General features: G+C 40.8%; 3 protein-coding genes across 3 annotated transcripts; all 3 read right to left on the minus strand.

The window, feature by feature from the left end:
- Nucleotides 1-27731: 27731 nt before the first annotated feature.
- Nucleotides 27732-40796, minus strand: LOC308671098 (alcohol dehydrogenase 1-like). Its single transcript, XM_081333107.1, has 9 exons — nucleotides 40704-40796; nucleotides 37163-37264; nucleotides 36200-36341; nucleotides 33314-33401; nucleotides 32988-33210; nucleotides 31787-32047; nucleotides 31009-31144; nucleotides 30330-30468; nucleotides 27732-28738 (listed from the first exon to the last, which is right to left on the minus strand). Exons 1-9 carry the CDS (start codon nucleotides 40719-40721, stop codon nucleotides 28714-28716), a joined length of 1134 nt encoding a protein of 377 aa, XP_081189233.1. The 5' UTR covers nucleotides 40722-40796; the 3' UTR covers nucleotides 27732-28713.
- A 5988-nt stretch (nucleotides 40797-46784) lies between these two features.
- LOC308671099 (alcohol dehydrogenase 1-like) lies at nucleotides 46785-61259 on the minus strand. The gene is made up of 9 exons (XM_081333108.1): nucleotides 61030-61259; nucleotides 58765-58866; nucleotides 56862-57003; nucleotides 55281-55368; nucleotides 54963-55182; nucleotides 54571-54831; nucleotides 52419-52554; nucleotides 50342-50480; nucleotides 46785-47680 (listed from the first exon to the last, which is right to left on the minus strand). Exons 1-9 carry the CDS (start codon nucleotides 61045-61047, stop codon nucleotides 47656-47658), a joined length of 1131 nt encoding a protein of 376 aa, XP_081189234.1. The 5' UTR covers nucleotides 61048-61259; the 3' UTR covers nucleotides 46785-47655.
- A 6428-nt stretch (nucleotides 61260-67687) lies between these two features.
- LOC308671238 (alcohol dehydrogenase 1B-like) lies at nucleotides 67688-109381 on the minus strand. Its single transcript, XM_081333338.1, has 17 exons — nucleotides 109249-109381; nucleotides 107708-107809; nucleotides 106531-106669; nucleotides 104647-104734; nucleotides 99620-99839; nucleotides 96052-96315; nucleotides 94686-94821; nucleotides 93456-93594; nucleotides 81663-81684; nucleotides 80569-80670; nucleotides 76763-76901; nucleotides 73744-73831; nucleotides 73436-73655; nucleotides 72223-72486; nucleotides 70872-71007; nucleotides 68797-68935; nucleotides 67688-67814 (listed from the first exon to the last, which is right to left on the minus strand). Exons 1-17 carry the CDS (start codon nucleotides 109264-109266, stop codon nucleotides 67790-67792), a joined length of 2241 nt encoding a protein of 746 aa, XP_081189464.1. The 5' UTR covers nucleotides 109267-109381; the 3' UTR covers nucleotides 67688-67789.
- Nucleotides 109382-109731: the final 350 nt, after the last annotated feature.

The following is a 109731-nucleotide window of genomic DNA, read 5'->3' on the forward strand; positions in this document are numbered from 1 at the left end:
ACAAAGGAAGATAGCCACCTAAAACAATATCGCCAATTCCCAAACATCATTATTGGTACAAAAAGGAAACTGTGATTGATAGCACTGAGAAATCAACGAGCAATATTCCCACCCCAGTTCTACTTCAAGTCATCAACAAGCACTACCAAGGCTGTTTCCATGTTGAATCCCAGCCTGAAACCTGACTTAAGCCTGTCTAGATCAAAGTTTCTCAACCTTGGCTACTTTAAGATGGGTGGACTCCTAGAATTCCCTAGCCAGCTCTGTGGGCTGTGGAATTCTGGGAGTTGAAGTCCACCCATCTTAAATGTTCGAGGTTGAGAAATTAATTGGTCCCACCCCCCCACCCCCCCACCCACCCCCGGGGTTCAGGAAGTCTTACCAGCTTTTCAAAGATGGTGGAAAGATTGGATTTCACATATTGGTTTAAACGAAGTTCCCAAGACCTTGGTTACAGGTTTGCATTATCTGTGAAAGAGTCAAGTTGCATGAAGGGGAGGGGGGAATAAAGGCAAAGCAGTGCCTCTTAGGGTAGGGCTTTTCAACTTTTTCACCCATTGTACCACTTTTAGGATATGGCAACATCCCAGTACCACCAGTCGCCTAGCAAGGTGTCAAAAACTTGGATGACCAAAAAAAAAAAAAGGAAAAAAGTGATGAAGTACAGGTAGTCCTCGACTTACAACAGTTCGCTTACTAACTGTTCGAAGTTACAATGGCACTGAAAAAAGTGTCCCCCAAGCCACAGCCAAGCAAGACACCTGCCTGCCCGCCCGGCAGCGCTTTTCCTCCTGTCCAAGATTTTCATTGTTGTGAGCATTTCTGTTGAGGATTGTGAGTGGGGGTGGGGTGGGGGGTGTTGGGTTTTTATTTCCCCCCCTTCCGCTGTCTGGTTGCAGCAGGTTTTGGTCACTTCACATGACCCTGGGACACTGTGACCGTCATAAATATGAATCAGTTGCCAAGCATCTGAATGTAAATCACAAGATCCTGGAGATGCTGCAACATTCCAGCTGATTGGTGCTTCTTCTGGGCTCAGCAGAAGCACCGGGATCAGCGCCGAACTCCAGCTGGAGCCTGGCGCTTCCACTTAGCCCTGACAGCCCTGCAGCTCCAGCCATCTCTTGCTCAGGCTTGTGCGGTGCTACCACCGGTTCAGCTGATTCCCCTCCCCTGCTACCACTTTTCTAGGATGGTCGTGTACCACTTGCTAGGTGCTAATGTACCACAGGTGGTACCCGTACCACTGGTTGAAAAGCCCTGTCTTAGGGCATTTGCACATGGACCATTTTGCAGGTCTATTCCCATGAAGCATTTGCAGAAGGCAGGATGGGAAATGGAGTATAGGCAGTCCTCAGCTTAAAACTATTTGTTTAGCAATCATTCAATCACTTACAATGGCACTGAAAAAAGTGACTTATGACTGGTCCTTGCACTTACAACCGTCACAACATCTCCACGTGATCAAAATTAGGCCGCATGGCAACCAGCATGTAATAACAATGGTTGCAGCATCCCGAGGTCATATGATTTGAGACCTTTCAAGCTGGCTTCCAATAAACAAAGCTCGATTCGCTTAATGACCAAGTGATTGACTTAACAACTGCAGTGATTTGCTGAAGAACTTTGGCAAAAGGTTGTCAAATTGAGCATTACTTACTTAACAATTGGGAAATTCTGGTCCCAGTTGTGGTTGTAAGTCAAAAACTGCCTGTATCCATAAGCCTCGAAAACCAATTTTCAGATCACAACTTTGAGCAGCAGCCTATATGAAAAAGAACTGGCTGTGAAAGTCTGGCCCAAGACCAGGAATATTGCTGGGAAGAAACAATGGGAAAAACAGAAGAGGAAAGTGGAAAATGCTGATTTCTTCCTCTTCTCCCTGAAATTCCACGTATTATTTCAAAATAAACTATTCACCTGGAAGTATCCAATATCCTGTATCTACCCAAGCAAAAGGCTAGGGTGTTTTTTTTTTGCCTAAAGAGTTTAGTTTTTTTTAATGTAAGGATTTATTAGATTTACTGGAAATATGATCTTGGAAGCAAATGAAGGATTTGAGTGAGTGGGTGTCTGATTTGTCTTTGTATCAGAGGAATCATTTCAGTTCAGGGCACTTTTCTCCAAATCCCAGCAACTAGAATTCCATTTTGCCAACAATGCTGGAGAAATACTGTACCTCAATTAGCCTCCTCTGTCAGTTTGATCTTATTGAAAATGGCTTTTAGTTTCTAAATATGAATGACAGCACCAGAATGTCTGGATGGCACAAGGTTACAACATATCTTCATGATGACATATTTAAACCATACCTATCTCCTAAATTGTATATTAATTTCCCTTCTCTCCTTGACAAACCAGTCCTTCACATTATCATGCTTATTTGACAGCAGGCAGTATTATTATATTTATTTGTTGCTTTGCTTAAATATGCACAGTATCCCAAAGGTGCTATTTCAGGAGGCAACTGGACTTTCTTGTTTTTCTTTGAAGTCCTTTTGGCTTCTCATCCAAGAAGCTTCTTCAGCTCTAACTGGATGGTGGGGAATGAAAGGATTTATATTCCTTGCAGTTTCTTATTAGAAGTGAAATGTCTTCAAAGAAAAACAAGAAAGTCCAGCGGCCTCTTGAAAAAGCACCTTTGGGACAACCATGACCTGGATGACTGAGAATCTCCATAGACATATACAGGTGAAACTCGAAAAATTAGAATATCATATAAAAGTTCATTTATTTCAGTAATGCAACTTAAAAGGGGAAACTACCGTATATACTTGAGTATAAGCCGACTCGAGTATAAGCCGAGACCCCCAATTTCACCCCCCAAAACTGGAAAAAGTTATTGACTCGAGTATAAGCCGATCCGCCGTTCTGCAAGCCTGAATACACAGGAATACCCTGTGTGGCCGCGGCTCGTCGGCAGGTCTCCGTTCCTCCTGCCGACCTTTGGGGAGGTTTGGGCGCCTCCCCAAACCTCCCCAAACGTCGGCAGGTCTCCGTTCCTCCTGCCGACCTTTGGGGAGGTTTGGGCGCCTCCCCAAACCTCGGCAGGTCTCCGTTCCTCCTGCCGACCTTTGGGGAGGTTTGGGCGCCTCCCCAAACCTCCCCAAACCTCGGCAAGTCTCCGTTCCTCCTGCCGACCTTTGGGGAGGTTTGGGCGCCTCCCCAAACCTCGGCAGGTCTCCGTTCCTCCGCGCAGACCTGCCGACCTTTGGGGAGGTTTGGGCGCCTCCCCAAACGTCCCCAAACCTCGGCAGGTCTCCGTTCCTGTTTGGGGAGGTTTGGGCGCCTCCCCAAACCTCCCCAAACCTCGGCAGGTCTCCGTTCCTCCGCGCAGACCTGCCGACGTTTGGGGAGGTTTGGGCGCCTCCCCAAACCTCCCCAAACCTCGGCAGGTCTCCGTTCCTGTTTGGGGAGGTTTGGGCGCCTCCCCAAACCTCCCCAAACCTCGGCAGGTCTCCGTTCCTCCGCGCAGACCTGCCGACCTTTGGGGAGGTTTGGGCGCCTCCCCAAACGTCCCCAAACCTCGGCAGGTCTCCGTTCCTGTTTGGGGAGGTTTGGGCGCCTCCCCAAACCTCCCCAAACCTCGGCAGGTCTCCGTTCCTCCGCGCAGACCTGCCGACCTTTGGGGAGGTTTGGGCGCCTCCCCAAACGTCCCCAAACCTCGGCAGGTCTCCGTTCCTGTTTGGGGAGGTTTGGGCGCCTCCCCAAACCTCCCCAAACCTCGGCAGGTCTCCGTTCCTCCGCGCAGACCTGCCGACCTTTGGGGAGGTTTGGGCGCCTCCCCAAACGTCCCCAAACCTCGGCAGGTCTCCGTTCCTGTTTGGGGAGGTTTGGGCGCCTCCCCAAACCTCCCCAAACCTCGGCAGGTCTCCGTTCCTCCGCGCAGACCTGCCGACCTTTGGGGAGGTTTGGGCGCCTCCCCAAACGTCCCCAAACCTCGGCAGGTCTCCGTTCCTGTTTGGGGAGGTTTGGGCGCCTCCCCAAACCTCCCCAAACCTCGGCAGGTCTCCGTTCCTCCGCGCAGACCTGCCGACCTTTGGGGAGGTTTGGGCGCCTCCCCAAACGTCCCCAAACCTCGGCAGGTCTCCGTTCCTGTTTGGGGAGGTTTGGGCGCCTCCCCAAACCTCCCCAAACCTCGGCAGGTCTCCGTTCCTCCGCGCAGACCTGCCGACCTTTGGGGAGGTTTGGGCGCCTCCCCAAACGTCCCCAAACCTCGGCAGGTCTCCGTTCCTGTTTGGGGAGGTTTGGGCGCCTCCCCAAACCTCCCCAAACCTCGGCAGGTCTCCGTTCCTCCGCGCAGACCTGCCGACCTTTGGGGAGGTTTGGGCGCCTCCCCAAACCTCCCCAAACCTCGGCAGGTCTCCGTTCCTGTTTGGGGAGGTTTGGGCGCCTCCCCAAACCTCCCCAAACCTCGGCAGGTCTCCGTTCCTCCGCGCAGACCTGCCGACGTTTGGGGAGGTTTGGGGAGGCGCCCAAACCTCCCCAAAGGTCGGCAGGAAGAACGGAGACCTGCCGAGGTTTGGGGAGGTTTGGGGAGGCGCCCAAACCTCCCCAAAGGTCGGCAGGTCTGCGCGGAGGAACGGAGACCTGCCGAGGTTTGGGGACGTTTGGGGAGGCGCCCAAACCTCCCCAAACAGGAACGGAGACCTGCCGAGGTTTGGGGACGTTTGGGGAGGCGCCCAAACCTCCCCAAAGGTCGGCAGGTCTGCGCGGAGGAACGGAGACCTGCCGAGGTTTGGGGAGGTTTGGGGAGGCGCCCAAACCTCCCCAAACAGGAACGGAGACCTGCCGAGGTTTGGGGACGTTTGGGGAGGCGCCCAAACCTCCCCAAAGGTCGGCAGGTCTGCGCGGAGGAACGGAGACCTGCCGAGGTTTGGGGAGGTTTGGGGAGGCGCCCAAACCTCCCCAAACAGGAACGGAGACCTGCCGAGGTTTGGGGACGTTTGGGGAGGCGCCCAAACCTCCCCAAAGGTCGGCAGGTCTGCGCGGAGGAACGGAGACCTGCCGAGGTTTGGGGAGGCGCCCAAACCTCCCCAAACAGGAACGGAGACCTGCCGAGGTTTGGGGAGGCGCCCAAACCTCCCCAAAGGTCGGCAGGTCTGCGCGGAGGAACGGAGACCTGCCGAGGTTTGGGGAGGTTTGGGGAGGCGCCCAAACCTCCCCAAACAGGAACGGAGACCTGCCGAGGTTTGGGGACGTTTGGGGAGGCGCCCAAACCTCCCCAAAGGTCGGCAGGTCTGCGCGGAGGAACGGAGACCTGCCGAGGTTTGGGGAGGTTTGGGGAGGCGCCCAAACCTCCCCAAACAGGAACGGAGACCTGCCGAGGTTTGGGGAGGCGCCCAAACCTCCCCAAAGGTCGGCAGGAGGAACGGAGACCTGCCGAGGTTTGGGGAGGCGCCCAAACCTCCCCAAAGGTCGGCAGGAGGAACGGAGACCTGGGGAGGTTTGGGGAGGCGCCCAAACCTCCCCAAAGGTCGGCAGGAGGAACGGAGACCTGCCGAGGTTTGGGGAGGCGCCCAAACCTCCCCAAAGGTCGGCAGGAGGAACGGAGACCTGCCGAGGTTTGGGGAGGCGCCCAAACCTCCCCAAAGGTCGGCAGGAGGAACGGAGACCTGCCGAGGTTTGGGGAGGCGCCCAAACCTCCCCAAAGGTCGGCAGGAGGAACGGAGACCTGCCGAGGTTTGGGGAGGTTTGGGGAGGCGCCCAAACCTCCCCAAAGGTCGGCAGGAGGAACGGAGACCTGCCGACGTTTGGGGAGGTTTGGGGAGGCGCCCAAACCTCCCCAAACGTCGGCAGGTCTGCGCGGAGGAACGGAGACCTGCCGAGGTTTGGGGAGGCGCCCAAACCTCCCCAAACGTCGGCAAGTCTCCGTTCCTCCGCGCCCTGCCTGCCTGCTTCTTTCCGCTGCGGAAAGAAGCAGGCAGGCAAGGCGCGGAGTTTGGGGAGGTGCGCGCGCACCTCCCCAAACCTCCCCAAACTTCGGCAGGTCTCGGACGGCGGTGGCTTGGGAGAGGTGCGGGCGATCCCGGAAGCACCAAAGCCTCGGCCGCGCACAAGTCCTCGGTAAGTTTTTTTTGTTGACTGGAGTATAAGCCGAAGTGGAATTTTTCAGCCCAAAAAGTGGGCTGAAAAATTCGGCTTATACTCAAGTATATACGGTAATATATGAGATAGACTCATTACATGCAAAGCAAAATAGTTCAAGCTGTGATTTGTCATAATTGTGATGATTATGGCGTAAAGGTAAAGGTAAAGGTTCCCCCGCACATGCGTGCTAGTCGTTTCCAACTCTAGGGGCCGGTGCTCATCTCTGTTTCAAAGCCGAAGAGCCAGCGCTTGTCCGAGGACATCTCCGTGGTCATGTGGCCGGCATGACTAGACGCCAAAGGCGCACGGAACGCTGTTACCTTCCCACCGTAGTGGTCCCTATTTTTCTACTTGCATTTTTACGTGCTTTCGAACTGCTAGGTGGGCAGAAGCTGGGACGAGTAACAGGCGCTCACTCTGCTACGCAGCACTCGGGATTCGACCCGCCAAACTGCCGACCTTCCGATCGACAAATTCAGCGTCCTAACCCACTGAGCCACCGCGTCCATAGATTATGGCGTACAGCTCATGAAAACCCCAAATCCACAATCTCAGAAAATTAGAATATTGTGAAAAGGTGCAATATTCTAGGCTCAAAGTGTCCCACTCTAATCAGCTAATTAAGCCATAACACCTGCAAAGGGTTCCTGAGCCTTTAAATGGTCTCTCAGTCTGGTTCAGTAGGAATCACAATCATGGGGAAGACTGCTGACCTGACAGTTGTGCAGAAAACCATCATTGACACCCTCCATAAGGAGGGAAAGCTTCAAAAGGTAATTGCAAAAGAAGTTGGATGTTCCCAAAGTGCTGTATCAAAGCACATTAATAGAAAATTATGTGGAAGGGAAAAGTGTGGAAGAAAAAGGTGCACAAGCAGCAGGGATGACCACAGCCTGGAGAGGATTGTCAGGAAAAGGCCATTCAAAAGTGTTGGGGACTTTCACAAGGAGTGGACTGAGGCTGGAGTCAGTGCATCAAGAGCCACCACACACAGACGGATCCTGGACATGGGCTTCAGCTGCTCCTGAACAACAAACGTCAGAAGCGTCTTACCTGGGCTAAAGAAAAACAGACCTGGTCTGTTGCTCAGTGGTCCAAAATCCTCTTTTCTGATGGGAGCAACTTTTGCATCTCATTTGGAAACCAAGGACCCAGAGTCTGGAGGAAGAATGGAGAGGCACAAACTGCAAGATGCTTGAAGTCCAGTGTGAAGTTTCCACAGTCTGTGTTGATTTGGGGAGCCATGTCATCTGCTGGTGTTGGTCCACTGTGCTTCATTAAGTCCAGGGTCAACGCAGCCGTCTACCAGGAGATTTCGGAGCACTTCATGCTTCCTTCTGCAGACGAGCTTTATGGGGATGCTGACTTCATTTTCCAGCAGGACTTGGCACCTGCCCACACTGCCAAAAGCACCAAAGCCTGGTTCAATGACCGTGGGATTACTGTGCTTGATTGGCCAGCAAACTCACCTGACCTGAACCCCATAGAGAATCTATGGGGCATTGCCAAGAGAAAGATGAGAGACATGAGACCGAACAATGCAGAAGAGCTGAAGGCCGCTACTGAAGCATCCTGGTCTTCCATAACACCTCAGCAGTGCCACAGGCTGATAGCTTCCATGCCGTGCCGCATTGAGGCAGTAATTGGTGCAAAAGGGGCCCAAACCAAGTACTGAGTACATATGCATGTTTATACTTGTCAGAGGTCTGATATTGTTCTATGTACACTCCTTGTTTTATTGATTGCATGTAATATTCTAATTTTCTGAGATTGTGGATTTGGGGTTTTCATGAGCTGTACGCCATAATCATCACAATTATGACAAATCACAGCTTGAACTATTTTGCTTTGCATGTAATGAGTCTATCTCATATATTAGTTTCCCCTTTTAAGTTGCATTACTGAAATAAATGAACTTTTATACGATATTCTAATTTTCTGAGTTTCACCTGTATACAATATTCTGCACATCTTTTTTCTAATTATTACTACACTGTGGCCTTTGTTCTCATCACTAGCCCATGTACAAGAGAAGGATAAGTCACTATATCAAAGTTAAAGTGCTGCTTTCTTTTATTCTATCACAGACCAAAGGCAACTTCAAGGTACATAAAATTTGATAGGCTTTGCCAGCCTTAGCCAAGTGAAGCTGGAGGACTGCAGTGACTACAAACCATAGGTTCTGTAGGGAAGGGGTCACAGAGAGGAACCTGCCCCACTTTATATCGGGGGGGGGCCTGTGTGGAGACAGTTTCCTCCTTTAAATTCCTGGTAGTCTACCTCTGTGAAGATCTTACCTGGAAAGTCAATACAACCCAGGTGGCCAGAAAGGCCCAACAGAGACTCCACTTCCTCAGGGTCTTGCGGAAGAACAGGGTAGAACAACAGCTGATGACCTTCTTTTACCAGTCTACTATAGAGAGCGCCCTCTTGCACTGTATTGTGGTTTGGTATGCTGGCCTGACAGCCGTGGATAGGAAGATAATACAGAGGGTGGTGAGCACAGCACAAAACATCATGAGCTGTTCCCTGACACCACTGGATGACATCACCAGGGCTCGCTGCCTTGGAAGAGTGAGGAAAATTCTCAGGGATGACACACCCTGGTCGGTACCTCTTTACTCTCCTATCGGGTAGGAGATACAGGAGTATAGCCAGCTGTACCAACAGGCTGAAGAACAGCTCCTATCCATGGGCTGTCAGGCTTTTGAATGGGAAATAACTTTATGTATGATTGACTTGCGAGGCCAGTGTGTTGTGCAATTAGCTCACATGGTGTAACAAGATGGTGGGTTTGTTGTCACTGTGAATTGGGGTGGTGGGGGGCACGAAGGGGGGCTCAGCCAATCTCAATGTATACATGGTTGTACTATGGTTACTATTTTGACCCCCTATGGACAGAGTAATGGAGGCCAAGTGGAGACCACCACCTGTGGTAACACATTTTATACTGGCTTAGTTTGCTGCCAAATTAAGGATAGATTGAATTCAGAATAATTTGGTGATACAGAAATTTGGAATTAAGAAAGGAATTAAGATACAGAAAGTTGGAATTAAGATTGCCGGAAGAAACATCAACAACCTAAGATATGCAGATGATACCACTCTAATGGCAGAAAGTGAAGAGGAACTAAAGAGCCTCTTGTTGCGAGTGAAGAAGGAGAGTGCAAAACTTGGGTTGAAACTAAACATTAAGAAAACCAAGATCATGGCATCTGGCCCTCTCAATTCCTGGCAAATAGATGGGGAAGAAATGGAGGTAGTGACAGATTTTATTTTCCTGGGCTCCAAGATCACTGCAGATGGGGACTGTAGCCAAGAAATTAAAAGACGCTTGCTCCTGGGGAGGAAAGCCATGGAAAATCTAGACAGCACACTAAAAAGCAGAGACATCACCCTGTCAACAAAAATGCGTATAGTCAAGGCTCTGGTCTTCCCAGTTGCAATGTATGGCAGTGAAAGCTGGACCATAAGAAAGGCTGAGCGCCAAAGAATTGAGGCCTTTGAACTATGGTGCTGGAGAAGACTCCTGCGAGTCCTTGGACTGCAAGGCGATCAAACCGGTCAGGAGATCAACCCTGACTGCTCTTTAGAAGGCCAGATCCTGAAGCTAAAACTCAAATACTTTGGCCATCTAATAAGAAGGAAGGACTCACTGGAGAAGAGCCTAATGCTGGGAAAAATTGAGGGCAAGAGAAGAAGGGGACGACAGAGAATGAGGTGGCTGGATGGAGTCACTGAAGCAGTAGGCGTGAGCTTAAATGGACTCCAGAAGATGGTAGAGGACAGGAAGGCCTGGAGGAACGTTGTCCATAGGGTCGCGATGGGTCGGACACAACTTCGCAACTAACAACAACAGAAATTTCTGGGATGTAGGAACAAGTGAGCAGAGATTCAATTTCTTTCTAAAACTAAAAAAAGTGTAAATTTGAGCTGAGAAAAAACCCACTTAAGAAATAATTAAGCAGGCTCTTTTCCACATTGTTTTCTTGCCTTTATAAATCTTTTCCTAAGGTGTTTTGTATTAAAAAATGGTTAGATGTTGCTATTTAAATGTCATGAAAAATTAGTCATTATTTGTAACAGATAAAACTGCTGTCATTAGCTGGCAAATGAGTATTTTATTTATTGATTATTTATTGATTTATATGCTCCCCCAACTCACACATAAGTGACTCTGGGTGGCTTACAACATTAAAAATCACAACATTAAACCCACAGTCTCCTCTCCCCATGGCAGCAGCACACAATCAAATCAGCCACTTGATCGACTCTATCTCCATTTGTGGTCCCCAGTTCTGTGACAAAATCATGTCTTTATGACTGTTCGAAAAAACAACAGGGAGGGGACCAACCATATTTTGCAGGGAATGATGTTCCACACAGAAAGGGCCACCACCGAGAAGGCCCTTTTTCATGGTCTCACTAGATGTACATCCCTAATTGATAGGGCACATAACATACCTTGTCTTCCTGGTCTGTTGTGCAGTTGGATGTAATAGGGGAGAGGTGGTCCTTCAAATAGCTCGTTCCCAAGACATCCAGGTACTATTTCATTTTCAGTTTCAGGCACCTTTTTATGTACTTTACTATGGTTCATCTTTGCTTGATTAAGTTATAGAAAAGATAACAGGCAGTGCTGGGAAAAATCTACCAACTAAATACTTTGAATAAACTTATTTACCTCTGACAGTCATGAGGCCTTCTGAAAAGCAATTTTGTTTAGACCAGAATATATAATCTTTGGTGTCAATGCTAGTAAATTCTCTTCTCTCAAATTCTCTTCTTTTGTTGTCTAGTACATTTAGACAATAGAGCACATTTGCCACTGAGCCTGTAAGTATACACGTGCAAACTGTTTAATTTTTAATTTTAATTTTATTAAATTTATATACCGCCCTTTCCCGAAGGACTCAGGGGGGTTTACAGGGTATTTAAAATCAAACAGTACAAAATACAAAAGTTAAAAAACAATTAAAAAAGATTAAATTATCCCTTAAGTAAATTTGCACACCCATGCATGCAAGTGCCTAGATATTGATGCCTTCACACAAACCAGGCACTCATATCAACATTAAAAAAAAAACCACAGAAACATAGAACAATTAAATTCAGGACCATAACACCAAACTTTTAGAAACATTCTGTAGGAGAACACGTTCAACTCCTCATCAAGTAGAACTTCTAAAAACAAGGCTTTTTTTTATTGAAAAGTTTTTACATACATTTTCTCTTTAACAGTCCCCCCTCCCCCTCCCCTCTCCCTCCCTCCCTACCCCTCTCCCCCTCCCCCCCCCCCCCCCGACTTCCCAGAGCTAAGTACAAGGTATAAAAACAAAAAAAAAAAACAATCATAAACATCCATATGCTAACAACCATAAACTCTAAAATCTATCACCCTCTGGCTCATATAGGATGATACAAACACTATTAATATTAAATATATATAGAGAAAACAAGAGAAAAAAAAAGAAAAAGAAAAGGAAGACTTATTCAAATGCTACATGAAACTTTTTAGTCCTATATTTGTTCTGGATATACTCAATCCATTTTCTCCATTCCATAATATAACGTTCTTGCGAGTGATCTTTCAAATAAGCCGAAATCTTTGCCATCTCTGCCAGGTCAGAAACCTTTAAAGTCCATTCTTCTATAGTCGGCAGTTCCTCTTTCTTCCAATACTGACCTATTAAGAGTCTTGCTGCCGTAATTAGATTCAACATCAGCTTAGTGTCCACAACCGTAGCATCTGTAATTATTCCCAACAAGAAAAGTTGCGGACAAAACTTTATCCTTTGCTTGAAAATCTTCTGCATATTCCACCAAATTTTAATCCAGAAGGCCTTAACCTTCTTGCAAGTCCACCATACGTGAAAATATGTTGCATCTTCATCACCACACCTCCAGCATTTTGGCTGATAATTCGGATACATACTTGCAAGCTTTTTAGGATCTAGATGCCATCTATAAAACATTTTATAAAAGTTCTCTCTTAAATTTTGAGCTTGTGTAAATTTTACGTTCCTCACCCAAATCTTTTCCCATGTATCCATTGTAATAACTTCTTGGATGTTTTGGGCCCATTTTATCATACAGTCCTTAACAAGTTCTGTTTCTGAGTCAATTTCTATCAATGCAAGATATATCCGTTTAATATGTGCTGGTCCCTGATTTCTAATTTGCTTTATCAGATTTTCATCAGTCATTGTAAAGCCAATTTTCTGGTCTTCTTTCCACCTGGCCCGTAGCTGAATATATTGAAACCAAGTTTGAACAATCTCTTCATCTCGCAAGAGGCTATATGGTTTCAAACACCAGACATTTCTTTCCAAGCTTAAAATCTCTTTATACGTAGTCACATCATGTTTAAAACCAACATTTATATTTTCTATTGCGTGTTTTGGAATTGCCCACAATGGTATCTTACAGTCTAACTTATGTCTATACTTCTTCCAAACTCTCAGCAATGCCTGTCTTAAAATATGCACTCTAAACACATTATCTACCTTCTTATCATACAACAAATATGCATGCCAGCCAAACAGCAAATCATGGCCCTCAAGATTTAATAATCTCTCTTGTGTCAAATTAATCCAATCACTTATACCTGCTAACGCAGCAGCTTCATAATATAATTTAAGATTAGGCATTTTAAGACCACCTCTTTCACGAGTATCCTGCATAATCTTAAGTTTAACTCGTGGCCTTTTCCCTGCCCAGACAAATTTATTGATACCTCTCTGCCATTCCTCCAAATTAGAATCTTTCTTAAGAACCGGTATCATTTAAAATAAGAATAAAAATTTAGGCAGGACATTCATTTTCACTGCTGCGATTCGCCCCAACAAAGACAATTGCAGTTTTTCCCAACTCTCCATTTCTTTTTGGATTTTTCCCCATAATTTTTCATAGTTATTTTTATATAGTTTTGTATTAGAGGGCGACAAAAGCACCCCCAAATATTTGACCCTTTTAACAATCTCAAATCCAGTTAACCCTTCTAAAAGGGCCTTTTGCGATGCTGTCATATTTTTAGCCAGAATTTTAGTTTTTTGTACATTAACTTTAAATCCAGAAACCTTCCCATATTGCATTATTATCTCCATCAGGTCCACAACAGAGCTCTTCGGCTGGGTCACTGTAACAACCAGATCGTCTGCGAACGCTCTCAATCTATAATCCTGATCTCTAATTTGTATACCCTTAATTCTTTCCGAATTCCGTATTTTTACCAGTAATATCTCCAATGTTAACACAAATAACAAAGGCGATAACGGGCACCCTTGCCTTGTACCCTTCTCAATATTACATGCTTCTGACAAGCTATTATTAACTATTATTCGGGCTGTTTGTTTTTGATATAATGCCCTAATTGGTTGCAAAAATTTATCCCCAAAATTCATTTTATCTAAAACTTTCATCAAAAATTGCCAGTTCAATTGATCAAAAGCTTTTTCAGCATCTAAAAAAATTAGCGCCGCAGGGATCTGGTTGTTCCTTTCCAAAAATTCCAACACATCAACTATATGCCTCACGTTATTTTTCATTTGCCTGCCACTAATAAACCCAGTTTGATCCCCATGAATCACCTGTTGCAGAACCCTCATCAATCTATTAGCCAACACCTTAGCAAATATCTTATAATCTGTATTTAATAGTGATATCGGTCTGTAGTTTTTTACTTGAGTAACATCTTGGTCTTCCTTCGGAATCAAAGAAATAAAAGCAGTTCTCCAAGACGGAGGCACCTTTCCCCCTCTCTGGATTATCTGGAACAATTCCTTTAACGGTTTTATCATCTCCAATTGTAAATTTTTGTAGTAGGCCGCAGTCAGACCATCTGTACCTGGCGCTTTATCCACCTTCAACTCCTTAATTGCTGTAAGTATTTCTTCTTCTGTAATCAATTGATTAATCTCCTCTTTTTGTACTTGCGTAAGAACCGGAATGCTAGCATTCTCCAAATATACATCAATGTCTTTTTCGTTAATCTTCTCCTTAGCATATAATTTAGAATAAAAATCCACAAAGGCTTCCTTAATAAGATCCTGTTGAAACACTACCTTTCCCTTATATTCAATTTTGTCTATATTAGAAGCCCTCTGCTTTTTCCTTAGTCTATAAGCTAACCATCTACCTGGCTTATTAGCATTGCAAAAAGTGTTATGCCTGGCAAACCGCAAATTGGTAGCCACCTGGTCAGCCATTAGTTTATCAAATTGTCCTCTTAATAGCTTAATAACCTCCTTAGTCTTCACATCCAATGGATTCAGAATCAAGGCATTCTCTTTTTCCTTAATTTCATTCTCCAATTCTTTCCTTCTAGCTTCCAAAGTACGTCTGTGTTTATTATTCATATATATCAACACCCCTCTCATATAGGCCTTGCTAGCATCCCAAACCATGTCCATAGAAGTATCCTTATTCATATTAATTTCAAAAAAATCCTTCATTCGCTGTTTACACTCTTCCCCAACCTTGAGTTCAATAAAAACTTTTGGTCCATAGCCCTAATATGCGTTTCTTGCAAGCATATAACATCAATCTTAAATTGTTTTAAATATTGAAAAACTTTCTTTCTCTTCTGAGGCGAGTTTAGTCCATTAACGTTCCAGGTTAGAAATTTAGTCGCCATGCTTGTCATGCTTGTCATCCCGAAGCTGTTGGAGCACATCTTTAATAGCCCCTCTGTCACCTTTGGGCCGTGCTCCTCCCACTGCCTCGCTATAAGTGCGCTTTGAAATTTCCATAAACTTCTGCTGGTCTTGTTCTTTTATTTGTTTTGCTCTTTTTAAAGCAGCACGCGTCACCCTCAGCTCTCCAACATCAGCCAACGAAGTTATAGTTTGATCCCCTCCAGCACCATTCTCCTCTGTCTGTCCATCTTCTTCTCCAGATCCCTTTGCCGCTTCCAGAAGTGATAGTGGGGTTGCTTTTAAAACATTATTGTAGAAATCACGCGCCTGTGTCACAGTAACCAGACGGTATCTTTTGCCTTCATGCATCGCCACCAATCCAACTGGGATCTCCCATCTGAACCTTATATCACGTTGCTTAAGTTCCTGCACAAGAAATGCAAAGTCCTTTCTTCTCCTTAAAATCTTTGGAGGGATTTCCTTTAAAACCAAAACTTCTTGGTCAGCGACCACTACTTTAGTATCATAGGCGGCTTGAATAACTTCATCTCTAGTTTCTCTCTTTGCGAAATAAACCACCACATCTCTAGGTAGCTTTCTCTGTCTAGCAATCCATGAATTTACACGAAAAACTTTATCCATGCATCCCTTTATTTCAGATGCTGGCTGGCCCAATACAGCTTCCAGAGCTTCAGAAATCAGCTGCTTTAGGTCTTCTTTAATATTTTCTTTTAAGCCTCTGATTCTAACAGCATACTGCATCTGATGAAACTGAACAAGACTTAATTCTCTGTCCATTTTATCTCTTAACTCTTCATTCTCCAATACCTTTACTTCTAATATAGCATTTTTTTGAGTCAAATCTTCCACTTTTTCTTCCAAACCTTGCACACATTCAGCCACACTTTCCACTGTAGACAAAATGTCTACCCTCATCGCACTGAATTTCTCTTCCATCCTCTCTTCTATCCTCTCCTCCATTTTCTCCAATTTCTCCTCCACCTTTACCAATTTATCACCCAGTGTTTCTAAAATTACCTGGGCATGTTTTTCAAGAGCATCTTGTAAATCCTTCGATGTCAATGCAGCAGGAGGAAGCAAGGCTTGCAACGATGTCTGTTGCACCGGGGAAGTTCCAGCACTCCGAAGAGTTTTTGAGGGAGGTTTAGCCGCCATCTTTTTACTTTTGCTTGTTACGCACTTTCACTTTAAGTTTAAAAAGTCCATTAAGCTAGAGAGTAAAAATAAAAGTCCTCTTCACCTCTTCCTCCTGTACCGCTCTGCCTGCTCCTTTTATTCCAGGGTCTTTCCTTCTGGAAGGGGTGGTCGCAAACGCCTGGCTCTGCTCCAAGAATCCCGGAGCAGAGACGCTGAACAGCTGGGAGCAACCCAGGCTACGGGGGAGTTCAATCCTTCAGCCGCCCAAGCTTTAAGCTCAGGCGGCCCCGGAGAACTCAACTCCTACCTGGGGCCTCTCTCCCTCCTCTTCTCCCGAGGAGGGGGCTTCAAATTCACCCGAACAGCTGATCGGCGCTGTTTCGGGTGAAAACAACACAGCTGAGCAGCGGGCAGCCCGAAACGGCTGTCTCCGGCGCCGCGCCACCACCGGAAGTCAAAACAAGGCTTTTTTATCTGAGAAATTTTTCAGATAATCTATTTAGTTAGTAACAATCTCCCTCAAATAAGCATTTTCATGAGTGAGATAAGGATATGTTTTTAAGCAATCTATTCAGATTAACAAGATTTTAAAATAAAATATCACACTACTGTGAATCAAACCACTGTGGATCAAAAGACAATTATTGGTTTATTTTTGGTCAGATAATGTTCTGATGTTTGAGAAGTGTAGCTTTAGAGATGTTTGATTTATTTTTATTGGCTATCATTTTGAGCCTTTGTTGGTGGTTTACATATTTATTTAAACATTTTAAATGTCAAATGTTTAAATTTGCTGGATGGCAAACAAGAGTTAAAAACAAATCATTCTAACCCCTTTCAATCACTATGTCAGTCATGTGGAAGTTTATACCCATATTGGGATTGTAGACTCATACGTTTGGACTAAATCCAGTTTTCACCACTTGCCAAAATTATTTTTTGCTGGCTTATATTCCCAGTATTATTCTGGACACATCCCATAAACCAGTTGGCCGTAGTTTCTGCTCAGTGTGAACTGCCAGAACCATGTCAAACCATTCTTAATTGTTTTGTAAATACACAATTACCAGATGGTATCCAGATGTAAGTAAGATATAACTATTTGATATACTGTTTGCCCCCCCCACCCAAAAAAGCTATTATACACACATACACACACCCATATGCAGTACATGCAATGTTATTTTTCTGCATGAACTTTCTGCATTACACGTAGAAGGAATATGTGCCATGGTGGGTGTCCCTACAGTGCTGTGGGATAACCAAATGTCTTGAAAAGCTAAGCTGATTAATGCTGCATGCTCCAGAGAAAGGGGTAAGTGTTATAATTTTGCCATGCTTTCTGTGGAGTTATAGGACAGGATAGCTTCCTATTTGTGTGTATTTCCGCCCCCACTTCCAGAACTAAGATGCTCAGTGTCCTAGCTTCTTCCTTCTTGCCATTTTCTGCCAAATGTAGGGAAAGTTTTGCTGCTTTTGTTAGGAAAAATGAAGATTAGGGATATGAACTAGGACTGACTGATTCCTTTTCTTGGAATTGCTCTTCTATTGGCTGGCTAGAGGAACTGCGGGCCACTGGAGGGAGTGCTGGAGTACGCAGAAATTTATTTATTTATTTTATTAGATTTATATACCGCCCTTTCCCGAAGGACTCAGGGCGGTTTACAGGGTATTTAAAACAAGAAATACAAAAGTTAAGAACAATTAAAAAAATTACATCAATCCCTGAAAAAAAGTAAAAACCCCAATTAAAATTAAAATTAAAATTAAAATTCTCAGCCTGAAGGGGAATATTATGTACTGATATTGACCGTTAATGTGTTTTGGTTTAAATGTGTCTCCAACTGTTTTGGAGGGAAACTGAAGTTTATATTTGAGCGGGAAAACCAGCTTTAAATCTGATTGGTTGCCACCTAATGGCGGCATGCATTAATATCTGTCAGTCTGTTGGCTGAGTTCTGTTATTCTTGCAATAAAACATGCTGCGTTAGATCGGTCTGGTCAATGCCTTCAAGAACCCACTATGCAACAGGGAGGATAAATAATAATAATAATAATAATAATAATAATAATAATAATAATAATAATAATAATAATAATAATAATAATAATAATTTAATTTTATACTGCCCTTCTCCCAAAGGACTCAGGGCGGTGTACAGGGCAATACAATAAAATACAATATATAAAAATTAAAAGAAATATTAAATACAGTAGCCCAATTCAATAGATTAATACAAAACGTTAAAATACCCCTAAACCCATCAGACCAGGCCGGCTTGTTCAAATAAATATGTTTTTAGGTCATGTCGGAAGGAGCGAAGGTTGGGAGCCATCCGGAGCTCCACCAGTAAATGGTTCCAAAGGTCTGGCGCACCCACAGAGAACGCCCTCCCCCTGGGGGCCACCAGTCGACACTCTTTGACCGACGGCACCCTAAGGAGGCCCTCTCTGTGGGAGCACACTGGACGAAGGGAAGTTGATGCCGGCAGCACATGCTCCCGTAAGTAACCCGGACCCATGCCATTTAGGGCTTTATAGGTCATAACCAGCACCTTGAATCTTACCCGGAGGACAACCGGAAGCCAATGCAGCTCACGGAGTAGAGGTGTTACATGGGAGTATTGGGAAGCCCCCACCACCACTCGCGCGGCTGCATTCTGCACCAGCTGGAGCCTCCGAGTAGTCCTCAAGGGCAGCCCCATGTAGAGAGCATTGCAGTAGTCCAAACGGGAGGTCACGAGTGCATGAGTGACTGTGCGCAAGGCATCCCGGTCTAGATAGGGCCGCAACTGATGCACCAGGCGAACCTGAGCGAAGGCCCCCCTAGTCACAGCTCCTATATGATCATCCAAGGAGAGCTGTGAATCTAGCAGGACACCCAAGTTACGAGCCCTATCTGCGGGGGGTAATATCTCACCCCCCATAATTAACGAAGGAAGACGCCACAGTAAGATACCATGGTCGATGGTATCAAAAGCCGCTGAGAGGTCCAATAGGACTAGGACAGAGGAACAAGCCCTGTCCCGAGCCTGCCAGAGATCATTCACCAGCACGACCAATGTCGTCTCCGTGCTGTACCCAGGCCTGAAGCCCGATTGGTACGGGTCTAGATAATCAGCTTCCTCCAGGAACAGAGGGAGCTGCTGCGCCACCACACTCTCAACAACCTTCACAAGAAAGCGAAGGTTGGAGACTGGTCGAAAGTTGTTTAAAACAGCCGGGTCCAGGGCAGGCTTCTTGAGGAGGGGTCTCACCACCGCCTCCTTCAAGGCGGTGGGGAAACTACCCTCACTCAAAGACACAGATATAACCGCCTGGAACCAGCCTTGTGTCCCCTCCCGAGCCGTATAAACCAGCGAGGAGGGGCACGGATCCAATAAACAGGCGGTGGAGCTCAGCCTCCCCATAATCCTGTCCACCTGTTCCGGAGTCACAGGGCAAAGATCTCGGCGTATTTGAAAGACCATTCGCAACAACGATATATTGTGGAGTGGAAAAAATGGATTGATTACATGCAGAATAAATATGGGACTAAAAAGTTTCATTTAGCATTTGAATAAGTATTGATGTGATATTTATATTGCTTGTAGTTATTTTATAAGAGCTAAAGTGCGATAGACCTAATAGTTTATTGTTGTTAGCATATGGTAGTTTATGATTGTTTTATACTTTTATACCTTGTATTTAGCTCTGGGAAGTCGGGGAGGGGGGAAGGGGAGGGGGGGAGGGTTGGGTTGGGTTGGGAAGGGGGGATGGGGTGGGGGGTTGTTTTGTTAAAGATAAAATGTATTGAAAAACTTTTCAATAAAAAAAAAAACAGCCAGGAAGGGCACGGGTCCAATAAACATGTGGTGGAGCTCAACCTCCCCATAATCCTGTCGACTTCCTCCGGAGTCACAGGATCAAACTCCTCCCAGATGACATCGACAAGACCACCCGTGTCCTGATTGTCAGACTCTGCCCAGTCGGAGTCCAAACCGGTCCGAATCCGAGCGATTTTTTCCAACAGATGTTGACTAAACTCCTCGGCACGACCCTGCAAGGGTTCCTCCCTCACCTCCTGATTAAGGAGGGAGCGGGTCACCCTAAACAGGGCGGCCAGGCGATTATCTGCGGACGCGATAAGGGTGGCGAAGTGATTAGACCTTGCCGCTCTTATTGCTGTGAGATAAGACCTAATATAGGTTCTTAGTCGCAATCAGTCGGATTCAGATCGGCTGGATCTCCAACAGCTCTCTAGGCCCCGTCTCCGATGCTTCATCTCCCAGAGCTCCACGGAAAACCATGGAGCCCGCTGGGATCTGCACCGGGTCAGGGGCCGCAAGGGTACAACTTGGTCAAGTGCCTCCGTGGCTGCCCTTTCCCAGGCTTCCACTAAGGCATCTGCCGAGTTGTGAGCAAAGGGAGCAGGTGGGGACCCCAGCGCTGCCTGGAACCTCTCAGGGTCCATTAAGCGCCTGGGGTGGAACCATCTAGTTGGTTCCACACACCCACGGCGGGGAGTGGCAAAACAGAAGACCAGCTGCAGGAGATGATGATCAGTCCATGACAGGGGCGTAACAATTGGGCAGCTCCTACCAAGATCATCTAACCACCGTCCAGATAGAAAAACCAAGTCAAGGGTGTGGCCTCCCACATGAGTCGGTCCATGAATTACTTGTGTCAGGTCCATGGCCATCATGGAAGCCATGAACTCCCGAGCTAACTCAGATGATCCTCCCAGGGATGGTAGATTGAAGTCACCCAAAACTATAAGTTTGGGGAACTCAATCACCAACCCTGAGAGGATGTCGAGAAGCTCAGGCAGGGCTGCTGATGCGCGACTAGGTGAAAGGTACACCAGCAGCAAGCCCAACTGCGCCCTAGGACCACATCTCAGGAGGAGAGACTCACACCCGACTATCTGGAGAACGGTGGCCTCCCGCAGACACAAGGTCTCCCTCATAACTACCGCCACTCCCCCGCCCCTACCCTGAGCCCGAGGCCGGTGTAGCACCCGGAAACCTGGTGGGCAAAGATCAACCAGAGGGATACCACCCTCTGGGCCCAGCCAAGTCTCCATGATGCAAGCCAGGTCCGCATGCTCACCCTCAACCAGATCCCGGACGAGAGGAGCCTTATTAACAACGGACCTGGCGTTCAAGTACACCAGCCTGAGCTCAGGTGGCTGCATATCCTCGTTCCCGGGACCTCAGGGCGAAAGCAGAGGGTCGGAGCGCTTCACCGCTTGTAAATAGCGGAGATGCCCTCCCGGATGTCGATACGGCCCTCTGTTCGTACACCTGCTGCCATTCCCTAACGTCGTGGGAATAGGTAATCCCACGACCCGCTCCAGAGCTCCGGAGGCAACCGACCCCCGCTCCCCCCCTACACGATCAATCCCGGACCTGGCCTGAACAACGGTTGATGGACTACCCCCCATTTCCAAACAACCACGAAAGATTCCCACCCCCCTCCCTAACCCCAGAAAAAATTTGACTAAAAAACTAACCAAGGGCCTCTTATTAAATTTGTACCAGAGGCCCCTGCCCCTGTCCTTTCCTTCCAGAAAAAGGTTCTTGCTGATCTTGCAACATTAAAATTTGTAACGAGAATTTGTAGCACATATTCAGTGGTGTAATATTTAGATTCCATATGAATATTTTGTAAGCCAAGCAAGTGTTTGAAGCTGGTGAAATTATTAAAGTGATATGAGATTATTTCCATTATTATTAAGCTATTCTAAGGTTATTTGGTAAAAGATTGATTGAGCATCAGGTTGAGGTAGCTAGACCTTAATGCAACAAATAGTCTTATCTCTCCATTCATGCCTCTTTTGTTTTGCTCTGTCAACACTAATTTATTTTCATTAGAATCCAATCTAACCACTGAAGTCTATTACTCTGTTCTGTGCTGTGTACTATTGCTGATAAGCTGCTCATTCTCATCTTATTGCCTATTCAGATTTGTCCTTTTTCTTTTGTTGCATTACGGTTGGTTACGTTTTATTTGTGACCATGGAATCAGAACTATTATCAGGGATATAATGATTGTCTTGAACCAATTTTGCCAGTACAAAGGTAGGCAAATATTTGGGACATGGGAAAATGTTGAAAGGTTATTGTGGGTAGTTCACAAATTGGGTCACTTGTGAGGGAGGCTTTTAATTGCACACAAAGTATCTGCCACGTTGAGCCCAAGTACCGGTAGTCATAGAACAAGGAAATAGATGACATGGCCGTCCATCACTTCTTACCAGCCTGGTTTACCTTTGCACCTTTTTCTGAAGTGACTGAGCAGGTTTCCAAATAGAGAATAGGGTGCAGTATAGATTCTATGAGTAGTCTTCTATTGTGTATCTGTTGTTATTGTTTAATTAACAGAATATAGGACATATAAAATCAGGTGGGGACAGGAAGGCCAACAGAAGGCAACAGAAATGTGTAAGACCATCATTGTGTCTCCTGGCATCATGTTACCTATCCCTACTACAGGACATTATTACAGCACATGTCCATTAACTTCTTATGCCATATTTGTAGATTGCCTGCAAATGGAGGGTTGGTCAAAAGTAGCAAATGCTCACTTGTTTTGGAGACTGATGGTGGTTACTTTCATTTAGTTCTTTAGTTCTATGCCTGTCTTCTCTATATTTATTATCAACTGTAAAACACGGACCAGTAATTGTCTGTGTTTCCATGCTACTACACAGTTTCTCTGGGGTGAGTGAACATTTCATTTTAAATGGACCTCTAATCCATCAACAAGTTCCAGGAAACCAAAGGCAGGGTTAGTGGCAGAAATATGCTTTTGGGCATTTATGGACAATCTTAAATTGTTTCTTGATGATTTTCTCCAGGCATCTATTCCCTTAATGACAGTGTATAAATAATTTAATTAGCACTTTGAGGGAAGAATGTGTATTCATGGTAAACATGAATGGCAAATAGAATGATTATAAAAGCAGCACTGTCCTAGTAGCAAATACGTTACATATCTTGCTAACTGCTTTGTGTGTTGCCATGTATCAACCAGTGTTTGTGACAATCTCATAATAGATCTTTTCACTCTTTACAATCAAAATTTAGTTTTCAATTAAAGCCTTTTCTCTTCCTAGCACATGCAAAGTGGGATATTGTAGACCTGATAAACTAACAAATAAATTCTGATTAGCTGGCCATTATAATGGAGAAATTTATAGATAGTATGGACAGTCTGCAGGAAGAACTTTCAAAGAGGGGCAAAAAAAAAAAGAATTTTTGTCTGCATTTGGCAAATAGCTTTGAACCATGGCTCTACAAGAAAGTGGTTTATATATTCTGAATTGGATTTCAGTGACCAAATTCATACTGCACTAGGCCATAAAGCATCTTGTTTATTTTGAATTAGGATACTGTAGAAATCCAAGCATTGTGGTTTATAAATTGTGGTTTATGTGCCACTTTTGATTTTAAAAAAATGACTGAATGCAATGTATAAGCCAGCTGTTGAAAACTCAGCTTCAATTTGTCAGTGCTGAAATGGAACTTTCAGCAGGTCCTATAATACGGGATAGACTTGATTTCAATTGTATTTACGATGTAGTGTGTAGCTCATATATTCACAGATCAGTTGTTATGGAACCTTCTATTACTCATTGCATTCTTTTAAAATGTCACATCAATTGTTTAACTTTGTTTTGTTAATGGTTTCAAAGAAAAAGGCATATACATAGAATGAAGGCATATACATAGAATGAAGGCTACTGCTAAGCTTGTAAGCCGCCCTGAGTCTTCGGAGAAGGGCAGGATATAAATGGAATTAAAATAAAAATAAAATAAAAAAGGGCTTTAAAATGCAAAATCATACGTAACATATTTTTCCTCTTTGATGGAAACAACACTATATCAGGACATTCCACTAAATATTTAAACTCTAAATATTTAGAGTTCTTTGTTGGCTGAGCCAAATATTTTACATTAGAAAGTTTGTATAAAATTTCATAGCTCAGTTAACAAGAACCGCTGGTTGTCAAAAGACTGTTCTGCCATAAGAAGCAGCAAAATAAGCACTTGAGAGCCAAATTAAAATGCAGTGCATATGGTAGATTTTTGTATGAAATGCTTTAATGCAAATATCCATTTATGATAAAGTACTACCCCAACTACAGAATATACCTGTTTGCAATGCCTGGAATTAAAATCTAAAAGTTTCTTGACAATTGACCTGGACAAGTCCCTGCAGTTTTCTTGGCAAGGTTTATCAGAAGTAGTTTGCCATTACCTCCTTCCTAGGGCTTAGAAAAAGTGACTGGCCAAAGGTCAGTCTAGAACTCAGAGTCTCCTGGCTTCTAGTCTGAAGCCTTAACCACTATATCAAATGGAATCTCAATTATTGTATCATCATTGTCATTTTAGCCATTGTCTATCCATTGCAGGATGAAGGCCTGTTCCCCATGTTTCCAACCAATACGGCCCTAAGCTTTCTTTTGCCAATTGGGCCTGCAATTGGTAAAGTTGTCAATCCATCTTGTTTTATCTCTTTAATGGACGCCTTTTATCAAGTGGAATCAATTCTATGACTTCCTTGGTCTAACTTCCATCAGTTCTTCTTGCTATGTGACCAGCCCATTTCCATTTCAATTCTTTTATTCTTTTAATGGTATCGTATACTTTCGTTTGTTCTTTAATCCATGTGCAGGTCTTTCTATCTTGTCTTGTAATACTGAGCCTGTATCTTTCCATGCGCCACTCGTAGCTTTTGTATCGATTGTGAGGTTAGTGTCCATGTTTTACTAGCATATGTTAGAACAGGTAGCACACACTGATCGAAAACTTTTCTCTTCAGGCATGGGGGAGGTTCTTGAAAATTATGCTTAGATTGCTGAATGCCTGCCAAGTACATTTAATACACCATTCAATTTCCTTTATTATATCACCTTCCATTGAGAACCATTGGCCAAGGTATATGTAATGAATGGTCTACCATGTCTAGTTCTTCTCCAGATATATACCTACTATGGTAGTAAATGAATATCACTAAGAAGATGTCATTTGCTCATGTAAGATAAGAAGTGGCAGTTTAAAATCCCTATTGTGGAACACAAATTAAAATGCTTTATAATTAATGATCCAAATAGCATAAACTCTGCAGAATGGTGTTAAACAGACTTTTATTGGTCAGGCATCCTAGGCAGACTTACTTTTGCTGATAAGAACATCCAACCATGGCACATCTTTCCATCCTGACAGTGTAAAAGATTGAAGGTAAATTTACCCCATATTGTTTCGGAGTGAAGAAGCGTCCTTGCATGCTTTCATGAAGAGATGTGGAACAAAGACAAAGCCCAGAAGTTCTGCCATAAAACTTTAAACTCCACCCACTTAACTAGGTAAGCATGGTATTCACTAAATAGTTAGACTACAATTCCCATAAGGCATCTCTTGAGGAAATAACATTTAACCCTGTAAATGCTACATGTTCTTACATACAATGCTGCTAGGGTGCTGTAAGGTAAAGGTAAAGTTTCCCCCGCACATGCGTGCTAGTCGTTTCCAACTCTAGGGGCCAGTGCTTGTCTCCGTTTCAAAGCCGAAGAGCCAGCACTTGTCCGAGGACGTCTCCGTGGTCATGTGGCTGGCATGACTAGACGCCAAAGGCGCACGGAACACTGTTACCTTCCCACTGTAGTGGTCCCTATTTTTCTACTTGCATTTTTACGTGCTTTCGAACTGCTAGGTTGGCAGAAGCTGGGACAAGTAACAGGCGCTCACTCTGTTACACGGCACTCGGGATTCGACCTGCCAAATTGCCGACCTTCTGATCGACAAGCTCAGCGTCCTAACCCACTGAGCCACCGTGTCTCTAGGGTGCCGTATTAGCCCTGTAAAGGCTGAATACACTAACACAGTTCTTAATTCCTAAACTAGATATAAAATGGAACAGCTGAATATATACTGGTCCAGCACAATCCCCATGGTTTGTGTTTGTGTTATGCATCTCAATTTTATAGAGTTCTGAGTTCTAAGAAAAATGTGTGCGTGTGTGTGGAGATGAGTATGTTGGTTGGATATAATATGGCAGTTTAAACTCAGATCCTCCCTTAACTCTACTCAGGGTTATACAAGGTAAACTCATTTCATTTTATGCCTCCTGCAACTGATTGCATAACCTGAATTGCATAACCATTCCATGTGAAATGGGGGAAGCTTAAGCGCCCAAGACATTGAAAACACCAACTGTCTCATGTATGAGAGTTTTGTTTGTATCTATTGAAGGAGAATGAATTGTTTTCAGACAAAAGAACTGGGAGGGGAAAAAAAGAACTCCCCTGTATATCCAGATCCATATACGGTACTTCCGAAGAGTAAACAAACTCCAAATCTGGAACAGGATAAAATTCATTAGTCCTCTGTTTGTGGATTACTTATTGCCAAGCCCCACCAGTTGTGTCCTGCTGATTGAAAGTTGAAACCCAAAGCTGTGTTGAAATGAACATGTTGTGCTTTGCAATTAAGAATCTACCTCGGTTGCCTTAGATTGTTGAGAAAATTCTTTTCAGGTAATATCTCCTCTCGCCCCAGGATCATTTGTTAAAAAACAACAACACTCTGGTATCCTTTCATGATCTGGCGTACCTGCCAACACGGCAACAACTTGTTAAGGTGTGTGAATTAAGATCTTTCCTCCAGATGAGGGTGTGGCTATTAGCATTTTTTTTTAAAAAAAGTCAAATTACAGAATGTAAAGATTTAAAGGCCTTCTTGGATTCTCCCTGCAGGAGACGGTCGAAAAAGAGGAGGTGTGCGTGAAAAGAAACTGGGGGCCAAAGGGCTTTCTGCTTGCTATTCTTCAAAAATATATTTAAGAGGTTTTGTAGGAACAGAAAAGGGAGTGCTAGGTCTGGATGCAGGGAGAGAGAAAAGCAGCAAAAAGCCAAGTGGCAGGTGGAGAATTTTGGAGAGCTATGAAGGGAAGCCAAGTAAGTTGTTGGTGAGCAAAGGAGAAAAGGGAAGGGAAGCAGACAAAAGGAGAGGAAGGCAGAGCAGTTCCGAAGAAGAGGGAAGAAAGCAGATAGGACGGATAGAAAGGTGGTATACAACTATAGCTAATTTTAGCCACAGAAACCCAATTATTTGAAAAACCTTTCACGTTACTTTTAGGCCTCTCATTCTTGGCTCAAATCCTTGACCTAAAACTCCTAGAAGGCCACACAATACATAGCCTTTGTTATGTACATAGGTCAGGGGTAGGCAACCTCGGCTCTTTTATGACTCATAGACTTCAACTCCCAGAATTCCTGAGTCAGCATAGCTGACTCAGGAATTCTGGGAGTTGAAGTCCACGAGTCATAAAAGAGCCGAGGTTGCCTACCCCTGACATAGGGGATGTTACACAGATATAAGCCACTGACACCACCAGGTGGCAGGGTGCCCTGTCCAGATTGGCCCTCTATTTAACAGCCTTATCAAAGAATATGTACCATTCTGAATGGGGACAGCATGGAAACAGGGCTGTTCCCCCCTTCCTGTCATAAACAGATTGCTTAGAATGAACGTGCTAACTCCTCTTTTCATGTTGCAGATACATTAGCTAGAGAGTTTTGCATACTTGAGTACCAGCCTTATCAATTAGGGACAGAAGCGCAAGGGCTGTAATATTTTAGTAATGAACCGCCCTTTCAGGAGGGCCATCCACTATCAGGGGTGTGAATATTTTATTGCTTAATGCCTATCGCTTGCTAATGATCATGTGCCTTGGTTTTCCAAAAGTGTATGGAAACTATCCTACTTTGTGCAGTGGGGGCTATGGATTTGTGATTTAATCCAGAGACTAAAAAATATCCCCCAACTATGCTAGGCCACAAAAGAAATAAATAGCAAAATGTATAATTTATCAATGCCTTTATTATGACCAACCAAAGCGACACAGAAATGGGTGCCAAACATATTGTTTTTATTTTTTCATTCCTACGTTTAGTCAATTTATAAGTTGCCTAATCACAAAATAATTCAAGGTGGCATACAGAGTTGTTGTTTTTTTAAATCAAACCAACTTATCATCATAAAAGAGAAGAACCAAAGAGACGAACCAGTTATAAAAATGCAGCACCTTAAGGAAATTCCATAATAATCTGAACTTGAAATATCTGATTTGGGGACAAATTCAATCTGCATCATGGCCCATTTGAAAAAAAAAATCCTTTTTTTAAAGCTTTCCTGAACGACAACAGGATCAAGTCTATGCAAACGTTGAGGAAATGTGGTTCTGAAGGGCAGTGGTGGCAGTCATGTTGACCTAATATTGTCCTAAGCATGGGTTTGACAAAGAAAGTTCAGACATGTTTGAGATATGTCATAGAATCTGTACCAGGCAAGCTTGGTGGCACACTAGCTACAAACATAGCAAAAAGCAATCTCATTTGTTTAATAGTGGGTTAACCAACATGCAACAGATACAAGCCTACTATTCCAAAAGGATTATAATTGATTCCATTCATTATCGCAACATACCACAAGTACTGCTTCCATTTGTTTGACACAATAGGACACTTCAGTCTAAGCACTTTCAAGGTTCTACCTTTGCTTTTTCATTGAATTTGGTCAGATGGTAAACATGTCTTGCATGCAGGGCAAAGCTGGATGGGTCTTTGCAGTGGTGATGGGAGGATCAGCTGGCCTTTATAGCATATCAAAAGTATTTTTCCGCAACAACTTATAAATTAAATGGCTTTCCATATTTCTTTACCAATGCAATTGATTATAAATGTTTTCAGCATGGATTAGATGGCTGTACAGTATTAACTTAGATGCTATTAAAACTGCACAGGACTTGCAAAAGATCTGTAAGATAGCTTAAAATTGTAGTTTTAAAACAGCAAAACGCAGCGAATGCTGAAAGAAAAAAAGAAAGAGGAAGATTAACATATTTGCAAAGCCTCCCTAGCAACATCTAATGTACATTAAGATCATGTTGCAATAACTTTGTCTCCATTTCCATTAATTAATCAATCAATCACATTGATATAGTTGTCCACCTCACAAAAAACAAACTGGGCTTTAAGCAACAATAGAATAAATAAATAAATAAATAAATAAATAAATAAATAAATAAATAAATAAAGCTTTATTGTCAAAGTACAACATGTGTACATTGAGATTAGCTGAGCCTCCCCCTGTGCTCTCTCCCCCCAACACACAGTGACAACAAATAAAACAACAAATATTAAAACAACCCATATAAACATATAAAAATCCTCATTAAAAGATAAATATAAAAATGAATATTTATTAATCAAATTCATATAGCCAGCCAGCTTACCAAAAGTGACTCTGAGCAGCAAGCAGCAATCAAATATAACAACAAATTTAAACACAACAATTATAAAAATCCACATTAAAAGACAAATATTACAAAAATGAATATTTATTTAGTCAAATTTGCATGAAAACACAAAAAGCGACTCTAGGCAGTGTACAACATTATCAATTTGTACAATAACAAGAGCAATTTCCACTGATTCTTTTATTTATATAATTTGGCCAAAGCCAATTTTGACATTTCCAAAATACATGGAAACTCTTTGTTTTTTAATCAGTAAAATTCAAGTTATTTGGGCTGGAAAGTGACATTGATCTCTTGATCAAAGATATGTGGGTTCAAATTCCTACACAGTGCTGAAGTTCACAGGGTATTATGGGGTCCTTGGTGGTTTCTGAGCTTGGTTTTTTGCAGATGTTTCATTACTGAGCTAGATAACATAATCAGTGCTAGCACTGATTAGCACCAATGATGTTACCTAGTTTGGTAATAAAACGTCTGCAAGAAAACTTCCAAACTCAGAGAGCACCAAGGACCTCGGTGTTCAACCCTGTTCTATAAATATTCCCTTGCATCTGTATGCCAGGTTATCCTTGTGTCATCACTACTTCTCAGCTTCATGTACTTTAGAGATTAGTTATAATGATGATGTAAGGGGGGGCGGCTGTCAATCCTGTTAACATTGAATGTTCTTGCTTGACAAGAGATGAAGAAGCAGCTATTTCATGTGTTAAACTTGTGTATTGCTTTAAGAGATAGGGTTAAGGCTGGGAGGCTGGGAGGAGGAAGATTGTGCCTCAAGGCCATATGACATTAAAGAAGATAAGAACTTGGCTTGGGTTGTCTAACGGAAGGGAACTGATTCTTTAAATTAATTGGAGAATATGATTAATGACAAAATTAAAAAGGTGGAGAATTGTGTCTAATATATTGTGCAAGGGGGCAGAGATTTCAGATTCCAGCTTCCTTCGAGCAAGCATTTGCTGGTGTATTGGGCTAAAAATAAAGGACTTTAAAGGTAAATACTGCATCAGAGTCTTGAAAAGCCCATACGTCGGAAACTTGACAGATGAAACTGTATCAGCATGAAATCTTTAGAAGAAAGATCTGACAAAATAAGAGAAATAAAATGTGACAACCTGTATTGGGCTGACACAATCATACCTTTCCCCAGAAATTAAAAGCTCAAATCCTTCACTGATCTTCTCAAAAGGCAATACATGAGATATTAATGCATCTGTATTAAATTTATTTTTCTTGTAATCCAAAACAAGTTTAGGGAGCGCATCTTTTAATTTCCAACCTGGGTTTTAAAAGAAAACAAATAGGAATACTAAGTGAGCTATTCATTTAAAGTTTTTTCAGCATCACCAACTCTGCTGTATCTGTAATGAATTTGTCCTTCGAAATATTGAACTGATGCAATTGGAGAACATTAGGCTGGTGAAAGCTGAACTGTATGCATTTCTCAAATTATATCATAATACTACAATGATAAATGCTGTTATACTAGAAAAGGGGCTAGTGTTTGTTGTTCATTTTTCATTACAATGTCCTTTCTTAAGAAACCTGTAGTTAATAATAATTAAGATATTGAGAATCTTGACCAAAACAGCATTTCCTCACCAGAGCCCTTACTCTCTGCTTAAATTCAGCAATAGGAAATGGGAGACAATTCAGACTAAGCAGGTGGTAGATAGAATTCCTTAGAAGAGTCAAGACAACTATGTACAATTTTATACCAAGCTGGACCAATTTGAAACTACACATCTTATTTTGAAAAATGAATCACATGCACATACTGGTTAGAGGTATCTTATAACCCACATTAGCCAATGCACACCTCCAATCAAACAGCCTACTAGTTTCCTTCCTGTGAGTAGGAGAGCAGGGTCAAAAGAGAGCTGAGATCTTGCAGGAGGTGCCCCCACCAGCACACAAATCCCATGACCCAGGTGAGAAGATGCAAGGGCACTGACCTATTTAAGAGACAAAGAAAAATATGCAAAAAAATCAAAGCGAACAAAGAGACTGTTATCTAAGTTCTCCATGGATATCTTGAACATAATCCTGAAAATGTTGCTTATAAAAAAAAGAGCAGACAGCTACATCCAAGAGTGGAGATCAACCTTAGGACATCTGACTCAGCGTTCTGAAACAAGAATTAAAGATGGTCAGTAGTTTCATTCAGATAAAGGGGTTTGGTTATTTGGATGGGTGATCTCTCTTTCTTGCTGGAAGACGGTACCTATTTCTCCTCACTTCTTTCTTTTACCTAGTGTCAAAATATGGGCAGTATATAATTGCAACTGGAAGGACCAACCAATACGTCACTTTGCTCATTTGTCCTCTGAGTAACAGAAGAAGAAGAGGACAATGAGATTATTTATAATCATACTCCCAGATGTGACTCCCAGATGCTACTACAAAGATACCAAAGTGTGCATGTGTTGGACATATATTTAACATTCACATTTTTTCCCAGAAGATGGTAAAAGATTCCCCCCAAATATAAAATATGTGACTACAAGATACTAGAATATTTTCTGTTTGAATGTTAATCCTAATATCTGAAGGTGCTTTCTGCTACAAAATGGAAACTGCCAACACCAATCACATACTTCTGTGTCAATGCGTCCAATCACTTCAAATGTATAGTCCACACCAAGACCAGTCTTCTGCACAAGCACCTCGTGAATTGGCTTCTCAAAATCTTGGGGGCAGATGCACTCAGTGGCTCCTAATTCTTTGGCCTTCATAAATTTATCCTTGTTGATGTCAATCCCAATAATCCTGGATGCTCCAGCAGCTTTACAACCCATGATCACAGACAAACCAACACCTCCTAAGCCAAAGATGGCACAGGAAGAACCAGGCTCAACCTGAAAAAAATCACACAAAGAAGAATCTTGTGTTGGAAGACACCCAAACTAAACCAGGAATTGGATGGATGAAGATGGCATGAGAACTAGCAAAGCCTAGGACAAGAAGGCAAACATGTACATAAATCTCAGAGTCACCTCAAAAATTTAATAAATAAAACAAGGTTGGAATATAAATATAATTTATTGCATGATGTGTAATAAATTGACATGGATGTTTGACATTACTTCTCTGTGTCCAAACTAGCAGCAAGATATCCTTGCAATACTTGGGCATTTAGATCCATGATTGAGTTTCCATGTTACAATAAGCCATTGTTTGTAATTCTGTTGTACTAAGCCACAAACCATGATTTACAAATCTTAATAATTGGATTCACAAGATATAGGAAATCAAAATCAAACAAGCCAGAGACTGACATCAAGTTAACCTCTGGTTTACAAATTAAGAGCCTTGGTGGAGCAGTGGGCTAATGCCTCCTTAAGTAACACCAGCTGCCTGCAATTAGTGCAGGTTCGCATCCCACCAGGCTCAAGGTTGACTCAGCCTTCCATCCTTCCGAGGTAGGTAAAATGAGGACCCAGATTGTTGGGGGCAATAAGCTGACTTTGTAATAATGCCGCTTGGGGGGGGGGGCGAAAGCCCTAATAAGCAGGCATATACATAGAATGAAGGCTACTGCTAAGCTTGTAAGCCGCCCTGAGTCTTCGGAGAAGGGCGGGATATAAATGGACTAAAATAAAATAAAATAAAATAAAATAAAATTAGCACCATACTTACCATGTAAATCAACCACAGTAGATCAGGATTGCTCAAACCATGGTAGCTATATTTATACCACAGGCTATAGCAAAAGTCAAACAAATCAAGGTTTATTTCTAGAAGATATGGAACAAACTCTTCTTTCTTCCCATGCAGGAAGCATGAAGTTCTTCTTACCTTGGCACAATTGATGGCAGCCCCATAGCCAGTAGAAAAGCCACAGCCAAAGAGGCAAACTTTATCCAGAGGAGCGTCATCGTCAATCCTTACAATAGATGCCTCTGGCATCACCGTGTATTCAGAGAAGGTGCTTATCCACAGGAAGTGATGAATCTGTTTCCCCCGGCAGGTGAACCTGCTGGTTCCATCTGGCATCAGACTTTGAAAAGCTTTATAAATGCTGTTTGAGAAGATTCAAGTCAGTGTTTGTCATAAACCGGATTGGTCAGAAATTGTCACTGTAACTGCAAAACCCAAGTAAGTAATACATACAACAAACTTACTGGGATTTGAGACAGCAGTTAGCTTTTGGACTCAAGCAGCAGTCACACTGTCCACATTGTGGAACACAGAGAGGAATGACTTTGTCACCTTGCAGGGAATAAAAATCAGTCCTTTTTTAATGTATATTGTATTAATCTTTACAGTAACAATCTTAGTATTTAATAAGCAACGCGTTGTCTGAGTTTATGTGTTTAACATTAATGGTAATACAATTTCCATTCCTACCCTTTATTCCGTTTTTCTAACCATTTATAAAAAAAATTCCCATCTTTGCTTCCCCTTCATTTACAATGTGAGCCTATCCATTTCTGCACAGCCCAACATTTTCTTAATTATGTCTTCTTCAGATGGTCAATCCTAATGCGATTTGTTTTGTTAAAAATCCCATAGTATGTTAATAAAAGTTCAAGGATTCATAATATTAAGGTTCTGTACATAGAAATTAATTCGTAAGATGTATTTCAGACTTTAGGTCACCACCTCTTTGCTATTCTTCAAAACAACTTATTTTTTTTAGGCTTTTGCACAAGTCAGGAAAAAGATGCTGTTGTTTTAAGAAGTCAACTATTAACATATTTTTTAAGCAGCTGCAACTTTTCCCCCCAGACTTCTGAGAAGTATTGAAAAAATGGGATGGTTTCATTATTTATTTACAGTTTTTATAGCCTATTCCAGGGGTAGGCAACCTCGGCTCTTTTATGACTCGTGGACTTCAACTCCCAGAATTCCTGAGTCAGCATAGCTGGCTCAGGAATTCTGGGAGTTGAAGTCCACGAGTCTTAAAAGAGCCGAGGTTGCCTACCCCTGGCCTATTCTTTAGAAGAGTTTGGGTGAGATACAACAGATTAAATATATAAACAGTTCAGAACAAACTATTGGAAATCTGAAAAAGCTTGGTAATTTATGGCCATTTTGGCCCCTTTTTAAAATGCCACAAAGGCAGGGGGCATGGACATTCAGGAGTGGAGAATTTTATTGTGTATGAGCTGCAGCAGAAAAGGCCCCTGTGGTTCATGACTCTAACTTCAAAGGGATTTAGTGGACCTGCTTGGCAAGGCACTTCATGATGTACCCTGGTGCTACTCCATACAGTTCTCCATATAGATATGGCCAACTCTTTAACTTGGGCCTGGAAACCTACTGGTAAACAGTGCTGTGATTTTGCTAGCTTGTAAAGGTGATGTTGACTATGGATCAGCTACAGGTTCTAGTCAGGTCCAAAGACTGACCCCCCATAGAGTTTTATGATAATTCATCTGTTTAGGCACGAGCTGCCATTGATGAAGCATCCTTTAAGAATAGAGAGGTATCATGCTTGCCCTTGTGCAAGATTTGAATCTTATATAAATAATTTTTACCAAACAAACATGTTATTTTTTTTATTGAAAAGTTTTACAGTACATTTTATCTTTAACAATCCCCCCTCCCCCCACCCCTACCTACCCCTCCCTATCCCTCCCCCCCATTTCCCCCTCCCCCCCCCCGACTTCCCAGAGCTAAGCACAAGGTATAAAAACAAAGAACAATCATAAACATCCATATGCTAACAACAATAAACTATTAATTCTGTCGCCAGCAATATTAATATTACATATAAAAAGAAAAAGAAAAGAAAAAAGAAAGGAAAACTTATTCAAATGCTAAATGAAACTTTTTAGTCCCATATTTGTTCTGGATATAATCAATCCACTTTTTCCACTCCATAATATAACGTTCTTGCGAATGATCTTGTTTGTAAACAGTGAAATTTGCCTCCAAAGGTAGAGTATTTGGACTAAAACTAGTAAAATATTATCTTCCTTACACAGAGAAAATGGAAAATATTATTCAAAGTGGAAGAAGGTGGTGTTGCTGATGTCACTGTTTTCCATCATTCTGAAACCTGCTTGGTAGCCACGTCCTATACTGAAAAATCACTGTCCTTAAATGTCTTACTCTGAAGTTAAATTGAACTGAGAGAAGCAAAAGAGGTTGCAGATTACTAGAAAGAAGCTTTTACAATGAAAAACAGAATGTTAACTTACACCCATTTGCTGTCTTCACAGATATGTGCAGGATATATATACATACATATACATATACATATACATATACATATACATATACATATACATATACATATACATATACATACATACATACATACATACATACATACATACATATTGGACAAAAGAGAGATTAGGAGCAGAGGCTTATGGCTGTGCTATAACAAAAACAAGGTTCCACCCATGAGAAATCCACCAACAATCTTTTCTTGCTTGTAAGAAAATTTGAATACCTTTTTCATTTTATCAAACCGAATGTGAACTGAGGGGTCCTTGGCCCACTCTGAGCTCAGAGAGCCCCTAGGATCCCTCATTTAGCTATGAATATTCTTCTTAATTGAATGAGAATTGTTAGGAAAAATAGGTTGTTTTGCTTGGCATAATTTAATCCTTTGTCATTTATTGATTTGTTTGTAATCTCTTTGCTTGACTATTGTGAGCAATCAAGAGCTGTTGTGAGATGCCATATACAAATTTAATAATTTGTGGTTGGTTGCACAGTCACCCAGATGTTTAGACTGGATATGGCATTCTTATTCACTTATTCACTTTGAGTACTTCCCAAGTACCTAGGATATTATTATAATATACACAACAATATCGAGTCATAGCTGCCAGTTTAGCTGATATAGGCCTTCATACACATTAAGTTCTTCAGAACAACCTACAATGTTGTAATATATACAGTGTAGTATATGTGTGCATTCAAGGAGTGTGGCCTTTTGTAATTATCATCAAAAGAGAATATTTGGAATATTTCAAAATATAGATGCCTCTTCAAAATTGCCTGAAATTCTTAGTACTGTACTATCCAATATTCTCTATCTCTAACCTTACCTGGTTTTACACAAGTGACTTCTGGTCCAATACTTTCAACAATGCCTGCTCCTTCATGACCCCCAATAACAGGGTAGTCTATGTTTGGAAAAACACCTTTCCTTACATGATCATCGGTCCGACAGATCCCAGTGGCTACCATCTGTGCAGATAAAAGTAAATCATTTCAGTGGTTGGGTCCAATTCATACTTTCACCTAAAAAGCTTTACCAGACCCAAAGCCTATCTAATCCAGCATTCTCTTTCCACAGTGGATCCAGCAGATGCTTTGTGGAAGTCTTCAAACAGGACAATCCTCCCAATCAAACCACATAGCAGTAACACAGTTAAAGGAAGGAAGACTTAGGAGTTTTAGTTTGCCTGGAGATCACAAGAAAGAACATCAAATTTATTGGTTTCTGGGCTGTACTTTTCAAAATAATTTGTTTTGGGTGTTAACAAAATTTGAACTGTGGTCTTATTAAAAACTGGTTCTATAAAGTGTATAAAAAATCTTGAGAGTTGTTTTCTTCAATCTGGATGCAGAATCTTCCTTGATGCAGAATCTGATGATTTGCATCTTTTCTTTTTCTGTAGAGTACAACAGTTCTATTGCTTGTCTTGTTCTATCCCTATGGACTACCAATAATGTGATATAGTCAAGAACCTATTTCACAAGTGGGCCTATATCCATGCACAAAAGGGAGGTCAAGAAGCTGTTGGCAATACAAAACATTTATTCCAAAGCAATCCTGAAGGGAAACCCTTGAAAAAAGACAAGAACTGGATGATTAGTAGAGCAACCACCAACAGCAAAATTCTGGATAGCAGCATCATGGTTCAAGCCTTGTTTGTTATTTATGTTTTCCTAAGCCATTGTCTCCCTGGTCTTTCCAGCAAGTCTTAAAAGTTTAGGTACAGGATAATTCCAAATTTTATTACAATAATAATTTATTCATTGTGGGAGATGTACGCCTTTTTTACCTTCACTCGAATTTCATGGCTCTTTGGTGGTGCTACTTCTACCTCTTCAATCGAAAATGCTTTGCCTGGTTCCCAGATGACTGCAGCTTTACATTTAATCACCTGTGTAGACACAGACCATCAAAAGAAGTCAGAGGAATGAGCAAATATACTGTCAGAATCTGTCTTGTAAGCCAGAGAAATGACAGAACTGTTGAACCAGGAAAAGAAGGCAGTTAAACTTCAAGAAAGTGTGGCAGTTTTATCATGGGTACAATTTGAATTGCTTCACCAACCTTCTATCAGTGGGAAGTGGAATTAACTGGTACCTATTGTTCAGTTTTGTACATCACCCTGTCAACAAAAGTGTGTATAGTCAAGGCTATGGTCTTCCCAGTTGCAATGTATGGCTGTGAAAGTTGGACCATAAGAAAGGCTGAGCGCCAAAGAATTGAGGCCTTTGAACTATGGTGCTGCAGAAGACTCCTGCAAGTCCCTTGGACTGCAAGGTGATCAAACCGGTCAGGAGATCAACCCTGACTGCTCTTTAGAAGGCCAGATCCTGAAGCTAAAACTCAAATACTTTGGCCACCTAATGAGAAGGAAGGACTCACTGGAGAAGAGCCTAATGCTGGGAAAGATTGAGGGCAAGAGTAGAAGGGGATGAGAGAGAATGAGGTGGCTGGATGGAGTCACTGAAGCAGTAGGCATGAGCCTAAATGGACTCCAGAAGATGGTAGAGGACAGGAAGGCCTGGAGGAATGTTGTCCATGGGGTTGCGATGGATCGGACACGACTTCGCAACTAACAACAACAACATTGTTCAATTTAGAAGGGGGTGGACACATTCCTCTTGATCCCTGGGCACTGCCTCTAGTCTAGGAGAACTGTGGTGTGCACAATGGGAGAATACGGGTTTTTTTTAACCTGGGCTTTTCCCCTGTACCTACTATGTATCCAAACTAAGTTTTGGATCAGTCCTCATAGCAGTTGACAAGCAGAGGTAGAGGGAATGGGCAGAAAAAGAAATGTAAGATAAGGCCAGCACACTCTCTGCTACTGGACCCAGCCTCTCAATCAGGTTCTACAGTTTATTTTTGATGCTTAATGGCAGAGAATATCTGAACCTACCAAGCAGCTGATTCATGAGAACACAGTCCGGATGGGTAAAGAGATGGGTAAAGAGGCCAGAGGAGATGGTAAGTAAGTTCTGAAAGATGACTCAATCCATGCTCACCAGGCAGGCAAAGTGGAGCCTGCTCAGAAAAAAGGAGGTAGATACTGATATGTCAAAAACATCAACATTACACTAATGTTGCAGCAGATGTTTCCCTATCATCTGGTGACCCTGAGAAGTGAGAGAAGTGAAGGCAGCTTTTCTGGCATGGGACATGAGGACACTATTGTTGATCTGCGAGCTGGAGGAAAGGGAATTCAGATTGCAATCAAGACTACAAAATCTATGCTAATTTAGTTTTCTGCAGGGTTATAGAAGAGAGAACACTTTAAGCAGTGGGAGGAGGGATGCTCCTAGTCATTTATGCAGAATGTTAAACGGGGTTTGCTTTCAATTAAGTGTGCATACAATTGCAGCTTAATTAATGGGTTCAGCAAATGAAAAAAAAATATTTATCAGGGAAGGTCTGTCTTATGTTAGGAGATATGCTTGCAAATATAATATACAGAAATGCAATTAAATATCCATGGAAAGATGTTCATTAAAACATGTTCACCTACATATACAGTATGAAGTCAAGTTCTTTGGGGGGGAAAAACCCTCCCAAACTAAGAAAACATTTCTTAGAAAAAGAAAATTGACATATGTATTCATCTCTATCTGGAAATACAACAGAACCTCCACCTGTTGCCAAAAAATAGTTTGTAAATTTTAACTAGGTAATTAATTATATACCAGATAGAATAGACAAACAGAAGTAGGTTGGTTAGTACATAAGTAAGTAGATAGGTAATAACACGTTAATTTACTTATGAACCAGTTTGGTGTATTGCAACTACTCCCAGGTTCCATTTCTAGTCTGGTTGTAATTGTACAATCTCTGTTTACATGTAAGAAATAGGTTTCCCTTACATTCACTTTGTCTCAAAGTAGTTCTCTTTTACATTAGGCAGAGTTTGCAAGTCATAATACTTTAAATTCATTATAATTTATTACTAAATAAAAAAGCTACTTGAGAGTCTCGTACCATAAATGCAAAACAAAAGAGGAAAAGTTGTTCCCTTATTTAGATGAGCTTATAAAACCACAGAAAAGAGATTCTAAGAGTGAGAAGTATTAGCTCTAAATCCAAAGATTTCTGACTGAAAACTGCTTAAAACATTACTCTGGAAACACAATTACACACACACACACACACACACACACACACGGGGGGGGGGGGAGAGAGAGAGAGAGAGAGAGAGAGAGAGAGAGAGAGAGAGAGAGAGAGAGAGAGAGAGAGAGAGAGAACTTTTGTTTGCCCTTGGCACATTTCTCTTAAGCTGCAGTGAGATTCAATTAGTTTTCTGCACGGCAAGAAAAAAAGTAAGATTTTTTTAAAAGAAAAATTTAAGAAAAAAATTATTTTTTTCATCCCCTTTTATTATTTTTATAAATAACTCAAAGTGGCAAACATATCTAAGTCTTTTCTCCCTCCTATTTTCCCTACAACAACAGCCCTGTGAGGTAAGTTGGGCTGAGTGACTGGCTCAAAATCACTCAGCTGGCTTTCAAGCCTAAGGTGGGATTAAAACTCACAGTCTCCTGGTTTCTAGCCTGGTGCCTTCCCCACCAGACCAAACTGGCTCTCCATGATGTTGGTCTTCTGCATGGTGAAGAACAAAGGTTTGTCCACATTTACATTACCAAACACTTTGAATGAAAAGACTATCAATTTAAATCAAACGTGGAACATTGAAAGCTCCCACGGTGAAATCGCCTAATAAAACATTTGGGAACTAACACTTGTCCATGGGGCTTAGATGATGCTGGTCCTGTTCTCATCCTTGAAATTCCTCAGCAGAGCAAAATAACAGCAAACACATCAGCACAGATTTCTACCCCATTCTGATACTACAGGTTAGATCATGGTTCCCATTATCTCTAACCAACATCTCCAGTGTAATCTTGAAATGACTCTGAGTAGTCCAATATATAGGAAGAAGATATTGTGAGTGTTTTTAAATACTCCATAGACAGCACTAAGTCTTAGTACTATAAGCACAAGAAAGATTGGCTCAGCATTTTTCTGCCTACAGTTCAGGTGAAGGATAAGAATACTATACTCTAATAAAGCAACTAAATGCTATACATTTTCTTACCCAGGACAGAATTCTAAATCATTTCAACAATGCTCCAGAATGCTTAATTTTTATTTGTCAGCCTCAGGTCTTGAATGGTTCTTCAAGCCTGACCTTTGCAGAGCATCGAGTAAATCAGCATAAGTGAAATTCACAAAATGCTCCATACATTTTTATGGAACACTTAATTCTTCCATTGTAGAAGTGGTCTAATAACCATGTACATATGCTGTTCATGCAGGTTTTGATTAAGAGTCTTCCTTACCTTCCCAGCAGTCGCCATGTATTCCAGGATCCCTGCTTAGAATCTGTCCAAGCTCTTCTACAAATGACTTCTCTCCTTGATTATTTTGGCTCTGAGAGATAAATGAGCAACTTTTCTCCACCCTGTACAACACATAAAATGTTTAATCTATGATAGGTCAGCTCAGGAAGGGGAGGGTTCATTTGCAACTATACTAAGAGCTAAGAAAGTTTTCCAAGAGTTTTGTTTAAAACAAATTCCCTCTGGAGTAGCTATCCAAAGATAACTGCCATCTAGACCCAGAAGTCAGATTCTAAAAGCGTACAGATCTCAGAGGTGAGTTCCAAAAAAGTTTCTGAATTAGTCTGTACAAGCAAAAAACAAACAAACACAAAAACCAACAGAATAAAACACAAACATCTTTGACTGATGTTCTCTTGCTTAAATTGCTTACATAAAGGATAAATATAGATTATATGATGCATTTAAACAACTATATTAATCCCACAGGTTTGGTGTCCCCATAGGATCATAACTGAGAAATATTAGTCCTTGTGGAATAGCTATTACGTTTGCATTGTACATATCACGTTTGCCAAGGCAAAGATTTATTAAAACAAATGACAGTTCATATGACAAATAATATAAATGGAAAAGCAGCACTTATTTTTTATGGATTTTAGCAAAATTCCCAGCATGTGCAACACTAATTAGCTGCAAAAGTACAGCTCTAATTTTTCACATTGCCTTGTGAAACATTAAACATTAAATGACTACTCACAGAAAATGGCCACACAAAGCTGAATTTGCATGATAAGCTTAACCATGGTTGACTTATTTTATTCATTAATCCACGGCCTCTTAAGATTAATTCAATTACCCCATTATTATTATTATTAACTTAAAATAATTGTCAAATTCTATTCATGTGTTGTTGGAATGCAAGGTAACAATGTATTCTGTATTTGCTCAATACAGTGAATTATAAACTAACTCTTCTCGTTATGTTTGCACAATATTCTAGACTGACTAGTCGGTGTGTCAGTATATTACACAAACACAGCTAGTGTAGGATGTTCTAGGCAAAATTTAGCCAAATAAAACAGCCTAAAGGGAGGTGCCACTGCAGTCAGTGAATAGAACTGATGCATAAACCACAACTGTAGCAATCACACTTAAATATGGAATTATTTCAGCTGTTTCTGTTTCCTGGTAGAAATGTACTTGGCTGGCACAATACAGGAAAGAAAATTTTCAAAAACAAAATGAGAAAGGAAAAAAAGCTTCACTAAAAACTAAAATGGTTTAAATAAAGAAAAACTTGAATTAAATCATGAATCATGTTATAATAAAATATAAAAAATATTTTAACCAGGAGGGAGGTAGATAGATAGATTGAGTGAGTGAGTGAGTGAGTGAGTGAGTGGTGGGATTCAGCTGGTTCGCATCACTTCGGCAGAACCGGTAGCTAATTTTTTGTTGCCCAGACCCAGAATGGACTTCTGGAAGTGGAATCCACACACAGAACCAGTTGTTCACATATTTGAATCCCACCACTGGATGGTTGGATGGATGGACAGATGGACAGACAGACAGAGATAGCATAATCTCTAGGACACTCAGCTCATTGGAAAAACATTTGAAGTTATGCTCAGCTTCAGTTGGTGCACCAGCTGTGTGCCCATTTCTGGAACAGGGGATGCTGGCAACCATCATCATGCCCTCATCACTTTACATTTGGAGCATTAATTCACTCCGCACAAGTCTTCCTTTCAACATCATCGAGAAACTGCAGCTAGCCAAAATGTCCACAGCCTGATGCTGCTTTATAACACAAATGATACAGGAGTTGAATCAGTAGCTTGTCTGATCCCAGACTCTATTCAGGATGCTGGTTATATTCAAAATCCTATGTGGCTTAAGAGCTGATTATTTGTTATTGGGGTGCAGTGGGAAGGAAATGGCGAAGCATTTTCTGTAATAGGTCCCTCCTATAAAAAGTTTTACCACCAAGCACAAGAACTCTATTATCACTCCTGATATTTAGAAAGTATCTTTTTCAAAGGTTGTAAACAGTTGAAGGTACCCAAGATGAATAAGGGGCTAATACTAGGAATTATTATTTTGAATTTGTTACATGATTTAACAGCATATGGTTATGGGGTTTTTGGTGACTACTATATATTGATATTACTGTATTTTTGCTTGTGATTTGTTTAGAGGCAAAATAATATAAGTTCGCCTGGTGCGCCAGTTGCGGCCCTATTTGGACCGAGATGTCCTACGCACATGCGCTCGTGACCTCTCAGATAGACTACTGCAACGCTCTCTACATGGGGCTGCCCTAGAATACCACTCGGAGGCTCCAGCTGGTGCAGAATGCGGCCGCGCGAGTTGTGATGGGGGTCTCCCGATACTCCCATGTAACACCTCTGCTCCGCGAGCTGCATTGGCTTCCAGTTGTCTTCCAGGTGAGATTCAAGGTGCTGGTGATGACCTATAAAGCCCTAAATGGCATGGGTCTGTGTTATTTACGGGAGCACCTTTTGCCGGCGTTAACTTCCCATCGCCCTGTGCGCTCCCACAGAGGGCCTCCTCAGGGTGCCGTCAGTCAGGGAATGTCGACTGGCAGCCCCCAGGGGGAGAGCATTCTCTGTGGGCGTGCCTGCCCTCTGGAATCAGCTTCCGGTTGAGCTCCGGATGGCTCCCGACCTTCGCTCGTTTCACTGCGACCTGAAGACTTGGCTATTTGAACTTGCCGGCCTGGACTGAGGGACCGGGATTTTAGATTTTAATTTTAAAAATTTTAAATTTTAGAATGTGTTTATTGTTTAGGGCTATTTGATTTAATTTCATTTTAATTTTTATATATTATGTGTTGTTTATAGTGTTTTAATTGCCCTGTACACCGCCCCAAGTCCCTTCGGAGGGGGGCGGTATATAAATCTAAATAAATAAATAAAATCGTTTCTGATAAATAAAATAATGATTTATTGTTCAGCATGGCATATACTGTAAATTACCTGTGACTTGTTCAGCAACCCAATAAACATGATCTAATATCATGCATAAATTGAATTCCTGTCTGATTTGAGTAAATCGCTGGGTGATGAATCAAGGACGTTACAGAAATCATGAATGGTATTTTACAAAAAAACACACCTCCTGCTATGAAATAGCAGGCATTTTGTCTTTTTCTCTTTCAGCCACTATTATAGCAAGTTTTAGTAAGATGTAAGGGGTGTACAAGAATTGCAGCAAGCAAAATATTTTCACTTTAACATTAATGTACATTTGTGTACATTATGATCGATATTCTGGTTCTCTTTCTTACAATATTTGCATGAAGGAGGCAGGACTTTTCCCTGATTATGGGAAAGATATAGAGGCTGGTTGCTTAAATTAGCGGTCCCCAACTTTTCCAGCTTTGAGGTCCCGTGGCGGGTGGGGAGGGAGAGGGGATGGGGAGGATAGAGGGGATAGTTCTGTGCGCGCAGTACAATGGTTGTTAAGTGTGAAAATTGGTCATTTTTTTCTAAAACATTTTCTTCTCAAATCAGCGTATTTTTTTTACTAGCAGTGCATAACGCAAAACAGCATCCAGTTCTACTTAAATGAAAGTGCTTTTAGAACTGCCTTTGGCACTCAAATCATTCGTCTTCCTTTAGCATGAGTCCCCAGATTTGTTCCAGTTTGTTCAAGGCTTTCAATATCTAACCAAGTGATCAAAAGACAATATAAAAATCCCATTTTTCTTGTCGTCAACAAAAGCCCACACAACATAAATGGTTTCACTTCCTATAAGGCCAAACAAAATGGCTTGTATCATTTGAAGAGGATTTTTTTAACTTCTCTCTTTTCAAAATAAGGTAAAATCTTTTGATCTTTTGTCTACTCCAAACTATTAACCAAATTAAGCTTTTAGTAACTTTTAGCAGCCTCTGAAGTCTTAGCCAGCAATTTAATATAAATGTCATATTCTATCTTAATTCCGGAGTCCAGAAAGGGATTTTATTCATTCATTCATTTATTACAGAAATCCCCATCTACCTCTCAGAGGGACTCTGGATGGTGTACAAATAAAATATTAACATATAAAATGTTAAAACAGGATAACCGAATGCAAAATTTTTAAAAAGGACAAGAATAGTTAAAATATAACATTAAAAGTTAATTATAAAGGAATACCATTGGCAAATAGTTCTTAATGTCCAGTTTGATCAAGCTTTTCCAAACTGGGTGCTCTGCAAATGTTGGACTTCAGTTTGCATAATCTCCATGGTGATCTGGAATTTGAAGCCCACACATCTGAAAGGCACTTGATATGGGGAAGGCTGATTTATGCTACTGAGAGTGTAACAGCATGGTCTGGTCTTCTCCATGATTGCTGGTTTTCAGGTTGATATCAGAATGACTTTGAGATCTATTGCTTTACCTTATAGATGCAGATCTTCAGTACTTAAAATTTATTTGATTTGCAGGGAAAATAGCAATAGCACAGACATATACCACGCCATAGTGCATTAACAGTGCTTTACTCTCTGAGCAGTTTACATCATCAGTATATTGCCTCCAACAATCTGGGTCCTCATTTTACCAACCTCAGAAGGATAGAAGGCTAAGTCAACCTTGAACTGGTCAGAATCAAACTCCTGGCAGTGGGCAGAGTTAGTCTGCAATACTGCATTGTAACTACTGTGCCACTGGGGAAATGGATGATATCTACTGCAATGGAAAATATGGACACAATTTATGACAAAGGATTGGTCTTATTGCTAGGGGGGCCTTCGCCCAGGTTCGCCTGGTGCGCCAGTTGCGGCCCTATCTAGACCGGGATGCCTTGCGTACAGTCACTCATGCGCTCGTGACCTCTCGTTTGGACTACTGCAACGCTCTCTACATGGGGCTGCCCTTGAGGACCACCCGGAGGCTTCAACTGGTGCAGAATGCAGCCGCGCAAGTTGTGTTGGGGGTCTCCCGATACTCCCATGTAACACCTCTGCTCCGTGAGCTGCATTGGCTGCCAGTTGCCCTCCAGGTGAGATTCAAGGTGCTGGTTATGACCTACAAAGCCCTACATGGCATGGGTCTGGATTACCTACGGCAGCACCTGCTGCCGGCATCAACTTCCCTCCGTCCAGTGCGCTCCCACAGAGTGGGCCTCCTCAGGGTGCCTCCGATCAGAGAATGTCGATTGGTGGCCCCCAGGGGGAGGGCGTTCTCTGTGGGCGCACCAGACCTGTGGAACCGCTTGCCGGTTGAGCTCCGGATGGCTCCCGACCTTTGCTCCTTCCGGCGCGATTTAAAAACTTATTTATTTGAACAATCTGGCCTGGTCTGATGGGTTTGGGGTTGGATTTAGTTTTAACACACTTTTATTATTGTATTATATTGGGCATAATTATTTAATTCTTTTAAACTCTTTTTTAACTTTTGTATTTACATTTTGATATTTATTGCCCTGTACACCGCCCTGAGTCCTTCGGGAGAAGGGCGGTATAAAAATTTAATAAATAAATAAATAAATAAATAAATAAATAAATAATAATAATAATAATAATAATAATAATAATAATAATAATAATAATAATTTAAATTAACTTTTTGCAACCAAAGGTCAAGGAAGAAAAATTTAATATAGTCAAATGTTGCATTTATTTATTCATTTAATTTATATCCCATTGTTACTCTTTTTATAAACAAATTCAAGTGGTGAACACATCTAATGCTCATTCTTCCACCTATGCTCCCCACAACAAAAACCCTGTGAGATGAGTTGGGCTGAGAGAGAGAGAGTGGCCCAAATATCAATCACCCAGCTGGCATTTGTTCCATTTATAATGCTTTTCCAGGTCCCCTTTTTTAAAATTGCTAAGCTTATACATTTTGAAGCAGTGTTGATCCACTGATGCTACTGTATTTGTATTTTTCTTTTGATTAGGTTTGCACGATACAATTAAGCACATATAAAACTACTGGAGCTGCTGATAGATTCTTTGGTATCGACTTCCACTGACTCTACACTCAGAATTGGCATGATTGGAAACAGTTCCATTCAGCACAATAACCTATGGATGATAAGGAAGCATGAACAGGAGACAAAGCAAGAGTAAGTCTCACATCTTTTGATATAAGATTATACGGCAGAGGCACCCAGACTGTTTAATAGCAAGTGCAATGATCGAGGGGTTGGACTAAAACCAGAGAAGCTTAAATTCAAGCCCCTCCTTCCCCTTGATCTCTGGCTAAACAAGATAACTGAAGGGTCTTTGGTGCTCTCTGAGCTTGGTTGTTTTCCTGCAGATGTTTCATTACCCAAACTAGGTAACATCATCAGGCACCATGCTCAGAGAGCACATGGACCCCTCTTTTCAACCCTGAGCTACAAATATTCTCCTTTATTGGTAAAACAAGAGAATTGCAATGCAGAGGAAATGAAAGGAAGTTGCTTTGAACTGCCAGAGGAGAGCAGCAACAAGGGCTTGCTTTGATGTTTGGCTCTGCTGATACAGAATGAATGCCATAGAAACAGAATTGTATGGATAAAGCAGTCAAGAGCGACTGGTGCTAATTTCTCTTCACTAATCAGGAACCCTTCTGGTATAATTCAATTAGTGAATCATGTCACATTCTAACCTGAGGCTAAGCTATGAAAACATGAGTTTCTACATTTTATGTAGATAGGACTGATTTTTCCCCCTACTTCAGAGACTTAAACATTGGATTCTGCTCTTTCTGTGATAGCTAAAACTGAGACCACAACAGAATTTTTTGCATCTGGAGCCAAGTAATATCAACATTCCATCTTATAAATCATGTAGTTTATGCTACAACCTAAACATAAGAACCCAGAGAAACAAAACAAAAATGTCTTTTCCCAGTATTTTCAGAACAAACATAGGGCCAAGGAAAAGGGTATTCTTCGTGGTTCCATGTTAAAGACTTCCAGACAGATTCAGCAAGTTGAGCCACTTTAAAACTCCAAGACAGTACGAATGCTGAAAAATAAAACACAGGGTTCACTTTCCACATCCTTTTGTAAAGAAAAATGATCAAAACACAAGTATTTTAAAATTCATGCCTGTGACTGATTTCCTATTTTCAAATCCTGCTGACAGATATTATTGTTAATCTTGGAATATGGGAGGCAGGCTGTGCAGTGGCACTTGTTTGTGGCAATGTTGCCAGGACAACAGCATTTGCCATTCATAAGAAGTCAAGTGCTGTAGAAAACTCATCTAGTCAAGTAGCTGTCGGCCAGAAAAAAATGGCACCCAGTGTGGGGGTAGTGTAGATTTACTGAGGCAACTCACCAAAGAATGGAGGAATCTGGGAATTCAACAACAAATGTTGCATGCAGATCTGAGTAATCTCCTGAACGTTATCTCCTCACAGACCTTTGCTTCAACCTCTTACCAATTGCTTCAACAACTTTGCTTCAATATTAGAAGAAAACCAAAAACAGAAAACCCAGCACAAGGCAAAAAACTTGCAAAGTAATTTCACAGCCTTATATCATTTGGTAGCTCCGTGTTATAAATTCTGCCAGCATGTACAGAAGTGAAACTGCCTTGGTTAGCTTCTTGGATGATGAAGAGAAACAAAAGGAATATGAATTCTGACTTTCTTAGTACTCCTAGCAGCTTCTCATCTCAATGGCCATGGTATCTTTCTGGACAACTTTGCAGCCTTGGGAATTTATTTTAATTTTACTATTAAATTTATTTGCTACCCATCTTCTGTTAAATGACTCCAGGCAGCTTACCCAATAAAATCATTAAAATCATCAGATATAAAATGAAAAAGCAGATAAAATAAAATCATTAACACAAGATGGAGAAGGAGGGAGAAGGAAATACATGGGCGCAGGGGTGATGGATAACGTGGGACTAGCTTTTAATTAGTCAACCATCTCCAGTGTGAAGCTCCCCCATTGGGCCCCCAAGCCATTTGGCAGAGCCAGGTCTTCAAGCAGTTATGGAAAATCAGGAGGTTGGTAGTTAATCTCACCTCAGGGGGTAAGATATTTCAAAGGGCAGGAGAGGGCCTTGCTTTGCAGTGGTTCCCTTCCTATCTGGCAGGATGGTCCCAAATGGTGTTGCTGGGAGACCAGTGCTCCATAAAGAAGGAACTGGCATGTGAAGTCCTTCAAGGCTCCATTTGGTCTCCAGGGCTGTTTAAATAGATGCATCAACTGTTGGAAGAGGACCTTGAAATCCAATTCTCTAGGTAACACTATCAGGCAATGGTGTAACTCCCTTGAAGGTTTGCCTAAGGATAGTAATGGGCTGAATGAAAGAAAACAAACTGAAACCGAATCCTCGTAAGACAAAAATATTCATTGTGAAAGGTCATCACTCTAGGTTTTGGGTGGAGCTATTCCTGATGAGAGGGACGCGGTGTCTCAGTGGGTTAGGATGCTGAGCTTGTCAATCAGAAGGTCGGCAGTTTGGCGGGCAGAGTGAGCGCCTGTTACTCGTCCCAGCTTCTGCCAACCTAGCAGTTCGAAAGCACGTAAAAATGCAAGTAGAAAAATAGGGACCACTACAGTGGGAAGGTAACAGCATTCCGTGTGCCTTTGGCGTCTAGTCATGCCGGCCACATGACCACGGAGACGTCCTCGGACAGGCGCTGGCTCTTCGGCTTTGAAATGGAGATGAGCACCGGCCCCTAGAGTTAGAAACAACTAGCACGCATGTGCGGGGGAACCTTTACCTTTACCTTTTTTATTCCTGATGAAATTACAATCTCCCATAAAGAGTGGGCATACAGTTTAGGAAATACTCTGGATTAGATCAGCATCTACTTATAACTTCCAGGTTTGTCGTCTGCTTTACATAAGGCTGTTTAGCTGTACGACCTGAATGCTTCAATTGGGACAAACTGCTACAGCCAGGTTGATGTTTAATTTATCTCACAGAGCCCACATCATGCTAATTTTAAATCAGGTTGCCAATCTGTATCCAGATACAGTAGAAGTTATAGCTATTATTTTTAAATATTTAAGTGATTTAGACCAAAGATACAGTATCTGTCATCTTCTCCAAGACTTTGAGTTCAATCAGCTGAGTACAGTTGGTTGATCTGGCTGCCAGTTGGGCCTACTTTTTCCCAGGGGAAGGGGAAGGATTTGTGCATGTAGAATTCATTAGAAGAATGAATCAGTAGTATTAAAAAACACTCTTTCAATCAGCCTTTAACTTTTTCTAAAGAATTCTTAGAATCAGCATAGCTGCTCTGTGAGATGAACATCTAAAAAAAGTGCAATAAATACTTCATTCTCTTGGCAAGTCCCTTTGGTTTTTAAGGAGCTACAAAATCTAAACATTAATATTTGCTCTGTGTATAGATGAAACTAAATTTATCTTTTTATTTATACCCTGTATTTATTATTCTGATAAAACTAAAGGTAGCAAACATACCTAATATTCCTTCCTCCTCCTATTTACCCCACATCAACCACCCTGTGTTGTGGGTTGAGCTGAGAGAGAGTTACTGGCTCAAAATCACCCAGTTGGTTTTCATGTATAAGGTGGGACTAGAACTCAGTCTCCTGGTTTTTAGCCTTGCACCTTAACCACACGACCAATCTGGCTTTTGGAATTCAAACTGAAGTCTGAGCTGAAACTACTTCTGTTAAAAATAGGCAGAAATCTCACCTCTTTCCAGCACGAAGCAAGTCAAATCCTTTCCCAATATCACTGAATGGTAAAATGTGGCTGATCAGAACATCTGGTTTAAATTTTCCTTCTAAGTAACTGGAGACTAATTGAGGAATTGAATCTTTCATCTTCCAGCCTAGAAGAAACAAAACCAAATGTAACTTACTAGATGTTGGCTCTGCTTCCCATGAACATTTTTGCAATTTGTCAAACCTTTTTGGCAAATTGCAAAAGCGCTCACAACAAAACTTGTAACATTATTTTTTGTTGTAAAATCAAATATAGAATAAGCTAAAACTGGAAGCACATGAATTGCTAAATGTTTACTCTTAACTGCTGCTTCAACTTCTTTGAGGAAAGATGGCAGCTTTTCCCTAACCTGGTATCCAGATGAAGTCTCTCTTTCTCTCACTCTCTCTCTCTCATAATTATATGGCCACCCATCTCACAAACCCTGAACTTGCGTGGCATACAATAAAACCATAAAATAACAATATTAAAAGAGAATGCCATTAAAAGGGGTTTCTTGAAGGATGGCAGGAAAGGGGGGCAGTCTCACTTTGGAGGCAATGATGTTCCACAGCAAAAAACAAACAAACACCCATCTCGTGGGTCCCACCAGATGTAACTCCTTAGTAGATGGGACCTACAGTATTACTCCTGGAAGTGATGGGTGGGGCAGATATAATCAGGAAGAAGCAATCTCTCAAGTAACCTGGCCCCTTGCTATGAAGGACTTTAAGATCAGCATCTTGAATTGGACCTAGAAGAAAACTGACAGCAAAAGCAGCCAGTACCATTCTAGCGACACAGATAACTGCCCACAGCACCACACTGTACGCCAGCTGAAACTTTCAAATACTTCCCATAGATGGCACCCTATAGAGTAGTGGTGGCGAACCTTTTTGAGACCGAGTGCCCAAACTGCAACCCGAAATCACTTATGCATCGCTGGGTGCTGGGGGCGTGGCCACCGAGTGGGCAATGCTCCAGTGACCAGATCCAGGCGCTGGAGGCCTGCAGAATCAGCTGGGGGGGGGGGAGAAAATTCGCTCTGCAGCTCTAGATCTGGGCAGCAGAAGCGTTTTGCAGGCCTCCGATGCCCAGATTGGGTCTTTGGAGCATCGTAAAATTGCCCCACGGCCATGGATGTGAACTCCAGAAGCTTTGAAAATGCTTCTGCTGCCCAGATCAGCTGGGTGGGGGGAGCGAAATCACTTTGAAGCCCTGGATCTGGGCAGCAGAAGCATTTTGCAGGCCTCCGATGCCCGGATCGGGCTGCTGGAGCATCATAAAATGATCGACCGGGGGGGGGGCGAAATCACTCCAGAGGCTTACCTAGACTCGTGCTGCAGCTGCCTCCACCATCCAGCCTGGATCCGCCCAGCTCTTGCAGCTGCTCCCTGACTCTCAGTGCAGAGAGCAAGAGAGCAAGAGCGCAGGAGCACATGGAAAGGGGGCGGGGAAGCCTGGCCCCGCCTCCCTCTTGGGTGATGGTGCACATGCCCACAGGGACGGTTCCACATGCCGCCACAATCGAGCCCAAAATTTATGTTGCTAAGTGAGACATTTATTAAGTGAGTTTTGTGCCATTTTACAACTTTTCTTGCCAAAGTTGTTAAATGAATCACTGCAGTTGTTAAATTAGTAACATGGTTGTTAAATGAATCTGTCTTCTCCTTTAATTTTGCTTGTCAGAGGTGATCACATGAACCCAGGACACTGCAACCATCATAAATATGAGTCAGTTGCTAAGCATCTGAATTTTATCACATGACCATGGGGATACTGCAGAGATTCACTTAACATATGTGGCATTAAAAGTCATGTAATGGGACAAAACTCACTTAACAATTGCCTTGCTTAGCAATGGTAATTTTGGACTCAGTTGTGATTATAAGTCAAGGGCTACTTGTAATATAGCCACAGATCAAACGAACTAATTATCCTTGGACAAATTCTGGTTTATAAGTATGTTCACATACCCTCATTTCCAATATAATCCCACACTACAAAAGACAAAGAAAATATCTGTTTATGAGTGTGTTCACTTATCTTCCATCTATGAACATACCTCCAATGAAACTCCCTTTTAGAGTGCGCCCTGTAAGAAGCTGGATAGGATCCAAGGAGAATTTTGCACCTGAAGGGGGCACACCAATCACCACACAGGTCCCACAGCCCATGTGACAAGAGGCCAAAGCAGCTGTCTGGTTGAAAAAAGGGAAGAAATTAAGGAAATTTTTGCCATGCAAAGAAAAAAGGGCCAATGGATAAATGTTAAAAATGCTGTGTTTGACCCTGGAAATGGTAAAGATAAGTAATAGCTGATTTAGTGTAAATCAAATACATACTGAATGTTCGGCAGTCTGCATACAGCCATTACTGATGTTCGTGTCTCACAGTAAGAATTGAGCTACCTACTTCCCAAAATAATTTTTACCAACAATTCTCTGAAGTTACACCTGAATCAGCTGATAGCATTCCAAAGGATCTCTCATCTTTCTGGAAAGTTGATTAGTGACTTTTTTCAGTACAGACAGTTGAGTATCCCTAAAGAGTATCCATCCATTTGCTTCTTAAGAATATCAATACGATTATAATTCTTGTTTTCATACAGTATTTGCTGTTTTTTATCTGATTGTTAAATGGTGCCCAGAGTCGCTGTTTGTGAGATGGGCAGCTGTATACATTTTTTTAGATAGATAAATAAAAAAAACATATCTGGTCTTCCAACTATCTTAACTGAATCATATGTAGGTTCTAGCTACTAACACACAAGAGTTCAGTTTTAAACACAGACAGCTTCCTTGGCATCCTTCTTGGAAGGAGTGTCTGAAGGCCAGGTTATCTGAAATAAAAGGGGATCCATTTTTGGAGAGCGTACTATGAACTCAATGTCTTGAGAAATGGTGATGGCAACCAAATGAGATTGTATAAAAGGAGAATCTACTGTGAGTTTCTATGGTTGATAGTGGACTTGAACTTGTCTCTCCCCAACCCTGACTGATGATCTTTACCACTACACTCCAGCAACTAATCTATAGATTGATGGACTATCGTTTGTTGTCCTGATGACCATTTACTTTCTCTGAATGCTTTGAACCCTTGCTGCCAAGAAGCAGGAAGGGAAGAGGACTTATATGCCTACATTATTTGAGACACTGTAGAACAGGGGACTTCAAACGTGGCCCTTTTATGATTTGTGGACTTCACCTCCCAGAATTCCTCAGCCAGGCACGCTGGCTGAGGAATTCTGGGAGTTGAAGTCCACAAGTCATAAAAGGGCCACGTTTGAAGACCTCTGCTGTAGAAAGACAGCCATGTTAGTCTAAGGAAGCCAAAAATCAGAAAGATTTTAAGATTAACCAATATTTATTTTGAGCTTTCATGAGTTGCAGATTCCTTTATTAAGTGCAGAAGGGCTTGACTGATACAGGATTATAAATATAGGAGTTGATATGATTAAAATACATCTTGATAAATGAATAGGTGCTTAAAACTCTTTCCTAGATAACTTTCTCTATATTACTACTCTGCCGTCTCCTTGTCTATTCCCCCCTTCTGTGTTATATCTGTGTATTTAAAATTCAGTCAAGTCACTGATAAAGTGGGCTGCAGCTCATGAAAGTTTAAAATAAACACTGGTTAACTTACAAGATGCTACCAGGTTTATCCCATTTGACAGTTTCCTAAATGAACCTATTATGTTACTGGGAGACATAGAACACTGAATTAGATGATCCTTTGGGCTGATTTTTATGAAATAACTTTTACTACAGTGACAAATATTTGACAAAAATATCAATACAGCAAACCTGGAGAACACATACATGCAATAGAATGCAGACTTAATGGATTGCCATTTTCAAACTTTGGATACAGTGGACAAATCTGTGCCTCAATCTCTCTCCAAAACATTAGACCAAGTTCATTATATCCGAAGTATTTCAGACAATTCATTTAAATTTAGATTAACAATTTAAATTGTATTGTCACTTGCATATTGATTCTACATATATCATTTGGATAAGAATGGATTTGTGCAAATAAATGAAAATGGTGATTATTTACACAAATGAGGTATATTCAGACTTAAGATAGCTGGGAGGAGCAGATGTTCTCTCATCTTGAATGTTCTTTTAAATCAAAATTTCACTATAGTGCTTTCATTGAATCTAGCATCAAATGGCAAATGAGCCAATCAATTTTAATTAAATACATACCAGTGTCTCCAAACATCCAGCAACCTCAAAGGCATAATCTACACCATGTCCAGTCATTTCCAGAATTACTTCTTGAATGGGTATCTTGTAATCTTGAGGGTTGATACATTCTGTAGCTCCCAGTTCTTTTGCCTTTCCAAATTTGTCACTATTAATGTCAATCCCAATGATACGAGATGCTCCAGCTGTTTTGCATCCCATGACCACAGAGAGACCAACTCCTCCCAAACCAAAAACAGCACAGGTGGATCCAGGTGTAACCTATGGAGTCATGGAGAAAGAGAGCTGAGATACATTCAAGCTGTCCTCGGCAGCATAACAAATTGGTGGAGAAGTTCTTAAATGGCACAGAATTTGAGAGCCCATCAGAACTTAGAAATAGGTTTTCTCACTTGAGCTGTATTGAGGGCAGCTCCATAACCCGTAGAGAATCCACAGCCAAAAAGACAGACTTTATCCAGAGGTGCAGCATCATCAATTTTAACTATGGCACAATCAGGCATGACTGTATATTGAGAGAAAGTGCTAATCCATAAGAAGTGATTAACTTGCTTTCCTTTGCAGGTAAATCTACTAGTCTTGTCAGGCATCAAATTTTGTGGTTCAGAAATGCTGTTTCAAAGATAAATGGACTTGTCAGTAAAAAAAACTTTATGTGCAATGTCATGAATTCAGAAAAATACAAAACAAAAGTTTTTAAAGGAACTTACTGGGTTTTCAGGCAACAGTTGGTGTTTGATTTTAAACATGAGTTGCATTCTCCACACTGGGGCAGACAAAGGGGAATCACTTTGTCTCCTTCAAATACAAAGGGGAAAAACATGAAACCTCCAGATCAAAAGATCATGTTTATTACCCATATTTTTATAAATCAAGATCACTACAAATAGACTTTTCCGGGTGCATTTATCACAGTTGAAACAACCTTCTGAAGGCACTCATTAAAATGCAGATTGCAATTCATTGTGAATTGAAGGGGAAAAGGCATTACTAAATCAGAGATCTTAAAAGCAGTTCATTTCACCCGACCATATTTATTTCATCATTTTTCATTCACAGTACATCAGGGGTCTTCAAACCTGGCCCTTTTATGACTTGTGGACTTCAACTCCCAGAAACCTTCAGCCAGCGTGCCTGGCTGAGGAATTCTGGGATTTGTAGTCCACAAGTGATAAAAGGGCCAAGTTTGAAGACCCCTGCACTACATCATGGCTTAGCATATTGGATGAACCTAGCATCTGTGGTTTTAAAGTACAAATTCAGTTTACAATTCAGCTTTGCAATCCATGGTTTATGGCAAATCCTTGTACCATCACTGCATAAGTGTTCATAGATCAAAGGTTATTTCATCAGGTGCACAAAGTACAGGTCTAAGAGAGAGAAAATCATTTTATTACACATACAGCTTCATTGGGAAGAAAAGGAATAAAATGGTGAAGGGACATTAAGAGGCACAATTGCTCTCGATGTGTCCAAATATGAAGCCACACGACAAAGAAATTCTTGCAATGAATAGCAGATTAAGTTATGTAGTGTAACAAGAGCTCCCTGACCTCTGGTGTAGTCTAAGAAAAATGGTGCTATAAATACAGTCTATATTGCTGGCTCTCAACTTATGATCACGATTAGAATCAGAATTTCTGTTGTTAAGCAAGGCAGTTAAATGAGTTATGCCCGATTTTATGACCTTTTTTGCCACAGTTAAGTGAATCACTACAGTTGTTACATGAATTATGAGATGATTAAGAGAATCCAGCTTTCCCCATTGACTTTGCTTGTCAGAAGCCGGATGGGAAAATTGCCAATAGTGGTCACATGACCACAAGATGCTACAACCATTGTAAATACATATCAGTTGCACCCAGAGTTTGATCAAGTAACTACGGGGATGCTGAGAAGGTCATACGTGTAAGGACTCATCATACGTCTTTTTTCAGTGCCCAAAGAAGAGTAGTCACTAAACAAGTGGTTTTAAGTCAAGGACTACCTGTAATAAAACAAATCATGCTTTGTAATATCTGAGCTCAGTTCTGTACAATGCAGACTCTGTGTAATAGCCTATGTCAGGGGTAGGCAACCTTGGCTCTTTTCTGACTCGTGGACTTCAACTCCCAGCATTCCTGAGCCAGCTGGCTCAGGAATTCTGGGAGTTGAAGTCCACGAGTCAGAAAAGAGCCAAGGTTGCCTACCCCTGGCCTATGTAATAGCGTATAGCAATTATGCTGGATATCCATTATACTTTGAAGACATTAAAATGAACATGAAAAAGCCAATGGGGTTCTTCTCTGTACCTGGTTTCACACATGTCACTCCTGGCCCAATACTCTCTACTATTCCAGCTCCTTCATGGCCAGGAATTACAGGATACTCTACTTTGGGGAAAGAACCTTCCAGAACATGGTAATCTGTCCCACATATTCCGGTGGCTATTATCTACAATAGAGAACAAAGAGTTACGCCCAACCATAGCAGAGGTTATGTAGGTAGTTACTAGGGGCTTCCAATGATCTATGCATAATAAATATTGTATGAATGTGGACAAGCCTATGGAATCTCAACAGTGGCAGAAAACACAATGTAAAAATGTTATTACTCTGACGCCATATAGACCATGGGGCAGAATGGTGGTTATCTTTTCCAGTGGAATGCATGCAATTAACTCTACCCATCCATCTTGACCATCCTCCTAAAGACAGAAAAAAGATAAATAATATTTATTCTATGTCTTGACCTTCTAAGTATAATTATTGGTAAGTGTGCAATTATTTTGGAAACAGGGCAAAATATTTTTCAGCAGTGACTTAAGTAAGTCACGTTGCATGTAAGCTGTTAAACACTTGTTTGCCTATTGTAATTTCTGTGCGAGAGAAAAATTGTCAACTCCAATTTGTCTCTCCCTGATATCAAAGCAGTGTTCATCAGTGGCATTGGCAACTCGACAGCTCTTTCCATGCCATTTTGGATTTCTGATTCAACTGTCATATTGCAAGAGGTATAGAATTTTCTTATGTTTGTGAAGGCTTCCTGCTTAATCGGATCAAAGTGTTCCAATTCACATTTCTTCAAATTATCCTGCACAATTTATCTTTTGTGTATTCCTTGATTTATCCTTCCTTCTAGCTGCCCTGGGAAATGCTGCTCTAATTTATCAGCAGCATAGAACTATAAACTCTTCTTTGTACAGCAGTTGTGTAAAATATAATATTTAGTATTGAATTTCATATGAAGAATGAAAGATCAATATCCCATGATTTTATGCTAAATGAAGCACTGAAGTAAGATAATTTCAAAATGAAGTCACATAGTTTCTTGGACTAGGAAGTGTTCATGTCCCAATCACTTCAGGAAAATGGGATGGGGGGTTTATACCAAAACTAATAGAGGAAACTCAAATCCAGGATGAGTCTCTACATCCCTACCATTTTCATTTAGGCCTATGCAGCAGAGCTGAGCACTGCATTGGATTTGAAGGTGAAAAGGGTGCTTTGAACACATGAGAGCCCAAATATCTACAATTCTTTAAATTAGCTGTATCACTCTTCGGATCAGAAAAGACCCTCAATCTGCAAAACTTTAGGATCCATTTTGCACCTTTAAGCCTCTTCTTATCCCAGTACTGATGTAGTGGTTGAGTTGATGGACTAGGAATTGGGAGATCCTAGTTTTATTTTACTCTCAAACCCAGAAGCTCACTGGATAACCGAGCCAATCACAGTTTCTCTTTCTCTTTGCTCAACCTACTTCACAGGGTTGTTGTCTGAGGAACAAGTAGGGAGAAGTACCGTGTATACTACTATGAGCTCCCAACAAAAGTTGGAATATAAATCTAATATATAAATATCTAAAAAAATATGCAAAAATGAATTTACAAGGTCACAAATGGGTGCTTGAAAATTTCCATGTAACCAGAGATTACAAATGACAATTTATAAAGCAATGCTGCATTCACTGGACACATTTAGTAAACCCAAACAGAGCATACCATGGTGTCTGTGAATGAAACACAATTCTCATTTACTTTTCTCTTAGCCTTTCAAGGGTTGCCAATGTACAGGTATTTTTTTAGAAATCTGCTTTGCAAATGCTTGAAAAATAAATGAACGGAAGTGACATGTTGTAGTTTTCCTTTAAGAACAAAACAGTGCTTTCCAAAATAGAGGACCAGGGAAAATTATTCAGTATAAATTGATCTACCTTAACACGAACTTCATGAGATCTTGGTGGAGCCACTTCCACCTCTTCAATAGAAAGCGGTTTGCCAACTTCCCAAGCCACAGCTGCTCTACATTTGATAACCTAGGAAAGCCAAACCAAAAACAAATACGTTTAGTCTAATCCTATGCAAAGCACAAAGTAGATCAAACCAGGTAGAAGATCTTTCCCACCAGTATAACACCTATGCCTAAAATCTCTATGCCTAAAAGCCTTCTCAATGTAGCAGCTCAAGGTGGGGTCATAGTGAAAGCCTCCTACGCCATTCCAGTGGGAGTAATCAGCTCCCTTGAGATATAGCACCAAAGGCCCCCACAGTAGGGCTCCACTGACAAACTTAATTTCCCATAGTTGCACCAGAAGCTTTACTCCCTTTGGACATGCATCATGAGGATGTGCACGTATACAAAAGGAACAGAACTTGCATTGAAAGAGTGTAATGCTGCTCTAGTCATTTTAATGAAAGCTTCCATCCTGTGGACACTTCTGTATAACACACTTTTTGCAATAAAGGAGCACAAGAGGGCATATGTGGAGTGAGGGATTTCTTTGCCATATAGGAAAACTGGAAATTAACAGTGATGTTATCCACTGCACATCTGAGAGTGGTAATCTTTCTCATTCCTAGAGCACCCTCTGACTAGAAGGGCTGAAACCTGTCAGTGCTTTTCTACTTTTTGAGACAGACAATATATGAAAACTGTAAGTGCAAGCTGGAAACAAACTGGGCATACATATTTTTTAAAAAGTGTGTGTGTGAGAGAGAGGGGGGGGAGGGAGAGAGAGAGGGAGGGAGGGAGGGAGGGAGGGAGAGGGAGAGAGAGAGATATCTGCCCATCCCCTCCTGACAGGCTCACTGGGAGAAACATCAGAAATTCCATATACTCTGTGACATAACATGAATTTGCCTTCCCAAAATGTTAATTCTGGCTTCCAGCCACCAAAAAAATGTTCATTTTTCATTTACTTTGAAACTTGGACTTGGACAAAGTAGTAAATGAAATGTGATCTACAACTGAGCTATGACCCCATGTCTAGTGGTGCAACAGAGCACCCTTTCCTCTTTGGGTAATTATATATTAACAGGATTATCTTAACAAATCAATTTATTCCTGAGGTTTTTTAATCCCCAATCAGTGCAGTGACTTATAATATAGTTTAATATATTTTCCAGAAATCACGTTTGCACTAAGTAATGTATTATATCTTTCTGTATTGTACTATTATATGTACTAAATAAGGAATAAATGCAGCCATGGGTGTAGTAGGATGATAGAACTGCAACTTAAATCCCTAGTTATATGTGCTTCAGATGCCAATCTATCTGCAATAGCATGAAAATTAGATTGCAATTGTAAACATTTTAGATGGTAGAAAACCTTCAAGGCAATCTTGACTCCTAGTAAGCTCCGTGCTTGGACATCTCCCTGAGGTTTCCTTGGCAAGATTTCAGAAATGGTTTGCCATTGCCTGCTTCCAAGGGCTAGGAGAGGGTGACTGGCTCAAGATCATCCAGTTGGCTTTGTTCCTAATGCGGGATTAGAACTCACAATTTCCCAGTGGCTAGCCTGACACCTTAAACCCTACATGAATCTGACTCTCAACTGTAAACATATTTAAATAGAAATCGATCCAACTGAACATACTGTTTGGATTTATGGACCATAGTGAACAACAAAGAAATCAACCACATTTTAGTCCAGCATATTTTGAGAATGCTGCCCATCTGTGTTGCATTAGGCTTACTAAATGAACCATAGTGCAATAACTGTGGCTAAAGTCTTGCAAGCAAAGCCTTTAGGATCTATTTACTCAGAATGTATCAGTTTAAGGGCAAATTGTGATTCAACAAGCAAGCAAAATTGCTCATTGACTATGCATTGTGCCAATGAGTGGTAATGCTGTCTGGGGGTGATTGTAGTCCAGTGTAGCCCAGTATACATTTGAATACAATTAAACAAAAATTGGATCTCTATAATGCTTGCACATTGCTGCATTAAATCTTTCTGTTGCCATTATTTCACAGAAAGTATGCAAGAGGGAATGCGGTCTAAACTTTGCATTAAGCCCTCGTTTTGCTTAACTCTGGTTTACTTATAAGGTATGCGTTCCTCTATTAGTTCTACACATTTACATATCATTTACATATCTTAATAGCTAGGGTCGCACCAAAGATTATCCACAAATTAGCAAACGCATTTCCAGTTTAGTTTACTTCTTCCCTGAAAAGAATAAACCGTTTCTTACTTTCCCAGAAGTGTCCATGTCTGCAAACTAGCTACCGTACTGCACGAAGATCTTTCCACTCGATTTCGGAAAACCCTGGTCTATCGCTTTGGAAAATTGGGGGGAGAAAATAAAAGCGACTACAATACACCAATATCGCCAACACAGCGCTATGCGTCCCCGCATCCAGATCCTTTAAGGGCAGGGGTAGGCAACCTTGACACTTTTATGACTCGTGGACTTCAACTCCCATGTTGGCTCAGGAATTCTGGGAGTTGAAGTCCACGAGTCATAAAAGAGCCAAGATTGCCTACCCCTGCTTTAGGGCCAGGCATCTCTTTTTTTTTATTTAGAACTCTTCGCTTGCCGTAGACGCACCGCGGAGGGCTCTGGGGAATGCAGTCAAATTTGCCTACAATATTGCCTACACGATTTATAGAAGCGCTAGCCTCTTATCAAGGCATCCGCGTGTGATAATATGCTGTAACAAGAAATTCTTTATTAGTCAGTTGGAATAAAAGGACTACATAAATTCGTTTCCAAATATACGTTCACTTTTTTGTGAGCAAAAGTGGTGTGAAAGGACATTATTTGTTTTACCAAATCTGGGGAAGAAGACAACTCTGAAAACTTAAGTAATAGGATTTTTTTTTTACTTTGTTGTTATGGGTGATTTGGAGAAAAGCAGAAGCACTTTCATCCTTAAATGACTTTGAAAGAAGTTTTTCATGTTGGATTGGGACCAGCAACTAAAGCTCTCCGGAGATTTGCATCTCTTTCTCGACCCAATCTGTACTTGGGAAAAACGGGAGGAGTGACTTTTGTGTGTGCTACTGTTCTTTGTGCTGCTGGAGAAAAAGCAGTGTATTAAGCTAATAGATAATAACAGTATGATGCTTTTTCCTGAGAAATGGCGACTATCTTCAATTCTTCAGTAATATCTAATTCACCAGCAGCTGGTTACTACTGCTTTATTATTGAATTTATATCCTGCATTTAAATTAACACTTGAGTTGGGTTAAAGCAGGGGTCTTCAAAGTTGGCCCTTTTATGACTTGTGGTCTTCGACTCCCAGAATTCCTCAGCCAGGCGCTGGCTGAAGAATTCTGGGAGTCGAAGTCCGCAAATCATAAAAGGGCCAAGTTTGAAGATCCCTTGGGTTAAAGGATTAATCCCTGCAGTTTTCTTGGCAAAGAAAGGATGTGCCATTGTTTCCTTCCTAGGGGTGAGAGAGCATGACTCTCCTTCACCAGCTCATTTTAAGACTAAAATGAGACTAGAATTCATGTGCCCTAACCACTATAGCAACCTGGCTTTCTTTATATAACAGTTACAAAATCAACATAAAACTATGACATTGGGTGTTATGCAACCTTAGTCTTGTACAGTGAGGCTCAGTGTAATGGCACATCGTCCAGTTACACTGAATTCATACTGCATTTTGAAGATATTAGAACACATGATAAAAGCCTGATGAGAACTTCTCTGACCTGGTTTTACATATGTCAGTCCTGTTCCAATGTTCTCTAACACTCTGGACTGGCATTGTAGGATATTTTACTTTGGGAAAGAACTTACCAGAATGTAGTAATCCATCCCACATATTCCTGTGGCTATGATCTATACTGGAGAATGACCTCACCCGTAGAGGAATTTATGTGGGTACTTATTAGGAGCTTCCAGTGACTTCTTTTTTTGTCATAAATTGTTATTGTTGAAGTAATTGAGAAGTTTTGCCTGAAAGAAACATCTATATTTTTCAAATTTCTATATGGTCAACGAAAACTGTTCATGTTCTGAAAAGAAATGTTTGAATTATAACATTTATACTATGAGTCAGTATTATAATTTTCTAGTTAACATGGGTGATTGTAGCTAAATACTCAGAAGAAATAAACAAGTATGCTAGTTTATAATATACATCATTTTTCATAAAAAGCAAATATTATATTCCAAATTCAGTTTCGTAGCTGCTTAAAAATGCAACAGCACAAATATTCCTGGTAAATCAAACTGGGTTTTTTTAATGTTTGCTGCCAGAAGCTGGTCAGGGCTTCAAAAGAAGATTGAATGAGTTTCCAATGGGAGGTTTACCCATTACTGGAAAGGGTTCCTGATAGGTCCTGCTGCATCTAGGTCAGGGATAGGCAACCTTGGCTCTTTTATGATTGGTGGACTTCAACTCCCAGAATTCCCCAGCTGGAATTGAATTCTGGGAATTGAAGTCCACGAGCCACAAAAGAGCCAAGGTTGCCTACCCCCGATCTAGGTGGTGGTGGTGGGAGGCTGGTAGGAGAGGCCCAAACTATCTATCCAACCTTACTGAACTTTCCACACAATAGTTAGGAGCTACTTCAGTAATGTTGCCACCAGTCATTTTTTCCTAGGTAAATCCCACTCTGCTATGGTTTCCCAAAAAGGAAACAGGTGGCAATCCTCCATTTGCCACTGAATTTAGGAAAGCATGCTACAGGTTTTCCCTAGAATGAAGGTTACTGATTCACTAAGAATTCAAATCTTTATTATGATATCGAGGTTCAAAAAAAGGAGAAAAGACAGAATACGGTAAAGGGGGGAAAAAAATCCCCCAGGTGATTTTAATTGCTACTATTTCATCCATTAATCTCTTCCTTCCAACACAGAAGCTATGCAACTGAGATCATGATGATGATGATAACTTTATTGTCACTTTGAATGTACACCAATCGGCATACATCAAAATGAAATTTCGTTGCATACAGCTCTCAAAGGGTCACCACCTCCGATATATACTCCTTGTTCGGGGCCCGCTCAAATTTCACATTGTCCATTTTAGTCTCTAGGGAGTGAACGATGGCACACAGGACAGATGGAAATGGGGCTCCATGTGGATTAGCCCTCAAATTCGCTTGTATTCTGACAACCTCGCCTTCATGATCCATGAAATAAATTTTAATCTGCTTTCACTAGTTTCTATATTGCTCATAATTCCTGGATCTCTAGCTTAGATCATTATGGGTTAGGATGTCCTCTCTGACATGGGTTTCAACCAGTTCCAGAGAAAGAAATGTTGTTGTCCCCAATTTGGGTCTGAGCCTGGTGCTGAGGCCGATGAAGAACACCAGACACGAGGTGCAGGTTTTGTTGTCTTTTATTGAAGCACTCTAAGAAAAGGGATCCTGGCCGAAATGCCAAGTAACCAAGAACCATAGAATTAATAAAGCTTTATACATTTTCTCTAAAGCAGAAGGTGGGATAAGGTGGGATATATAAGAAATATCATCTAATAAACATTTCAATAATAATCTAACAATTATTCTATTGGTCTCTAGCTGTCCCTATTCCAAAGCCTTGGCCAATGAATGCTTCAGGAGTTATCTAATGCACATACTATTTGCTCCAGGCCATCCCTATTCCTAGCTTCTAGCTGAGCTTGCAAGATGCCTAAGTCTTTTGTTACTTTTATCAGCTTTTTGACCATACAGAATTGTTACAAGCTTTACACGTGCATATTCCCTGTGAATAAGCATTCTTTGTTCTTGCCAGACAAACTCCCCAATTACAGGCTTCCTGGTCTTCTTTCAAGTGTATGCCATAATCTTGCTTTGTTTTGACAGACAGCCCATCAATGTGACATGAAGAAAGATAAAGAAATGAAAGCAAAATGGAGCCGGACCCCTTGACTTCTGTACTTGTATTTGTTGGTTCCTTTGAATTTGATTTTCAGAGTGTTTTGATATATTTGCCAATGTACCTTAATGGATAGATCTAGATTTCTCTTTGATTCTTTCAGTGCCTGAACTTCCTGAGATGGGATTTTTCTTTGAACAACTACTGCTATAATCTATAGTAGTGAAAATAAATGTTTCAAAGCATGATACTATGTCAATAGATAATGCCTTCATTCCTTGTTTGTGGGTTTTCTGAAGGCACCTTTATAACCATTGAAAAATAAAATAAACAATCTGATCCAAGAGGCTTATTATTTTACAATATCATTATATGGGAATGCTCAAGATTATTAACCTAATAGTACCTCAAATCCCTCAGTGATAGCGAATAATCTAGATCAGGGCTTTTCAACTGGTGGTAACCATACCAACTGTGGTACATTAGCAAGTGGTAGGTGGTATGCAGCCCTCCCCAGCCAAGTGTAGTGGGGGAGGAAATGAGCCAGCACAGGCAAGGACTTACTGTGAGAGAGTCCTCCAGGGCTGCAGAGTGGCTGGGGCGAGGCAAAGGCCCCAGGCTCACTTCTGGCTTTCCCCCAGATGAGAAAGGAGGAAGAAGGGGGCAGAGGCAGGAGAGGCTATAAAAGGAGGCAGTTTGGGTGGGAGACGGAGAGAGAGAAAAAAAGGCAGCCTTGGGAGGAGGTGGAATCAGCTCTAGCTGCACCGAAGGGAAAGAAGAAGGAGGAGGGTAGGGGGAGAGGAGATCAAGCAGGCCAGCCATGAGCCGATTTACAACTCCTGTGGCAGCCACCTGTGCTGGCAGCAGCAAACAGGCAAGAAATGCAGTGGGGAAGGGGTCGCCCTCCACGAGGAATGACGAAAGGCAGAAATGAAGAAAGGCAGCATCGGCTGGAGGTGAGGCACGGAGCAGGGAGGGAGATGGAGAGTGGAAGGATTCTTACCGTATGTGCTTTTGTGACTTTGAAGTTCTGGGATTTGTGCAATGTGGGCTTTGTGTTCTTAAGGAGTGCTTAGCAATCTCTATTTGGCTGATGGCTGATGTTTCGTGTTAGCTTCTATTGCTCTGCTATTGTTAGCTGTAAGTTTTCCTGCAAGGGATTTTGAAGTATTTTTCTCCTGAATGGATTTTGTCTGTAGCAATACTTTACTTATGAATGGAGCCATTTGGGGAGGCTGCCTTAGCTGGCAGCCAGTATTTATTTACATATTTTTTTTCTTCCTTAAGTGTCCGCTGCGCTCCTTAACTTTCCTTTCTTGCCAGTAGCTAATTTTTAAAGGGGAATGTACCTTTTTAAGCTAGTTCCCTCAATGGTTTGTCTTTTCTGTCTCTGGAGGCTTTTCCTTGTTTGATGAATATATGGAAGTGGGAAAATATGGGTGTGTGTGTGTCAAATTCTTCCTTCAGAAGGAGATGGGAATGAGAAAGAGGGAGACAGGGAGGGAGGGAAGGAAGTCCCGCCTTAGCACTTGGCCACCAGCAGCCCTGCCATTGACTTTGCTTGTCAAAAGGTTGCAAAAGGGGATCACATGACCCTGGGACACTGTGACCATCATAAATATGAATCAGTTGCCAAGCATCCAAATATAAATCACATGATCCTGGGCATGCTGCAATGGTCATAAGTGTGAAAAATGGTCATAAGTCATTTCAGTGCAATTACAACTTTGAACAGTTTTTTATTTTATTTTTTGGTCATCAAATTTTTGACACCTTGCTAGGTGGTACTTGAATATTGCCATATCCTAAAAGTGGTACAATTGGTGAAAAGGTTGAAAACCCCTGGACTAGAATTCACAGTAGCCTAGTTTTTAGCTTGGTGCCTTAATTTCTAGACCAAACTGGCTCTCTTTATTTTATTTACTTATACTTGAAAAAATATTCTAATCCATAACATTAAAAATGACAAAAGAACCTGCCACAAGCTATTAATATTTGTACCAAATAAAAAGCTGTGTATCATTTTTCATCTTGAATTTGTAAAAATATAAATTCCATCCTGCTGCTTAAAAAAGTGTGCATGTGGTGGGGGGAAAGCACAGAAATGGTGATAAAATAAATCTTTTTAGAACTGGCAGTAAGTAAACTTGTTGCAGATCATTACTGCTGCTGGATTATTTAGCTTATGGTATATTTAATATATTTGTTTGCTTAGGTATTGCATTTAACCAAGATGATGAGTATTTCCCCAAATACATTTATCTAGAAATGACAGGAGCAGGAGAGAAGCATGAGCAGAATGAATTACCAGATAGACAATATAACTGGAAGCCCTGAGTATATTTAAATGGGACCTATTAATGAGACTTAATGAAGACTAAATGTACATGGGTTTCCTTGGATTTTAAGTCCAACAGAAACATCTCTCTGAACTTTTTTCATCCTTGCAAACAGACTGAAAAATATAGCTTAATACTCTAACCTAGTTTTTACCCCAATTTAGGGAGAATAAGATGAGTTACAACTTCAACAAAACACCAGTCTAGATCTATCTCCTTAGCCATAAGAGCTACTGAAACTTACACCTTGTACAGAATTTGAGTTTATCCTTGCTGGCCTTATATTTATCTATTTGTCTGTGTTGTGAAAATAATTTGTGAGAGAAAAGATTATGAGTGCACATGCACACAATTTTATAAATCCCCTACCTTGTTTTAGGGGCTCATAATTAACCAATCGTTATTCATTAAATTGATCTTTAAAAAATTCCTGGCATATTGTTTTTTCAGAACGCAGCCACAGACAGGATAAGCACACAAATGCAAGTAGGTAACATGTACTTATTTTTCAGGAGAACAAACATTGCAAGAATTTGCTTCAAAGATAGAAAGAGAGAGCTGATGAAATAGGGAAAGTGTACAAAACACAGGAATGTTAAGCATATTTATGTTGCCTAATCTTTGGACTGCCTTAATTTCAGGGTTTTCTTCCTTGGGGGTAAATTCAGCAGTAATAATAACACATGAACCAGAATGGGGAGAAAAGAGATAGAAAGAAAAGAAACAATTCTATTTCTGTTGACTGGCTTATTGAAGTATATATGCTGCATAATGCATTTCCGGTGGATTCAGAGACAGAAATGGTTTTCTATTTTTCTTCAGAACCAGAGACTTTAGAATGTCAGCACACAACGGATGCTGAAACAACAGAAAATAGTTTATATTTAAATGTGGTGAATTCTTTTCTGTAGCAAATTCAAGAAATTTTATTTAGACTTTAAGCAAGCCCAAAGATAATAACTATTAGTGACTATTTTTATTAATAGATTAATATTGTAAGAATTTTCAAGGCAGATTGAAAGTAGGGAGAAAAAAAAACAGTGGAAAATGGGCTAATTGTGCCAAAATTAAACCTTTCTAACAAACCATTATTTCAGTGGAAGAATTAATAACATAGATAAATCTGCATTCTCTTGTGTAAATGAGGCATTCCACCAAAAAGCTTTTTTGTACATCATAAAAGATGACCCTATTAACAGCTGCGGCCTTCTAATAGAAAGTATGAGGAACAAATAATTTGGTGGTGCAAATGCTTGCACAAATATGCAGAAGCTCTTTTCTGCGACATTTTATTTTTTTAGATAAGGATCACCATTAATTTCAGTTGATTACCACCCTAATGGTGCCTTTATTGATTAGAAATGAACTGAAATACATGCTATTCATTAATTTGTCATCTTTAGCAAAAATGTTCAGAATAGCTAATAGAATTAAAATGGCAAGAAAATTAATTTTTCAGTATAAAATGGTACTTATCTGAAAACTTTAGCCTTAATCTAGTTTCTACAAGAAATAGGGGGTCTCTGGAGTGGAGTTAAAAATTCAAGATGCAACCACAATGACATGATCACCTCTGTTACATCACCCCAACAGCACAACTAAGCAAAGTAATATTTTCTCCAAATTCTAATACAATTTTCTTCTTTTTAGGATTTAGGCATCTTGCCTGAAACTATTTTGCAAAGCTTCTTTTGGCAAAACTGAAATAATTCCACAATGTGAATTTTGATTTTTAATTATGTGAGTACTTTCTTAATGCAGTTCATTATCTTTTGGACCATACTTATTCATTTTAAATTGGGAGAAAAAAACCTTTTTATTAAAAAAAAACAAATCTTACCTTTTTCCTGAGTGAAGCAAATCAAAGCCTTCGTTGATTTTATCAAATGGTAAAGTGTGAGTAATTAATGGATCTAGGATAAACATTTTGTTCATGTAATCTGACACCAATTTAGGGACTGAATCTTTACTTTTCCAATCTGAAAGTTAAAAGAACATAAAGATACTGCATTAATTTTACAAGATCATTTAAAAACACTTTTCTTGAGGCAGTGACTCTTAATAAGAGTTGATATCAGATGATCTGCTGATCTCAGAGTTGAGGAATTTACTGTCAATTGAGGAATTTACTGTATAAATTACAGACTTTTTTCTGCATTGAATAACCTATGGACTCTGGTCAAATTTCCATGATCCCATCTATTCCTCATTTGTGAAATCCTGGTTCTCAGAGGGCAAGGAGTAGGAACCAACTCATTCTAAAGCTCTTGCTTCAAGATTTGTTCCCATGCACTGAAGAAAATATAATTAGAGACTCTACGGTATTATCATGTCTGCCCTTTGTAAAGATTACTGGACCATCATTGAAAATCAACCTTCCTTAACCTAATGCTCTCCATAAGTGTTGGACTTTAAAGATCATATTGTCTGAGAAATGCTAGTATGCAAGTTTAGCATTTATGTTGAATACCGAATTGGGGAAGGTGGATATAAATGAATAAGTAGTAGCAGCAGTAGAACAACCATATGGCTGCATAAGGAGTTTGAGAACTCTAATTCTATTTCTTATGGATTTTTCTCTGCCTCTCAGTACAGTTTGCATTTATATAATGCAGGAGATGAATAATTGGTGCTCTGAATTTTTTTAAAAAATAATAATTAAAGCTATGAAAGGAGCAATTGGGATGTTCCCCAGACTCAGTACTCACTTCCTCCACAACTACTATTAACTTTTCAGGCAGTTTATTGAAAAACAAACAAACTGATTAATGTTTTTTCCTCTGCAACAATAATATCTTGAAAGATAGCAATTTTAGAAAATCAGAAACATTGTACTACGAAATGTTTAAACCCCTTTTTCTGCAGCTGTGCTACTTGACTTAATATGTTATTCTCCCTGCTATTTCTGCTTTTAAGTTTTTAAAAACATCCCTTGAAGAAGTCAGATATTCCAGACATGCTGAAATTCTGGTAAAGTTTCTGAATCCTGTTTTATATAATTACTGTTTTACGTAATCATTTCCAAAATTTACTGTTGTGTTTGGACTTTGGTGGTCCTTTTGGTAACTAGTTACAGGAGAAGCAGCACTCTGCTGGTTGTTGGGTGTCCTCCAACTCTTCAAGCCAACAGTGTAAGAGAAATGATGAGAACTCTCATCTAACTTTTCTTGAGGGCCAATTGGGCTTGTGAGTAATAGCAGACTCAACCACATCTGATTCTATGATTCAGTGACAGAAGATCAAGTAAAGAGTGGGACAACCTTTTGGTGGTAGGAGGCTACACCTCGTGGAGTATGGAGTGAGGATTGCTGTGATGGGTCAATGATGCACAATGGATGGTATGTATAATATAGGTTGACTAAGATGGGATTTTCATTTTTTCCTTCCACATGTGTTTCTGGGTAAAGTTCAGTAATTGCATTCATTTCTTAAAGTATGTTAAATCTATTAACATTAACAGTTTTGTGTGTCTCTTGCCTCAAAGTGATGGGAAACCATATCATTACTTTTAAGCAAGAGTGGTCTGTCAAGATTCCAGTAACTGAAAACAAAATGTTAGGAATATATCACAATATCTACATACAATGTACTGATGACAGAACATTAGATGCAATGTATGGATGAGCATCTTCCTCATCGGGTGCTTTCCAACTATGCTGAAATACAATTACTATTGCTGCAAATAAAACCATAGACAATACCACTTGGGGATGATAGAAACTGAAGACTAAGTGTTTGGGAAAAGATGATACACAGGATTTCAGCTGCTTAGGTGTTGAGATCACTGACAGTTTGTAAACTAAGTTGGTCTTGATCAACTATTATAGGTCATATTATACTGGTAATATTGAGCTTTCCATAGTATAAGGTACATCATAGAGAGAGAATGCATTAATAGCCAAATAAAGGCCCTACCTCCAAACAGAGTTCCTTTCCAAGTGCGGCCTGAGAAGAGAAGTGCTGGATGAAAGTTAATGTTAGAAACCGAAGGGGGTACTCCCACAATGATGCACTTGCCATAATTTATTTGACAGGAATTCAAGGCAGCCAGCTAAAGTCAACCCAAAGACATAAGCATGAATCCAGTCAGTCAACATTTACCATTCCAACCACAATTTTTCTTCCAATGACATTTCATATATGATTTTATTGTTCCAAATATATCAATAATAACATCTCCTCTGTTGTGGCAATGCCATCCTATGCTAGGCTACCATAAAGTAATCAACAGAAAGAAAGTTTTCCATTCTCTTTTTCTAGGCCAATGCTGGGTGTAGGGGCAGATGGCTACAGTAGGGATGTGAAACTTCCCTTTTGAGTTACATTGAGTTACATTGACTTACCTCCACTTCTTATTTCTTGATTAATAGATGGAACAAGAGAATTCATGATCATTCCATGAAAGGACCCATGGTCCCATAGAATGTCTTACTAATTTTTCTTTTTTTAGAGCATAGAAAGGCCAGCAATAATTCATCTCCAAGATTAAAATATCATGAAATCATTAAAATCCTGCAAAGTTTTGGTGTTCTCATCCTGAAATCTCTTATGTAAGAAAGGGGAAACCTTACAAATTGGATCTCACAAGATTTTAGAATGTTTTAATTGCTAGGTTCAGTGAGTACATGAATGATTTTGCAAAGATGATTTGGCACTTATGAACATAACCCTTTCAAGCCTTTTGCTAAATATTAAATCAGGCAAAGTCTCTGAAGAACAAAGAAGTTTTGTATAACATAAGGCAAAATCCCACTGGTTTGTCTAGGTGTGTGTGTGTGTGTGTATGCTTTTGAATTAGTCTTGATTCCTGGTCTTGATTGGCTGCACAACCCCTGCAATTTTCGCAGGGGTTTGCCATTGCCTTCTTCTTAGGGCTCATGCCTAAGAAAGGACTAGAATTCATGGTCTCCTCTATCTATTATGGTGGCTTAACCACTAAACCAAACTGGCTCTCCTTATCATGTGACTCCTTTACCAAATTGAAAGGTGCAGTACATGCTGCTATATGTATATGCTGTATGTAATGAGATGCAGAAGTAATACAGCAAACTGTTTCTTTCCCTGCAATCACCCCACTGAGATAAAAGTAATCAGACCTTATTTCTGGTTTCCCCAGATTAAACCCCTGCTTCATTTTGTTACTTAGTACCCTACAGTTACTGCAATGGAATAAGACCCACAAAAAAAATTGGCTTTTAGTAAGAGATAAATTGTTTCCCATGCCCCTCTTAGTTCTTCCATTGTGGTACTACCTTAATTCACATACCATGACTTCAGGGTTTCCAATGGCTTCAAAGGAATATTCTACTCCTTCACCCCCAGTCAAGTCAAAGATAACTTCATTGATGGGTTTCTCGAAATCCCGGGGATTGATACACTCTGTGACACCAAATTCTTTTGCCTTGGAGAATTTATCCTTGTTGATATCAACTCCAATGATTCGGGAAGCTCCAGCTGCTTTGCAGCCCATGACTACTGAGAGACCAACTCCTCCAAGTCCAAAAATGGCACAGGTAGAACCAGGCCTCACCTTTGTTGGCATAAAAATAAAAAATGGAGCATTATGGTTATATACTAACTCCAATACAAGGCCAATGAATCTTTTTCAGGCAAAAAATATACCTGAAATTTTGAGAGCATCTCATGTGTATTGTCACAAAATGGATACCATGGAGAGAATTGTGCATCCATTGAATGGCTGCTATAAAATGTGACCAGTCACAAATATATATATTCTACAAGGCTCACTAGAGAAAATGTTTTCCATCAATATATCTTTTCTCCCCAAAAGGATCTTTTCTACCTTTCAACTAGTCTTTTCCCTGGCAGGTTAGTACACCTTTAAAGTGAACACTGGTCTGCAGCCACCAACATTTTTTATTTTCTAAAGGTAAAGGTAAAGGTTCCCCCGCACATGCGTGCTAGTCGTTTCCAACTCTAGGGGCTGGTGCTCATCTCCGTTTCAAAGCCGAAGAGCCAGCACTTGTCCAAGGACGTCTCCGTGGTCATGTGGCTGGCATGACTAGACGCCAAAGGCGCACAGAATGCTGTTACCTTCCCACCGTAGTGGTCCCTATTTTTCTACTTGCATTTTTACATGCTTTCGAACTGCTAGATTGGCAGAAGCTGGGACGAGTAACAGGCGTTCACTCTGCTACGCGGCACTTGGGATTCGACCCGCCAAACTGCCAAATTCCACCATGGAATTAAAATGAAGTCAAATCATTATGAGCAGATGTATGGCACTATAGCTTCATAAGTGACATGTCTTCAAACAGTGGTTCTCCACCTGTGGCCCACAGACCTCTGGGGGGCTGCAATGTCATCACACAGGGGAGTCTGTAAAAGCTTGAAGAAATGTTATGATTTAAATCTTGAGTCTTGGAGATCTGTGGCCACAAAAGGTATTTAACGGGGATCCATGGTGAAAAAAAGGTTGAGAACCACTATCCTAGAACATGGAGATATCAGAAACTTACCTTTGCAGCATTTAGGGCAGCACCATAGCCAGTAGAAAACCCACAGCTAATAAGGCACACTTTTTCAGGAGGTGCTGCAGCATCAATTTTGACAACCGAATCCTCGTGTACAACCGTGTATTCTGTGAAAGTGCTGGTACCAGCAAAATTGTGCAGTACTGTTCCTTTGTGAGTGAATCTACTGGTGCCATCCTCCATTAATCCAGACCCTGTGTGAAGGCTTAAAATATGGGAGGGAAAATCAGAATTATTGATCATGGTTACCATGCAGGACAACAGTAGTGCTACAAGTCAGAACAAAAACTCACTCATTCTTCTTGCACAGGTTGCCTCTAGGATGCAGGCAAGTACTGCATTTGCCACATTGTGGGAGAAAAATTGGAATGACTTTGTCTCCTGAGAATGAGAAAAAGATATTATCAATGGGCCTGAAGCTTCCAGAGAGCTTAGTGGCAGAAACTAAATAGCAAAGATATCATCATCATCATCATCATCATCATCATCATCATCATCATCATTATTGATCATTGCACAGTCAGCCAGATGTTCAGACTGGATTTGGCATTTTTGTCTACCTATTGAGTCCTTACCAACTTCATTAGAGCCTTGGTGGAGCAGTGGGCTAATGCCTCCTTAAGTAACACCAGCTGCCTGCAATTAGTGCAGGTTCGCATCCCACCAGGCTCGAGGTTGACTCAGCCTTCCATCCTTCCCAGGTAGGTAAAATGAGGACCCAGATTGTTGGGGGCAATAAGCTGACTTTGTAATAATGCCGCTTGGGGTGTGTGTGTGAAAGCCCTAATAAGCAGGCATATACATAGAATGAAGGCTACTGCTAAGCTTGTAAGCCGCCCTGAGTCTTCGGAGAAGGGCGGGATATAAATGGAATTAAAATAAAAATTATTATTATTATTATTATTATTATTATTATTATTATTATTATTATTATTATTATTATTATTATTATTCGCACAGTCAGCCAGATGTTCAGACTGGATTTGGCATTTTTGTCTACCTATCGAGTCCTTACCAAGGACCTGGGATAGGCAGATGTGGATGTTTGATGGTATTACAGATATCGTCGCAGGATGGATGCAGTTCCCAGTAAGGCCGCCTTTTGCAATTGACTAATGGCGAATTTGTCAGTGCCAATGGTGTTCAAGTGGTGCTCCGGTTGTTTTGGGATTGCACCCAAAGCACCTATTACTATTGGTACTACCCTTGCTTGCCTTTGCCACAGTCTTTCTATTTCTATTTGTAGGTCTTTGTATTTTGTTATCTTCTCCAGTTCTTTCTTGTCTATTCTGCTGTCTCCAGGCACTGCTAAGTCCACTATCCAGACTTTTTAGTCTTTCTTATCGACAATTGTTGTCCGGGATGTTATGTTGCAGGCACTTGTCTGTTTGAATTCTGAAGTCCCAGAGCAGTTTAACTTTATCATTTTCTATGACTTTCTCTATTTTATGATCCTTTCAGTTCTTGCTTACAAGCAAATGATATTTCTTGCAGATCTTCCAATGCACCATTGTTGCTACTTTGTTATGCCACTGCTTGTAGTCAGTCTGTGAGATCTTCTTGCAGAAGATTATAAAACTTTTATTCATAAAACATGAAACTCAGTCAACTGAACACTCAAATTGACTGGCACTAATGGTTGACACGGGCTGCTGCCAGCATCCTAGGTATCTCCTTAAATAATACCAGGTATCTCCTTAAAAAGGGACGCGGTGGCTCAGTGGGTTAGGACGCTGAGCTTGTCGATCGGAAGGTCGGCAGTTTGGCGGGTCGAATCCCGAGTGCCGCGTAGCAGAGTGAGCGCCTGTTACTCGTCCCAGCTTCTGCCCACCTAGCAGTTCGAAAGCACGTAAAAATGCAAGTAGAAAAATAGGGACCACTACGGTGGGAAGGTAACAGCGTTCCGTGCGCCTTTGGCGTCTAGTCATGCCGGCCACATGACCACGGAGATGTCCTCGGACAAGCGCTGGCTCTTCGGCTATGAAACGGAGATGAGCACCGGCCCCTAGAGTCGGAAACGACTAGCACACATGTGCGGGGGAACCTTTACCTTTACCTTTTTATCTCCTTAAAATGTAAGATGTTCCAAGTAGCGCAGTTTTTTGTAGCTTTGCTGGAGTTATTGCAGGAAGCTGCAATTTCTTGATGTATTTTGTAAAATTTTTGAACATAGTTCCCAGTGCCCCAATGACAATGGGTATCACTGTTACATGTTTCATCCATAATCGTGCAGTTTCGATAGCCAGGTCACGGTATTTCGTAATTTTTTCCAGTTCTTTTTCTTTGACTCTGGCATCTCGTGGTACAGCGATATCAATCAACTGTACGCTTCGGTTATCTATGACTGCGATATCTGGCGTGTTGTGTTCCAAATGGCGATCTGTCTGTATTCGGAAGTCCCACATGATCTTCACCCTCTCATTCTCGACAACTTTTTCTACCTTATGTTTCCACGACTTTTCGGACACAGGAAAGTCGTATTTATTACACAATGCCCAGTGGATTAGTTTAGCAACTTGGTCATGTCTAGCTTTGTAATCAGTTTGCACAATTTTCCTGCACTCACATATTAAATGTGAAACAGTTTCAACTTTGTCATTGCAAAGTCGGCAATTTGGATTGACAGTAGATTTTTGTAGATGATGATGATGATGATGATGATTAAACTAACAGTTCTGGAGAGAACAATGCTTGTGGTTTATTGTAGGATATAGTTGAGGAGATACTACTAATCTATTGCTAGTATTTTCATTTAGAATTCCAATAGCACCCCTAAATTTCTGAACTCAAATCACTTACAGGTAATCCTTGACTTATAACCACAACGGAGCCCAAAATTTCTGTTGCTAAACAAGAGAGTTATTAAGTGAGTTTTGCCCCATTTTCTGACCTTTCGTGCCACAGTTCTTAAGTGAGTTATTGCAGTTGTTAACTTAGTAACATGGTTTCTAAGTGAATCTGGCTTTCCCATTAACTTTGCTTGTCAGAAGGTTACAAAAGGTGTTCACATGACCCCAGGACATTGCAACTGTCATAAATATCTGCCAGTTGCCAAGCGTCTGAATTTTCATCATGTGACCATGGGGATGCTACAACTGTCAGAAGTCACTTTTTTGGTGCTATTGTAACTTCAATTGATACTAAATGAATAGTTGTAAGTTGAGACCTACCTGCACAGCATTTTTAATTTCTAGTGGATGGTTACCCTATTGATTTTATTCTTATTACATCATTTTTCATTCCTAGTGGTTGATTACCTTATTGATTTTATTCTTACTGGGGAAGGTTTTGCACTGATAATTCTGAATTTACCTGGTTTCATACTGGTAACACCTTCCCCCACACTCTCAACCACACCAGCTGCTTCATGACCAAGAATAATAGGTAACTTTGCCTTTACTGCACCACTTACAACATGGTCATCTGACCGACAAATTCCAGAAGCCAAAATCTAGAAGAAAGGTAGAAGATAATTCATTGGAGTATATTATTTTAGGCTTAAATTACAGTAATGTGACTTCTATGTTCAATCTTTGAACCTCAATTTTCAGGCAGAGCTATAAGTGCAATTATTAAAACTGGTAACTTCCTGTAGAAAAATGCACTTAAAGTTTTTTTTAAAAAAAGAAGTATTGGAATTATTTAAAGATTACAAAAATTACTTCTAAAACTTCATTCATTTTAAAAAGCGAGATAACAAAAATGAGAGACAGTTTGGCCTAGTGGTTAAAGCTCCAGGCTGGAGACCAGGAGACTATAAGCAATATTCTCGCCTTAGGCATGAAAGCTGGCTGAGTGACTTTGGGCCACTAATGTCAGCTTATAATGTCAGGCTCAGCTGACAAGTCAAATCCTGTTGAAACTAACAGATCAATATTTGATTTATCCCAAAAAGGGGATCCTGCACCTGTGAACAAATGCTAGAAAAGAATTTTTTTTTTTAAAAAAATGGTCTTACACAGCATTTTTGCCTAGCATTGAAAAGTAATGATTAGCCTTGGTAAACCTCCTTGATGGCAAATTTCTAGGGGTGTGACACCATGTACGTTCTATCACATAAATGTCAACTCATACAACAGAAACACCTGGAAGGGGTCTTCAATATAGGGCCAATCACCTGTTGGAGAAGTCATCATTTAAGAAATGGCTGACATCCAGGTGATTTAACATATTGCAAATATCCTGGCACAGGGGTAGGCAATCTTGGCACAGGGGTAGGCAATCCTGGCTCTTTTATGACTTGTGGATTTCAACTCCCAGAATTCCTGAGTCAGCATGGGTATTGAAGTCCACAAGTCATAAAAGAGCCAAGGTTTCCTACCCCTGTCCTGGCATCTTAAACTGCATTAGCAGCAAGTTGAGTCTTTGAAGAAGAACGCAACATTTTCTCAATAACTGGCATCAGTTCATATTCTAGGTGCTGCCTTAGCTACTGAAAATTCTGCTTTCAAGAAAGTCCATTGGTAAGCTAGTTGAAGAGATACTGCGTGACATGACAAATTTTTTCTTTTTTTAAAAAAATCCCATTTATATCCCGCCCTTTTCCGAAGACTCAGGGCGGCTTACAATCTAAAGCACAATGTGCTTAGCAATAGCCTTCATTCTATGTATATACCTGCTTATTAAGCGGCATTATTACAAAGTCAGCTTATTGCCCCCAACAATCTGGGTCCTCATTTTACCTACCTCGGAAGGATGGAAGGCTGAGTCAACCTTGAGCCTGGTGGGATGCGAACCTGCACTAATTGCAGGCAGCTGGTGTTACTTAAGGAGGCATTAGCCCACTGCTCCACCAAGGCTCTTTTAATACATACAAGGCTCTTCAAATACATATCTGGCTTAAAAATCATACTCAAAGGGTATTCCTAATCAAAATGGACCAGGACAGATAGTCCAGGAATTAGAAACTAAATCCTATGAGACGTTAAAAGAACTAAAAGTGTTTACCTTTGAGAAGATTGGCAGAGGGACTTACAGTAGCACTTTTTAAATAATAGATAAGATATTACACAGGGGACAAAACCTGTTCTCTCTCACCACAGAATGCAGGACTCAAAATAATAAATTTAAGTTACAAGAAGGCAAGTTCTGATCGAATATCAGGACAAACAGCAGTTTGTTATTACAATTTATATCTAGAGATATAGCAAGCCGTCCTCTGCTTGCTGTGTCTTAACAGAGGCTAGACAATAATTTGTGAGCCCCTTTTTACTTTGGATTTTTAATTCTGATCCATGCATTGGATTTGTATTCCTTAATAACTTGTCTTAAATCTGATTCTAGAGTGAAGTGTTTCACAACTTGACAGCTTTAAGATGTGTGGTCTTCAACTCCCAGAATTCCCCAGATAGGGGGGAAATGGCTGGGGAATTCTGGGAGTTGAGGTTCACACATCCTAAAGTCGCCAAGGTTCAGAAACTCTGCTATAACATATTACTATAATTTAAGGGCAGATCCCGATGGGCGTTACTGCATCAGTGTGTTTACAGCCTCACTCATAAAATGCCTGATGCAAATTTCAATCCAATCCATTCTCCTGATTCTTTTTTTTTCCTCATTCAAAAGTCCATTTCCACTGTGTTTTTCCTGAATTACTGAGCACAATGCATTTGAAAGTAGTCTCCACTGCATCTTGGGGAAGTTGCTAGGATACACTTCACTCTAGGAGCTACAGAAGTTTCCATCCATATTGTTAAACCTCTTAAAAAAGATTATGGCATTTATTTGATCTGGTCCTTTGAAAAGATAAAAGAGTAGGTATTCTCAAAAGAAATTAGTAGTTTAATTGGTATCCAACTGCAGATGGTAAGGGTGGGGGAGAACCAGAGGCTGCTAGCCTGAGAATAAGACATTAACTTTTCTTGCAAATTTGCACTATCTAGCACTTACATTATGAATTGATATGTGCTTTGTATTTTGAAACATAGCACCTATTTCCTTTGGAAGTAACACTGTCCACATAGCATTTTACATACAAAAGGGTTTCCAGAGTAGATCCTCCCTAACATGAAAATATGGATCTGCAATTATAAAGAGACTCACCTCTTGCAAGCCCATTTAAATTATGCAATCAGCCAACATGTGACATATATTGCAGCAACAGCTGATCATACCTGTTTTACAGATAACTGCTTAGATCTTTGAAGTGACCAGCTCACCCACATTATATTAGCTCCACAACAAGGCAAAGACATTAAAAGAGAAGATGGTGACATTGTTATGGTACCCTCATCTTCCCAATTGGAGGTAGATTTGTGTCACAATAGGCAATTGGGCTTCTTATCTTGTAAACTGAGGCTGTAAGGTCATGTCTTACTAGCATTGTGGTCTCATATGTTATGGTGTCCGGTGGGTGAAACCAAGTTGACAACTGCTTGTCCAGGATTTCCTCAAACCTGAAACTGGATTTTTTTTTATTGTCAGGGCTGCCTCATTCCCAAGAATGATTGTTTAGCAAGGTTCTGGGAGAAAAAATTCTTAGATATTGTTGGATCACCATCACAAATTCCAAGTCTGCAGACAGAGGAAATTTCTGTATAGTAGAACTATTTTAAGTCTGTGGTGCAGATACAGCATGTCTAAAAATCTTGTATAAGCTTTGCACCAAAGATCAAGGACTGTGGATTGTGAATCTGGACATTTGTCATGTGTTCAGACATACTGGATCCTAGATTTGGTTGCACTGAATGCAATCTAAAAATGAGCAGAATTCTATTGGAAGATTCATATGATGTATGGAAGTCAAAGTTACCACGAAGGCTAAAAGTTCTGTTTTTTTAATTAATCAAAGTGTGTCATAGCTTTTGATCACGCTTAATTGTATTTTAGCAAAATGAGAAAAGCTTTATTTGAACTTGAACCTTCACAAGATGTTAGTCTCTCTTCCAGCCAGTGTCCTCTGTGGGCTTGGATACCCATGTGGAGTTCCTGAACAACTGTGCTTCTAAGGTAATACTTAAGGGATTTTATCTGTCTCATTTTGCTTCCAGATCATGTCCCTCGTTCCCAAGAATGAAGAAACCATTCTAGGTGGTACTCCTCAACATACCCCATTTGAGATGGCTGTGCGCAGATAAGAATAACTTGCATTAACATGGATTTTGGTTCATTCCCTTTACCTTGATGCGAACTTCATGTGCTTTTGGTGGAGCTACTTCTATTTCCACAATACTAAATGGTTCTTTTTGTTTCCAGATTACTGCTGCCTTGCATTTGAGTACCTAAGAAAATGGAAGCAAGAGATGATTTATTGTAAGAGAAGATACTCATTCATTGATTAATCAGATATTTATAGAAAAGCCTATTCTTCTTGCATCCAAAATACCTTCCTTCTCAGCTGACTGTTGAACTCAGTTTTGACCAACCACGTTCTCTCTCTGACAACCCCTTTTCCTACAATCAGTCATGCTACAGAATAATCCATGTTAACAGTTCCTCTATTTCTTTCCTGTTCCATGTGTTGGCAAGCCCTTGAAACATTTCTTGTTTAATTAATTAGAATGGGCTTGATTTACTTTAAAAAAGAAAAGCCAGGAACCAAAGGTTTGAGCTTAAGTCCACCAAATGTAAATGCCCAAGTGAGATCTGTTGAACAGAATCCCACCTCTAAACCTACTTTTATTCTGTGCTGTAGATGGAATGAACTTTTCGGATTATGAATGGTCTTAAATGCAGAGTTTTTCAGAGTGCTACTGACAAGAAAAGTGCCAAGGGTGAGTGGGGAACACAGGAAAACTTTGGAATCAGTCTCAGGCAATTTGCCAAGCACAGTGCAAACAATTCTGTATTGTGGTATATCTCAGAAATGAATAAAAGGTAAAGGTAAAGGTTCCCCCGCACATGTGTGCTAGTCGTTTCCGACTCTAGGGGCCGGTGCTCATCTCCGTTTCATAGCCGAAGAGCCAGCGCTTGTCCGAGGACATCTCCGTGGTCATGTGGCCGGCATGACTAGACGCCAAAGGCGCACGGAACGCTGTTACCTTCCCACCGTAGTGGTCCCTATTTTTCTACTTGCATTTTTACATGCTTTCGAACTGCTAGGTGGGCAGAAGCTGGGACGAGTAACAGGCGCTCACTCTGCTACGCGGCACTCGGGATTCGACCCGCCAAACTGCCGACCTTCCGATCGACAAGCTCAGCGTCCTAACCCACTGAGCCACCGCGTCCCTCAGAAATGAATAATCACCATTAAAAGAAATAATAGTCTACTTACTTTCCCTGCAGTGCCCATAGTCCTTGATTTTGTAACAGATATTTCACCTCTTCTAGGTTATTGTACTTGGTGCAAAACAGTTTGCCTTCAAAATATGGACTGCAAAAAGCTTACTTCTCTTTTAGCTAACTGTAGTACTTTCCCAGCTCCACCCAACAAACTTAGCCACTCCTTTACTTTGACTAGTTTGATCAGGTTATTTTGTAACATCAGACAATTAAGCACACATAGATTAGCAGGAATTTACAGCTTCAGTGTAGATATTAACCGGACAAGCAATGCATAAAGGGTTGTATTACGTAAGTCCAAGAAACAGCAATTAATACGGCACGTGTGAAAAAATGCAGGGTTTACATTGGCAATCTCAAGAAACAAACATAGAAAACAAACTGCCAGTTTGTTATGAGTACAAATGAAATAATGTACTTTCTGGTTCGTTCTTGACTTTTTTTAAAAAAAAATGTAGAATTGTAAAAGATGGTGACTGGACAGCTCTAGCAACTTTATTTTGAGAATATGCTAGGACAATGAGCTTTTTACATTAGAAGAAATGGTAACTATTGATTATTATGCATGGCATGGTGTGGAGTGACAGTGAGGGAACGCATACAAAGCAAAGAAAAAAAATTCTCCCTCTTTCATAATAATAAAACTCAGAGTCATTTGATGAAATTAAATCATAGCTGGATCAAGACTTACTAAAATAAATGCCACTTCATGCTGTGCATAATTAAGCTTCTGGAATGACTCCAAAAATAGGGATGGCCATAAAATGGAAGGCTTGAAAGCAATATTTATGTCTATGGACCTACAAAGAAAATTTAGACTTTGCCCTGTTATTTTATAGAGCGGAACACTACTCTCAATACTTCTATTTGAATTCCACTTGCTGACAGACAGGGTACAATTGCCCTTGTGAGTTTTAGAAGGTATATTTGGTTGGCTGCTGTGGAGACCCAAAGTTATACCTTTGAACCTTTGCGCTTAGCTGATAGGAAAAAAGGTAGGAATTGTAAAGAGGTGATTAAAGACAAAGTTTGCATCCAATATACAACACATCAATCATATTGAAATGGCTTATGTGGTTGCAGGGTATAAGTAGAAACTGTAAAGAGACCATAAAATGCAATGTTCCTCCTTTAATAAAGGAAAGGAGAGTGGCATCACAATTGCACTACCTTCCAGTTTTGTTGTTTTATTTTATTTTAATAGATGCACTTATATCCCAAACGTTTCCAGCCTCAATTGGCCCCCGCTTTTAAGCCTCAACTATTTGCTACTGGTATCATCTCTAACTTCCATTATTTTATTTTTACCTTAAGGTTATGGAGAATGGTCTTTCTGCATGTTGACTCATCTTGTGAAAGTGGCAGAAATGTTTTAATTTTTGCTAGCTTTTTTATTCTCCAATATTCTATAGACAGCAAAAGATTTGCTGGATGACTGAGACAAGAGAGAGAAGAACCTTTAATACATTGTGCACATTACTACAGTGACTCCTTTGTTTTCACTCTGGTTTAAGTAGAAGACATGGATAGAAAGAAGCTGCTTTTCCCATCCTCTCTATTTCTCTCAGCTATTTTCGAGCCGCCACAGAAAGCCCGTTAAGAAATAGTGACTAAGACACAAGAAGCAGAATAAATGTTGTGTCATCCTGATAATATTTCAACGTTTCTGGAAATTAGTCAAACATTATTAACCCAAGACCTTTGAACATGTTGTATAACATATTGACTTTAGAGTAAAAGTGATGATTAAGCTAGGCCAGCTGACATTGCTAGTAGGTTACTTATGAATGGCCTATCCAAATTCCATGTGCAGTTGGTATATAATTATACATTTGTCTTCACTATTCAGCAAGTAAGGAGAATCTGTTCAGGAGACTTTGATAACAATATGCCATATGGAATTGACCCACTGTCAATGTATCACATTTTTCATCTTGGGTAAGTTCTTAGGTATGTCACTTCTTTAAAACAAAGATGAACACCCCCCCCACACACACAAAGTCTTGCTTCTGAAGTAACATGGAATAGGTATGGGAAGGAATATGTGCAACAGCTTGAAACTGCATACTCATCAAAGTTATTTTTAATAGGTAACCAAGAAGCCTCTGTGACTGATGAGAATCTTCAATTATTTCTTGCTGGTGAATCCTATACTTAGCATCACTAAAAGGGAAAAAAATCAGAAAGGAAATAGGATGTGTTGGGAGAAGAAGCATGAAGGAATTGCTAAGAACATACTCATGTGAGCATAATTAGAACCGAATGAATGTCATAATTCCAACCTGATGGCCAAGAGCTGTTGGGAATCCTCACCATGGTCATTTCAACAACTATTGGTAATGCATCTCCCTAGATTCCCACACAGCCTGGCTGTGTTGAAAATGTTGCACTTATTGAAAGCCTGGCTATAAATCTTGGTAATTCAGAACTGAAGATGTGATTCTGTTCTGTAGCTCCAGGTCACTTAAATTTCTCTCCTGCAGCTGAATTGAGTAAAAGTCCATTTCACATGGCTGGGAATTCCTGGTTCACCCTGTCTTCCAGGGTTTCTTCTCTATCTGCAGGTGGCAACTTGCAATGATCAGGCTTGTATTCTTGCTGGAAAAATAAATGTAGCAAGATAATATTAAGGAAGGGCATGTTGTGGTGTAGAACCAATTTTGCCCTTTGCCCTTAGTCAGCTGAAAGATCTCCTGGTTGGTTCATGAGGAATTCTGAGCACTCGGGTTTTTTTTCTGTATGTAATTTTAATTAAAAAAATTTAAACAAGAAGATAAAGACTAACACAAACTAATATAAATGAAGAAAAAAGGAAAGAAATCAAAGAAAAAGCAAAAAGTGCAGGAAAAGAAAAAAGTTAAGAAAAATACAAAGGGAAGGAAAGAAAAAGAGTGTAAAGAAATGGTTTATGATATTCTTCACAGCAGTGTTAAATACAAATATATTTTACCTCTCTCTAAAGTTAGATCAGATTACTTCTCTTTCTATAATCTATTCTATCAAAACTATAAATCACAAGTTCATTTTCATTTTTTTTTATTTTTATGCAAAAAGTCCATAAGAGACTTCCAGTCACCAATAAATGTAGATAATATCTTTTCTCTCATCAAACAAGTCACTTTACCCATTTGAGCAACATCTGTCAACTTCACTTTGCGTTGGAAATTCTGAACATTATAAGAATGTCAAGAAATTAAAACTTGTTTCTGAGGATTTGAAGGGAAGAAGTCTGTGCCTGGGTGAAAGTCTATTTCTAAAGAATGAAAGCAACATTGAAAATGCCTTTTTTTTTTTAAAAAAAAGAATAGAATAGAGCTGGAAGGTACCTTGGAGGTCTTCTAGTCCAGCCCCCTGCTCAAGCAGGAGAATCTATACCATCTCAACTCTCCAGAGATGGAGTGCCCACGATTTCTGGGGGCAAGCTATTCCACTGATTAATTACCTCACTGTCAGGAAGTTTCTCCTTAATTCCAGATTGCTTCTCTCTCTGATCAGTTTCTGACCATTCTTTCTTGTCCTGCCCTCTGGTGCTTTGGTGAATAATGTGACCCTTCTTCTTTGTGGCGGCCCCTCAAATACTGGAATACTGCTATCATGTCACCCCTATTTCTTCTTTTCTTTAGACTAGACCAGGGGTAGGCAACCTCGGCTCTTTTATGACTGATGGACTTCAACTCCCAGAATTCCTGAGTCAGCTTGGCTGGCTCAGGAATTCTGGGAGTTGAAGTCCATGAGTCATAAAAGAGCTGAGGTTGCCTACCCCTGGACTAGACAAATCCAAGTCCTGCAGCCGTTCTTCATATGTTTTAGTCTCTAGGCCTTTGATCATCTTTGTTGCTCTTCTCTGAACTTTTTCCAAGGTCTCAACATCGTTTTTGTAGTACGGTGACCAAAATTGGTTGCAGTATTCCAGGTGTGGTCTCACTAGGGCTTTATAGAGTCGTACTAATACCTCGTATGATCTTGATTCTATGCCTCTGTTTATACAACCCAGGACTGTACTAGCTTTTTTGGCTGCTGAACACTGCTGGTTCATGGTTAAGTGATTGTCCACTAGGACTCCAAGGTTCCCCCTTTAAAAAAGAAACCTTTAAAATCCTATTATTTCAGTAGATTTATAGAAGAACATCTTGCACAATGCTTTCAGAAAACTGTATTACATATAGTATATATTTGCTTCTTTATCTAATCTATTGTGCAAAATCCAGATTGTGTTGAGATATTGCATGGGGTCTTGCCAGCCCTTTAGTACTTGGCAGTCAGAGGTGAAGCTGTCTCGATTTTTTTTCCATCTGGTGCACAAATTCTTTCCCATTGCCGTTCAACATCACTCACAAGTCTGGACCTGAGAGAGCTTCATCTTTGCTTGCCAAAGTTTGATCTCTTCTGGTTTTGCGTTAATTTATTTGAAACATGACGCAAGTGGGTTGTTTTTTTTTTAAGCTCTGTGGCTCTGCAGAATTTGTGGGCAGTCTAGTTTCCCATTGATGGGAACTCTTAGCTCACCCTTCTGCAGGAAAACCTAACAACAATTACTCATGCTGTTGCTATTACATGGTTGGGCTAATGCAATATACTCTACAATGGGGATGACTTTGAAGATCACAGGGAAGTTGAGGTCCAGAAGACAGTGCTAAATGATGCCTGCTTTTGAAAGCAACAGCTGTGCTTTGAGCTCTTCATTGGCTTCCTAAAGTCTTCTAAAGTACTAGGTTTGACTTAAAATGCCTTTTATGGCTTGACATTTTGCCAGCTCCTGGACTGCATACATTTACAGAAATTGGACCAGCCAGTAAGGCCATGTTAGGAGAAACAGTTAATAGTCCCCCACTTCCAGGAAGTAAAAGAGGTCAAACTAGGAGATACTATTTTTCAGGAACAACATTAGTTCTCCAGAGAACCTTCCAAAGGAAATTAGATGGCTCCCTCCATTATTTCATTTAGCAAGATTTTTAAAACCAAGCTCCCTTGTAGAGCATTTACAGCTTAGAATAGGCCATCAGTACATACATACATAAGGGACGTGGTGGCTCAGTGGGTTAGGACGCTGAGCTTGTCGATCAGAAGGTTGGCAGTTTGGCGAGTCGAATCCCAAGTGACGCGTAGCAGAGTGAGTGCCTGTTACTCATCCCAGTTCGAAAGCACGTAAAAATGCAAGTAGAAAAATAGGGACCACTACGGTGGGAAGGTAACAGTGTTCCATGCGCCTTTGGCATCTAGTCATGCCGGCCACATAACCACGGAGACGTCCTCAGACAAGCGCTGGCTCTTTGGCTTTGAAACGGAGATGAGCACCAACCCCTAGAGTCGGAAACGACTAGCACGCATGTGTGGGGGAACCTTTACTTTTACCTTACCTTACATACATACATACATATTTAATTCTCTTTGTGCATTTATGGGTTTTATACATGTGTTTCAGTTCCATCCCTCATCTCTTATGAACGTAGACCACATACTAGTTAACACAGGTATTCCTTGACTTACAACCACAATTGAGCCCAAAATTTCCATTGCTAAGCAGGACAATTGTTAAGTGAGTTTTCCTCCATTTTATGACCTTTGTTGCCAAGGTTGTTAAATGAATACTGCATTTGTTAACTGATTCATATGATCATTAAGCGAATCTGCCTTCCCCCATTGACTTTGCTTGTCAGAAGCCAGCTGGGAAGATTACAAATAGTGATCACATGACTCCTGGACAATGCAACTGTCATAAATATGTGATAGCTGCCAAGTGCCCAAAATTTGGTCACATGACTGTAGGGATGCTGCAACGGTCGTAAGTGTGAAAACTGGTCATAAATTACTTTTTTTAAAGTACTGCTGTAACTTCAGTCACTAAACAAATGATTGTTAAGGTGAGGACTATTTGTATAGCAGATAATTCCATTTGTCCCTAAACTATTTTATGTTGATAGGTATCCAGAAGTCTCTCAACCAATAGCAGTGGAAAATTCAAAACTGACAGCCTATAAGTGTAGTTGTATTTTTGTTTTTGTTTCCTTTTTATTAGATTTTTATAGTTAAAATGTATTTCAGAGAACTTTTCTAAGTAATAATTCAGAGATGTCATCCATTTCTCTGTGAACATTCTAATTCAGGGGTCCTCAACCTTGGCAAGACTTGTGGACTTCAACGATCAAAGCAAAGGACTGGCCGAGGAATTCTGGGAGTTGAAATTCACAAGTCTTAAAGTTGCCAAGGTTGTGGACCCCTGTTCTAAGTGGCCTAGGGGCATCATAAGGGCGGCGTGGTGGCTCAGCAGTTAAGGCACTGGACTTGTTGGCTGGATGGGGTGAGCTCCCAACCTTGTCCCAGTTTCTGCCAATCCAGCAGTTCGAATGCATTCAAATGCAAGTAGATAAATTACCTTCCCCTTGGGGGGGGGGAAGATAACAGAGCTCCATGACGTTACGCTGGCCACATAACCATGGAAATGTCTTCGGACAGCAGGGGTCAATGGCCTTGAAAGGGAGATGAGTACCACCCTCTATAGCAGGGGTATCAAACTCAATTTCATTGAGGGCCGCATCAGCATTGCAGTTTCCCTAAGGGGGCCGGGTGGGCGTGGCCAGGGTGGGCGTGGCTAGAGTGCGTATGGCCTACTGGGTGGGCGTGGCCAGCTCTACATTGTTCGCATCAAGGGTGCCTATGGGGGCCTGGGCAGGAGTGGGACAGATCTGAGGGTCTCTGGCAGAAGGAGGGTCTCTGGGCCAGGGCCAAGGCAGCGGGGGCTGTTCCCTCACTGTTTCCAGGATGGCTTCGTGGGCCACATGAAACCACTTCGCAGGCCGGATCCAGCCCCCGGGCCTTGTGTTTGACATGTCTGTTCTATAGTCAGCAAGGACTAGTGGTGTTAAATCTGCAGGGATTCCTTTATCTTTTTTTTTTGTCAGAAGAATTTCCCGGATCGTTTCCACCTGGAAAAAGCCGACGATGAAGAAATTTGAGGACAGCAGCTACCGCAAAGCAGGTCTTTATTACAGGAAGGCAGTAGAGTGAAAGAGAAATGACTTCAGCATTCCTGCCTTGCAAGGTGGTTTTCAGGTCCTGAGTTGTGGTTTTTATATGCTTTTTCTACCCTAGGGCTATGGGGTTTGATGGTTCCTTCTTTTGTGTTTTAATGGTTGTCCGGAGTTCCCCTTCTTGTCTTAAGAGATATTCCTTTTGTCCAGTTTCTATTTTGGGAGTTAATCCCATCAAGGGCAGGGCAAGTAGTTCTTGGTGGAATTTGTTATATGAGTTTCCCAATTGCTTAGGCTTGGTTTTCCCGGCGCTTACCTGCAACATTTTACAAGGTGTTACCTGGTTCTTGGCTGTATGCCCAAAAGTTCAGCAAAAGACTTTTCTCTGAGGCTTGACCGAGGAAAAGTGTATTTGCATGTTTTCCAATAGGGATGAAAATATGAGAGTTTTGTCAGGGTAAACCTTCCAACATTTTAAGGGAAGTTTATAAATCTACTATAAAATTGTTTTATATTAATTCAGTTACACTGGATATCTGGAAAACATACCTAAATCTTATAAATGAAGCCTTCATATGGTTTTAGATGTAACTCAATAAGTTTATTTTATGGACAGCTCTTAATTGATTAAAGTTACTAAATGAGCTCGAATGAAATATTTGTTCCAATCAAATTCACACAAAGTTGTCTACTCTAGCTAGCTGGTGCTGGTTTTATGTATATAAGATACTTGCACATCTATCCATTTATGTACATGCACAGGGGAACAGATACTCTTGAGCACCTCAGGACTCTTGCAATTTTGGAGATCAAAATAATTAACTGAAATACTAGATGAACAGCAGATGAATAAATCTATATACAATGTATAATTCAAAATTTCTTTATTCAAAAAATACCTACATAACAAGAATATGTTAAAGATCTAAAACTATGTAGCATTTATTTATTTGGAGGAGAGAGAGAGAGAGAGAGAGAGAGAGAGAGAGAGAGAGAGAGAGAGAGAGAGAGAGAGAGAGAGAGAGAGAGAGAGAGAGAGAGAGAGAGAGAGAGAGATCCATGATTAGAAAATATGAGCTCAATATTTCTATACCTGGAGACAATAATCTAATTTTTTATTTATTTTATTTTATTTTAATTCCATTTATATCCCGCCCTTCTCCGAAGACTCAGGGCGGCTTACAAGCTTAGCTTGTAATTAGCCAAATAAGTTTTAAATTTTGTGATCATAACATTTTTTCCTAAAATGAATTTCTTAAAAGTCTTCCACATGCATTTGGTCCCTGAAGATAAAGTAGAAGGACATGTTGTTATTATCTAAACTGCAGCTAGGGTACATCAGCAATTTAAGAAAATATTCTGTAATTGGTTTTCTTCTTTCTCCTTCGACTTAAAATTTTAAGACAGTCCGGATGCTGAAAAAGAGAAATAAGATAAATATGAGTTTTGTTTTTAACATTAAAGAGTACTATTAGCATTTCATGATCTCCTCTGATGATCCAACCTGTTTCTAGAGATGCTTCACTTGTGTACTTAACAGCAGCTATATAAGCAAGATTTTCAGGTCATTAAGGGAGATCCACCTTGCAATTTCCTGCCAGCTTCCAATAACAAAAGTCAGTGGGAAAGCTGGAAAGAAATTGCAAGTCCCAAGTGCCTTGCAACAAGGTGGGCCAGCTGGTCAGTGTCTTTTGCAGGGTGTGAGAAGATGCACAAGGTGTCACTGCAGTATGGCACAAGCAAGGCGGCCTTCAGGTGGCTGCTGTTGAGTGAGGGGGAATGCACAAGGTGCACAACAGGCCGGTACAGCAAAATGTGAGCAGCACTGGTCGGGAGTGGCTACTGGCAAGTGCAGGAGACTTACCAAAGCAACTTGCTCCAACTGTCATAAGTAGGAACTAGTTGCCAAATGCCCAGATTAAAATCATATGACTAGAGATGCTGGGACAGCTGGAACTTTGAGGATCAGTCATAAGTACCACTTGTTCAGTGCTGTCATAACTTTGAAAGGTCACGGAAAGGGTGGTTATTAACCAAGGACGACCTGCATTCCCCATTGTCTCCCTGCTTATTCTCTTGTAATCTCTTCCCCTCCAAATGCAAACACTAATGAGGGGTCCTTGGTGCTCTCTGAGTTTGCTTATTTACCTGCAGACGTTTCAATACCCAAACTAGGTAGTGTCATCAGTGCTAGTAAGGAGTGGAGTTTGCTCTCAGTTTATATTCTAGTGGCTCGCCTGACAGTGTTGGTGGGGCTGGTCTTAGAGATTCTTTGCTTGGGTCTTGTTTACTTGACTGTTGGTCTGATGTTAACCTTGGAGTTAATCTATGCTGATCTGGGTGCTGACAGCTGCTGGAGAGGTGCTTGGGTCTTTTTCTTCCCTTTTGGGCTGGTTGATTGTCTCTTTTGCATAGTTTACAGATGTTGCTAATGTCTTTGTGTCTATTGATGGCTGATTTGTCAGAGTGCCAGGCTTCTAGGAATTCTGTGGCATTTTTGGAGTTGGGTTGATCTAGGATGGTCACTGTAATGTATTGGGCTTGTTTTGTTAACACCACGTGGTATTGCTGGGAGACTGTTTGAGCAGGGAAGCTAGCTAATGGCTCCCGTCTCCAGCGCTGCTATTGGTTGCTCCTAGGGCGGCAATAGGCTGCTTCAAACCTATTGGCCGCCGCCTAGGGGCCAGGGTATAAATTGCTGCATCTGTAGCCCTGTTCTCTAGTTCAGATCCTGCAAGCAATGAACCATGATCTTAGCTGAACTCACTCGCCTTGTCTTCATTCCTGCGCAACGAACCCAGTACACAACAGTCACATTTTCCCAATTGAAACAATGGTTAAATCTGTCTATATGTTCTGAAATTAAAGAGTTTTCATCATGTCTTCTAACTGCTAGTTGGTGTTCATGGATGTGCTATGCTGGTCTTCTGCCTGTTTTTCCTACATAGTGATAATTGCAGTCATTACATTGTACGTTTCAGATGACTCCTGTTTTTTTCTTCTGGGGTTGCTGGTTTTTTAAAATTTGTTTAGGATGTTTTGTCAGACTTCAGTTAGCTTGTGTGCTATGCTGATTTCGTGTGGTTGTAATATTCTGTTGGTGGTTTCTAATTTCCTAATTTCCCCTCAAACCTTTTGCTAGTTTGTCAAACCTCTTGCTAGTTATCTTCAAATCCAAGGTGAGAAATCCAAAGGTTGGGGAAGTGGAGAAAGGAGGCTTTTATTCCTTTTCCCCCGCTTCCTCATGAGTCATGTTCTCGAATCATCTCCTACGTTGGCTGTTTGGGGTTGTATCCATCTGATGCTGCATGTCCAGGGACAATTTCTTAATCAACCTTTTTCAAGATTTATTACAATCCTGGCATGTGATTGAAGCCTCGGAAACAGGTCCCCTTGTCAGTCAACAGAAATGCTGATTTACCACCAGCTTATCATGTATTTAGGAGCCAAGGGTGCAGCACCACAAGGAAACAACAATTAATGACTTAATAGCAGGCCATCAATACCCTAATTAACAACTAAAAGCCTCACTCAGCCAGGCACCATATAAATACAATGTTTAGAACTGCCCAGTGCATACATTAGAGAGAGAGAGAGAGAGAGAGAGAGAGAGAGAGAGAGAGAGAGAGAGAGAGAGAGAGAGAGAGAGAGAGAGAGAGAGAGAGAGAGAGAGAGAGAGAGAGAAGTTCCCTGAGGATGTTCTCCAGCAGAAGCCTGAAAGCTTGGAAGAATAAACCTCTGGTCCCAGTGACCAACTCAAATTGGATCCTTCAGTCCTGGCTAGGGGTGACATGATATCTAAGGGACTTCAATATCTAAGGGACTTCCACAAAAAAGAGGGGGTCAACCTATTCTCCAAAGCACCTGAAAGCAGGACAAGAAGCAATGGATGGAAACCAATCAAGGAGGGGAGCAACCTAGAACTAAGGAGAAATTTTCTGATGGTTGGAACAACTAATCAGTGGAATGATTTGCCTCCAGAAATTGTGGAGGTAACACTGGAGGTTTTTAAGAAGAGATTGGACAACTGATTGTCTGAAATGGTATAGGGTTTCCTGCCTGCGCAGAGGGTTGGACTAGAACAGGGGTGTCAAACTCAATTTCATTGAGGGCCGCATCAGCATTGCAGTTGCCCTCAGGGGGCCGGGTGGGTATGGCCAGGGTGGGCGTGGCCTACTGGGTGGGCGTGGCTAGAGTGTGTATGGCCTACTGGGTGGGCATGGCCAGCTCTACATCATTCACATCAAGGGCGCCTATGGGGGCCTGGGCAGGAGTGGGAGAGATCTGAGGGTCTCTGGCAGGAGGGTCTCTGGGCCAGGGCCAAGGCAGTGGGGGCCATTCCCTGTTTCCAGGATGGCTTCGCGGGCCACATGAAACCACTTCGCGGGCCGGATCTGGCCCCCGGGCCTTGTGTTTGACATGTCTGGACTAGAAGAACTCCAAGGTCCCTTCCATTATTCTCTGCTTGTACTTTAGTATCCATCCTACAGAAAGTATGAGTAATTGTAGAGGACAGAGAGAAAGGCCTGGAGGGACAGGAGGAAGAGCTGTTGCCAAGGGATATATCAGATAAAAGAAACCCGAATCCAGGCCAGGAATATAACATACATAAATGTTTTAGGCAAGTGAGTTCCTGATTCACATGAAAATAAAAGGAAGGGAGCACATTCAGACTTGCAAGATTCTATCAGCATAAGTTACAACAGAAGTAGTATTCTCCTTCATGACTTTGATTTTCTAATCTGGTCTAGCTTGAAGGGCCAATAGTAATAAATAACAAAAATGGGACAAAAGAGAAACATAGAGTGCATTATTACCTTTTTCCTGACCGGAGCATATCCAGCCCTTCGTTGATTTTCTCAAAAGGTAATGTATGAGTGATTAATGGATCCAAAATAAATTTCTTCTGCATGAAGTCTGAAACCAGCTTGGGGACAGAGTCTTTGCTTTTCCACCCTGAAAAAATGATTGATCAGAATGTGAATTATTGGAAAAATCCCAGTAAAAATTGTGAAAAGATGGATGAGAGTTTAGTCTTTCTGCAGATTTAAACTAATGCTAAATGGAATCCATCCTAAGTTGCTTCTTCCTGGGCTGTAGTTTTGGTTGTCATGGAAGAGGCTTCTATCTTGGAAGGGAAGATAGTAACGGAAGGGAGAAAATTAGAATAAAACTTTTTTGCTTTACATTTCAGTAATGTGATTGGGCTTAGATGTCACACTAAGTGAGAGACTGACAACCTTTTACAGCCAGGAGCTGCACCGTGGCTGGAGTGATGACGCAAAGTAGGTGGAATACTTCATAAACTTAGTTGGGGCTGGGACTTTCCTTGGTTTATTGTAATTATATTAAGCGTCTCAGAATTTAATCATTAGCTGTTTTAAGTCCTTAATGTCTTATTGTATAATTGCTTCTTCTTTTTTGTCTTTCTAATTTCTAAATAGTAGAAAACTTTTACTATTTATTATCTATGTGGACTTGGGGAGCTGAAATCATCATTCTTGGGATATGCATGCAGTTTACCTCTGCAAATGCCAGTTTGTTTAAGCCAGGGGTAGGCAACCTTGGCTGTTTTATGACTCGTGGACTTCAACTCCCAGAATTCTGGGAGTTGAAGTCCATGAGTCATAAAAGAGCCAAGGTTGCCTACCCCTGGTTTAAGCCATACCTTGCTTATTCAGCCCATATGCTAAAGCTAAACCATTTAAAAAACCTGAGTCAGTAATGAGCCGGATTATTTTAATTATTTTAATAGCTATGACAAATAGCTATGACAAATTTTTGTATGTTTTTGTATTGAGTGACCTGATCCATTTTTTTCTGCTTTGTGTTACTTTTTATGTGCCAATCTGCTCAGGATTGGCTTGGAATGCAGTAACACTAAAGTTAAAATAAATATATATCTATAGTTCCCTAAATGTGAGTTACCTATTATTATCTGGAAATATATCCCCAGAAATCATTAATATCCCCAATACACATATTCTCTGATAATTGCATAGTAAGAGATTTTTTTTTACACTTGTTATTCACACTTTCTACTATACCTCCAAAGACACATCCTTTCCAGGTGCGGCCAGTGAAAAGCATCAGAGGGTCATAAGTGATCTTACTTGCATTTGGGGGCACCCCCACCATGACGCTGGTCCCCAAATTCTCATGGCAGGAAGCAAGGGCAGACAACTACAGCAAACAAACAAACCAAAGATACACCCTTTATCTATTCATTCATATTTTTATATTTATACATTGTTCTTCAACATCCTCCACTTTTTATGCAGGTTACAACCAAACGAAGAATAGAGAAATTACTTGTAGGCAATTACATTCTCATTTACTTCCTTTTTGTTTGTGGTACTTTACATATGAAAGCCAGTTTGGTGTAGTGGTCAAGGCATCAGACTAGAAACCAGGAGACTGTGAGTTCTAGTTCTGTCTTAGGCACAAAGCCAGCTGGGTGACCTTGGGCCAGTCACCCTCTCTCATCCCTAGGAAGCAGGCAATGGCAAACCACTTCTGAAAAACTTGTCAAGAAAACTGCAGGGACTTGTTCAGACAATCTCCAAGAATCAGACACAATTGAATGGAAGGAAAAAGAAGTGTACATGAATTAGTTAAAACAGTGACTCAAATTATAAAACTGTATCACAGTCCAGTGATAGATATATTTAAGTGTTTAAATCCCCAATCAGACACGAATTCTCAGACACCAGAATCTAAGCATGACAACCCTTTACAGTGCCCGCAAGAGAGGCCATGGTTGATGCTTCCCAAAGCAACCTTATGACAAGCAAAGTCAATGGGGTAGCCAGATTCATTTAACAGTGTTACTAACTTAACAACTGCAGTGATTCACTTAACAGTGGTGGCAGGAAAGGTCATAAAATGGAACAAAGTTCACTTAACCTCTGTCTCACTTGGCAACATAAATTTTGGAAGAATCAGGATAGACAAAGAGAATTTTTTCTACACAACACATAATTCAACTCGTCATGCATTCCATCTGGGCCATACAATTGATTGTTTCTATATGTGCTTTATATGTTGTTTCTATATGTGCTTTACTGTAATTGGAATGCAGCGATATACATTTCTGAATTTCGACAGTGTATTCCTTCAGAGAAGTCAAGGTAATACATATGATTCTCCCCCATAGCATTCAATCCAATGTTAACTTTATAACAATCCTTGATCATAGGATTGGCTCAAGTTCATCTATTTGATCTTGTAATCATTATGCAATGTTGGGGAAAAAATGCTCTATCACAATTTACAGAAAGCATTACACTTATGAGGCTTTAGATTGCTACACCCAACATTTGTCATAAGACATTTCACACCCAATATAGCTACACAATGGACTATGTTACTTCTGTGTTATCTGAGTTATTTGTTACGACAGTTTTCACATACCATGGTTTCAGTGCGTCCAACCACTTCGAAAGAATAGTCTACTCCTTCACCCCCAGTCAAGTCAAAGACCACTTCATTGATGGGTTTCTGGAAATCCTGGGGATTGATACATTCTGTGGCTCCCATTTCTTTAGCCTTAGCAAATTTATCCTTGTTGATGTCAACTCCAATGATTCGGGAAGCTCCAGCTGCTTTACAGCCCATGACCACTGAGAGACCAACTCCACCCAAGCCAAAGACAGCACAGATAGAACCAGCCTCCACCTAGAAAACCGTAACGTCAATACGCATTGAACAGTTTTTTAAATTATCTTAAGACTTACAAAAGTAGGAAAAAACACATACACTAATGGAAAATACAAAAAAATAAAATAAAAGGAAAATAAATACACTAGAAATATCATAGAAAACTACAGCTTGGTTTGGCTTTCAAAAGTTAGGTCAGCGATGGCGAACCTTTTAGAGACCGAGTGCCAAAACCGCAACACAAAACCCACTTATTTATCGCAAAGTGCCAGGGCCACATCAACATTGTGGTGCTCTCGGGGGGGGCGGGGGGAGACAGGGAAGTGTCTCTGAGTGCCGCTTTGGCAAGCAAAAACCAGGGGTGAAAACATGGGCCACCGTGCTGCAAGGCGCAAAAATGGCCGCCGCCACACCACAGGGTACAGATACAAGGCACTGCACCATGCAAGAACAGGGCAGGGTTAGTTAGTATCATGCAGGCACTAGCCCTGCCCCATTTGCAGCCCCTCCCTTTTCTTCCAGTTCACCAATCGACAATGGTTAGTGACCTCTGCTCTACCACCTCTATTCGAGCTTGCTAGTCGGCCGCTTCGCCTCCTTTGTGCTGGGCGGGGCTCCTGCTCCAGGTGGTGGTGGCAGCCTGATGGACCTGCTGCTGATGGCAGTGGCACGCATGCCAACAGAGAGGGCTCTGAGTGCCGCCTCTGGCACGCGTGCCATAGGTTCGCCACCACTGAGTTAGGTGATCTATGTAGGATAAATTACCCTGATGTGGGAAAAAAAATCTTAAGTACTTTACTGTATTTAACTAACATCTGAAAAACAGAATTTGTCTGAGGTTTATTTTCAAATTATTTGGTTCATTCTCTTTGGTGAAAGTTGTCCATATATAACATAGTCTACAGAGCTATGGCGTATCTAATATGGGCCTTCTATTATATATAAAATACAATATTTTTGAAATATTTAGTCATGAGCTCGGGTATTCCACATCTATTCCATCTGCCAATTGTTTCGAAAGTGTTTTAAATCCAATTTTCAACTTCAATTTTCCTAGTTTCTCCTTACTCTCTGCGGAACCCAAATGCACCTAGGATAGTCTTCAGCTTGCATGGCCTCTGTTCTCAGTACATCATGATACATGATACAAAATACCCCAATATTTTAGGGGTCGGTTAAACATAGCTTTTTAGGCTACGTCTTCCACTGCTGAGCTAACTTCCATTAATATGTCTTTTACTCTTTGCCTGTGTGTAATTTATTAATTTACATATTTATTTGTTACATTTTTATGGTGCCCATCTTCCCTCTAAAGTGATTCTGGGTGGCTTACAAGTTATAATAATGTTTTTATATATAATTGTTTTAAATGCATTGGCAATCATATAATGAAAAGCTGCCTAAAATATTTTAAGGATAACTAAAGTGGCAGTGTTCATACTTGGCTGATGGGGTGTATGTTTTGCTATTCTTTGCTACAGGTGCAGTTCTTGGGTTCCACTGATGAGTGGAAACAGTTCCCATAAACAGAGGTTTCTTCTATATTTTCTCCGTTTTTTGTTTTTTGTTTGCTTTTAACAGGTTTTCAACAGGTTTTTCCCATGGCAGTAAAAATATTCTGCCAACTGGCCCCAAACTCTTAAAAGCTTCTGTGTTTGATATTTGAGATACTGAACTTCTCTATGGAGAAAATGGTTTTCCTTTGGAGAAAATTCTTCTCAATCCTACTTTATGATTTCTTGGTACAAATGGTCCTCAACGTACAACCATTAATTCAATGACATTTGAAGTGACTTAGAGCTGGTTCTCATACTTATCCCAACAGTCTTATAATCAAGCCCCGGCATGTATTGAAAATGATTACAGCATCCAAGGAACATGTGATCCCCAACTGAAACCTTTCCAGCCAACTTCCAATAAGAAAAGTAAAGGGGAAAGCTGGATTCAGAATAACAGAGCTGGAAGGGAACTTGGAGATCTTCTAGTCCAACCCCCTGTTTAAGCAGGAAACCCTATACAAGGGGTAGGCAATCTTGGCTCTTTTATGACTCCTGGGCTTCAATTCCTGAGCCAGCCATTCTGGGAGTTGAAGTCCACAAGTCATAAAAGAGCCAAGGTTGCCTACCCCTGCCCTATACCATTTCAGACAAATAGTTGTCCAGTCTCTTCTTGAAGCACCCACAACTTCTGGAGGCAAGTCATTCCACTGATTAATTTTTCTCACTGTCAAGAAATTTCTCCTTAGTTCCGGGTTGCTCCTCTCCTTGATTAGTTTCCATCCATTGCTTCTTGTCCTGCCTTCAGATGCTTTGAAGAATAGCTTGACTCCCTCTTCTTTGCAGCAACCCCTGAGATATTGGAACACTGCTATCATGTCCTAGTCCTTTGTTTCATTAAAAGAGACATACCCAATTCCTGCAAACGCTCTTCATATATTTTAGACTCCCTAGTCATCTTTGTTGCTCTTCTCTGCACTCTTTCCAGAGTCTAAACATCTTTTTTACATCATGGCAACCAAAACTAGATGCAGTATTCCAAGGCACTATCAAGTGGTATTAACGCTTCACGAGACAAGTGCAGTAATTCACGTAACAAACATTGCAGAAAAAGTCATAAAATTGGGCATGACTCACTTAGCAATCATCTTGCATAGCAATGGAAATTCTGGTCCCAGTTGTGGTTGTAAGTCAAGGACTACTTGTATTCCTTTCTCTCTGCAGGCAAGCTGCATCAGTGTCCTTTAGGACAGCCAGTCAGCCAGCCACAGTATTTTATTTTTATTTTTTTGCTCATTGTGAAAACAAACACAGCAAAGGAAAGGTAGGATTGGGGGAATGAGTGGGTTACTGTTAGGAAGCTATTTTTTGTGTTCTTAGGTTGGTTAGCAAGAGGATGTTTTTTTCAGCAATCCATGGCTACAATGGACCCATTCATTGACAGACTGGATCAGTGAGCCTGGAAAGAGTGTGGGTGTAAAAAAATGTCCCCTCTCATTTTTCATCTCAAGCTTTCCATGTTTGGGACAGAGCTTTTCAGAGGGGAGCACATGTGCTCTGGAGGGCCAAAATCCTAGCTAATCCGGTTAGACGCTATTGACATTGGACTATATGGAAGCGTTATAGGAAATGCCAATGGCTCTTGACAATTAAAATATATTTTGCATCCTGGGAATTTAACATGGAACAAAGAATGCTGGGTGAAGAACAGGGCAAATGCATCCTGAATCCAATCCACAAAATGTGTGGCAGGCAGATATGCACACATAACTGGAGCTGGATTTAAATAAAGTATATGTTGTTGAAATCAATGCTCTAGGACTTACCTTAGCTGTCTGTACGGCTGCCCCATAACCGGTGGAAAACCCACAGCCAATCAGACATACTTTTTCCAGAGGGGCTGAAGGATCAATTTTGACCACTGCGTTCTCATGCACCACAGTGTATTCAGTGAAGGTGCTGGTGCTAATGAAGTGGTGGAGGCTTTTTCCTCTGCATGTGAATCGGCTGGTGCCATCAGGCATTAAGCCACTGCCTGAACTAATGCTGTAAAAAAAAAAACCACACACACACACACACACACACACACACACAGAGAGAGAGAGAGAGAGAGAGAGAGAGAGAGAGAGAGAGAGAGAGAGAGAGAGAGAAGGTTACAGTTGACAAAGGGAGATTTTGCTAAGACTGAAAGTCAAAGTCTACAAGCTATTAAATGTTCTTTGCAGTTAGCCTTTGGGGTTTTCTAAGTGCGCGTTGAGGAGGGAAGGAGGGAGGGAGGGAGAGCATGGGTGCCTCTGCTGAACATGTTAGGCTAAAACCCAGTCAAATAGTTTGCATTCTAGTGTCATGTGAGAAAGGAACCAAACTACAACCTTAGGATGTGGTGTTATTTAGGCCCTTGGACTGAGCCACATTATTCGCACATCACAGAAAAACAGCAGCTGTATTTTGATAAGAGTGTGGCTACGGTAAAACTCAGCCAGCCCAGCAGCAGGGAGAAAATTAAACCCTTTTCTCCTTTGCTGAGGAAAATCTGCCAATAAACTGTCCTTTTTACTGGAAAAAATATTTGGGTATAGCATAATGAGGGGGGGGGGAATTCTAGTCCAAATGCAAACTCCAGGGAGAGAGTTTTCTAATTGCCTCTGCCCAGCCTTTACAATTATGCATATTTTCACATGCACACCTGTCCAAATTGAGTCCTAGTTGAACCAAAGATGATTTTTTAAAAAGGCAACTGGACTATGTTTTTTTTCTTTTCCCTTGAGGAAGAAGAATTTCGCTTCTCATCCACGAAGCTTCTTCAGTCCGGCTGGATGGTTGGGAGGGAGGGGGGGGGTGGATATTCTCTGACATGATAGCAGTGTTCCAATTTCTCAGGGGCTACCACAAAGAAGTCAAGCTATTCTCCAAAGCACCTGAAGGCAGGACAAGAAGCAACAGATGGAAACTAACCAAAGAAGCAACCTAGAACTAAGGAGAAACTTACTGACAGAACAATTAACCAGTGGAACAACCTGCCTCCAGAGGTGGTGAATGCTCCAACACTGGAGGTTTTTAAGAAGAGACTGGACAGCCATTTGCCTGAAATGGTATAAGGTTTCCTGCCTGAGCAGGGGGTTGGACTAGATGACCTCCAAGGTCCCTTCCAACTTTATTATTATTATTATTATTATTATTATTATTATTATTATTATTATTATTATTATTATTATTATTATTATTATTATTATTATTATTATTATCTCAGAGGGAGTGCTAACAACCAGATGTCTGCAAAGAAATATAATCCTTACACCCCCACCCTCAACATCCTGTCAAAACTAATCCTTCCGTTCCCACCCCCAATCAGTCAGAACTGATGAAGTTTCTTGGATGAGAAGCGAAATGTCTTCTTCCTCCTCAAGGGAAAAAAAAAACCATAGTCCAATTGCCTTTTGAAAAAGCACCTTTGAGACAACCATGACCCGGATAACTGGGAATCTCCACAGACAAACAGTCCCTAGTTGAAATTCAAGGTTGTTTGCTTGCTTGTTTTCCATTACCTCTACACTACCACAATTGCTTATGTGGTTCACAAACAGTAAAAGGGATTGATTTCCCAAAATTTGTTGGAACAGCCAAGTTTTGTCAGTTTTCCAGAAGGTGGCTAAAGTAGAGTCCATCTGGATATCAGAGTTAGGGCAGCAAATGAGAAACTTCTATCTTGCCTTTACCTGCCAGAGTGTGGGGATACCCAGGGTATCCGCCTGTGGAAGGCCTAAACAGGCCAGAATCAGCCTGGAGGAAACGTTTCTGGAGATACTCTAAGCACATATTTTGGCATTTATGGGCTCAATCCAGCATCTTGAATTGTACTTGGATATCTACTGGAAGCCACTGCAGTGCCCACAATATAGGTGCCATTCTGCTTAACTGGCTCAAACTAGTCAAAGTGCAGACTCTGTGCCAGCTGTAGTTTTTAGGTTTGTCTTCAGATATGGCCTCTATGCATTGTTGTAATTTATTTATTTATTTATTAATGGGATTTATATCCCGCCCTATCTCCCAAAGGACTCAGGGCGGCTAACAACAAAACATATAATAAGTACAGAAATTAAGATAAAAATAAAATTAAAATCATCTGTGCAATAAATTAAAATTAAAAATTAAAAATAAATTAAAAATTGTAAATATAATTAAAATGCCTGTCAGTCCAGGTCAGCCAGGTGGAAAAGGAGTGTTTTGAGGCCACGGCGAAAGGACTGGAGATTTTGGGCCATTCGAAGCTCAGGGGGGAGCTGATTCCACAGGGCTGGCGCTCCCACAGAGAAGGCCCTCCCCCTGGGGGTCGCCAGCCGACATTGTCTAGCCAACGGTACCCTGAGGAGGCCTTCTCTGTGTGAGCGTACTGGGCGATGGGAATTCGTTCCCGGCAGCAGATGGTCCTGCAAGTATCCCAGGCCTAAGCCATGTAGGGCTTTAAAGGTAAGTACCAGCACCTTAAATCTCACCCGGAGGGCAACCGGTAGCCAATGCAGCTCACGCAGGAGGGGTGTAATATGGGAGTATCGGGGTGCTCCCATCACTACATAATACACTCTGGAGGTAATGAAGGTCTGAGTAATTGGGATTCAATCCAGCTTGCTTTGTCCCATCTAGATCCTTATAGCCTCCAGGAATTAGAGGCTTCGCAGACTCTCCTGCTTTGTTTTAAGTATAAGCTGGATATACACTGTATGTTGATGGTGCTTTATTTTGAACTAAAGGATGAGTGGGTTCATATAGACATTATATAGCATGGGAGAGAATGCCAATGTAGGTAATACACCATATAAAAGAGGGAACAGGCCTGCCTGCTCATCCCACTTCTCTTGTTGTTGTTGTTGTTAGTTGCGAAGTCGTGTCCGACCCATCGCGACCCTATGGACAACGTTCCTCCAGGCTTTCCTGTCCTCTACCATCTTCTGGAGTCCATTTAAGCTCACGCCTACTGCTTCAGTAACTCCATCCAGCCACCTCATTCTCTGTCGTCCCCTTCTTCTATTGCCCTCGATCTTTCCCAGCATTAGGCTCTTCTCCAGTGAGTCCTTCCTTCTCATTAGGTGGCCAAAGTATCTGATTTTCAACTTCAGGATCTGGCCTTCTAAAGAGCAGTCAGGGTTGATCTCCTCTAGGACTGACCGGTTTGATCGCCTTGCAGTCCAAGGGACTCGCAGGAGTCTTCTCCAGCACCACAGTACCCACTTCTCTACTGGCTTCCATTCAGAAAGGAATGAAAGCACTGCAATACCGTATTTCCAACTCCTAGTCCCTAGAAGCACTCCAGAAGTCATGATCAAAGGCATTAGCTAGCAGGACAAGGAGGGGTCTCTGCTGGGGTCAGCCCATGGTGGCCTTTGTGACCAGGATTTCCTGAGCCACTAATGATCCTGTTTCAAGCGCATAAAGTCCCCCAGAATTCATAGTCTCCAACACCCTCCCCAAGATGAACTGAAGCAAGTCATATACTGTATGTTGCTAGGGAGCTAGGTGGTGACTCTGCCAGCAGAATCCCTACTATGTTTCTAAAGCCCAATCTCTGGTATACATACTTGCATGTAGGTATCTCTAAGTAGAATTTCTGAAGTTGCCAAGGTTATCATGGAATATGATTAGCACTCCACCTTTACAATTAAGATTAATACATCACTGAAACCCTTGAAGGCAGATATCAGAGCAGGGGATACGCCCATTTTTTGTCCAGTCAAGTTTCATGATGGGTACCAGATTTTGTATACTGAATGCAGAGATGCTATTCATTGTTGAAGGTGGCTAGACCTACAGAATGGTAGTGGGAAGAATGCTGCTTTTTAGTGGGAAAGCCAAATCCAGACCTCAAAAATTTTAGCCAGCTGGTGTTTTTCAGCCTCTCCTCAGGAGATTAAATTTCTAGGTGAAATTAGAGGAATGTTATACAATAGATCGGAATTATGAAAGTTAGCAAACAAATTCTTACTTGCGGAGACTTGCAACACCCTTTTTAATCTTTTGCCTGTTCTATATGCTGTTGTTGAAAAACTTAATTTACACGTACAGTATCTTAATTTTGTGTATTCAGAGTATGTGTTGGATAAGAGACGAAAGAAAGAAAATTTGGATAACATTCTAGAAGAATTTGAGGATTGCCCTGGACTTATTCAGAAGCCACAGTTGATTTGCTATTGAAAGTCTTGGTGGAGCAGTGGGCTAATGCCTCCTTAAGTAACACCAGCTGCCTGCAATTAGTGCAGGTTCGCATCCCACAAGGCTCAAGGTTGACTCAGCCTTCCATCCTTCAGAGGTAGGTAAAATGAGGACCCAGATTGTTGGGGGCAATTAAGCTGACTTTGTAATAATGCCGCTTGGGGTGTGTGTGAAAGCCCTAATAAGCAGGCATATACATAGAATGAAGGCTACTGCTAAGTTTGTAAGCCTCCCTGAGTCTTCGGAGAAGGGCGGGATATAAATGGAATTAAAATAAATAAATAAAAAATAAAAAAAGTCACAAGTCCTCCCTTAAATCTCTCATGTGGTACAAAAAGCAATTAAGTTCTCATATACCTACATCTTGTTCAAAGTTCAGTTAGAGGTATATGAAAAAGGATTAAATCTAGACTTAAGCTAGACCTACCAAGTTATTGAGGCCTGATGTAAATTAATAATTAAAAACTAAAGCACCACTGATTATGATGAATCGTTCCAAGAAATTTTCTTGGGAGCCAACCCAGAGACAATATATTGATTCCATTTAAAGTTATTCTGGACTCTTTAATGTAATTTCAATCATAATAAAAATATATATTAAAATACTAGTTTTGATAGAGAGACAAAAAGAAAAGAAATTGAAGCTCACTCATTTGAAGTACACAAGTTGCCTTTGGAACTCTGACAAGGTCTGCATTTTCCACATTGTGGAACAAAAAGTGGAATTACCGTATCTCCTAGAAATCAAAACAAATAGTTACAGCTAGCATGATTCAAACCCACTGCAAGCAAGCACAGAGCTATATAAATGAAACAAAATACTCCTGAATTGTGGTGTTTTCAGTTGATTTGGGATCCATGTACAAAATACTTTGAAAGGAAGATGTTTGGAAATAGTTTTGATTGTCTATATTCTGTGGATACGCTTCTATGCATTTTTAAGTACAATAATACATGTACTCTAGTTAGAGATGGATACTAAGGATTAGGAGATAAATCAAATGCTCATTTACTTTTAAATAAATGGTAGGATAAGTGTAACAAAAACTTTAGGATCCCATGTCTTACATTCCGATCCACTGCTTTTTAAATTCAAATGAAGTTTCTGTTATTCCTGGAACTAAAAGAGGCATGATCCTGATTTAAAGTACAAAATGTCTTATATCTAGGAGCTTCCATTTGTTGATACCAAGGAAACGCCTCTTTTGAATAAAGCTTTATCATTAATGACTTTATAAAACATTCCGGTAATTATTCTTGACAACAGCACATAATAGTTTCTCATGCCTTGTTCCGGAATATTTTCCCCAGGTTTAGACTTCAGTTGTGGCATTCCCTACGACATTATAAACCAGATTACTTTCTAAATTTATTACAAAACCGGTTCTTTAATGTTATGTTAATTCTTGCATTACTTCAGGCTCAGTAAGTACAGGTAGTCCTTGACACAACCAGTAATTTAGTGACTGTTTGAAATTACGACACTGAAAAAAATGATTTCTGGCCTTTTTTTATACTTAATGACCATTGCAGCATCCCCATGGTCACAGGATAAAAAAATTTGGATGCTTGGCAACTGGTTCATATTTATGAGGGTTGCAGTGTCCCTGGGCTCATGTGATCGATCACTTTTTGCGACCTTCTGACAACCAAAGTCAATGAGGAAGCCAGATTCACTTAACAACTGTGTTACTAACTTTACAAGACAGGTTGTAAAATGGAGCAAAATTCACTTGACAACTGTCTCATTTAGCAACATAAATTTTGGGCTCAGTTGTGGCTGTAAATTGAGGACCATCTGTAAAGCATGCTGTGAATCCTGTTGGTCAAGGAATTCTGGCTGACGGAGTCCAGGAGAAGAGCCTTCTCTTCCATGGCTCCGCCCCTTGGAACATCTTGCTCCCCCCAGGGTGAAATCTGCCCCCACCCTCCTGGCCTTCTATAAAGACCTGAAGACCTGACTCTGCCAATTGGCTTGGGGCCTCAAATGGGGGAGTGTCACACTTGTGGTGGTTAATGGACCAATAGCAAATCTCACCTCCCCCTGCACATCCTGTTCCCTTCCCTCCTATCTTTTAATCATAATTTTTATTTTGTGTGTGTGGTGTGTGTTTAAAACTATAAATATATATCATTTTACTGTTTTTAATGTTGTAAGCCACCCAGAATAACCTCATGGCAAGATGAGGTGATTTAATCTAAAATTAGATGACAAGCCAATAACTATCTATCTGTCTATAAAAATTAAACAAAAGGAATGCACAGTCAATGCAAATGAAGCTTATATGAGATAACGACTAAAAGGAAAGCTAATCATAAGTCCACTTTAGGGCAAAGCATTTACGAAGCTCTTTTTTCTCATAAAAAAGGTTTATATAATGATTCTGGATTCTATGTTAATTTTTCAGAACATAGAATAGCAGAACAAGATGTTCTACCAAAAAGACAGTGAAAATATGCCAAGTGTATTCTGGGCCAGATTTTAGAGTTCTGGTGTAACTCATCCCTTCTTGGGCCCCAATTGTTCTCATACCGGGTTTCACACAAGTCACTCCCTCTCCAACACTCTCCACAACCCCAGCTGCTTCGTGGCCCAGCACCATTGGTAAAGGCATCGCAAAAGCACCACTGATCACATGATCATCTGAGCGACAGATCCCTGTGGCCACGATCTACAAAACAAAACAGAACCAGATAATGGGAAAATACCCTCAGGTGTATTTTTAGCTTGCATCTCATACCACATACTGAAAATTTTTACAAGCTGGGACATTATGATTCATCATGATGCTAATTATTTTCTAGCAGTTTTTCAGCACATCTTGTTAGGGTTGTTTGATCCAAATATTTTATTTCTACTAGCAAGACACAGTGTGCTTAACAGAATAAGGGAATAGGGAAATGAAGATATGAAAAGAGATTATAATTCTTGAAATGAAAACCTGATAATGACCAATAAAACTTTGCTGGGTACTGTTTCTATATCTGAAAATATTCATTTTTTATAAAACAGTTAGAAGCCAATTAAACAAAACCAGCACAAGGTAGGTTTATATTCTTTCAAAAATACACATTCTGAACTGTAGGCTTCCTCAAAATCCCCAAATTTTTGTATTGGGGCTGTGTTGAAACAATAAGGTAATATGAAAACTTATGGATAACAAAGTTTTAGTTTACATTTTAGTCTCCCAAATTCATGTCAATTCAGTTCATATTGCAATCACATAAAGTGACTTTCTAAATTGACACTTCCGTAATTCAGCAAAAACACCATTGTCCTAATACAATTTTGGTGGATTGGAAGACAATATCTTGCATTTTTTAAAAGTCGCCATATTAAAATATCCCAAATATAGAAAAATGTCAAAAATGGAATGACTGTAAATACTAAAAAATAAAACAGAACTCAAGAACTTGTTTATTTTGGTTAAAATTATGATTATCTAAACTGAGTTAGAAAACCTCAGTTAGAAAATGATGTATGGTACTTCATCCTACACTGCTCACTGGGGGCATCATTATTTTTCCTATTGGTAATAGTATCATTTGGATATATGTTAAATATAGGAGAAAGAGGAGAAGGAGGAACAGGAGGCGGAGGAGGAGGAGGAGGAGGAGGAGGAGGAGGAGGAGGAGGAGGAGGAGGAGGAGGAGGCTGCTGTGAGGCTAAAAATGGAAATAATATCGATGGTGCTATTCTTTTGGTTTACCTTAATGCGGACTTCATGTGCTTTTGGAGGTGCTACTTCAATCTCCTCAATGCTCAGGGGTTTTTTCAGCTCCCAAGCAATAGCTGCTTTGCACCTTATTACCTGTAAAAAATATACCCAGAGGCATCAAAGGGATGGCACTGTAACATTTGACTAAGCTTTTGGATTTCCTTCATTGCATTAATCACTGATATCAGAATTATAACTCCCTTATAATTTCTAGCCAAAATGGCCCCTGAGATAACTTAACATGCAAGATTTGCCTGTTGTCATCCAGTTTGGTAGACTAGAAGCTTTCCTCTAAATCTAACTTGCCGCTTGGGGGGGGGGGCGAAAGCCCTAATAAGCAGGCATATACATAGAATGAAGGCTATTGCTAAGCACATTGATTTGTGCTTTAAATTGTAAGCCGCCCTGAGTCTTCGGAGAAGGGCGGGATATAAATGGGATTAAAAAAAATAATTATCCATTCTTAATTGTATACAGTCTTGTTTTGCTTGGTATTTATACTTTCATATAGTTAAACTAAAATTATTACGGATTTCATTTTCATTTGAGCATTTAAATGTGCTGCTTTGAAAGATATGTTTGTGTCTGTCTGTCTGTCTGTCTGTCTGTCTGTCTGTCTGTCTCTCTCTCTCTCTCTCTCTCTCTGTGTGTGTGTGTGTGTGTGTGTGTGTGTGTGTATCTTCAAGAAGTCAGTCTTGGTTCTTGGTGATTACATGGTCAAGTCCCTGCAGTTTTCTTGACAAGGTTTTTCAGAAATGGTTTGCCATTGCCTTCTTCCTAGGGCTGAGTGTCTGGGGTGGACAAAAACTCATGGTTTACTGATTTCTAGCCTGATGTCTTAATTACTACTCATAAATGGCTCTCAAAAGGCCTATGATATTATTTTAATATGTAACTTCTCAGTTTATGCATCTAGCAAATCTCAGCATACAATCATTTCTTCCTACCCACTGATGGAAAAATATTGCAAAAAATATTTTGCAGCTGTATGTAACTGGTAGCTCCACAATAATTAAAACATAAATTACATTAGAGTTAGCATTCCTAGGTGGATTCCTTTCACCAGGAATCCATTAGGATAAGTTTAACACTCCAATAAAATCATTGCAATGTTAGCTGGATCATTGCCTATTCCTTTTCAACTTTCACCCTGTTTTATTAGACCAAAATCAAAATGTTAAATGTTATAATCCTTCTGCAAATAAACTTTTCCTTGCAGTGCTGCATTTAATTTAAATTTCACAATTCAATGAGCTTTTTCTATCTCTTGCAATATGCAAAACATGCCTTTTTCTTCCAATGATCACATTTTACATTCAGTTAGCTCTTTTTCAGAATTCCATTTCAATCTATTACTTTGGTTTTAATACAAAAGTTATAATTAGGTGTATGTGGATACTTTACGTGTTTATTTTCAGTTTATAAACCACATATATAATTGCAGTTGAAGAAATTAGAAAAGCTAAGAAAATACAATACAATAAATAAAATGGTGTCTTTCACCATAATGAAAAACAAACATCTCCACTTACTTTGCCTGCAGTACTCATGTTGCTTTTTTTCAGCTTTGCAGTTGCTGTTGTTCTCTGCCTTCTGGCTATAAAAGATCAAGAATGCACACAGTCTCTGAACTGATCAGTGAGTGTTGGAGAGCTTGCCTTTCACTTATATTGTAAAGTTCAACTGCATAGAGGGAGTAGCTTTTCAATCAAGCTCACTAATTCCCAAGGTCCACCCCTGGGCTAAAAAAGGAAATACTCTTCAGCTTTCTCTCTCTTGGTCACTGTTTCAACTCAGAAGCTGAGTTGCCTGAAAATAATTGACAGCCTTGTGAATACCGAATTTACAAATATTGAAATTGCTACTACTAAAGTCACCCCTACCAAAGTCACCTTCTAATGAAGAGAAGGACTAGGGGTGACATGATAGCAGTGTTGCAATATCTTAGGGGTTGCCACAAAGAAAAGCGAGTCAAGCTATTCTCCAAAGCACCTGAAGGCAGGACAAGAAGCAAC

Source organism: Vipera berus (assembly GCF_964194415.1).
Source record: "Vipera berus genome assembly, chromosome: 7".
Classification (NCBI taxonomy): domain Eukaryota; kingdom Metazoa; phylum Chordata; class Lepidosauria; order Squamata; family Viperidae; genus Vipera; species Vipera berus.

Coding starts and splice junctions, on each gene's coding strand:
- LOC308671098 (XM_081333107.1), bottom strand. Junction 33,211..33,313: donor AACTGCTGTCTCAAATCCCA/GTAAGTTTGTTG, acceptor CTTCTCAAACAG/CATTTATAAAGCTTTTCAAA. Junction 30,469..31,008: donor AGTAGGCTGTTTGATTGGAG/GTGTGCATTGGC, acceptor TTTAAAACCCAG/GTTGGAAATTAAAAGATGCG.
- LOC308671099 (XM_081333108.1), bottom strand. Junction 57,004..58,764: donor CTCATGAAGTTCGTGTTAAG/GTAGATCAATTT, acceptor TCTCTATTGTAG/ATAATAGCCACCGGAATATG. Junction 47,681..50,341: donor TTGCTTCGTGCTGGAAAGAG/GTGAGATTTCTG, acceptor TTTATTTTTCAG/CATTCGTACTGTCTTGGAGT.
- LOC308671238 (XM_081333338.1), bottom strand. Junction 106,670..107,707: donor CACATGAAGTCCGCATTAAG/GTAAACCAAAAG, acceptor TTTGTTTTGTAG/ATCGTGGCCACAGGGATCTG. Junction 73,832..76,762: donor TGTTACCAGTATGAAACCAG/GTAAATTCAGAA, acceptor TCTCATTCTCAG/GAGACAAAGTCATTCCAATT.